The sequence below is a fragment of the Amblyomma mixtum genome, chromosome 3, assembly GCF_055824585.1.
Source record: "Amblyomma mixtum isolate Tamu chromosome 3, ASM5582458v1, whole genome shotgun sequence".
Taxonomy (NCBI): Eukaryota; Metazoa; Arthropoda; class Arachnida; order Ixodida; family Ixodidae; genus Amblyomma; species Amblyomma mixtum.
The window spans coordinates 202531504-202675682 of NC_143014.1; the positions used below are offsets into that span (position 1 = coordinate 202531504).

General features: G+C 45.7%; 2 protein-coding genes across 12 annotated transcripts; one reads left to right on the top strand and one right to left on the bottom strand.

The window, feature by feature from the left end:
* Nucleotides 1-915: 915 nt before the first annotated feature.
* Nucleotides 916-113110, bottom strand: Sec31 (COPII coat complex component secretory 31). 11 transcript variants are annotated; one of them, XM_089582475.1, is made up of 28 exons: nt 113087-113110; nt 87883-88001; nt 87654-87743; nt 85496-85691; nt 82566-82661; nt 77272-77409; nt 73175-73317; nt 69369-69480; nt 67576-67875; nt 64559-64789; nt 63774-63848; nt 59095-59181; nt 50527-50577; nt 45316-45415; nt 41904-42085; nt 39904-40030; nt 37947-38095; nt 37209-37379; nt 34384-34701; nt 33430-33577; nt 30085-30268; nt 24648-24727; nt 23150-23298; nt 19918-20106; nt 16648-16689; nt 11289-11423; nt 9804-9875; nt 916-2526 (listed from the first exon to the last, which is right to left on the bottom strand). In XM_089582475.1, the coding sequence occupies exons 2-28, from the start codon at nt 87993-87995 to the stop codon at nt 2338-2340; spliced, it is 3867 nt and encodes a 1288-aa protein (XP_089438601.1). In that variant the 5' UTR covers nt 87996-88001; nt 113087-113110; the 3' UTR covers nt 916-2337. The 11 variants fall into 11 exon arrangements, with proteins under 11 accessions (XP_089438601.1, XP_089438603.1, XP_089438602.1 ...); XM_089582477.1 differs by lacking the exon at nt 113087-113110 and adding an exon at nt 88454-88520 and having other exon boundaries at nt 59095-59163; XM_089582476.1 differs by lacking the exon at nt 113087-113110 and adding an exon at nt 88454-88520 and having other exon boundaries at nt 59098-59181.
* Nucleotides 113111-118371: 5261 nt separating this feature from the next.
* Nucleotides 118372-137835, top strand: LOC149353323 (UPAR/Ly6 domain-containing protein crok-like). The gene is made up of 3 exons (XM_089577319.1): nt 118372-118737; nt 135417-135575; nt 137027-137835. Exons 1-3 carry the CDS (start codon nt 118677-118679, stop codon nt 137263-137265), a joined length of 459 nt encoding a protein of 152 aa, XP_089433445.1. The 5' UTR covers nt 118372-118676; the 3' UTR covers nt 137266-137835.
* The last annotated feature ends 6344 nt before the right edge of the window (nt 137836-144179 follow it).

Below are 144179 nucleotides of genomic sequence, written 5' to 3' on the forward strand. Positions count from 1 at the left end.
TGTAGTAAGTGGAGAAGCCGGGCCCCTGGCATGGCGCCACTGCTGTTGCCTTTACTATAGCAACATGTGAACACTGCATGCCAACAAAAAGCAAAAAGCATGCAAGTTTCACCTGCCCTCTTCTCACTCTGCACATACGAAACTGTTCAAATTAATCTGTTTCTATGCTGTTTCAGCCTGTGATCACAGTGGTCTGAACGATACCATTTTAAGGCTTATTGGTCCGCTCGTGAACAAAGTTAATAGACCCAGCATGCAAAAATAATTCCACTATGAATAAATGCATCTATACTTCACAATTGAAGCTAATTATTTATCTTAGATTAATAAAAAATTCTATATTTGCGCACCCTTAACTGGTTTTAGTCCACTGTTTTAACAATACAAGTGCACCAATGAAAAAAAAATCAGAAACCAAACCAGTTTTAGTCTACACGGTGAGAACAAATTTCATTTGTACCTTTGGGTTAGGCAAGCACTTTGTGTCTATTGTTGATTAAACCAGGCCACCTTCCTTTAAGAGGTGTACAGTTTGCAGTTACAAGAAACAATTTTAGCTTCAAGGTGCATGTGATAAGGACACAGGAATCCTGTGTCACCAATGATCTTATTTCCGAAACATCAACTTCACTAAATGGTGCAAAAAATAAAATGCTTGAATTGTACAAATGCCAGTTTTACATGCAAGGAAGAATATAGTAATCTGAAAATTATTTCTATTCCACCAAATTTTCTGAAAAGATGATGATCCCACATAAAGAGCACATAAGGTAATATTGCTGACACCAGCACTGCTACCAGCATGCTGAGTAAAATGCAACAGCAAGAGTGCACAATGCTCACCAGAACTCAGTTTGCTGTAAGCACAGCATAAAATTAGATGGCATGGAAACCGAGCCCACTAAAACTAGAATATATAGTACAAGAATCTTCATTCCTTTTATTCCTCACATTGCAGCCATGTAAACAGTGTGCATCAGGAGAACAAGACAAAACGACAAAAATGGTCTAGTTTTAAAAAAATAACATTCTACTGGTCACGTATAGCTCTTGTGAAATGAAGCAAAAAGGTTCAAAACAAATATTTTCACAGGGAGGTACCCATCACTTTGTTTGGATAATACATGCATTCACCCACAATTGCCCATCCTGCTCAAAGAATAATGACGCTTCATGAACAAGGATCTAGTGACAACATTATCGAAAGAAAAAAAAAGAAAGCAGCTCACTCATGTACATTCCACATATTTTCCCTTTTTGGACTAATAACACCTGATAATATGTTTTGGACTAATAACACCTGATAATATGTGCCCAAAGAATGCATAGTTACATGAACAATTCATTCACAACAGATTGCTGCTCCTCAAGACCTACAAGTTCCATCAACAATAACAAAAGTAATCCTTTCTCATGCAGAAGCACTTTATAAGTTGTTGCAACAAGTACACACCGGAAGTAACAGTTTGACACCCACCCATAATCTTGAAGTCAAAGGTCTGAACAAAGTTGACGAAGAGGCACATAAAGAGCCCGCCAAAGCACAAACAACCATGGACTTGGAGCTACTTTCTTTCATCGTGCAGAAGTCTACTGCAAAATCGCACCTACGCAATCATCAAAACATCCGATAGCTTTCGCAATCAGGGGTTCTATTTTTCAGTGCTCTGCCCAATAAAAGTTATTACAGAAAAACATGAGCTCATCTCAAAGAAAGTGATAAAAGTCAACAGAGTCAGCCGTGCATTGCTTAACCTTGCAAATTGTTTCAATTATAATGAGCAAGCCCGAATGAATAATGAGCACTCCTTCAATTTTGGGCTTCAGACTCTACTGTGTAACGCCAGCCAGAGCCCACTAAATACCATTACAGTGCCAAGAGCCATATGGACCCTTCAAATACCAAGAAAGTTCACCGAAGGGCAATCAACCTTAGCAAATATGCAAGATCTGACTCTCCAAGCAAGGTTGTACCTTTGCACTATACATGCCTGAGCAAACCAAACATTTAAGAAGGCAGCACTACTTGCACAATTCATAAACAAGCCAAACCATAATTAAACAGCTCTCAAGAACTACAAGAATTAAAAGTAGCACAAGAAACAACTATAGAAGACTCTTAAAAATATGGACATGATTGTTGTGCACGGCACACTTCCTAGTTCCACAGAAGGAAGGAAAAAAGCGGTACCGAAATGCCATCAAAGCCAGCATCCTTTAATAGTATAAAGTGGGAAGGAGCTGCTGCTTCGGTTTCCCTTAAAACAAGTAAGAAGAAGAGAAAAACGGAGCGGTATAGCAAGGCATCAAGCACGGGCAGGAACAAACAGGAATGGGCTACTGCAGGCAGACACCCAGCTGCTGGGCCACTTGGAGCAACGCCTTCAGCCCTGGTAAAAAGCTGCTAGTCTCGGAGAAGTTCGACGAGGACACCAGATAGCTGTGGATGCTCAGGGCAGTGTTGTAGTCGTTCTGCTGGATGGCCTGTACAATCTGGTGGAGGCCGTGCGTTGTCGTCGGTGCAAGCTGCGCAGACATTTGATTGACCGATTTATTTATTAACTTATTGATTAACTTATAGATTTCACATGTTGTACAAGCATTGTGGGATAAGAGGCATAACGTAGTAAAGGGCTCTACATTAATTTTCACCACCTGGGATTCTTTAACATAGACCAGAATTTCAGTGCACAGGCATTTTTCCCCCTTCGTCTTTACCGAAATGCAGACACTACGGCCAGGATCAAACCACCAACGTTGATATCTGCAACCAAGCACTGCAACCAAGCACCACAGCCACTAAGCGACCACAGAATTTCTATGGGTTTAAGTAGAAATATTGCAGCCTCTGAAGGGTGGCGCATTTCGACAGCTCACTGGGTCATCATGGGAAGTGCAATAACCAGACGATTATGTTGGCTCCTTATTAAAAAAAGAAAAAAACATTTAAAGGCGAGAAATTCAGTGAAAAAATGACGCAGTCATTAAACTGCTGCACCATAAAAATGGCTGCCTGCAGAGGTCCTAGTCGTCCCAGAGTCACAGCCAACGCATGCTTTATTTTTTATGTTTCTGAGAACCTCAACAATGCACTACTTTCTCCTCTAAAAAAGGGCACAGCACCAAAACTTCCGGCTAAGCAGCACTAGCCAGCTACAAAAAAAAATAAAGGAAGCATTTCTTGAGAACATGTAATAAGTCAAACCTTGCTAGAATGAAATTCACGACAACTGCAATAAGTTCATTTCAGCAAACTTTACTGTCGTGAAATAAGCCCGAAACAGTGATATTGGACCAGATTGTTCATGGACTACGTTTATTTCCATAAAACAGTCGACTGTGACAGCTTTCAGCACTTTGATATCAGCGCTGTGGCACAATTATCACCGTACTCTGTAATTAGGTTGCATCATGATCTCGTCATGCAGATACTGCCGACCAATTATTTTCATACCCTATCAGGATTTTTGAAGTGTCGGAAGAAACAACCAAAGAATTTTTGTTTGAGCTTTTGAATCGGCAAGTTGCTGGGAGGAGTGGTCGATAGTTCTCTGTGCATTCTTACGCTTTCACATGATCACATCGCTCCAGATATCGGCCAACATCGTGCCGTCCTTGTACAAATATGACAGCATGGCAGCTGATTTCATGAGCTTGGTGCTTGACAGCAGCACTGTTGCACAGTCACCGACGTGTGCACACAAATGGGCCAAGCCCATGTAAACAAGCAAACACGTCGTGGCAAAAATGTGTGCAGCGCCTGCCATAAGGAGGGTCCAAAACGCGAAAATGGAGATGGCAAAAAAGCCAAGGAGGCAGAACAACCAACATGCCGATAGCAAGCTCTTCACCGGCGTTCTCTTTTGTAGGCTTTGAGGTGTTGAGCTGAGCTTTGAAGCCAGAGGTCCAATAATGTTTACACTTAGAGACTCAAAACACAGTACCAGCAATGAAAGAGTCAGGGCAATGAAGCATTTTGTTTCATGTTAAAATGCATCATGTTTGCAATCTTCCCATCAAAGAGCCAGCCATTTTTCCTCTCTCTGCATCAGCGTATCTCCCACTTGGTTCACTGTTTCCTTTTTTTTTTTTTTACACATTAGGGAGGAAAACTTGACTCTGATAAGTTCCTTGAACAGTAACTACACACAAGTTTATGCAGCACAGGACGTGCGGCAACGATTTGAGTGCACATTCATGTGTGGTGCATATTGTGGTCACCCCATCTTGAACAGCATGCATGTTAGCAGCGCCACTTGAAGTGCACACTGACTTCAGCGGCCATTTCAGTGAAGCCAAACAGCTCATCAAACTACACGAGCATCTTCGGATGTGCGAAAATAAACAAACTGGTGATTTTATGTCACATAGCAAAAAATAAATTTTGTATTTCCTCTTGTACTTTGCAAAAACTTCACTGAAGCTAAATTCTGCTCCACAAAAATGCAGTATGAGGGGGGGTGCATAGGTGCCAAGTATTCAATCTGCCGGGGCAGTGGGCTGGGGCTCATTTAGCACCCTCTCTCTTTTTCATTTGTGCGTAGAGGCTATGTGTGTAAGCGTCAGTTTTATTTGTCTCTAGTTGGACGAATATGCTAAAAAGAATGACCCCATGGTCCTTAAACACTAAATAAATAAATGAACAAAATAAACTGAAAAATACGTGAACTCTTGGTAGATATTCATGACGTCCTTAAAGTGCGAGAAAACACTGAGCAACACAAACATTTCCATAAGAAGCTAACAATTCAAGTGTTACAAACTCATTACAAAACTCTTCATTTGTAAAAACCATTGGGCTATGCAAGCACTTCTACAATAAGCTAACAATTCAAAAATTAAAAAGATATTTTAAACTCTTTGTGTCTAAGAAAAACTGGGCAGTACTAACATTTCCACAATAAGCTAACAATTAAAAATTTAAGGACGGGTTATAAACTCATCTGTCAAAGATGTAAACAAACACCTCATTTGATACAAAACAAAGAAACAGGAGTCAAAGATCAAAGGTTGTAATGAGCGGATAATTTGAGTTCAGGGGCTGTGACAGCTTTAAAAAAGCTGCCGTATTTTACTGCCATGAAGTTCACTGTCCTTCTATCCTTCATTTTATACAAAGGCTACCACACAATCAAGAATGTGCTTCTTTGCACAGCTGATCACAGAATAAAATTGTCCGTGATGACACAAATTTATTTTGCGGGCAAGCTCTTTGTGCCACGGGGAAGTGCTATGCAATTTAAGGGGGGATGAAGGTCTTGAAAACTTGTTTTTTATTTTTCGACATAACTTGTTGAAACTTAGCACGCAGGTGTATCATAGAATGCTGATTTCAAATATGCATTTAGATTTCAAATATCTCACCTGGAAGAAAATTTATCCCAAAATAACATTCAAATTGGGTAATTTCTTATGGGCCTTTATAGTAATTTATCAGTTAAAGAATGATTTTTTAAGAATAGGCAGACATTTGCAAAGGCCCAAAGCACATCCTAAAGCTTTCTGTTTTTCTTTAAACTTGATAAATGAGCAATTAGGCCAAGTGTGGGCTAATTACTGCAACGTCACTTTTTCTTTCCAACTTTGTTGTTTATTTATGATCAATAAAATTAGTTTGTAGACATTCTGTTAGCTTTAGGATGTGCTTTGGGCCTTTGTAAATGTCTGCTTATTCTTTAAAAATGTTTATTTAACTGATAAATTACTAAAAAGGCCCGTAAGAAATTACGTAATTAGGATTTTTTATTTTGCCATATATTTCCTTCCAGCTGAGATATTTGAAATCTAAATACATATTCGAAATCAGCATTCAATGATACACCCAGGTGCTAAGTTTCAGAAAGATATGTTAACAAATAAAGAAAAAGTTTTCAAGACCCTCATCCCCCCTTAACCACGCTTGTCCCATTATTGACCTCAGCTAAGCATTGATGTGACGGAGGCATGAAAACGGTCTCTCAGATGTGCATGACGTGACTGGGTTATTTCAAGCAATTTCCACAAGCTTAGCCACCCCAGGCAAAATATCTCGCAGCTGCTTACCAATATCGCCCAAACGCACCAATACAATGCCCTGATATGTTTGCAAGTGAGTACTGCGCTGCCTTGCTCTATCTACAAGCATACTACGGTGAAGGCTGAGCCATTCAGGCTCAAGAGCTTGCTTGTAAAACTTCAACATGTATGTTTTGTCACCATTCCCTGTCAAAAACTGCTGAATATATGCCGTGTGCTGCCACATTTCTAGTGGATACCTGTCGCCCAGCGAGAAATGCACTGTGTCCACTATCCTTTAAGACCGCTGGCGATACATGTCCTCGGCCGAAGAAAATACGTGTGGCACAGATCAGTCGTCCTATCAAAATGGAATCTTCCATTGCCTTGGCACAGGAGCTTCTTTCTCTTTACTATACAGTTCCAATTCATGCGCCTCTGCTTCAGTCTCATTCCAAAATCTGCAAAATCCTTGCCTCCTAAGTTTACTAAGGCCCGAATTCTAGAATGCTCCTTACCCTATACCGTTTCCTTCCCTTACATGACGGACCCTTCATCCTACCTTATGTGTGGGAACCTTCACAGGGACCCAGCACATATTCTGAAACGTCCCTTCACCGTCCCTTATGAAAGCAGAACCGCGGAAGGGTACAGAAGCCACCAAGCAAGTCTGGTTTTGGGGCTAGGTAGCAAATACAGAGATACATAGGCCCAAACACCGAAATAAATAACCTACAGGTAGATTTTGTAACATTTACTGCATTTACTCACATAATTTGCGCCCACACGTAATTTGCGCACCCAGGTATTCTTTACAAAACTTTTAGTCGCACATTTTACACCCCTTGCTACGCCAGACCACCAGTGTGCACGCGGGTGCACGCAAAGCAGGCCTGGGAAGATTGGCGAGCCGCATCATCATGTACGGCTTCAAGAGGTGTGAGCAGTGGGGGGCAAGAACTGCGCGCAGTTTACCTGGCTCACTCACGCTGGTGTTTGCTTTTCAGGATGAACAGCCGCGAGAGCAAACTTCTGGTAACTGCTAGCACACACAGGAAACCGAAACTACCAAACCGTTTGCTGTTCAGCTTGCTGCTAGTCAGCCAGGCCGCATGCGGGGGCACTGATTTATCGTGTGCTATCTCCCTCTGCCTCTAACTGCAGGCTTTGCAACTGCATCGTTGCACGTTTATTGCTTTGCACTGCGCATGAGCTGGCATGCCACCCTGCGGGGAACTATACATAAGAGTGGGGAAGAGCAGGAGGGAGTATGGGTCCTATATTTCGAGTCAACTTTTTTCTGGCCAGTAAGGGGTAAAGAGCTGGGGGGTCGGTGTGCAGGTGGCAACACATGGTATATATTGTTACGACCCTGCAGAGTTTTTTTAGGGCATGTTCGTGACATCTCCACGTAATTTGAGCGTCCCCTCTTTCAAGTCCTAACCTAAAAAAAAAAAAGGGCACAAATTACGCGAGCAAATACGGTAAACAAAATTACCAGAGGGTGCAAGCACCTATTTTGCAACTTAGGTATATGAATTTCTTTTTCGGTGCAAAAGCAAAGTTCGTTTGGAAACGACAAGAAGCTATTTGCAGCTTTTTGTTTAGAATCGCATTAACACACCATAGCATGACACCTGGAAAACATTATTTTACTTCTGACGAGTAAAATTGGCTATCCAAACTAGTGGGTTTGGGTTTATGGGGTTTAACATCCCAAAGCGACTCAGGTTATGAGGGACACTGTAGTGGAGGGCTCTGGATAATTTCGACAACCTGGGGTTCTTTAACGTGCACTGACATCACACAGTAAATGGGCCTCTAGCATTCTGCCGGCATCGAAATGCGACCACCACAGTCGGAATCAAACCCGCGTCTTTTGGGTCAGTAGCCGAGCACCATAACCACTGAGTCACCGCGGCAGCTCCCAACTAGTAGGATCTGTGAGGCTCAACCCTATTGCTGGGTCACATCCTTTCCCTGTCGTGAGAGCTGCATGCACGTTCGATAGAACGCTGTCGTGAACTCCATGCACATCATCACTCATTTGGCGCAGAGTTGGCACCATCTGACGGCTCCACTCTGGTGTATCCCACAGGCCTGGTCACAAGATGCACGAGTGAATTCAGCTCGGCTGGAATAAAACACACTGACTCCATCAAGAACATGTATCTGAAAGCAAGTTCTTCCTGTGTACAGTTCCGTCGGGTTAAGCCTGTCCCTCAGCATCCCAATGTGGGTGACAGACGCCTGTATAGATTGCTGTATTGGCCGAAATCAACTCAGCAAAACTTTTCACTTGACCAAGTTCAGGCAGAAGGAGGACACTCATCCTGCACTCTCACAATGGCTGCAGAAACTAGCAAGAGTACTTAGGTGAAAATTGGAAAAAAAAAATGGATTTTAAGGAAAGAAACTGGAGAAGTAACTATCACATCACAGTGACCATCTCAATCATGCCGTGAGGGAAGGAGGGAGGGGGTGAAAGAGGAAAGAGAGAAAGAGATGCCGTAGTGGAGGGCTCCAGAATCATTGACAACCTGGGTATCTTTAACATACACTGACATTGCACAGCACACGGGCACCTTTTGCATTTTGCCTGCCTTGGCCAGGTTTGAACCCGGGTACTCCGGCTCAGTAGAAGAGCGCCCTAACCACTGAGCCAGCGCGGTGTACATTGCACTTAAAAAGAAACACAAACGCACTTTCAGAGCAAGAACCGCGATAACGAGGCATGAAGGTTGGTGCTGTGCTTCCTTAATGAACGGAAGCTCCAAGGGAAGCCTTATTAAGGACACCTTAGTAAGAAGCATTTCAGAATTCGAGACAAGGCATCCTAAGCAAGTGAGGCATCCTTCATTGGGTAAAAAAAGTTCTAGAATTCGGGCTTAAGACTATCCCTGATAGCTTAGACCATTTTTTCTGCTTGATCAAATCTCAATGCTGCTTTCTGCAACGCGTCGCGAGGATATGAATGTCAGGAGCTTGAGCATTACTGAACTTTGACAGCACTTTCAAAAATGCACTGGCTTTGACTCTGGCATCATTCTGTTCTTCTGATTCTAGGCCCTGTAGAAACAAGATCAGGTAGCTATATTTCTGAACAACCACGGTAGTGGCCCTAAGCGTCCAAGGCTGTGTTGTTCTTTTTAGGCAATTTTTAGGCAACTTTTAGGCAACTGTAGTTTAGTTAATTTGTCCAAAACTGCACGAGAGAAGGCATGCTGCCCCCATACCCTATAATTCAATCTCTGGGGGTAGACAGCCCCAATCCCCCTCTCCAAAAAAAAAAGGGGGTTGGGGGGTGGGGGGGTGAATTAATTGCATTACGTCGTGTGGTTAGCTAACGGGAATAGGGAAATACTTCACTGTGGCAGAAATTTTGCAGTACCAGCATTTGTTGTAGCAGGGTTTCACAATACAGAACTAAACCAAATGCATATCTACGTCTCAGTGTTGTGACCCAGTATAAGCACTAAGGCATGCAAAATCACTTTGTTAGAGTTTTTTGCTTTTCAGTCAAAGTTAACTGCGTACAATTCACTGTTTATAAAACTGTGAGGTGAGCTGTAAGGCATAACCAGAAGTTGAGAACAGAATGTTGCCTTAGAGGTAGGTCACTACGCTTTGATTCAAATAAACTCACATGCAACTTTTATTATTCAAATGTGACCCTATATAAGCCTTTTTTTTTACCACTATTCAGCACTTTCCAATGCTAAGCTGATCCAAGATGAAATATTGCTATTCACACAGCTTTTCCTGAAAAAACTTTCATATAGGCATGCATTGCAGAAGTCACTGCTTACCGCACTGTCTCGTAACCTGTCATACAGGTTTTCAAGTTTCCGTGCAACATCGTCCAGCTTCCGCTTGATTTGCTGACAAGAGAACCATTCAGCATATTAGTGCCATTGCTTTCATTCCTCTATACTGTATAAGTCTCTTTTCTTTTTCCTGAAATTTTTTGGTGTGTCTTATACAATGGTGCAACTTATATATCGCGAAAAATGACATGCCACTGCACGCCACTTTTTTGCCGTGCCCAGTAACGATGTTTGAAAAGAAGATCGGTGTGTAAAAGATGGTTTGATTTGGTTTATGGGGGTTTAACGTCCCAAAGTGACTCAGGCTATGAGGGAAACCGCAGTGGAGGGCTAAGGATAATTTAGACCACCTGGGGTTCTTTGATGTGCACTGACATTGCACAGTACATGAGCCTCCAGCATTTCATCTCCATCGAAATGCGACTGCCGTGGCTGGGATCGAACCCGCAACGCCAGGTCAACAGCCGAGCACCACAACCAATGAGCCATCACAGCGGTTTGATGTGTAAGAGGAGTTAAAAAAAAAACCTTATTTTTAAAGTATTACCTAATTGGTAGAATTGCATACTCTCACAACTTTCTATTTCAGTGTCTGTTTCTTCGGTGTCTATATTTATTGCACTTGTTACAACGTGTTTCCCATGAGTCGTGCATTTTTCTTGTTGAACATAATGTTGAACATAAAGCTGTCCGCAAGGTAAAGGAGCTACAATGCGAAACTCAATGAATAGGTGCACATTAATAGACCAGTTCGATGTATGTGCAATTTTTTAGGTATGCGGAATGTGGATTTAACATCCTGAAGTGACATATTGGCTATGAGGGGCGCTGTAGTGGAGGTCTCATGATTAATTTAGACCATATGGGGTTCCTTAACATGCGCTGACAGATTTAAAATTCGTAATACACTAGTAGCAACACATCTACTTGAAATAGAGAACCAGAATGTACACAGACCTGCACATCTAGCTACCCAGGTCATCCACTACTTATGAAAACATAATACAAGCAGCTAACCTGAAGTTAAATTGCTCCTTGGCAGGCATGTGTCAGCAAGTGTTGAAGGTCTAACACACACGAAAGTTACACCTTTTCAATGGTACAGTTGCATTTTAGACCGTGAACTGAACCTATCGCACCGGAACCTTAAACGTAGCCCTTAAATGAACCTTAAACAAAGGCATGGTTTGAAGGGCACTTCATCCACACAGTAGCTTCGCAAATGCACGGTGGCCACTTGTGTATTGCAGCACTCATCTCATCTACTCGCTTATGCTTGTTGTCCATGTTGCATTAAAATTCCACCTCCAAGTCTCGCAAAAAAGCAACCGAAGGCACTTCCAGGATCAAGCTGCTTTTGAACTGCTCACAAGTACAGTGCACACAATCTGCAAAGTGGTCATGTGCGCGAAAGCCATTGAAATGCAATAAAAAGCGTGCACTATCGGCAACACTTGCTAAACTCACAGGGTTGGTTGCAGTTTGGGCACAGTTCGATCGCAGCTCTTCAAAAACATCCTGTAAGACCTGGTTCTCCTTAGGAATGGGGCCTTTTTCCTTTGGTGGTGGTGGTGGTGCAGCTGGAGATGGAGACGCTGCCGCCTGATTCACAGTAAGAAAGCCACGCTGAATCAGTTCACCAAAGCCAGAGAGAAAAATACCACGTGACAGCAATAGAACATTTTTCCAGTCAACTGTGTCAGCTGTGTGCCAACCCTTGGCTAAATATGTACACTCTGAAAGAAGGTGGCATGAATTCTTTAAGCTCAAAAGCTAAACATGAATATTCTTTCTTTAAGTGAACTTTCTTTTTATGCCCTTTTTCTTATGGGTTATCAGTGCATTTCTAAATTTTTACAAAACTGAACTGACAGGAATGGACAACAGGATGCATCCAAACAAAACAGCACATATTAATGCTGACTGCAGCAAAAGCAGCAACAACAGGTTACTCTAAGACACTATGAGGGCTTTGTAGAGAAGACGCTGAGCTTGAAAACTTAACCACTTAACCGTTTTGGACAAGTCTACCTTTCATTAAGGACGAGGACTGCTTATTCAAGTTTTTTTTTTTTTTTTTTTTTACTCAAAAGCACTTCAGACAGACCAGGCTTGTGAAGAGCTTGCTTTCAGGTTTTCACAACCAACAGCAGCAACAGCTCAAATAATGCCAGGAATATCAAGCCTGCCCTTATGAAAAATGAAAGCAGAAGCAAAAACGCCCGACTATAATCTTATTTTTACAACGGGATTTCCTGGGCTGATTAAAGGGGTCATGACATGGTCTACCGACAAATGGTGCTTTTACATTGCAGCTACTAGCCGCGACGTTATTATGCATACTTAAAAAAGAAATAGGGCTCTATGAGCGCATTCGAGCTGGTAACTGCAATGAGAAGTTATCAGTCCTAAGCCCTTCCCCCTGGCAGTGACAGCCATACTGAAGCAGCTTGCGTGACGTCATAACCCAACAGTGCAGTTGTCTGCTGCAAAAGTGCAGCACGCATGGTCGGTTCAGAGCAAAGTGCGCCTACTTGAGTCCAGCCATGGCACGTTGGGGTGAAGTCGCTGAGACTGGGAAGAAGCTAGACAGAAAAGGGATGAACACAGGCCTCTGTTGCCTTTGTCCCCCTGCCATGGGCTGTGGGCTCCTCAGCACTACTGTAACTCCGCATCGCCTCTCCAACCTCCCCTCTTCAGCCCTCCGCACCCCTAGCATAAACAACGAACAACCCACTCCCCTATGCTCACTACGCTTTAGCTCAGTCACAAGCAGGTACATGACAGTCTGCTTATGTCATCATGGATCGCGAGTGCGTAAGTTCTGCCTGACTGCTACATGGTTCAGAACTTTTAAAAATTCAATTAAACATTACTCGCTGCACCAAATGAGCTCATATATTATGCAAAGTTGTTTCGAAATGCATAGCAAACAACATGCGATAAACAGCTTGACTCTGAAAAATGGTGTCATGGCCCATTTAAGTATGTCATGACCCGCTTTAAGAAATAAGTGGCTTTTCCCGGTCAAAGTACCCAGCCAGTGGCGTCGGAAGATTCTCGTGAACCTGCTAGTGTGATAATTCAAGGAGTGGCAGATGAAAGGGAATAGTCACCTCCCCGCACGCACTGTTGGGGATAGTCCCTTCCCTGCACTGCCTTGCCACTCCCTGCATTGTCACACTGGTCACACTAGCAGGTTCATGCGAATCTGCCAACACCACTGGCTGAAAGGGGGACCCCTTTGATGGGGAAAAGTCTTGAATTTTATCAGACTATAGCGTGCTTTCAGTTGCTGAAAATGGCATCTAATTGGTGCCAATCGTGTGCTTGGCCTGTCAGGAAGAGAAAGGGAGACCTGTGTCGGAAACTCGAAAACCAGCTCATAGTTTTGTTGACGTACAAAGTTTTGTTGACAGCAAAGGCAAGAATGACAGCAACTAGCTCTCCTGAGACTAATGAAGGTGACAACTAAGGACGCACTGTTTCTGACGCTTGTCAGTGGTCCAGGATTACCATAACAAACATTCCACTACAGCGACTGAAGTGGTGTAGCAATTAAAAATGAGCACTCTCAGCAATTTCATGGCTTGAAATCTATGACACATGCCTGGTTCTTCCGAGTGCTTGACAATGAGGTCAGGCTAAACTGAATATTACCGTATTTACCCAATTCCAACGCGCACCTTTTTTCGGGGAAAATACGTCTCAAAATCGCATGCGCGTTGGATTCGAGTGCAAACCGAAACTGCCCTATAGCTGCCCATCGTCATCGCCATTATACGATGTGGGAGCTCACTAACTGCCGGCAAACATGGGAGCACGTTTGCTCGTCGTTTTCTGCGTCGCAGGAGCCGTTTTCAATCTGTGTGGCGCTCAGCGACCATGGACCACGTTCACGACGACGCTATCCCGTGCACTGCCGCGGGCGGACGCCTCATCACTGCGTTTGTACGATCGAGATACGCGGCTCGAAGAATATGTTGATAAAACAACGGTTGTCGGAAACGCGTCATTTCAGCGGTAAAGTTCCAAAAACGATGAGAGTCCTTTCTGTTTTGCGGCCGATTCTCTGACCGAGATTACATCGTCCGCAGGCGGGGCACGCCGCGCCGCTGACGAGGTCGTGCATCATGCCGATCTAACAGATAACAGCGCTTCCGCGCTCGTTTTTATGCTTGTTTTGGCCGTCGAACGTCTTTATCTTTCGCTCAGATGCACTGACGAAGTCATGGATGCTCCGCAAGAAGCTTGAAGGATCCAAATGGTGCATCGCCGCTGCCGCAGTTACGCCTAGCAGCAGACGAACCTCCCGTCACCGGAGCTCTCCGCTTGCGCTTGGGGCGTCTTCCTTTATACTGATGCTTTGTCATGAACTTGCATGAAAGAAAATCTCGTTTCTCAGTCGCATCCATAGCGGAGAAAGGAGAAAAACCCGGGCAGAAGCGTTGGTTCACGTCTCGGTGGCGGCAGAACGAAGAAAGAGCGTCTGCGTCCGACCGTGCGGTGGAATGCTCGTAGCCAATGGAAGGGCTCCGATCGTACCACGTGATTTGAAGGGCCAGTCGCGACGCTCGACTCGGGCGGGAAACGATCTTTTTTTTCGTATTTTTTATCAAGAATGCGCCGCTGCCGAAGTGGCTTTTGGTAGGAGAGGGTTAGGCCTACTTCCCCGCGAAAATTCAAGAGCGGGCGACGCCGTGGAGCGAAATGCCGCGTTCCCGAAATTCGGTCAAATTCGCACTTTCGCAAGCCACCGCGAGAGCTTTAATTGCATTTTTTACTAACTTCCCATTGGTTATCGGCTTTGATTTTTTTATACATAAAAGAAGAGGCTTGGGGGAATACAAGACGTAAGAAAATTCAAAATCGACTTTATTGGGAAAAATCGCGGTTTTTTCACCCGCAGCTCTCCTTAAAATATAAAACAGTTGCAAATTATTTTCATTCGTGGAAGCCACATGCACGTTAGAAGCGGGGCTTGTAGTTTTTTTTTTTTCATTACCAATATCGGGCGCGCGTTAGAATCGGGGCTTGAATTTTTTTTTTTTTTTTGGTGCCGTAAATTGGGTGCGCGTTGGAATCGGAGGCGCGTTGGAATTGGGTAAATACGGTAATTTTTTTCTGCACAATTTCTGTTGTGTGGCCAACGCTTCTAATCCACCACGAGGGCGCACATGAAACTTTTGACAAGTGTTTAAACTAACCTCAGGAACAACATTAGACGAAGTTTTTAAAAGAAATGTACGGTTAAGGGGTTAACTTCTGCCGTCACATGAAACAATCCACCTGTAGTCATCTAAAACCCTAAAATACCACTGTGTTCAGTTTCACAAAGAGAAAATTTCTATACAACAAAACTGCAAATTGTCACGGTCACATGCTTTGGAAGGCTCGATACAAGTCATGCCTGCTTGAATGTACTAACAGCACGAAATGAAACACGAACAAAACAGTAAATGCTACTGATGTGATGAGACTAACATATGAAAATGCTTAGATGCCGACATCCATGCAGCATTTCAGTACCATCTCATTTTGTCGTATGCTGAACTGTTGCTAAGTGTACAGCCAAATGATGACTAATGTTTCCACAATCACAATAATTTTTTTAGTATAGTTTCATTTTGTGTTCACAGTACACAACAGCTTTTCGCTAGGGGAGTACTATACTTTTGTAGCAGCAATGCAAGCACAACTAAGGAGCATGGTCTGTGCAACGACATCAAGGGAGAAAGAGTGTTAGTACCAGCAACACACAAGCATATCAGGCAGAAAATTGTTAGCATGACAGGTGCCCAGTCAAGAGGGATTTCAAGCCACTACACACTGCAATCATGGTAGCTGCAAAAAGGAGTTTGGGCACAGTAAGTGACCAGTCCAGAGTTTTACCACTCTCAATGAGATAACGAGATAACAAAGATATAAAAAGCGAGTTTTTGCACTGATCTCGTGCGAAATACAAGATATTCGTCAGGAAGAAAGGTACATACATACACCTATATACAGTATATACGCATAGCATCTGATGGAGGTAGCACGTGAGGACATGCAACTAGAGTCCACATTTGCATATTTCAAAACTCAGTGGTTGGTCAAAGTATAATGAGATGAACGCTCTGAAATTAATCACTCCATGTGATAACTGTTACAACATTACGCTACCAAGCTATGCAACTGTAAAGTTGCTGAAAGATGCACAGCCACAGTTACAGAAAGATGCACAGACAGGTGAACACTTGCATTATCGTGAAAGTGCAGTTTGTGCCTCACCAAGAGGAGAAATGTGATGGTGCCTGTGCCTATGTGGCTAGAATGTATGATGCATGAAGTGTATGTGAACAGTACCAGGCCTGGGCCTGCTGGTATGCTACTGCAAATATCATGGCATACAATGTGGGAGAAAAAGTTTATGTTTAGCACTAAGCGAGTGGCAAGCAAATGTTTGTATGAACTGTGTGTTTATGCATTATGAGTACCTTTGTCTGCTTTTCTATGAATGCATTTCCCTGCCACTACAGCTGCAGCACACCTCCACCCTAGCTTAAAAATACATATATGACCGAGAGTCACTCTACCATAACACAATGCAAATTTTTTAGCAATGAAAAAAAGTGAGGTCCAATAAACTGCTTGAGCAAGCACAATGTGATCTGCGCTGTCTAGTTTCTGTGACATGGTACACGGCTCAGCATCAATAACCTACTCTCACTTAGTTGCAAGTGAGTGACATTTTACAGTCTGGACTTGTCATGCACTTTTCCAAACACCCTGTTGCAGCCACTAGTGTTACACTCCTCAGTTGCTGATGATGGCGTTTACTTACAGTGGTGAGCGGATTGAGGATTGAAAGGTGAGGAGGAACATCCTTCACCGACAGAGAAACCCAACAAACAAACGAAAAACATAAGTAAGCAAGCCAACAAGCCACAAAAACCACCACCACAAAAACAAAAACAACGCTTTCTCATTAGCGGTCCTCCAAAGTCAACAAAACAAAACAAACAGAGACACCCACAAGAAAGCAATATACAAAACAGAAAAAGGAATTGTATGAGTTGCATGTAAATATGTAAGCTGGTGTTTAACTTTTATTTCCATGAGTACGGGGCTTCTAAAAAAATGAACTAAAATAGATTTACTGACGGAACAGGGCTTTGTGAACACACCGGCAAAAAAAATCTTGCGCATTTTCTTATTAATTATTTAATGCCCTGGAGATGAACCTACGAAGGTGTTAATTATAATTACTCAGCAACTACACAGCTAGTTTAAAATAAACACAGTTCTGAAATGAGCATAAAAAGTTACATACCTGAGCCAAATTTGATTACAATTCACGCATAAATAACAAAAATATAATTTTAATTGCTACATCCCCCCTTCAGCCACTCTGTGCACATCAGTGCTGTGCTACAAGGTCATAACTGAATGGACTTGAATGTGTAGGTGTTCTTCCAACCTAGCAAAGCAATGATGTACATCACATAGCTTTGCACATGACAACTGGGCACATTCTGTTCCTTCAGCACAATAACAGTCTATCCAGCAGCACGGTGGTAGTGCGCAGTTTTTAGGAAAGATCGAGCAGATGTTCTAATGTGTCACACGGAAGGTAAAATACACAACAACATTGCTGACTGGGTTTACTCTGCGACATTTCTGAAAATATGCTCCTTCCATATTGCACAACATGGAAGATAATATTTGTTCGGATGGCATGGCAATGGCTCATGGCACAAAAGGCTAATTGAAAATTAATTGGGGGAGACATTTGTCCTGCTGTCAATTCAGCCTGGCTGATAATGGTTACTGGTGATGTTTCCTTGCCAACTCTCCCTCCTTCATGTTTGTCTCATATTTGGTTTTCTACTGATATCTAGCATGTACTCTTACAGACTCTCACATTTCCAATAAACTGAATAGACTTACAAGCTCTCGTCATGTCCGTTTAAACGGGAATCTATGTGATATCGATCAGCACAGCTAGACAGGAAAAAAAATGACTTTCCACTAGCTACGTAAAGAAAAGCTGAACAATGTAATTTTATTACAGAGCAAACAAAATTATAGCTGCCCCAGAGAGATTGTGAGTTGCATCCTTAAGTTCATGTACACCTCTACAACCTCTACTGGCTCCACACAGAGGTGCTCTTGGTGTGAAATTTTTTCACATCACTATGGTGGCAATATCTTAATAAAACCATACTGGTTTAATGGAGTATTCATTTTTGTGTATTCCAGCCCTGATGGGGCTACTACTGTACGAGTAAGGAAGACAAAGTGCACAACGGCATAGAAGTGTTCTTACATAGCACTGATGCAATCCCTTGAAGTTCTTTCTACATCACTACTGCTAGAAAATTTTAACTGCATTTCTTTGTTTTAACACACTGCAGCCCCTGCTGGTATTAACTGATGGAACAGGATGCACAACAAAAAGATAGGACACAAAATAAAAAATTCTTTTAGACCCAAAATGAAACCTTCTTATAAAAACATATACAGAGCCCAAGCATAACATAAAATAAAATGGACACAACAAAGCAGCTTTACTGTTAGTGATGCAAGAAAAGTTCTCACCTCTACAAACTACAGTCCTGCCCACTTATATAACAAACACTTGGTTGGTACAAAAGCAACCTGACTACAATGATGCAAACCAGAACTACGGCACTGAGCCTCAAATAAAACAAATGACTGTGGACACAGAACTCAGTTACAGCAAACACGCAGGTGCCACAAACCTGTGTGTAGAGCCATAGTTACACACGTGCCTTTGGCTTTAACTACGGATGTCAATAACCATCAGAAGCTCAGCAACTTTTGCTTTCTGTGCAAAGATCGTGAAAAGGCCACTGGGTGTGTGGATGCAAGCAAAAGATTGAAATATTCCTAGTTCCTTGGTCCTCTGCAGTTCTTGGTTTTTAGTGTTATACATGCAAACCACAATAGTAGAGGCACGACGCTTTTTAAAACCAACGGGCTTTCTTTATTCTGAAAGTTTCAGTACTCTATCCAGTATCTTATTTATGGACACATTACTTACAAAACAACAGCTGCAACATGCCACTACCTGCTGCCCGGTTTTCACACCGCCCTTTTTTTCTTTTTGCCAAAGAATAGACATAATTCAATCAGATTCGAAGATCTGGTATACGTTTCTTGACTATGCTGTAAGAAGGTCAAGAATGCTGCAGCGTACTACATCAACCACTAAAGTATGGATGTCAAGAGAACAGCCACATTTTCCAGTTACAAAAGTATACAGAGAAAACTTTGCTGCTTGACAACTGGAAAAACTGACAGTAGATGAGTCCAATAGAGAAGGACTCCCCACTCCACACAAGTACCGCAGCAGTGTAAACAAGGTAAATTTAAGCAATAATTGTGTATGAGGTGCTCTACACAAGTCTGAGAATGCTGCAATATGTCTTCAATCCAGTCAAGTTTAATTCAGTTTTCAACACACAATAAATTTGGCCCACTTAGCTCATTATCACATACAGTACAGCACAAGAGCAAGTAGTGGTACAGTGTACTCACACTCCAAAGATCAACTCTTGTGCTAGTCAGTACCATAATTTGAAGCGGTAGCCAAACAGATTTGTTGTTCCTGCACTGCTCAGTGGCTCCTCCATTACTGCTATCACTTGCATCTTTTCCCCTTGCCCATAAACCGGCCAATACATGTTCAAAAGCATGCTCATCGATGCCTCTTTGCTACTGCTTTTGTAAGACATTTTGCTAGAACTGAAAGAATAAAAGCATGAGGGGTGGTAGGCCTCTCCAACAATGCCCAACTTAATAGCAAGCTCTAGCATGTACTCGTACATTGTAGGTCATACTGAGCACAACAGGATGGTATAAACCTAAAAGCTACAAATTACCATGTGCATTGAGTGACACCATCAGCCAGCTAACATTGCACATGCAGGAAGAGGAACAGAGGCCTCAGTGTATGCCAGAACATAGAATGAACAAAAAGCACGGCAAAGAGCAGACCTATCAATATTATTAATTCAGATTCTGAAGAATGTTCCCTTTCATCCAAAATGTTTCACCAGCCTCTGTGCATAGGAAATCTGACACTAACCTGCTGTGGCAGCACTTGAGTCGCTGAAGGCAGTGGTTGGGAGGCAAACTGTGGCGTTGGGGGTGGAACATATCCTCCCTGAAATGTTGGTGCCGGCATTTCGGGCACAGCTGGTGCTGGCGCACCCACAAGGGGCGTCGTAATTGGTGAAGCGAGGTCAAACGTCTGCACGGGCGTGCCCTGTGACAGCTGTCAAGAAATAAGTGGTTTTCACTGTTTACCCCATGAAATTCCACGGCTGTGGGGCCTTGATACAATAAAGTCACACTCTAAGACAAAAGCTTTGTAAAGACACAATCTTAGTGCAGTGGCAGTTTTGAACTTCAGTAGCTCAAATGACTTTACAGGTTCTTAAAACATTTCTGGTGGATTGTGACACATTAACCCTTCAATGGCCAGTGTCACAAATTTGCGATATACTGCTTCACACGCCATGTACTAATTTTCTACGTGGAGCTTGCATACAATATTTGATGTAAACACATTCTCAGTAGACAGCATTTTGCGGTCAAAATGTTTGTCATTGTGAGGAAGCTGTGTGAAGAAAAAGGGGGCACGAATGTGCAACTTCCAAACAGCACTGAACTCCTCGTCTCACATTTTCTGAACTGTTGTGGGAAAAATAGGGAGGCATCTGTTGGATAAAAAATTGTCTACTGCTTCTAGCGTTTAAGCTGGCTCAAGGCCTTCGAGCTGGTCTTTCACTTAACACGAGAACAGCTGCATGAACTGCACCTAATGCCCATTATTACAAAATGCATTGTCACAAATGCTAGCATAAGGTGGAGGTATATACTTCTCTATAATATGGGCAATATGGTATGAGGCCACTTTGAAAACTCAATATATTTTTAGAAAAAAAATTTGTTTCATCATAATAACCATCAATTTCTGAATTAACTGCAACTAAAAATTATGCTGTCTAATCAAACAGTATATATTTCTGTGCACATTATTTTCAATTTTTTTTTTTCTATGATGCTGAGTCCGTCTAGGCCCCCCTTTTTCTTTTTCGGTTGCTAATACCATAGATTATTTTGAAGAAGAAAAAAAGGCTGCCGGTTTAGCATTGCTAAGCCCGAAATAAGACAGTAAGAGTGCAGTGCACAGTAGGTAAGGGAAGAAAGGGGCAAACAATTGCAGCACGGCAGCGCAAAGCACAGGGAAGCGGCGGCACTAAGTGAGCAGTGCAACCGCACCTCGACTTTGTCGTGCGCATTTTTTCTATCGCCTCTTAAACAATGTTGAGGCAGCGGAAAATGACGTCGTGTTCACACAAAACTTTGGTTTTCACATGAAATCAAACTCACGTTATATTCGTACCCACATTGTATTTGTGCAAATGCGGTACTTATACAAGATGTAAACAAAATCAAAAGCATGATAACATGAAATGTGATAACTAAAAATAAATGTTCATCATATAAAGGGACAATAAGAGCAGGATGGAAGAAATCTGTGAGTGTTCCTTTTATAAAGCAACACTGTGTTTAATAAGCAGTCAATTATCCGACAGCATCCTCAGAGCCATGCCATCACTCAACTGATATAGTAAAAACCCTCATAAAGTGAAGATTTTTGCTGGTCCAAGTCATTTTACTACAAAGGGGTTCTACTGTATTCGCACACCCTAATTTTGCAGGCTACAACACTGAAATTTCCAGGAACTTCAGGCAATAAAAAAAAATCTATATTTCAGAACTTCTAAACTATTTCTTTTGACATTACCGTAGAACCTTGATTATGCGTCCCCCGTTCATGTGACGACCCACATTTTACGATGAATTGGCAGGGACTCAGCGAATCTCCCATAGGGATAATGAATTATAAGCCTCAATTATACAACAGAAAAATATGCGCTCTCCACTTCACACGACAGCTGGTGGGAACAGTCTGGAATGAGACACTGGCAGAGCACTTTACTGGCAGATGCGACTCAAACCAAGTTGGTTCCAGATCAGAGTCAAGATGAAGATGCACTCAACGATGCGACTGAATGCACAACGACCTGTAATGACGGTTCTGCCGACGGCTTGGACTCAGAATCGAATGCGTGCAACCCCCGTGGCCGCCAGTGCAAGGCAGCTCGCCTGCGTGCCACCGGTGCATTCGCGTTGCAGGCAAACATCGTGGTTTCTTTTTTCCTTTATGATGCAAATTTCTTGTACAGACACAGCTGCCTGCTGCTGTGAAGTGACAGCGGTTCTAGAGGAAGTCTGAACAGAAAGACATGCCTGGCATGGTCGCACTATGCGCCACAAAAAGTCTTTGAAGAGCCGGAGCAACCATATTTCTGGCACGTCCTACAAATCATCGTTTTGGAGACGCATGTGAAGTCTACTTAATGCACAGTGATGGAAGTGCAAGCGCTCCTTGTCTAAAGCCTCCTCTTCGATGCTGAAAAGCCTGGCTGCGTGCGGTCTCAGAACTAATTCTTGCAGAATGAAAGCGGCCGTTTTTGTAATGCGCAGGGCAAAGAATTTTAATTAATTTTGAAAGCTAGAATAGCCAACGTGATTATTACGCGAATGCACCAACTATGAAAGATTTTCGATTATATGTGATCCCCTGAAAGTCATACAACCGAGGTTCTTACTGTATAAGCATGGTATATTTCCAATTTTCAACTAATTTTCTATCAGTCAAATAAAATTCCAAATTACAGCCAAATATATTTCTATTTCAAAACGTTGCAAGAAAGCCCATTCATTTTGCTTCACTTTGAAGTGCTGTATCTTAATGTAAATCGGGTAGTATATTTAATAAACAGTAGACACCAACAACTAATGCCCATGTTCTCCACAGAAAGGGAAGAATTAAACCCATCAGTTGGCTCTTGATTAAGTCCAACAGCTGGGCCTTTTATGACTCTTTCATGACATGGGCCTTTCATGCTTGACAGCAAAAGATTCTTAACAATGATGAGTAATTTGGGCTTAAAGATGGAATAGTTATCATGCTACACCGATTCAAGCTTATGATGTAGGTGATGGCACAGAGTGCCATGGATGTTATTCGTGTCATTTGCAGCTTCAGTGCATTATATTCTGTGCACGATAGAAGTGCACTTATTTTACTTTGTTTTACTCAACAAATTGGCAATGCATTAGTCTAAGCCTACTTCATATTGTCCTCGCTAACCCTTTAATGCCTGCAGGTCATGCGAAAGAGAAGCGACCTTCTTGGAACCGCATCCCACTTCCCAATGAAAGATTTGGCACAGTGGTCCTACCTTAGCTGATGGCTTGACAGGAGGTGGGTCATTCCAGCCCGGTGGTGGCGCATTGCCAAGTGAACTAGAAGACGGTGCAGCAGCTATGCTAGGGGCTGCAGGTGGTGGTGGAGCCAGCTGAGCCGTCTGAATGGCCGTGTTGGATGAGACTGCACCAAGAAGTGCACATTAAACACAAGGACACAAAGACATTAACAAAGATATTACATTTTCAACAAGTCATACACCTATGTTCAATAGTGCCATCCCTCCCAGGTTAAAGAACCCCAGATGGCAGGAATTAATCTCAAGTCCTATGCTATGTTCTGCCGCATATACCCTCCGCCGCTTGGCTTTGGGGCATGAAAAATTAATGCTTTGGGAAGCAACAGAGTGATGTCAAACAGTAAATCACCAAAGACTGTGTGGGGATAGGTTTTAGCACCTTACATCAAGCTGGCAAACGTCAATATAGGAGCAAAAATTGTCCACATTCAGCAGCACACCACAGAGGTTTCCAATGACCAACAGAAATTGTTTGTGATTTGAAAAATCTCATCATTGCTATTTCAAAATGTCCGTTTTTTTTGTTTTTTTTTTTTTCAAGTAAAAGCTTGAAAATTTTGTTCAAAATTTAGATCCTGAAAGCACCTTCAAAGGAAGACCTGACTGTGCAGTACAAAAACAACAGCACTTAAGAGACTGGTACAGCAGTAGAAATGTTCAAACTATCGTGTCCAAAATTCTTAGTACGTAAAAAAAAAAAAAACTGACGATCAGATGGCCTGATGCAATGAACTGCGTGAGGAGAATGCACATTTAGGATGATGCTTCTCCGTTTGACGATTTTCCATTCGATGCTTCTTCATCTGATGTTTTTTTTTCATTTGATGCTTTTATCTTCTACCGCATACTACTGCTTGAAAGTTGCGCGTTAATTTTGCTTTATTTTGCCTGACTTATATGGCTTGCTAATGATTTGGTGCTTTAGATTTGCTACATTTACACTTTGCTTTACTCTCGCTGGCTTTATGACTCGGTAATAATTTTTTTTATGCGTTTACATTTGTTCATTGTGTTAAATCAGCCAATAAAGCCTCTCATAGGGGGGCGGTTCTTGCACTTGGCTCACTCGCTCTAAAGAAATTGGGCTAGTTGGTATGTATTCATGGTCAACGAGTGCAAAAAAACAAAGACGAAGAGAAGAAGACGACAACATGACACAAGCGCTCGACTTCCTGCAGGCTCTGGAAGCTTCACTCGGCAGCCACACAGAGACATATGCTCGTACTTTTGTCTAATGGCTCTCATACTACTGACACAACAAAATAAGAAATCTATCGGAAACTGTATTCACTACCTCGTTACTTGATTCAAATTCAAAGCTTGAATATATGCACGGGCCTGCTAAACCTAGATGACTTCTTTGAGTGAACAAGCGATCGGGCTTAGTTTAACATGCTAAATAATGTGTTTTAAAAAATTTTTTGACACTGCTCCGCACAGTGCATATTCTCACCTGCCGACGCTCCATAAACATTTGTATACTGTGGTGCGGTGGAGTTTGCTAATGTGTAGGTCGAAGCTTGGTCTCCAAATCTGAAAAAAAAAAACAGATGGGAAAAGAAAGAACAAACAAACATAACAATAAGCATGCTAAGTAGTACATTAAACTGTAATAAAACTGCTATCAGCAAGGAAAATCCAGTCAAATGTTGTTAAGGCACATTCACTTATGTGCAGTTCTGCTCAGGACGTAGCCGCATGAAATTCGCAACTCAGCTTCCAACGAACCTCATGCATTTGGTGCCCACTTATGATGCAATCGGTTTGCATCATCACTTATGAGGCTGAATGGGTCTCTTGTAAAGCAGCCACGAGCTGCACCGTGCAATGCAAAAAATCTTCACCCATGTTCCTAACACATAGATGATGGTGATGCGTCGAGAGGCACATGCCGGCGACATAGCGTAGCATATGACAAGTGCACATGCAGCTGCTGACACGCCTCGAGAGAGAGCCCTCTCCCCCCTCATTGCCGGGGGCGCCAACGTACCTCCACCCCACCAGATACCCAGCCACCATCCTTCGGAAGCGCCTTCACAGAAGAGATGAAGTCAAGGACTCATTGAAGAAAATTTGCAGTGGGAAGGTGTGGAAACTGTCACCTTTTCCATGTTTAGAGACACAGACTGTGCAATTGAGATTTCTCCAGCGTGGTCCAATAGTGGCATTATTGCCTCTACCTCTGGTGACGGAAGCTGAAGACAGCCCGAGCCCTACCGTAGAAGAAACAGAGCGCATGCTAGACGTGCTTTACCTGTTTTCCTAAATACAAGACCTAATGGAGCAGTTGGGACAAGGTTTAAATGCCTTGGAGGCTGCACTAGTAGCTACGTGGCAGGCTCGACGGCAGACGTAAACAAATTTCGGTGGTCCTACATGAATAAAAGCTCCTACGTGTGCATTCCTTCATGGAATACCTCAGGTATAATCCTTTACCAGATCAGTGAATATACAGCAGACTCGCAACAATTCAAACTAGAATAATTCGTACTTTCGATTAACTCAAACAAATTTTAAAATTTTGGCTGGCTAGCTATATTTTCAATGCACTTTAAACCTCTTAATTGGAAACCACGATTTCTCTTAAATTTGGTTCATTCAAACTCCCCGCGTGCTGCTGCCGATAGTGGCTGACAATAAGATCTTGCATGCAGCTGCATTTGAGGCGATGCTACCTCAAGTGCTTTAGCAAGTCCTACTCAGTTTAACTACGTTAAAGCCCTACCTTTTTTTTTTCCTTTTAGAAGGCATTTCCCCATTCCGGCGCAAATTTGCATTCTCCTCACATCCGATCTGCTGACCAAGATCGGACTAGTGTGACCGCGCCTTTATGAGCTGTTTGTTGTGTGGTGAAGCCTCCTTACATGGACACCGCCATGTGTGAGGAGGCTCCACCGCCACTGCGTCACACATGCGAAGGAGGCCGCAGAAAGCCTTACTGGGAATATCAAAGCACTTCTGCTTTGACATTTCCGATAGTGGGCATGCGTTACAAAATGGCGGCATTGCGAAAAACCGTCATTTCCACACAGCTTTTCACCTAAAAGCAGACGACCATTGCCTATTTTTTCATCAATTAAATTTGCTGCGGTGCAAAACTGTTTCAGGAAGTTTTTCTGTAGCCATTCTTTGCGAACTTCGGATGATTCTCACCTTTTTCCGTCCCTTGAAGTTTTTACTCTACTGCAAACCAAGCGCATTACTGATGGCCACACTTGAGTAAAAAAAACTTAGGGAAAACAGGGTGCGGCCCATACATGGGTGCGTTTATACAGTACATTCAATTCTGAGAGTCGAAAAATTTTCGCAAATTTTACCCTGCATAATAATAGGTGCACCCCAAACTTTCAGCCAAATTTTCTAAAAAAAAAAAAAAGTGTGCCTATTATGCAGGTAAATACAGTATATAAATGTGATAAGTGTGGCCTGCTACTTTTGAGTACAGGCAGCGTGCCGCATTCAGCCCTGATTTCAGCCAAAGTAGCAAGAGCTGCGGGTTGGCCTGGCAGACTGAGGCAATGCTTGTACAAGCCTTGCCCATACTACCCCAGATGGCGTGGCAGGCGGTATGCTTGAATGGCCCCTGTCTCGCTTGCCACACGACCCCATCATCGTACTTCTGCATCTGCCAGTCGGGCAGCACCCACTTTCACACACACACTCTGCTCAGCCACTCCAGGCAGGCGAGGTGCACACAATCTACATTAAGCTTTGCAAGGCCTGCGTTAACTTATTCCGAACTATGGGTTCCCGCACAAATGGTGAATGTAGAACCTGTGCTCCACTGCAGTAGGAAAAGCTGAATGAAAAGATGCTGCTTCCATGTGAAACTACTTCCCTGCCTACTTCCCTGTCAAAAACAGAAAAAAAAAAAATTGTGCGGCCCTTACACAACTGTATATGGTAATTTTGGAAGTCAGGAATACTCCAGCATATACCAAACCATGCCTACCCAAACGTGATAAGCATCATGTCTTGATTTTACTGGTCTCATTTCACCCATCGCTTCTTGAAAAGACTAAGTGCAGCAGCCATATTAATATGTACAGTCGTGGCCATAATAATACGGACCACGCTTTGATGATTAAACTCCTCTCACTCATTGCCTAAAGGAAATTAGGAGGTACTTAACACAAACCCTACCATATGCCACTGGTACACTTGCACATATTCCCAAGAAATCTCCATATTTTCACAAAGAAGCAGTTAAAGCCCCAAAACATGCCCCATATTATTTTGGCCGCACCTGTACAATACGCTTTTACTGTGGAGATCCTTTGAACTCCATTTCCCTAGTTACATATCACTAAGGCCCCTAACTTTCTGTGGCAGAAAGTTTTAAATTCTGCAACTGAAAACAAATAATCCGCAACACTCCACGGCCGACCTCAAATAACATTTAACAGTACTCGACAACATTCAGAACCCAGAAAAGAATACAGTGTGAATTTTTTTTTTCCTAAGCTTTCTATTTTTAATGCAGATAAAGCAACCTTCCCCAACAGATTTAAAAGCCACTAGCCACTAGCTGTGTAGCCTTTTACTGACCTTGGAGGCAAATCCCGTGGCGAGCAAGCGTGAATGAGAAGGTGGCTATGAAGCAGAAGACAATGCTGGTTATAGTGAATGAGAAGGCACTGAAGGAGTTGAGTGGAGTAGGGAAAGCAAAGACAGGCAAATGGGCACAGAAGTGGGCAGCTTGAGACACCAAGTAGTGACAGCACAGTGATGGCGGTGGCAGCTGCTGCGCCTGGCTTCCCTAGATTGTGGCACGCAGATCTGAAGCATTGCCTCTTAAATAAAGTCAACATATCTGCTGCTTCTAAATTTTAGTGTGCTGTCTGGATTTATTTTTTTTTGCTTTTTTTTGGTGGAAAAGCCTCAGCTATGTTTGACCTGAAGATTTTAAGAGAGCACTGCAATTGTAACATTATCTTTTTTAAATTCTCCCGACTTCTCAAACTCCATCTTTGCTTTATATTCGTGCAAATAAGGTAAAATACCATAAAAACCCACATATAATACAGACTAGCATATAATGTGAGGTGTAATTTGGGGATAGCAAAAATGGAATAAAAAGTTTTCATCCACATATAATGCGAGTAAGGGAGGGCAGTCAGCTCGAAGACGTTCCGGAAGTCGCGGAAGCCGAACCCCATCTCATGTTCACCGGCGCGCCGGATACGACACGCGTAGCGTGAGCAGCAGGTACAGAGGCGCTGCGCTCGCGTCCTGCAATGCGAGTATGTGCAGACTGGTTCCAGCCAACACACTAGCGTGCACACTTCGGAAGTGTCCGTCGGAGCTCTAGTGATGGTCACCGCCGAGTAAGCTGTTTTCCGAGAGGCCCTTGTCAGAGATATTTTTCTATAGAACCAAGTCTTCGGAATCACAGGAATTTTTCGTGGAACCAAAACCACCCATTTGCGTTCTACAAGAATTAGTTCCGAGATCGCGCGCAGCCAGACTTTTCGGCATCAAAGAGCCAGCTTTAGATGAGGAGTGTGTGCAGTCCCAACCCTGCGCGTTAAATAGACATCATATGCACCTCGAAAACATTGATTTGGATGACACGCCAGAAAAGTGGCTACTCTGACTCTTCGAAGATGTTCTACGACACTCAGTATGACCATGCCAGCAACATGTCTTTCTGTTCAGACTTTCTCTAGAACCTCTGTCATACCACAGCAGAAGGCAGCAGTGTCTGTACTAGGAATTTTGCACCATAAAGGAAAAAATAAAGCCACCTGCAACGCGAATGCATCAGCCACGTGCTTTCTGCAGTAATCTGTGTCCCACAGGGTGACAGCACGCCGCTCGCTCAGTGTCACTAGGCCTAACGTGCTCCACACTGAAAACTCAGCAGAAAGCTCTTTTGAACTGGCCGCAAATGATCACAGAAGAGTCTAATCTTGTTACCTGTACAATAACTTCATGCTGGTATGAACATACGATTGATTTCCATAATGCCTCCATCAACGAAGCGCATGAAAAAACAGGGCAGGCAAGCTGCCTCGCACCAACGGCCGCGGGTAGCATGAGCAGAGTCCGAGTCCGAGCCGTTGGCAGGACCGTCATTTCAGGCCAGCTTGCGCTCGATCGCATCATTGTGCGCACGTCTCCGCCATGATTCCGATCTGGAACCAACTTGGTTTGCGTTACATCGGCCAATAAAGTGCTCCGCAAGTGTCTCATTCCGGACAGTTCCCGTCGGCTGTCGTACGGAACGGGGAGTGCATATTTTTCAGTCATATAATCAAGGCTTTTAATGCATTATCCCTATGGGGGATTCACCGGGCCTGCGCCGATTTGTCGTAAAATGTTGAGTCATCGCATGAATATAGGACGTATATTCGGGGTTCCAGTGTAATTGAGAAATAAAAATAAGGTTGTACATTTTTTTAAAATTCGTGTACAGGCTGCACCTTCAAAATGCGAACCCAAAATTTAAAAAAAAGTGCAGCCCTTATACGAGTTTATACGGTATGTTCAGGCAAAAAACCAGTTTTCTTGACTGTTCTTGCCAAGAAATTATTTGTGTTGGACTCATGAATCAAAGAACGCCCCGGTACCCTTCATATGTCACATGGTGGGGAAGCTATGTATCTCTCTCTGTCTTAGCTGAGAGCATCATGTAGCCCAAACTATCACATCTATTCATGCTGCCAGATGAATGATAAGTTTTAAGACACACACATCTATATTACATGTCACAAATTAGATAACACCCACTTGCACAAATCAGTACCTGACGCCCACAAAGGTTCATGATCTAATTTTCCTTGGTCAAACCCTAATCTCCTGCTTAAGGTGTCAAAAGCATCATGTAATGTGCCAAGACACATACATTCTGCACTGCAAACAATATATGTATATATCTGTCAGCTTACCCCTGATTTTCTGTGTAGAAGCCTGGTGCTGACTGCGAGTACGGCTGGGGCATGTAGCTCTGTGCCTGGGAGGAAGGGTAGGGCAGTTGTGATGGAGGCTGGTAGTATGCCTGCCCATAGCCCTGCTGCTGCTGTTCATTGTACACACACGGGTCGTGTACACTTGGGTATCGAGACCGGGGACCTGCAAAACAGACACCAGTTTGGGCACCAACATTACAAGACTCCTGGGACCGCCCAGTCAGCCAAATGTACCATAGCTTCGTTTCCCACTACAATCTGGGCTGTAAAAATTCAGGGGTTGGAGTGGCCATAAAGACTGCGATGCCAACTGCTGTACAGTGCAAACACTTGCAGGATGACATTTAGCATACACAACAGATTCCCATTAAGGCTAACTCAGTTAACATGAATTCTAGAATAAGACGAACAATATGAGAATGTCTGGTCGTTTTCCGATAAACTCAATGTAAAAGAACCTTTAACAAACTGTCTTGCGTGCCTTCTGTTAAACGACTTCCGCAGCAACCATGACCCACAGCAACACCGTGCAACCGTACTCGCGGAGTATCCACGAGGCACTCTCCAAGCAAGCTAAAGAAAAAACATTGAAAGAACTCTTCCTCACCAGAAAACGTTCCCCTGCAAGAGCGCTTTCCCATACCTTCAGCTCTTCCCCACAAGGTAACTTCCCTGCACCTTCATGCAAAGACACTGAGAAACAGGTGCTTCTAGAGGGTGCAGGCCAGGTCTTTCGCACTGGCCATGGCTCGACCTTGGCGTCGCACTAGCATCATATGCTCTGTATTGCCTCCAGGAGACGAAAGAGCGCTGAAGTGCAGAGTATGCCTGCTAATCGGCCTGGCATTTACAAAATTAGATGGAAGCCAAATTTCAAACTGACGTGCCATTACAACACGAGTTTTCACGGGGCATAGAGATCTGAACTGGCCACATATCAGTGCAGAGTTCGCGTTGCCTGCAGCGGATGAAAAGATGCGAGATGCAGCTACTCGTACAGTTGATACCAGCCATGCTACAAGAGGAGTGGGACAAGAGAGAGAGCAAGAGGGTCATATGCTTTCACAGCCTGTGCCGCACAACTAGCCAGCTGGGCATCTTCGGTGCACTTTAAGCCGTTGGTGAAGCAAAAAAACAGACAAAAAACACAAATAGTGGTTACAGCAGAAGGGAGAGAAAAAGACAAGGAAAGAAAAAGCTAGGCCAATGCCACTTTGAACTAGGATGCTGCGAGTTTTTTCATACCTTCACTCTTCAGCTCACTTCATATATAATGCTCACTTTGCCACTGCAAGGTAAATTTATTCATTCTTCTTAAGCAACAGACTTATTCATTCTTCTTAAGCAACAGACACTTTGACACACCTAGTGTGCATATATATCAACAGAAGCTCCAAGCCACAAATACTGACCAGATTCATTCACTTCTCATACTCATACGACGCTAGCATATCATCCCTAAAATTGCAATCTGGTCGCACTGCCAGTCTTGTCTTGTTTCACAAGTTCTTTTATTCACTGCTCAGACAAGAAGCACATATCTGCACACTCCCACTATGCAGATACCATCGCATCGGTCACCCTCTTCAAGTTCTGCGTCTACGTGCCCGTACTACTGTCTCTGAGCTCATTTCTTTGTGAAGTAGCAGCTGAATGGAATGGCCTTCCCCACCATACCACTGCCACAACCTGCCCATCAACATTTATGACTACTATCAGCACCTGCAACTCATAAATCCCACTCCTTATGCAACACGCAATAAGAGGTCGTTAAGGAAAATAAAGTGATGTGATGTGACTTGAAGCAAGCAGGATGTGCCCCGCTGTCCTACAGAGGGCACCTTCATCGTTTGATGAGTGCAAATGACCCTCGGCTCGCACTCCAGAATGCTGCACATGACAGCTTAACACAGGCTGGGTGGGCAGCATGTGGGGTAAGTAAGCAACACTTTGTGTTCTTGTATCTTGGCAGCGCTTGCCATGCTTGCTTTCATCCTGCTTCAATGGCATTTGCTCATGGCTGCGATGTTACACAAGAAAGCGGTGAACCAACTGGCAGGGTGTAGTTCACATCAACTGCCCAAGGTGTAATTAGGTGTATTTCACGTTTATATAACTTTATGGCTTTTCCAAGCTCTGTTCTTGGTAAAAATGATGTACTTGATATCTCAGGAGACTAATCTGTCAATCTAGGCCGACTTAGTATTCCCCTTTGGTGTACAGCCGGCCAAATCTTTAGCTAGCATACGCGACGCCCACTTTTCCTGCTCTTCTGCACTTTGCAACGAAGCAAACTTGTGTAAATTTCAACATTAAGCACGGGCTTAGTGAGCTAGTGCTTAGATTTGATATTTTCACAAGTTTGCTCCGTCATGAGCTGCAGGAGCATGGAAAACGTAGCCGTCACACATGCCAGCTAAAGATTTGGCCGGCTGTACCTGCAATGGCTAATAATGCACAATGTAAACTATAGCTAACATTATTCAACATGCGACTGGCTAGATGTCCAAACATTTAGTGCTTCCAGAAGAAAGCTGGCCCCAATTTCACGTGCACCCACTCAAATACTTCACCTTGTGGTAACTGGAACAACCTTTCCATCCTTCACAGCTTCACTTTCGGGAGAACCACTGCACCTACCATAAGTAAACAAGGGCAATCTGCAGCTTTTCAATCTAAACTTGAGTCTTCCCACACAATGCTAACACCTGCTATCTCGCCCACTCCTGCATGCATGCGAGTGCGCCATTTTTATCGCCTTGTATATCCACTTGCCTCTGACTTCTGGCTTTGTGATTGTACCATTTCATGTTTATTGCTTTGAGCTGTGCATACACCGTCATGCCATTAACGCGAGGAACTACATATGATGGGTCTGGCATGGTCACGCGGGGTATGCTTCGCCTTATATTCGAAATCAACCTTCTTGGGCCAGCGAGTTGTGGGGTTGACTTATACACGGCACTATACCGTTTACATTGCATGTCACGACCTTTGTAGAGTTTTCCAAAACGTGTTCATGAAATCTCCACGTAATTTGCACACTCCCTTTTTTGAAGCTTTAACTTTAGGAAAAAAAAAGTGTGCAAATTACGAGAGTAAATACAGTAAAAAAATAATGCACAGGCAAAGAAAATGAAGCGCCCCTTTTTGAGGTACAAGCAAACAAAAAGTTGGTGCGTGCAATTGGTCACTACGTCACAAGGGTGATGGCATACCGCATTTACCCTTTCTTATTCCATCAGTCATGGTACTGACCTTCTGAAAGAGCTTCAGGAAAAAAGCTAGGTCTGACAAAGTCTCAATGCTTCGCATTCGGCCTACCTTTGCTGTGTGGAGCAGATGTCACAGAGTCCACAGGAGGTGGTGGTGTGGGTGTAACTGGAGGTTGGAAGACAGGTTCAGAATGCTGAGACACAGGTGCCCCAAAGCCAGCATACGCTCCCGAATCCCGGCGGCCAAACTGGTTAGCCTGAGGTTTGGAATACAAAAGAAAAGAGCCGCAACACAAGGCTCGGTAAAAAATGACCTCACTATTCACATGCGGGTTGCATGTAGAAGCCTGCCTCTGGTGCGAATCTGTACAACGGACATAAAACCACCAAGAGGACATGACCAGTACACTGTACAGGTGCAGTCAAAAGTAAATGGAAGGCAACTTTGTCAAAAAAAATTTAATTTCTTTAAATCTACAGCATAGTGGTCCATGCTCGTTGGTGCACAGTGAAATTCGCAAAATCACAATCAGGCTGCACATATGTATTCAAGTATGCATGAATATCCAATTGTCCTGGCTTTACCATATCATGGCCTCTTGATGTGTAAGCTGACATTCTTTTATTTAGTTGCAAGACTCGCCTCCTCATTACAACAAAGGGTGAAGGGAGTATTTCAGTTAGAGGCCAGAAAAGCAAAGCTCTCGGTCAAATACACATTACACACCATAGCATGGTTTCAAGTTACAATGAAAAAGCATGAGCGAGCCCGGGACCTTTCACGATGTCCAAGCAAAACAGCATGTGCACATACTTTTTTCTCTCTCTCTTTCTCTCTGCGTGATTTGGAAAGACTCAGGAGGAGACCCCGAGGGTGGAATGGTTTAATGCTATGGGAACCTGACAGTTATGAGAATAAACAGATGCACTGCAAATTTTTCCAGCATTGCCGTATTGCTCCAAGACTGGTGTCAGAAGTGACATGCAAGTGCCTGACTATGGCACACGTTTGCGATGCCACAATCTCTGCATTCAGCATATCTGATGGAGGAGTGGTACTCACAGGGGCTCCAGCTGGTGGGACCTGCTGGCCACCTTGGTAGAAGGACTGAGACGAGGACACCGTGGAAGCCATGCGTGCATGGGATGCTGGTGCAGTGCTACCCGTGAAGCGGCCTCCAGCCCCAAGAGATGACAGTCCGGCTCTTGAACTTCCCATTGTCAAGCGCCCACCATGCTGTACATTGCCAGCTGCTGCTGGTGCTGCTGCTGCTGCTGGCGCTGAGAACTGACCTCGCACATCCACCCTTGGAAAGGGAAAGTGTGGCGACGGCAGGCCCAGGTGCTGGCAGATACGATCCTGAAGAATGGCCAGCGACGGCTGCACATTCACCAAAGAAATCTGTGAGCATGTGATAAGTTTTGATCTATGCAACACTCTTAAATCGCGATACTGCTTAGTGCATGGCTGAAGGATCTACAAGCCAGCATTGCTGAAGAACAAACTGAACATTTATTTGCAGCATAACAACAGTAGCCTGAGTGCACACGAAGCTTTATGACAATTTACTCCAATTTATTTCGCAATGTGCGGCTGACCCACTTAATTCAGATTTTCTGTCAGTCCAAAATTTATACAGCAGACTCCCTTTAAGGCGAACATGCTGAGACCTTGTAAATATGATTGTCTTACCAGAAATTCAGCCTAACAGATGTACCGAAAATAGAAGAATGTTTACAAGCATACAAGCACTGCTAGTAATCCAAAAATGCGACAAACAAATGCTATAAAGGAGGTTGTAAAAATCATTACCACTTTGAAACAAAAAAAAAAAACTCCACAAATCCAATGCAAGGCCCACAGTGAACTGTTCAGTCATGGGAATGATAGGTGTAATGTTAAGAGACCGCAAGCAGGCAGAGTGAGTGAGGGAACAAACACACATCAATGACATCCTAGTTGAAACCAAGAGGAAGAAATGGGCTTGGGCAGGGCATGTAATGCGAAGGCAAGATAACCGCTGGCCCTTAAGGGTAACGGAGTGGATTCCAAGAGAAGGCAAGCGTAGCAGGGTGTGCAAGAAAGTTAGGTGGGCGGATTGTGAGGATACGGTGGCTGCAGCTGGCAAAGGACAGGGTTAATTGAAGAGACATGGGAGAGGCTTTTGCCCTGCAATAGGCGTAGTCAGGCTGATGATGACAATGATGGGAATGGCTCTTACATCAAACAGAGGGAACGTTTCCTAAAACCTCCACACAGCCCTCATGCTTCCGAAATATTTACTAGCGTAATCTGCACCCTCGCGTAATTTGCATGCCCCTAATTTATTACCCAGGTTTACAAAAAAAACTTTTACTCGCATAATTTACGCTCCCTGCTGCGCCAGACCACCAACACGCCCATGGGTGCGCGCAAGGGAAGCTTGAGAAGATCGGCACACTGTGAAAGGTGTGAGTGGCGAGGGGGGCGATGAACTGCATGCTGTTTACCCGGCTCGCTTGCGCTCACGATCACTTTCCAAATAAACAGTTGCGAGTGAAGACTTTCGGTAACTCCTGGCACATGCTGGAATCCAAAACTACCGAACTGTTTGCTGCAGTTTGCCGCTAGTCAACCAGGCCACAGGCAAGGGCGCCGTTTGATTGCCTTTTATTTCCATCTGCCTCTGATTGCTGGCTTTGCAATTGTATCGCTGCATGTTTATTGCCTTGAGCTGAGCGCGCACTGTCATGCTGTGCCACGAGGAACTACATAACGAGGGGCAGGTTGGGAAGAGGATTTGTTTTTTATGTTTGGAGTCAGCTTTTTTTCTTTTGGCCAGCATGGCGTGCGAGTTCAGGAGTCAACATGTAGGCGGCTATTTGCAGTATATTATTGTGCATTATGACCTTTGTAGAGTTTTTTTAGGGCGTGCATGCAAAAGCTTCGCGTATTTTGCGCACTCGCTTTGTGAAGCCTTATTTTAAAGAAAAGTGCGCAAATTTCTCAAGTAAATACAGTAACCTACTGAAAAAGCAGAATGTGCTTAATTAGCACGTCATGTGCAAGGCCACTTGCAATTACCACTGCTTAACCATTTAGACAAAATGTATGCGTACAAGCCCCTTCATTTGTTGGTTGGTTGGTTTATGGGGTTTAACGTCCCAAAGCGACTAAGGCTATGAGAGACGCCGCAGTGGAGGGCTCCGGAAATTTCGACCACCTGGGGTTCTTTAACGTGCACTGACATCGCACAGTTTGTGTTCCTCGGGTACTACAACAGTATTTTATGCTAACCAACGTGTACAAGATGAACGGCTCACATTAACAAGAATTTTTCAGCACTGTGCCTGTGGGAAACAAGAGCAGTCCCAAAACTCATCAGCTTATCTAGGAACTCGGACAGACACAATTTAACTGTAGCGCAAATTATAGCAGATAAAGTCAAACCTCGTTATAATGAAACGGTTTATAAAGAAATAATGGAAACAACGAAGGAATGATGATTTCCCTCGGAAACTCGGTCAGCACAGGCTATAACAAAGCTACAGCTATAACAAGGCAATCACCAGGCCCATTCAAATTTGTTATAACGAGGTTCAACTTAATTTAATAAGTAACGTGCTTCCACACCAAATAATTCCTCCAGAAATTTGTATTGTGGAATGTGCGCATCGTATGTCAGTAGATTAATACAGCTTTCGTGTTCCGCAATTTCTAGACTGAATAGTGCACCGTTGTATGCCTGAAACTTGGACGTGCTAAATCCACTAAGTGCATCCACTAAGGATGCACTGAAGAAATAAGAAACTGAGATATGCTAGGTTGCAAACTCACAGAAGTCCAAGCAAGAGCTGCATGCGAAGCCTCCCCAAGGCCCACACGCAGACACAACTGCCATGACTCACCGCAGCAGTGTCAACCAGGTAGTTGATGGCACTTCTCATGCTGCCCTGGGCAGCCAATAGTGCAGCATAGTGGCTCAGCAGGCTTGCCAGCACCCCGGATGCAATGGGCTGCGGCTGTGATCCAAGCTGCCCAAGTGCTGCTCGCAGCATCATCACTTGCTCTACCAGTTCCTGCATAATCCCATTGAAAAACTTCAGAATTTGTCGCTATGCCATTTGTGGAATAAACATGCAACAAAATTAGTGCAACAAATTACTTACATGGCCTCTAACATTAGGACGCCCTTTGCTGCTTTACTTTTTGAGTACACAACCACACTGTTATAATCATGCACAATATGCCTATTATATTTGGGCAAGCATACTATTTGGAGCTTTACTGGTGGACAGTAGGGCTCAGCGAGAAGATTACGTGCTCATGGGACAGCTGGTTGGTACAAGGCATGACAGAAATCACAGTTTCTTGCACATGCCACCAACCACTGATTCACACACAACAGTTTTACATCATTGCCACCACTGATGTCCTGGTTGCTCCGCATACATGCCATGTAAATTCCAGTGAAAAGAGATGCATTAGGTATTAATGAAGTGTTCGTATGCGCATAGCACAGCTCCTACAATCCATAAAAATCGAAGCGTGCCATCACTCTTCCTGTAAACAGTCAGCAGAACGAACGATCTCAAGTGGCTTCTACTCCAGTCACTTAAGCTGAAAATAAATAACAGAACACTTGCCTGCAGCGACTGCTGGCTGTTGGACTTGCTTTGAACATGCACCCAACACGTGGCCAACTTCTCCAGGTTGCCCGCACAGATATAGCAGAGCATTGCGTACGGCAATAATGCTGTGTTCTTCTCATTCTCCAAGCGACTCCCTAAGCTCTCTGAAAACAAACAGCCATGAAACAAAGAGTATTACAAAACACTGCTCTTCTTCAATGAACCTGTGGCTAAGTTGCCAATTTCTGCTCAGTCCTTGACAGCCAACAAACTCAACAGAAACATTCCTGGAAAAGTGACAGGAGGCTGCTGCGTGCAGTTTTATGCACAACACATCAGCAACTACAGATGCACTCTAATTACACTCAATGGAACCTATCAGCATTCCCTGCACTTGCACTGCTCAGATCAAACCCTATCCAAAATCTGCAACCATAATGTTACACGTACATCAATGCACGTGCGCCTCTCGGGTCACATCCACTCCAAGTCTATGCAGTTATGTTGGCAGTTATGTTGGCAGTTATGTTGGCAGTTATATTGGCAGTCTGAACCAACAAGAAAGCTCATTTGAAAAATTCAAACTTGTACTGCAACTTGTTTACTCTACATGAATGGATCAACATTTAAAATTTCAAGCTTGATACAAAGGGTGATCCAGAATACAACAGAACTTCCAAACAATGAAGTGAGTGGAATGATAAGAGTTTTCTATACTAACTGGAATTTCAACAGGAGCCAAGTGAAGACAGTACTGACAGCATACATGGTCCATCGTGTTAAGTTTTATGCAGAACTAAGCAATTTTGTTATCACAAGGGTGCACTGCTAACACTGGCACCTTTAACCCCCTAGCGGACTTGGACAAGCCTGGCTCGTCATAAGCAGACTGTCACTTCTGGCTCATAATGAATTCAACGTGTTTGTTTTCTGGCACTCTGTGTCTGGTTTAAGTAGGGCTCGTCCAAAGCGTAAAATATGTCCGTTAGGGGATTAAAGGGCCTCTGAAATGATTTTGCACCAAGGCTAAGAAAGTGAAGACCAACAGATAATGAAATCAATCACCCACCATGCTCCCGTTAAAATTTTGGTTCTAGTTTAAGTAGCACTGAGGAAATTGGCAACTAAAAACGACCCTCCCTTTTCTCTCTAAACCGTACACCAAAGCAGGCAAAAATAAAAATAAAAAATTAAGATTACAGGCCAGGACTATGCTCCACCTAAAAATGTATCACTGGGGCTCAACCATTTAGCTCAGATGGAAGCAATGCACCCCCACCACGAGGTCATCTGCACCCCCATACCTGCTTCAGCCGGCCTATCTCCAAATATTGTAGCAGTTTTTCTTGGAAATACAAACTGTGTCACTTCATGGCAAGCCAACGACAGCCCCACAAATACTGACATTGTCTAGATCGTGTGACATCCATGAAAGGATATGCACACGAAACTGGCAGTAGACGCCATCACGAGCCGTGGGAATGGAAATTTTTAGAAATTATTAATAGACTATCAGTTCACCTTTGAGGATGAACGGATGAATACAGCATGCTCAATAGCGTTTACTCCACATAATGCACACATTTTACAGCAACCTTCAAAACAGTTTCCTGGACCTTTAAATGAAGCAAATGTGGTATATGACTCGCTGAACAAATAATATGAGGCCAATCGCACAGATTCTACAGTAACTGAGAATATTGATTTCCTTGAGACCTGTCTAAAAGTCTGAAGTACTGATAATAAGAGAGACTTTAATTCCCTGTGTTCATCTCTGAAAAAGCGCAAAACACAACTACTAGTACACTAAAGACTGAAGGCACAACACAAGTACTTTTGTGTAGTGCCATCCCTCTTCTATTGTTGTTATGCTTCACACTCCTTCAGAATAAATGCCGTCCAACTTTCCCAGCATTCCACCCTAACACCCCCTTGCTCTTCTCAGCATGCAAAAACTGTGGCCAAGGCTCACCACACAGCGCTGCAAAGTCCTCAGGCTTAGCATAGGTAAGTACAGCAGCCAAGGCCTCTTTCCAGCAGCTGATCTCGCAGTTTGCCACCACATGTGCCCAGTTGGAGTGTACAACAGCCGAGATGAGCTGTAAACATAGAGCAGGACATGCACCAGTTTATGTTGGCCCAAGTGTGCTGAAGTATAATTAAGCTGACAGCTTTGTTACATTTGCTGTTCACTGTACTTGCACGCAATAAGACATAAAATAGCCCGACGCTGTGGCTCAGCTGCCACATGTTAAGCTGCTGAGCCAGAGACTATGGGGTTCAATTCCTGCCAGCAGCAGCAACATTTCTATCAAGGCAAAATGCAAAAATGCTTATGTACCACGTGATTGTTCAAGAAACCCAGGTGGCCAAATTCAGTCCACAACCCTCCACTACGACCCACCGTCCAGGCCCCCAGTAATGGCATGAAACAAAAAAGTATTGAATAAAAATGCGTTCAGCGCAAAACCAATGAACCCTTCAAAAAATACACCACCATCTGGTGCAAGCTGCTAGAACTATGTTGTATCCACCATTACTTGGATCAGACACTTGCAAACTGCATGTGAGATGGACTAGCCTTGTGCCCGGTGACACTAGGTATTTTTGCTCCTCCCTGCACTTCTAACACTGCACAATCACGTCAAGGTACAATCATGCTGCTGACATGCTGATTTGTGCCTTTCTGCAGCCAGCACAGTGTAAAAGATGCACTCAGAAACAAGGCACATACTTGTACAAACTGTATACTGACCCCACGGTGTACTGAGCACATGAAATCATAACATTCTTCATAGTTCCTGATTGTGAAAACACTTGCAGCCAACTGCCATTGTGTTCAATGGCAGCTGGAAAGAATAAATGCCACTCAACTAAAGAGCAGTCAAATCTGCCCATGTAACAGAGATATCAGCCTCGTATCTCTGACGTCCTTCATCAAGATTATTCCACTAAACAGAATGTTTTTTACACGACCATCCAAAAACCTTTTGTACAGCACTGCCTCTAAAGCACTGTAAAATTAACCGCTAAGTCACTTCTCTAGTACAGTGTGTTATAAAGTGAACTCTTCATCAGTCAACACTGCCAATATCTTCGTCGCAAATGGCATCTATGTTTCGAATTTTCTTTCTGATTACTGACAATGAACATACTAATAGCATACTTTTCTGTGACATTAGTCTTCTGGTCTAACATCTTACATTCACTCAAAAATCTCCCTCTCTCCGAGTTACGTGGTGAAAAGACCTTCTGGAAGTAGCCAAACAGAAGCAGAAGTTTCCAACAAGGAGTGCAAGAAGCTACATTTTGCCCGTTTTATCCCTCACAATGTTACCACATTAATACTTTTTTTTAAGAGAGGGACTGCTCTTTATCACTGTTAAAACTCTCCTACCTACACCATTAAAACTGGACCCATATTGCACTAAAAATTTATGAACAGAAATGGGAAAAAAAAAAGCTTTAACTGCTTTCGAGCCCCAAGTGGGTTCACTTTTGCTAAGAATGGGCTGAGCTGTAGATTTACAGCTAGTCCAATTGTTAGCAATACTGCCTGTAATTATAGCTAGGGCAAGAACAAGCACAGCTAGGGCTATGCCAAAGTCACACTGGTGTAACTAGACAGGTATTGAAAAATATTTAACCATTGGCACGTTTGTGAGGTGCACCTCAGGACAGAAGCAAAAAACAGGTGTAAGAAATGCCTCAATCTCGTCTGTTGTTTCTCTCGCCCTCTTCACTTCTGAATATACTTCACAAACTAGCCTAAGCTCCTATGCTAGTGCACTATTATCATAAATATGCACTCGCATACGTATGACACTCAGCAGATAAGGCTGAATCATTCAAAGTGCTTACAACCATAGTAATTTGAAAGATGTATCCACAGTACAACAACCGTTGACAGTTCTCAAGCTATGAAACACTACTGAGCAATCAGCTCCGGCAAAAAAAAAAAAAAAAGCATGCCTTAGCTGAATCTGAGGTAGCCTGTTTGAAGAAGCGGCACTGAGTTCTCTGCAGAAGCGCCATGCCCCCAGCCTGCGCCAAAATAAGAGCTTCAGCCCAGCGGCCTTCCTGCAAGCACAAGTTCACTGCCGCCTCCACATTGCCTGTCAGCAGTGCCTTGTTCAGCAGGCCGTCCGCATCCCCTGAAAGAACACAGGCATGCACAGAAGTTTTGCAGAGAAGTCACAAAGTATGCTTTGACATATACCGGGTGTCCCAGCCGAAAGTAACCAAGATTTTAAAAAACACAGTGTGCCATAGGCAAGTGAAACCAACTGGGCGCTGTTGACAGTCGCGTGGCTTTTTCAGCAGTACAGTTCATCTTCGATGTAACGAACTGAATCCTCGTTGTGATGAAGTATTCCAGTTTTCATAACTTCGTGTCCATAGAACACTGTGTATTTCTAGCTTCAGTATAACGAAGTAGATTCTGCCACACTCTCAATGCAATGAAACTTCACTGGTGGCTGGAAATGAACCTGAGGAAAAATTGCACCGCAGGCGTGAGTGGAGGAGCAGAGCGCATGCTGAAGCACGCATTGCAGTGCATACATAATAGTGGGTGCCACCTGGGTTTTAGAGCACACAGGCAGATGAAAATATGATAATCACTACAGTGGCAAGCGTGCCACCAGCTGTGCCATCTGGGATAGTGCAGGTGGGCTTGGCATGAGTGTATGACCCTGCCAGGCCAGCCTGCAGCTCTCGCTATCTGGTCCACAATCGCACCACGCAACAGACAGCAAGCAGCGTTTATCGCATTTACAGATTCCCAAAGCTTCATAAAAGGACTGGCAAGGTCAATGCCGTTGGCACACCCGTCTGCTGTGAAGCCCATTGCGCGATTCACACTGGCTGAAACATGGTTACTAGCGCTAAAGACAAGGGACAGCAAAAAGATATTGACGGGACACACGCTTTTTGCTGTCCCTTGTGTTTTTAGTGTTAGTAACCACGTTTCAGCCAGTGAGTCAAAAGCACCAACCAGCCCGTCACCAACCAGCCCGTTAGCCATGCGCTTCACACCTGACAACCTTGCTTCCCACTCAGACGATACACATATACGTACAAAAAGACTCCACTCGCTCTTCCGGGAATAACACGAGGAGTGGGGTGGGTCTGATTTCATTTCATTGCTCGGTGACTGAAGGACTATCTTTCAGATGGTGTGGCCTGCCACGAGGATGGCTACTGGCAACAGCGACCTTTTTTTCTTCGTTTCCATACCTTCTTCTCACAAGGTCGCAGCAGTGGCAGCAGCGAAATGCATCATCGTGTTGGCAGTGTTGAGCTCGCACATGAGCAAGACGTGCGTAATGCCATTGATGACAAAGAAAAAGCAGAAGTAAAGTACCACTTTCATCGCAAATAAAGGTTTTTCCCTAAGTTATCTGCAGCGTGTTTTTGACAGATTCTAAGCATGCTAGGAGACGATTTTCGATACAGTGAAATTTCGGTGTTACAAAGTAAACTGTGGATTTTCCTCGAGTTCGTCAAATCAAGGTTTAACTGTACATCTTTCTTTTCCGAACTAAATTAGTGAAGACCAATTATCATACACTGCCGCGTACAAGTCAACCTTTTACAAAAACGACCATCTCAAATTAGGGGTCGACCTATACACAGAATCAACCTATATATATGCTGGTTCTAAGGTAGTTTCAGCCTAGCCGCAGGTGTACGAGCCCCATGCCAGTGCCAGTTCCTGACAAAATAGTATAAGGAGCTGCATGTATCAAAGGAAATCATTAATTAGTTTGCAAATCGGTTCTGCTATGAAAAATACAAACTATGCGCCATTTACCATGCTAGCTCAAGCTAGCACTCGTTTTCCCAGAAAAGAGGTAGACGGCGTGAGAGCAAACTTCTGGCAACCTCCGGAGCGTGCATGGTGTGTGGTTGCGTGGTTCTGGAATGTGGAACTGCACTACCATTGGCTGTTCAGTTTGTTACTAGTCAGCCGAGTCAGTTGTGAGTATAGAAGCCAGGATGGGGCACCGTTTCATCGCTTGTGATTTCATCCGCCAGTGACTGCTGGCCGCACAATTGTGCGCGCCACAATGCCACCCCCTCAAGAAACTACATAAATAGTGTGACAGCAAGGCTGGAGTGTTATACACGTCAACTTATATTTGGAGTCAGGAGTCAACTTTTTTTTTCCTTTTTGGCCAGTGAAGGCTGCTAGTTGGGGGGGAAGAGGGGGTCAACCTATATTTGGAGTGTACTTATCCGCAGCAATATACGTTACTTAACTTTTTAAATATTGCAGTCAGAAATTAAGAGTCCATGCAGAAGTTGTAGACTGCCTTAAAAACCGCCAGCCAAAATGTTTGCACTAAGGTACCATTTACGTAAAGTTTTTTTTTACTAGCCTTGAAAGAATGCTAGCAAAATACAAAAGCATCCATCAGAGGTGTTGCTTCAGCATCTGACGGCACATCTCGGAGAACAAAATCCACTTTTCTCCAAAACGCTCTCCCCGACGGGGCTTTGCAGGTGCACTAGGTGAGACATATACGCCAGCTGCTATCATGTGGTAGCTTTCTTTTAAGGCCGGCAAATAAGGTTGCGTAAATGGTACCTTGGAGCAAACATTTTAGCCAGCTGTTTCTCAAAACATTAAAACAATCTACAACTTCTGAATTGTAACTTTATTCCTCAAACCAATATTTTAACTAATTTGTCTTTACTAATTAATCAACTTTGGAGAATGAAAAACTATAGAGCGTGGCTGCACGACTCCCAACAGCTCTCAGTTGCTTTCAATGGGCTAGGACAGGTTTGGTTTATGGGGTTTAACGTCCCAAAGCGACTAAGGCTATGAGAGACGCCGTAGTGGAGGGCTCCGGAAATTTCGACCACCTGGGGTTCTTTAACGTGCACTGACATCGCACAGTACACGGGCCTCTAGAATTACTCCTCCAAAGAAATTCTAGCCGCCGCGGCCGGGATCAAACCCGCGTCTTTCGGGTCAGCAGCCGAGCACCATAACCACTGAGCCACCGCGGCGGCTCAATGGGCTAGGACACTCGGTCTTTTTTAAAAGCTTGGTTACTTTTAGCTGGGGCATCTGGTGTAGCTACAGTCCAACCTTGTTATAACGAGATTGGTTACAAAGAAATAATGGATATAGCAAAGTAATGATGATTTCCCTTGGAAGCGCAGTCAACAGGGGCTATAACAAAGCAATCGCCGGGCCCATTCAACTTCGTTATAACGAGGTTCAACTGTATTTCTTTCCAATTTGCCTCAAACCAAGAACGCAGTGTTTGCTCAAGCCTAGTGCTCCCTCTCTATAGGTCTGCTTTCATGCAGCGGTTGGTCAGACACTGCAAGTTACAGCCACCCAGTCAGGGTACTGGACGTCACTCACCTGAGTCTGTAGAGATGGTGAAGGGTGTGAGCTCTTTCTCCTTGTGCTTGGCAGCAATAGAATCAAAGGCACTGGAACTGTCCTCCAAGAGGTCACCGTTCTGAAGAACAGCGGCACACATGAAGACAAGTTTAGGATAACACCGTTAAAAAACAATAAAGCAGACTTCCACACAGAACGAGCAAGGCAGGCCTATGGGGCAGTTTTTTTATGGGGTGAAAACAAGTAACAGAAAGAAAATTTGTACCCAAAGATGTTAAAGTTACACTATCATTTGCACAATGTAAGCAGAGAAGGCGTGCACCTGTTTACACCAGAGAAATTATCTGTAGGACAACTTCAGAAAACAAGTAGTTCTTACTGCTGAGGATTTTCTTTTCGTTTTTGGAATGTGATGTCTGTAGCACAATAAAAAATAAAACTTTAGTCAAGCTTTCAAGAATCACCATAAGAATCACCAAAACTGCTGAGATGAGTGGAAGTTCATATCCTTGCAAGAACCAACAAACTGGGCCAGGCTTTGACAAAATCCATTTTTTAATCCCATTTCTCCACACAGTCAACTGCTTCCTAGAAAAAGATGCTACTCACTGGCTGAATGCTAGCAATCAAAAGGTGACCATGTTCATCAAATACTACATTTAAATGAAGTAGAAACAAAAAACACCAAAAGCAAACATACTTTATGTGGGTATTTAAGTTCAGCCAATGTAAAGCTGCAGGTTAGGCAGTAAGACATTACATAATTTCACAATACTTATGCTAAAGCACAGAGCAAAATATTCTCAATCAAAACAAGAAAACCTTACTGAACTATAGAAGAAAATTTATAGTAAGGCTCATTAATTTGCTTTCTTGGCTACAAAATCTTACAAAGCAATTAATTCAACACAGCAAATTCATTTAAGAGTAATTCCATTACAATTGAACCCTTACTGTATTTACTGGCATAATTTGCACACCTTTTTTTAAATAAGGTTTTAAAAAGGGGGTGTGTAAATTACGCAAGGATTTTCTGAACACGTCCTAAAAAACGCTGCAGAGGTCATAACGCGCAATATAAACGCGTGTAAGGGTAAGAGACATGTACGGGCTGCACCCTTTTTTCCCAAAGCATATATTAAAAAAAAAAATCATGTAAGGGCCGCACCCGAACTTTCCATGACCCTCGAAATGCATGCGCCGTGGCCTCCACAATCAGCTCTGGCTGCGAGCAACAGGGCGCTTGATCGCAGAGGCCACACACATGCACAGGAGCTTCGAGGTACCGCCCACAGATGGCGCCCGAGGCCGTATCTCATCATCAACTTTTTTTCCCACCGCGAGCTCCCACTATCCATACTGGCACCAGTACCACCAGCTCCAGCATTTTGTGGCTGTCAAAGGCACGGGAGTTGAAGTAGTGTGTTAGTTTCGCCGCAGTTGTGGCTTTCATGTGCTGCCACCAAGCGTTGCAATTTTAGCACGATGGCCAAGCATCTTAATAGCTACACGGCTGAGAGTTTGCTCTTGGCCACGTCAAGCCCGCGGTGGGCAGAAAATTCGACATGGCCGAGAAGTGCGTCCGACGATGGTGCAATCAAACGGGTGCACTGAAGAACACAAGCTGCAAAAAGTGCGCTTTCTGAGGCAAGCCGTGCAAGTTTCCCGAACTGGAAGAACAGCTGCTGATGGAAGTGCAGAACAACGTCTACGCATTGACAGTTGACTTGCTGCGCGACTTCTTGTGGGATGAGCGTGCACCAGAGCACAGCACCAGCTTGGAGTCGGAAGACTTCGCGAGTGACAATTGAACGTAGAATAAATGCCGATCATTCCCCGATTGGTGTGTTTTTACTTTCAAAAAAAATTTTTTTTCGCACATTGCAAGTATGGGCCGCACCCCGAAAATTGCCCCTCGAACCTGAAAAAAAAAGTGCGGCCCATACAAACATTTGTACGGTATACTCTATATTGCTAAATATACATAGGCCCCCCAACTCAAACCGTCACTAGACAAAAAAAAAAAAAGACTCCAAATGTAAGACGCATACCCCCTCCCGCATCGCATCATGTTACAAAGTTCCCAGCAGGATGGCATGACGGTGCATGTGAAGCTCAAAGCAATAAATGAGCAAAGATAGAACTGTGAAGCCAGCAGTGGGAGGCAAAGGAGATAACGGATGTGCAGCCTACAACTACAGCAGATCGAAAACGTATGACACGCCATGTACGCCGACGACATCACCGTATGGGTAACTAAAGGCTCACTCGGGAAAAAGGGAGAAAGACTACAAGAGGCCGCGACATGCGTAGAAGACTATGTCAAGGCAAGAGGACTAGCCTCCTCGACAGAGAAGTCAGAGCTCCTAAGAGTATGGCGAGGCAAGAAGAAGCGCACTGTCCCCGAGAAAGAAAACCTGAGACTAAACGTCCGACTCGAGGGACAACTAATCCCGGAAAAAACACTCATCAGGATATTAGGAATGTGGATACAATCGAACCAAAGGTGCACCCACACCCTAACAATACTTAAAACAGCAACACACCAAGTAGCCCGCATGATAACAAGGATCTCGAGGAAAAGACACGGCATGAAAGAGGCAGACATGCTACAACTGGTCAGAAGCCTGGTGGTAAGCAGAGTAACATAAAGCCTCCCATACTACCATTGCACAAAATACGAAATGCAACAAGCGGACGAAATCCTGAGGAAAGCCCTCAAGATGGCGCTTCACCTACCACAATCAACATCAACCGACAAACTACTGGCTCTGGAGCTACACAACAGTCTCGAAGAACTCGAAGAAGCGCAAATAATAGCACAAATTGAAAGACTAAAACTATCGGCAACGGGCAGAAGACTCCTGAGCAGATACGGTGGTGAAGCTACGATAAAGGAGACACAAAGCACGAAGACGACACCAGACGAATACAGAAACACCATCAAAGTAGCACCAATACCAAGGAATATGGACCTGAACCTAGACATGGTACGAAGAGAAGCAAGAGCAGAGTATGTACAAAGAACACTGGCAACTAGAAACCACACTGTGTACGTAGACGCCACTACATACACTGAGGACAGAAACCACAAGAAAAGCAAAAGTGGCAACGGTGATCAACTCAGACCTAAAAGAAATCACCAGCGTGTCAATACGGAACTGTACGGTAGTCGAGGCCGAAGAGGCAGCCGTGGCTCTAGCGGCAGCAGAGGGCTACCGATCCAACAGGTCCTTAACAATACTCACCGACCCACAAGCTGCATGCCGCAACTACCTAAACGGCAGAATCAGCCACAGTGCGCTCCGCATTCTCCGCTCAAGTGGCAAAACCAAAAACAACCAGGCCAAACAGACGATAGTTTGGGTGCCGAGGCATACCGACATTACGGGAAATCAGGAGGCGGATAGGATAGCTCGAGGGTACGCAACAAACCAAGCATCCAACAATCCCGACCCCGCTGAGGAACCCGAGCCGGTAGCCCAAAGCTATACAGACATTCTTAACTACTACAGAGGGATCAGACAAAAATACCCGCCCCCACACAAACAACTCAATATAGAAGACGCCATAGCATGGCGACAGTCACAAACGGGAACATTCCTGTGCCTAAACATGCTAAGTAAAATCTACCCCACGCAGTACAAGAGCGAGTGCCCGTGGTGTGGAGACAAACCAACCCTATACCATACCACATGGTATAGGGTCTATCTATGGGCTTGCCAGAAAATAGACGAGCTACCCATAATAGAAAACCCGAGTGCGGAACAGTGGGAGAGGATGCTATCCAGCGACATCCTGAAAGTCCAACAAGGACTAGTAAGGCGCGCACGCAGGGCAGCTACCCTCAGCGGAGCCCTGGACTAGGGGAACCAACCCTGATGATAAGATAGAAGACTCCATCTGAAGCCACAAAAAAATATTGTAAAATAGAGCAAATAAACGTTTTCCACCACCACCACCTAGCTGACTAGCACCAAACTGAACAGCAAAGTATTCAGTAGTTTCAAATTCAGGCACGCATGCAAGTGTTCATCTGGGAAAGCGACCGCCAGCACGAGCGAGCCACGTAAACAGTGCACAATTCGTAGCCTCGCCACTTGCACCTTTCACAACCGCATACAATGACGCGGCCGCACCGATCTTCCCAAGCCTGCCTTGAGTGCACCCACGTACGTGCTGGTGGACTGGCACAGCAGACAGCAGAAAATATGCGAGTAAAGGTTGTTTTTTTTTTTAAAATCCGTGTAAAAAGCCAGGGTGCGCAAATTATACGAGTAAATACAGTATCTATGCTGCTTGTACCACCCAATGCAGTTGAGCACGCAATGCACAAAAGATGGAGAAGGCAGCATTTTGGTAGAAACCAAAAGAAAAAAAGAAAATAGGTAAAGATAAAGCACACAGCACAAGTGCAAAAGGCAACACTTAATTGATGAAAAGCAAGGCAAAGGGTACAAATCCCTGTAGCCTTTCATGCCTTTCAAACTCTTTCATGCCCTCACAGTTAACCTTAACAGCTTATTGTACAATATTTTAAAATTACCTTTCTCTTCCTTGTATTCTAAAAACAATTTAGTTCAATGTAGCCTCTTACCAAACCTGTTTCAAGTTTGAAAGTTTATACTAAAACTGGAGGAAAAAAAAAAAGAGGTAGTGATTTCGTATTTCATGCTATCATTTGCCTTATGTGCGAAAGTTGCAAAAACAGGCGTACATCCTCCTAGGTATATCGGGTCTAGCGAAGTGTGAAGTGCCAAAGCAGAATGCACCTGCAACAAAGGAGTGCATAGCCCACATTGCAAACACAGCTCCTGTTATACAATGCTTTATAAGTGAAATGTGCCATTTTTTTCTTTCCGAAATCATTACTGCAATTTGACAAAAAAGTGACATCACAGGTCAATTGTACAGTCACACCTGGGTGCACATTACCACACCTGTGCGTCTTGCACTCCACACACTAGAGAGTTAGGGCAAGTTAGCTGCAGGGTTCTATCTAGTATGGTGGAAAGGCTTCAGCATCACTGCACACATGTAAAGCTGTTTCCAAGCCCCAGGCACACGTACAGCAGTGCTAAGCCCAGACAAGTGACAGAAATGGTGCAGGACATGCAAGCCTGCCATGACTCGAGTTCAATCTAGCATTCATAAATCACACATGCTACATTGCCTAAGCTTCCAGGGAAGCAGAGAACAAGAGAGTGAAAAAGAAGCACAGCAACTTACGCTGAAGTCTGAGGAGGGAGAACTAGACCGGCCTGAGTAATCGTCATCACTCTAGCCACAACAAAAGAACATGCAAAAGGAAGAAGATATGGGAAAGAAAACAGAAAAAAGAACAAAAGCAAGATGGCACCAGCAGCATTTGACGCAACAAGCCAGTTAACCCCTTAACAGTTCATGGCAAGTTCACAGTGTCTCGCACTGTATGGTGACATGGCACTGTCTTGAGCTCATTAGAAGGAGTTGCATCAGTCAATGGAAAATCGTTCAAGTATTAGCCTTTTGGAATAGGAGGTGGCATAGTTCAATTCACCACCAGGCTCACTGCAGCCCAGACTGATCTTGCCATTTAGTGGGGTGGCGGTGCATATAGATGTCGAAGGAGCTGCCATCCCCATCCAATGGTTTGCTTTTGAGGGTTCACGCAGCGTTTCATTTAATATCACAACTGCCCCTCTCCAGTAACAAATGCTCTTTTTGAGGCCTTTCTTTTTCTTTTATGATTACTTGGCTGATACAACTGCAACTGATACAAACCATTAGGCATCATGGCATTTAAAAATCTAGCAAGCTAAAAGCACACTGATCATTTGGTACTCTCTTTGGAGAAGAATGCTGACCATTAAGGGGTTAACGCAAGCAAAATGAAAAGGCGGAAAAGTGCAGGCTTTGAAAGGGATGTGCAGTAGGTGAAAAGTCTTGCCCTTTGAAGCAGTGCTCATTCATTACAACCTTTTGAACCCAGGCAAAGAAGTGGCTCATGCTAAATGCAATAAAAAAATTATGCAGAAAATAGCTCAAACCTAGGCAAGTGCGAATAGTGAATTTTCAGTTTGAAGCGAATAAGAAGCGAATAGTTATTCTGTTCGAATACTAGTTTCGAAGCGAAGAGAATATTTTCGAACCGAAATGAATAGCTTGCGACCAGAGATGTAGCAGTATAAAATAAAGCATTTCGTTAGAACTGAATAGCATATGCTGAAATACACGGTTTCCAGAACTCATATAGGGAATTGGGATAAAAAGAGAACAAAACAAAAATAAATGCTTTCAAACTTGCATTTGGCAATGCTCAAACAGCAGCAAGCCAAAGTGCACTAAGCGTCATAGTCTCAAGCTCTTACCATACGATTCTTTACATGCTGCTGGATTTTAAATTTAAAAGTAGCTGACACATGTTTGGGAAACGAAATTTTGGACACAATTCATACTTGCGCGGGCACTGAGTTGCTCATCCCACAGAGTTCAATGTACAACCGTGGCTAAAAATTCTGAACATGTCGCATGTGATGCCGCAATTCTCTGACCTCATTCACGCGGCATACGGTCATGTGACCGCGACTGCGCAAGGGCTATCGCACGTTTGTGCCACTGCAGGAAGATGCTATGGCCAGAGTATTACGTTACGCGAAAGTTGTAAGATGTTAGTGCAAGGCACCACACGTGCCGCAATACACCAATCAGAGGACGCGGTATCCGCGATTTCGGGGATGGGCCTCTGCACAGACCAACGCTGCACGTAGCGCTATTCCGGATGGAGGCGTGTCGGTGGCATGGGCCAGCATGACGAGATGCAAGCACGTCCTGTTCCCCCCCCACATGTGCCGCTGCACAACAGTGCAGGGTGCACCTATCCATGGAGAGCAGGTTTATATGGAACTCTTCTGCGACAAGTCTTTTTGTCTAAATGCACGGAAAAGAAGTGTGGGAGGCATACCTCTACACTGTAGTGCCGGAGCCCACATTTCGCTGGCTGGCCTCTCTGGAAGCCAGCGCTGCGCGCTACCCGACGCTCAAAACAGGTCCAGACTCTCTCGGACATGTCGCGGCGTGCAGCGTGAATCATCCCGCCTCGCTGGCGCCGACGCGGACCCTTCCTCCTTCCCTCCTCACCATCGGTGCGAACTCCTCCGACGCTTCAACGGCCGGCTGCCTCTCGGCCATTCGTCCAATTTGAACGGTAGCCAGTGCCGTGACCTGATTGGAGGATTTGAACTGCTGGCTGCCGCAACGGACACGGGCGGCTATAAAAACGGAGCCGCGCTGAACCCGCGCAGCAGACAGGCAGCAGAAGAGCCATCACAACGGAGCTACGCTCGCCGCCGGGGCCGCTCTTCTTCTTTGTGCTAGCCCGTGGTGTTCTGGCCCTTGTATCATGTAAAAGCCCTTGTACATACTGTACATAAAAGTCATTTGACTCACCGTCGCCTCGACCGTTTCCTGGCTCGGACTCCCAGTCCGAACAGTGGATGGCAGCTGCGGGATCGACCGGCGTCAGCTACCTTGGCGCGGTGAGTGCCTGATGTTTTCCCCTCAATTCGCCAGACTGCTCTAGCACACGTGATTGTAGTTTAGAGTAGGGCTGTGTGTTGCACTGGAGAGAGCTTTGCTGTTTCGAGCCAAGTCGGAGCGCTTTGAAATGAAAGCTGGTGCAGAGGGAGTAAACGAGGCGTTGTTGGAAAGAATTACTTGCGCGTGTCATGCTAGTAGCACTATAGTAGTGAACGGCAAGGCAATTCTAAGAAAAGGGCAAACTACAAGAGGCTATTGTGCGCGATGGAGAACTTCAAAGTGAAGGAACTCATCGAAATTTGTGAAGAGTTGGGCATTGATTTGGGCCCCGCAAAACGAAAGCATGCGATTCTTGAGATCATGCGGAAGGAGAATGTAACGGCTGAGGAAGCCAATGAGGCCTGGGAGGAGATCAAAGAATGCCGTGAGCGCGAGGCCAAAGAGGCAGAAAAACGGAGGCAGCTTGAGATAAAACGGCGTGCCCGCGCTAAGAAACTGATGGACCTGGAGCTTGAAGCGCACGAGATCGGATTCGAGAGATATAGAACATTGTCCGCTCTGCATGAGACCAACGGTCAGCAGCTGAGAGACAGGCCGCAGCACTTCGTGATCGCCGAAGATATGGCGAAATATTTGACGGAGTTCGAGCGCGTCTGCGAGAGAAAGCGCGTTGAGCGGAATGGTTGGGCACAGAAGTTGGTAGCCCTGCTTTCTAGCGAAGCGTATGACGTTGTCAAGCGCCTGTTGGACGACGGCTTGGCGGACTACGATGAGCTGAAAAGCTTCTTACTGGCGAGATATAACGTGTCACCGCTGGACCTTCGCCAAAGGTACCTGCGAGAGAATAGCACCCCATCGTTTAACGATTTTCCCTACCAGTTTAAAGCCGACATTTTAGAATGGCTCGAAAATGCGGAAGGTTCGGAAGATCGGGACACAGAGGTAGAGTGCGTCGCTGTGGAGCAGCACTGCCAGTGCGGCACAGAGGAACGTAGTCCGTACTTGGCAGATGTAACTGCTGCTGTAACAGTGGGAATTGCCCCGCATTCGCCAACCGAGAAAACCTCTATACCATCGGATAAGGTAGTCACAGCATCGGACGATGCACTTACAGAGGTCTCGCCCATTGAAATTGTGGCGGAGTTACCGGAAAGCGGATCTCCTAGCGTGTCGAAAGCAGGAGAAGTTGCCGAACAGGGCAGAGAGGACGTCCGTCTGGACATTAATGAAAACGCCTGCGCCGACGCAGGCGAAGTAAACGAGGACGGCACACCGTGTTGTGCAGCGCATTCGGCAGAACTGCAGAAACCCAACACTTACGATCAACGGAAGCAGGCGCATGTAGAGTTTGCGGACGCTGAGTTGTGCGTTGGTGTCTCTGGCGAGCGATGCGACACGAGTACCGTGCTTTCGCACTGCTCTGAGCTTTGCGACGTTCCTGAAAGCAGCTGCAGTAGCGGGAACACCGCGACTGAGTGCAGAGCCGACCCTCATCCGAAATTGGCTGAAACGCGTCAGGAGCATGACAAGAGCTGCGTGTCAGCAGTAATGTCAGTAGAAAACACTGGTTCGTCTGCGCCTGAAGAAACTAAGGTGCTGGACGACAGTGGAGAACAGAACATTCCAGACGACGTAGGGGCGGTAGACGTCATTCCATCCGAGGAAGATGAGTACGAATGCGCACTCAGAGACGCTGAGCAGGAAGAGTGCAGCTTTGAGGAACTTAGTGAAGGCGCCATATATAGACGTGAGCTAGGTAGCGCAGGTGAATTGGCTGACAATCAAAGCGACGTTGTCAGAGAGCAGAAACCTAGGCGACGGAAGCAGAATGTGCTTCCACAGGCGAAAATGAAAGGAAAGCTCACGATAGAAAGCTGCAACCGGAAGAAAAGGAACCGCCAGTTCAGGAATATGGGCTATCGCCACAAGGTGATAGCCAAACAAGAGAAACAGCACTGCCGTCGAAAGGAGAGGAAAGGCAAGCTCAAGAGAGAGAGCTGTCACCGAAAGACGATGAAAGGCAGGCATAAGAAAGACGGGCGCCGCCGAACAGAGAGAAAGGGCAAACGCGCGAAAACGGGTTGCCACCATCGGAAGCATCAGCTTCAACGGCACATGGATAGCAGCAAAGTCAGTCACTTCGACAGCCCTGAAACTAGAATCAGAATCAGAGCTAAAGAAATGTTCCAGGCGTCGCTATCGCGCAAAGCGAAACACATAAGTGTGCCGAGGCAGATTGGTCTGGGCAGTAGAATAAACTGCAAAAAGAAATCGCACAAACATTCGTGCGGAAAAGTGCACCAAAGCAGCAAACCGAGATTCAAGAGTGCACTGCCCGGGAGGAGAAAAATTAAGGAGCGGGACAAGCGTGAATCTTGCCGCCAGCACAGAGAGAGCGAGACGCGCAAAGGCGCGTGCTCTCAGGACGGCTCTCGCTTTCCGCTGCAGTCACGGGAGAAACCGCGCTCCCACAGAAAGCGGCACGCGCGCGGAAGGAAAATGCGTGTACGGGGCCGTAGTGACAGGGGCAGGAAAATTAGAAAGAAGAAACCGTCTAAGCGCTCGGCCAAGTACAGTTATCGCGATAGAAAGCCGCGAGTGGAAATAACACCATTTAGTGGGCGCAAAATCAAAAGGCCGGGTAGATGCGCACTTCGCATCGAGCGAAAATGCAAAAGGGTGCGCGAGAAATTAAAGCCTCGTGGGTCTCACTTGCCGCCAGAAACAAAGAAAAAGAAAGGAAGGTCCCATCGGAAGCGTTGCGTACTCGCAACTGAACGCCACAACTGGCGCGCGAAGCGCAAAGAACAGGATAAGTTGTCAGTAAGAGAAAACAAATCATTCTCGTACTGTACCGTCCGTAGAAACTGGAAAGACAAGTACAGAGAGAAAGAAAAGCGCGTCTACTGCGAAAGAGGCAGAGACATTAGCCTCCACGGTAGTAGAGAGAGAGAGAAAAGCGCAGCTACAGCGAAAGAGGCAGAGTCATTAGCTTCCGCGGTAGCGGGTGTCGTTTAACCGAGTTAAATGCTGGCGTAGACGCGCTAAGCCGTGTGTTCTAAGCAAGGCTACCTTCGCCTCCTCATGACCTACATTTTGTCACTTCGCGAACAGCTGTTAAGTTCGCTCGTAGATCGGAGAAAAATTTATGTCCTCATTTGTGGCCTCAGCAAAGTGTTCTTCTGGCCGAGTGATCTCAAGAGAGCGAATTTATTTAGCATTCATTTCATTCCGAGTGTTTCATGTGTTTGACACTTTGTCTGAGTTAATTACTTTAGAGTTCTTGTATCCCACATGTGTCTCTTGTAGAAGAGGGAACAAAAAGGGGACAGAAATATAGCCAGCAGAGTTTTTTGACTTTGAAGTCTGGTGTTTTGACGGGTGACGGAGGGCACTTGCTCGTGTTGGGTGTTGCCTGTTGTCGGTCGGTTCTTGGCAACATGCAGAACGATCAACGACCGATGCTGAGAAGCAAGCTCTTCCGAAGGACCGAGCGAAGCTGATCCAGTCACCTGGGCGACAAAGCTGCGGAGCAGTGATCCTGTCCTGACGAGCGGGACCTGTTCACGGAAAGGAGCCTGGAGCTACCTACGACTGAACTCCGGACGAGAACTTGGAGGAGCCTGGCGTACGAGCGCGCCCCGCATCCGAGCCACGCGGAAGTAGCTCGTCTTCGTGGCGCATTGTCTGGCGGCGGTGGTGCTGTAGTGCCGGAGCCCACATTTCGCTGGCTGGCCTCTCTGGAGGACAGCGCTGCGCGCTCGTCGACGCTCAAAGCAGGCCCAGACTCTCTCGGACATGTCGCGGCGTGCAGCGTGAATCATCCCGCCTCGCTGGCACCAACGCGGACCCTTCCTCCTTCCCTCCTCACCGTCGGTGCGAACTCCTCCGACGCTTCAACGGCCGGCCGCCTCTCGGCCATTCGTCCAATTTGAACGGTAGCCAGTGCCGTGACCTGATTGGAGGATTTGAACTGCTGGCTGCCGCAACGGACATGGGCGGCTATAAAAACGGAGCCGCGCTGAACCCGCGCAGCAGACAGGCAGCAGAAGAGCCATCACGCCGGAGCTACGCTCGCCGCCGGGGCCGCTCTTCTTCTTTGTGCTAGCCCGTGGTGTTCTGGCCCTTGTATCATGTGAAAGCCCTTGTACATACTGTACATAAAAGTCTTTTGACTCACCGTCGCCTCGACCGTTTCTTGGCTCGGACTCCCAGTCCCAACAGTGGTGGCAGCGGTGGGATGCCTCAGTCCCAACAACACCAAGATCATGAAAGCAATGAAATGGTGGTGCTCTTCGAAGTGAAGAGTGCACCCACCTCAAAACACTTCACAGTCCAGGTTTTCTCATCGCGGTACCTACAATTACTAGCGTTTCACCTCTAATTTAATTTCAGCCGTTAAAGGGTGTTAAACAATAAGGTATCGCCTGCTTCGAAGTTGGTTTCCAGCCAACATCGACAAAGCGTTCGCTTCGGTCATGTTGGTGGTTCTGCATTCTTACCTCTTAATGTGCTAGCACTAAAGCCTCCCAACCTCAGATTTTGCTGATGTTTGTCTGTCCGAAGCCTCTGGCAGGTACACCTGCCCACCGGGCTGTTGGCAACCTGCCAGCAGGCTTTAGGCCAACAATGCAAAACACTCTATGGCCGCGAGTTGGTTTCAAACCCGCGGCCGTGAACAGATCAGCTTCGCTGGCCACTGCATTATAACACTACGCCACAGCCGAGTGTCCCGCGCTTAGCTGCCACTCTCTCGTGCTGTGGTTTTTGGAGACCAAGTTGTGGACGCAGCTGTTGAAGGCAGACACAGGCACCGCGCTGTGTGCACGACGCATGCCGACATTCAGCATGGTGCGATCGCGTGGAAGTGTCAGTGTGTACATAAGACCATCGACTGACTGCTTCTTTCGGCAGCTTCTTTTTCTAAATTCTCAAACTTCGAAAAACTTCGAAAATATTCAAAGTTTTTGAATACTGACTGCTATTCGCTTCGAAGCCTGCATCGAAAACCGCATTATTCGCTTCGAAAACTGAATCGAATACTGCATTATTCGTTTCAATATTTGAAACGTTCGAATATTCGCATCACCTCACCAAACCCAGTGGCACTAAAACTCTTAAAATTCACCACATTTTTTGTAAAGGGAATCGTTAAAAAACTTAAACTATATCAATATTTATATTAAACTGTTCGAAAATAGTCAATCATTCAAGTATATACATATACTTATTTTAAAATTAAAAATTCTATATTCACACACTCTCTTAGTTTTCCTCACAAGATAAAACTCGCACATCCAATCTTTCTGCTACGAAGGCATCTGTGAAAAATGTGCAATGAACATAACACACTCTCACAGCCTTCCTAATGTTACGGCCACCTCCAGTAAAGCTTCTATTCTACCATGCTCAAACGCACTGCAAAAAGCTGCCTGCTGCAAGCAGTCATGCGGGGCTTCCAAAAGCAAGCATTCAAGTGAGTGCCATTCATTTACACCACTTTTTCAAGCTTTAGGCCAGGGGTTCTCAAACTGGGTTCCGCGGGCTGTCTTCTTGTGTTCCGCGAGAACCCTCACCGGCCCTGACCCGGCAGCTGATATGAGACTGGCTCTGAGTGCTACTGAGCCACGCTTTGACTTGCTTTTAAAAGGGAAGCAGTACCACCCATCACATTAGTATTTGTATTAATCTGTGCGATAAACATTTAACCTTTGCAACTCTCTCTTTGCAAAAATGCACTCGACAACATTGCTGGTAAGTGAAAGCGGGGGGGGGGGTTCCCTGGAACTTATTGAAGGCTTTTGGGGTTCCTCCAAGCAAAAAAGTTTGAGAACCCCTGTTTTAGGCAATTACCACTAGAAGGCAGTCTGCATTCAGTCCAACTGCCAATTGTATGGCGCTCAAAAAGAAACGCAGTTAGTAACAAAGCTGATGCTTTACATATATGCTTTGTCTAATCATGGCACACTTCTTTTTGAATTCTGGAACGACTAGCACGTCTATAAAGGCAAGGCCTGCATTTCATTGTAGCACTTCTTCTGCCTCAACATACCTTAAGCCAAGCACATTATCACTGAATGCTCCCACAAAAAATTTGAACTTAAAAAATTTGAAATTCGAACTGATTCTAAAAATACATCTGTAAGTCAGGACTCAGCAATGCGAAACATTGCAGGTTCACTACAAATGAAACGATCTCAGCTGCCTTGAACACAGGAAGCACTATCATGCAAAAGCAATAACAAAGAACAGACAAAAGACGATCATGAAAATACATACTACCGTTGCATTGAGCGACACACTGCCAATGTCATTGGAGAGGTCCAGGTCGTCCGTATCTTCCGACTCCTGGCCAGCCAAAGACAACTAGTCAAGACAAAACGTAAAGAGTAGCCGTTCTAAGGGCACTATGCAGGTTTTGATGAGGAAGGGTCACATGACACAGAAAGACAGATTTCATTTACTAAAGGCTGCAAAAGCAGCATGCCAAAAATAAGTTTCTTTAAGGCAGGTGTGGTTTGTATCGCAGTACAGGCCTAATCAGTAGAGCTGGGGACCATCACTTCAGGCATGTTTTATCTTTGATGATAATGATGATGTTTTATGGCACATGGGCATCTGTGGCCAAAGAGCGCCATGGCACATGATGTTTTTTTCGTTTACTCAAGGTGAGGTCAAAGATCCATTTCCCAAGCATTTCACCCTGAAGCCGAGTGCCAGACCAGGGGAAAGCTTGTACCCATTGTTTCACCGGTGGGTACCCAACAGCCCTGGGGATCGAACCCCGTTTTCTCTTCGTGTGATAACTCACAGGGCATCTGCCAATGTCATGATGCTTTTGCTGCACACTGAATGCAGTGCTTTGTCCACGTCCAATCTTGCCCTCAACAGTGGCACCACACTACTTTCCTGAGTGTGTCAGACAGCAATTGTATGAGAGTGCTGCTCTTATCAGAGGGCCACCACAGAACCATTGTGTGGTTTGCACTCAACTACGTGATCCCATATTACGTTTACAACAAATCGTTAAACTTCACAGTGCAAGCGGTGCTCATCATTGCGAAACTAGTCTGCATTCAGTACAACAGTATTACAGTAGATTTATATTCATGGGGTATTTCATGGTGCGTTTCGTAAGGCACCAAACTTTCTGAAAAAACTTGCTAAAGAGCCCTGACAGTAAATGATGCTATTAGAAAATCGCTACCAGCACTAGTGAAATTACCACCTTCCAGCAGCTCACAGAAAAACTCAGCAACACGTAGGCTTAAAAAGGCAATGTAATTGAGATCGTTGGACTAATTATTTCTCAAAGGCTTCTCAGTACGCACAGAAGAATTTAGCGACGAAGAATTTTTGCATTTTACTCCCATTAAATTTGCAGGTGCCACACAAAGAACACCATCAGCAACCTAGGAAAATGCACCAAAAGTTGCGTTTTCAGATTTGGATGTGAGACAGCAATAGCCAGATGGCAATATAAGGTTAGCAGGAGTGTGTGCCAAAGATTGCCACGTGCTACACATTTATGTACATAAAAATATGCACCATACCCCTCCCCCAACTAGTTTCACCAGTCACATACGAAACAACCAGTCTCCAAACTACTTTACTCACAACACAGATAAGGCACAAACACAAATGCATGTAATGACAATACAGTTGAAGCCTGCTGTGACAAAACTTGTAAATGCATAAAAAAATTTTTACCAAGCAAGTTGCACACAGCGAGGAGAAAAATTGAGCAGCATAGAAAGAGGCTTTGACCCCAAACATTTGGGAGCCTAAACTGCTTACGCTTCTATGGAAGGTGTTTATAAAGAATCATTCAAGCTCAGTCAACTCTCAATAATCTGAACTCGAAGGATACCAGATATTTGTTTGAATTACGTGGAGTTTGAAATGAATGTTTAGGTTTAGGTTCTAGGCGGTTTAATGCCCCGGAGTGACTCAGGTAATGAGGGACGCGGCTGTGGAGAGCTCCAGATAATTTCGACCACCTGGCATTCTTTCAACTGCACTGACATCATACAGTAAATGGGCCTCGAAATAAAGGGATCCTTTTAATATACTTGATGCTTGTGGAACCAAAGCATGAGCTCGAACAATCCAGATGTTCAAATTAAGCAAGTCTTACTTAATGAGATTCCACTTTATTTGTTTTTAAAAGGGATTTTGAAATGCAAAGCTTACGTTGGGCACCTGCTGGGAAAAAAACAAACAGATCAATTAGTTTAGAGATACTATGACCCTATAAGAATTCAGATGCTACAAATCCCCTCTCACAGTAGGGATGTAATCAGAGACTGATTATTAATTAGTATCTCCAAACATTGCAATGACAGAATAAATAGCAAGCAACATTATCTTAAGGAATGAAGTTATGAAGAAATGTTAGTTTATTTACTTATCTGGAAAGCTGAGATGTTCATAACTAAGGACTGGACTTTTCAGTTTAAACAGAAAAAAATTTTAAATACGCATAATTCAATTTCCAAAATTACATTTCCATCGAAAAAGGCCAGTATCCTTGCTATTCAAGCCACAGGCAGCTGGCTAGAGTTACATTCAGGCAAAGAAAGAAATTAACAAGGTGCAGAAGTCAGGGGTGGGGTGAAGTGGTGGCACCACTGGATTAAGGAGCGCAGTTGTGCATCTAGATGCATCTTATCCAGACAACTCAATCGTCAGCGGAAAATACATGAGATTAAATGTCAGACAGATGCATTAAAAATATTCAGTTTTTCCACTGACGATCAATGACTGGAACAGATTACCTGCTGGCACTGCTGAATGCTTCATTAAAGGCCAGTTCAGCTCATTCACATCAGATGTGCAACGTGATGTACAGTTGTCCTCTTCTCTGTCTGTCTGTCTCTCTGTGTGCATGCACACTCGTGCACACGTTTTTATTTATTTTTTGTCACTGTATTTTTTTGTTTTCTTGGCCGTACCCGCATATGAAATGTGCCCTCTGCTATAATGCTTTTGCAGGACCCCATAATAAACTAAATAAATAAACTGTGCCACTACACTCCACGTCATTGCATACTGGAAGGCTTGATCTCCTCACCAAATGGCGTCTGCTAACGTAACGCTGTTGATTTACTGTCATCACTTGCTCAGGGCAGATACTTGGTTAAGGTTTCTCCACTGCATGTAACGACACTTGACGCGAAACCATTCATAAACGTCGCAAGTATCTGTTATATTCTGGCTACTGTAACATTTCAGCAGCAGTTCCATCGCTGCAGACAACACTCGGACCACATGATGCCTTGCCTTCTTGCCCAACCCAGTGCAACAACCCAACGATAGCATCAGAGCCAAGTTTTTAAAAGTCAAGTTGCACTTGAGTTTTGTCAGACGGTTCCATCATTTTAACTTTCGTTACTTTTTTTTAGGCATTTCTTTCAACACGTACAGGTCTATGCACAGTCATGTGGCAAAGGAGGTCAATGCAAATCATATAATTTTTTTTTTTTTCCTTTAATGGGGTTTGGTGTCCCAAAGCAACTCAGGCTATGAGGGATGCCGTAGTGATGGGCTCCAGGTAATTTCGACCATCTGGGGCACTGACATTGCATAGCGCACGGGCCTCTAGCATTTCACCTCCATCGAAATGTGACCACCGTGGACAGGATCGAAATTGTGTCGTTAGGGTAAGCAACCGTGCGCCATAAGCACTGGGCCACCGTGGCGGCACCCGTAAATCGTAGAAATATATAGGAGGGGAAATGCATGCTCCATCTGCTGGAAGAAGTATCAGCTTACTGGCCATACCAAAGCTACTCAGAATTTTTCTTTTTTTTTTGTGAATCCATATTCCGCAAACTTTTGTCCATAACTGTATGACGCTCATCTGCTGACCTGAAAGACGTGGGTTCGATCCCAGCAGCCACGGTTGCACTTCGATGGGGGCGAAATGCTAGAGGTCCGTGTACAGTGCGATGTCAGTGCATGTTAAAGAACCCCAGGCGGTCGAAATTTCCGGAGCCCTCCACTACGGCGTTCCTCATAGCCAGAGTCACTTTGGGACATTAAACCCCATAAGATAAATCAATTTTCATCACTCTACTCAAAAAAATAAAGTTCACCTCCACACCCTCTTTAGGACCAGTAGTCTGGGGTTTCATAGGTCTCGTACATCACAAATACACAGCTCCACATATAGGTCAACTACCCTAATTTCCGACTACCATTTTTGCGGGACATCAACACAGCTCCAATGAGTGTGACAAAGCTTCAATGCACTCTCCCTTCTTTTTTTTATGTAGTGGCCTTGTGTGTTCTAAAAATACATGATTTCGAAAATGCCTGTTGTGCTGTTCCAACTTTTTTTGTGTGCCAGAAGCATTCGAAATATTCACTTCAAAATTATTTGAAGAAAATTACTATTCGCTTCAAACCAGAAAACCGCTATTCACACACGCCTACTACATGACCATTTGTGCGTTAATCACTGGTGGATTAACTTCTCGTGCTAACGAAGGGGCCAAGATGTGCACTAAATGATTTACGGCTGCTCATGAATACCACTTCATGTCCCACAAAGAAACTGGTAATTAATCCGCATTAAATAATAGTCCCCGAAAAAAATGAAAACAGTGCTCTGAAATAAGCACCAAAAAATTCCAAATTTTCAAAAAATGTAAACTGAAAAGTCCAGCCCCTATTTATAATGCATGTGAAAAAAGTGCACTTCAGCATAGCCCTCAACATTCTTGCCATACCATACCACTAACCTTGCAGGCTACGTCAAATATCAAGACAAGAGCTAAAATTTATCTCTAATAGCAAGTGTGGTGTTAAGTGAATTAGAAAGGTAAATTTATTTACAAAAAAAATGTGCTGTTAAGTGAATTATAAAGTTATTTATTTACAAAAAGACCAAAGTTTCTAAACTGCAAACATCTCGACAAGGAAGTTACGCGTGAAGTATGGAAGACAAACTGTACCTGGCTAGTCACATCGTCAGGGTCATAGCCAAGGAGTGAAAGCATTTTTGCCCTCGGAGATGTTTCAAAGTTAGCCTACAAAGAAAAGGAAACAAAAAAATTAGAGTTGAGGTCACCTATATACCAGATGTCATGGATGCTGCAACCATGCCCTCAGCTATGAAATCCTTGAACACACAAGAAAAAAGGGGAAGCAACATCGTGAATATACCACACTGACAGTTGATGTTGCCAAAATGAGATGAAAAAGGAATGTTATGCACAATGCTAGCATGACAGTAGCTTTGGTTTTGGAAAAAAGAATAGCGCCTTTTTTGGCCTTTTTGTGTGCGTCACTTTTGTGCTATTATTTTTTCCATAAGTTATGCACCAACTTGCCCCACTACAAGTTTTGTTGAAGTAGCTTTGGTGGAGGCATTAATAACAAATACAGAAAGCGGAATTTTGAGGAGGGGGTATGTCAACCAAGTGTGGCTTCCCCAAGCACACCTCAGACGCTAAAACCTTAAGGCATTTGCAGATTATCGTGACTAGGTCCTCTTGCTTGCGATAAAGTTACACATAACAATTTGTGGCCCGAGTGCAACAGAAGCTCCCGAAACCAGCAGACAAAAATCACATGCCACAGGCAATCTGAACTAGAACTTTAGATAAAAGAATGACACAACATATGAGCTTGAATCTAAACACACTAAGAAAAACGTGCGAAGAAAATAGCACGTCCGTGTCTAAGTACCACAACACGGCCAGTTGTAGGCATCCAAAGTATGTCAAGCTGCACGCACCTGAATGAAGGACCAGGCTAGCCTGAGGTTAGGGTCTTCATGGCAGTCTTGAGCCTTGCGCTGGCAAAAGTCAGCAAAAGCCCCCGTGCTCAGTGCAGCCTCCAATTCAGCTGACTGGGCCATCAGGGTGTGTTCTGTTACTACTTGACTGATGTGGATCAGCTGAGCTGAAGGGGCACCTCCAGAGGACTGCTGCTGCTGCTTGGTGAATGAAATCAGCTTGCCTCCAAACTGCAACAGCAAGCCAAAAGTGGCATTTTACCTGTTGACACAGAGATGAGGAGCCACCGACCATAAAAGACAACAACTATCTCTGGACAACCCCACTAGAAATAAAACGTTAAATAAGTGCACTGCTGTTTTCGCCAATTTATTATTGCATAAGCATTACTTTGCTCATGCATGGCGTTAGCAGAAAGTGTTAACAGAAGTGTGGACAAAAAGTGTGCGAGTTGCGAGTGAGCGCTTGTGTCGTGTTGTTGTCTTCTCTTCGTCTTTTTTCGCTCGTTAACCATGAAAATGTGTGGACACTTACCTGAACTTACCCGAGTTACTCAGTAACTCAGGTAAGCTCAGGTAAGTAAGGAGCGCTGCGCAAGCTGCAGCCAATGGGAGGAAGCTCGGGTAAGCTCGGGTAAATTCGGAGGAGTGCAACGCCAGATGCGCGAGAAGTTGCTCGTGAAGTTGCTGTGACAGAAACAGCCACCTGCCAGTGGAGTGGAGCATAGCGCCACTGTGCTGATACTGGTATGAGGACCCGCCGCCATATATGAATGTTAAAAAGTGAATAACCAATTCTGCACATAAGGGCATTTATCCACAGAGCTCCGAATGGCTTGCGGTTTGGTGGCCAATGCGAACTAAGTTACACAAATGCACAAACCACAAATGCACCAACGGAAACAGCAGTAGTGCACAGTGCTTTCGCATGCAAAGCACGTAACCAGATTAAACTGCCCCCAGTATTTTTTACTCTCATTAAAGCATTAAAACTAATTAAAAGCATGATATAATATAATACTGTGCCAATAATAGCAGGTTGCTTGAAAATTCGTTTATTAATGCTGCAGCCATCAGCAAAAATTTATTCATTCCTGATGCATTCACATGAAAATTTTTTAGCATATTCAAAACAATTTTGACTACTATCACAAAATTTCGCTGTTTTATCACTGGAAAATTGTTTTCCAATACTATATATTTTTCCTATGAATCTAGTAAAAAGGCTGCAGAGTTAGGAAAATGTGGCAGAAAGTTGGTTCAACATTCATAGCATTACAACTTGCGTGCTACAGGACAAGACATTCTTAGAATTTTTTTTTTTTTCGCAAAGCACAAATTTTTGTTTTGAATTTTTGTGACGCGGTGCCCATTAACATATTGAGAAGAAAATTTCACGCAAGAAATTTAATACAAATTTGAAAAACAAAGAATGTCTTGACCTGCAATATCGTCCCAAGAGTGCAACAAACAAAAACGGGATCAAGATAAATAAAGCAGCAGAGCAGAAATCTCCTCAGCAACGTACCTAGGCAGAAAACAATAACAAAGAAAAATGCCCATTGCTCGAGCGCTTCCCCGCAATACATGGCTGCCCTGTTTCACGAATGAATTTTTTTCGAGTACTTCCCAGCCAATGTCAGATATTAAAATACAGCATAAAAAACAAGGCATACAGATGGATGCAACAATCTTCAAAAGTAATTTTTGGCCTGTTTTGGAGATTTCACAGCTGCATCCCCACTTAATAAGCTGCCTTAGTGACACCATTTATACACATTCAAAGCACGACACTGAACGGTTATTTTATACATTCACTTCAAGTTAAGGGTTCAAATTGCTTCGGAATGATGAAACAGCCACCACCACATAGCATAGCAGCAGGTATTACACAGCATCGGCAAAAGATAGACACACTTTCCTTATTTTATCGTTCCTCATGAGTATAAATTTATCTAATTTAACTGCATTGTTTACATCACCCTCCAGGAAAGGTTCTCAATCTTTTCACCTGGGGAACCCCATGTGGCTGGACTGCTGTCTCTTTCAGCTTAATCCTTTCACTGCCAGGTTTTTTTACTCACATCTGCACACACCCTGCCGGGTTTTTTTTGCATGTTAGTTTCCTGGAAATTTTTTGATAGTAACACACTAAAATTCTCTGCAGGACATATAGACATGTTTATTCAGGATAATCTTATAGATATTAGTTGTAATGAATCAATCTTCCAGCACCAATCTGGCCTGTCGGATTTCCTCTTCTTACGCGGATTTTTCGGTGGCAGGGGGACTTCATCACTGTCATCACCCGACAAGGCACTTAGGTGGGCTCCTTCCTCGTTCTCATTATCATTGGACTCCGAATTCACAAGCAATTTTGAATTTCTTCGTCCGTCAAAGCGCGGACGAGTGTGGCACATAGCCTCATGGCTGCTGTGCACAGACCAAAACGAAGCGACTCGGATGTGGAAACATGCGCGCCATCTGTTGTTTAAAATTTACCCTACAAGATCTATGAGTTTACAGAGTCTCTCCATAGATGGCGCTGCATAACTGCATAGTTTTCTTTTACACGAGTATTATCGGGAGCGGCAGGGGGCGAGTTAAAAAGCCAAAACGAGTTAACTCGGGAGAGGCAGGGGGTGTGCATATATGGTAGCCCGAGTTATCTCGGGAGTGGCAGAATAAGGGTTAAGGTGCATACGAAAAACAGCATGCAGATTCATGGTCCCTTGAAAAATGCCTAAATTAGATCACGATTAGCTCTGTAGTGAAACATTCTACAATAATCTGCTATACAGCAGGTGAAACGAAAGGTGGAGGTTAAGGCATGCATGAATTTAGGTGCCTGGGAGAACTCAAGGGTTCTGTGGAACCTACTTTGAGAACCCCTGTCCTACCCACTGCATATGCTATGGCAGAATTCAAGCAAGCTTAACAGCAAACATAAGCAAATGAAAAAAAAAAGAGCACAAAATAATGTACCAGTTCCAAGAAAGGTCATGAAATGCTCTAACCCCAAAGGAAGCACCAACAGGCTTTCGCAGCCATTTGGGTGGCTTGAGGAGCGAGATGGTGACACCACGCTGCTGCTGCTGCTGCTGTTGCTGGTATGCTGCCGGCAACTGGGCCAGCGTGTCAGCACCGGGAAAGGATTCAGCGAGCCGAGGACTCGCTTGGGCCTGCTGCTGGCCTCCAAGCAACGAATAGATGCCAACATGGCCATCAAAGGAGGCGCTCGAGATGACCGCTGGGTTACGTGGGCACCACGCCACATCGAAGTGCCACTGGTTACCAGTTGGAATTTCACACACCACCTGCATACACCGAAAGATGCCGTTGATATCCCCCCCCCTGCAGACTTTATCACAGTCCGATAATCAGAGTGCTGCCTCAGCCACAAGCTCAACTGTGGGCATTCCAAGATGACAGCCACATTCACTCACGAATGGAGACTGTGAACGTGCTACCCCCCCCCCCCCCCCCCCACCAAGAAAAAAATAAAAACAGGTATTCCCCTTTATTTCATCACTCATAGCACCCACAGGACTTCACTGTATAGAGGGTCTGCAACATGAAGCATACAACATTTAGGGAACATGCGTACATACAGTCGGCAGCAAAAGTTTACAAGATGTGGTTGCTTGGAAAAAAAAAAAAAAGTTATTTCAGCACAGACAGAGTTTATACTCGAGTATAAAAGGTGATGTGCATACTTAATCCACTGTTATCAATACCATATGACTGGCTGGAAAGGCAGTGCTACAATGAATTTGTTCCCAATTAAAAAACTTCGTTATATCGAGGAATTCACTATATGGAGGTTCATTACATCCAGGTTTAACTGTAATAAAAATGCTTATTTTAAGACCTGCACCTCCCCTTAATAATTAAGCTAAACTAAGCACAACAACTAGTGCCAGCGCACCTATATCACATTAGGCCTAACCAAGCTAAATCATCAGTCTTTTTTTTTTCCTTCCTCTACAATGCTGCGTGGATGCTCCACGAGTACTGTTGCGCGGTGTTACCATGGTTTGTGGTCGCTGTGAAAGTTTGTCTTAACCAAAGAATACACGAAACAATTCATCTTGAGCATTTTTTTCTCTCTTTTTATGCTGAATCTTACAGGAAACAACCAAATTTTCTCATACTATTAGCCTTAACAGGCGTTTGCTGTATTTTCCTTCCAAATGCAATGCAGAAAAACCCTTTGGCAACTTGGTAATTGAAAATGCTAGTTAGTACAGCAATTGCAAGGATTCGTGCTCACTGAGTACCATTGCCTGAACACAGTTGCCGACCAATTTTTCACTCCGTAGGGACTATCAAAACATCCTGAAAATCACTTTACATCAACCTCTAATTGCCAGTATGGTAGAGTATACGAACACTGATATGTAGTTCTAATTCACTGCAATACTTAAACCAGCCTGCTTCAAGAGCTGGAATGATAACAAACAATGTATGAGCAGTTATACTGGAGTTTTTTTTCGTGTCTCGTGTGACCTAAAGATCAACTACACATCACAGCCATCGTTCAGTTGATGAAAACGAATCCAAAACATCGCCAAAAAGAAATTCAATTATACATTATTTAGTCGTTGTAGGCAAATATCACACGACGATCTAGTACGTATGCTTATGTCTAACGCATCATTTGAAGGAAGAAAACATGCAAGCAAAAATTTGGTGTCTATAGTCCTTTAACTGTTTCAAAGCAATTGATAAGCTTTCAAGGTCCTTTAATGCCACAACATAGGAACAACGGTAACTTGAAAGTGTGGGAAAATGGACACTATCGGCTTACCTCTCCACCTGGTACATTGGAATTTGGGTTCCAGCAGAGTATCCTGTTGTCCTTGCCGCATGATAGCAACAAGTCCGGATCTTGCGGGCACCAAGCAATAGACAGGACACCTCTATAAACAAGATAACAAGATGTGCAAGTTTGATGAGCCAGACTAGCAACTCACAAGTATCAGCTACAATCACAAAATCTGCATGCTCAGCAAGAAACAACATTTTCTTGCAAAATGTCTCCAAAAACTGAAGCCTGAGATGCCTTTCAGTTGCATTTTTGTCAGCAGCTAGTCTCAGCTCTAAAAAATAAAAGACTATACTGTAGATAACTTGCACACATTTCTGGGGTTTCATTCAGTAATGAACATGGACCCAAGATAAGCCCACTGCCACCTAGTACCACACACAGGAAGGGGCATTGGTTTTGCACACATCTTCACTCTTTTAGAAAAAAAGTTCATTTTGTTGTTGTTAGTGGCTATTTATTGGTAGTAAAAAATAAAAATTGAAGAAACAGATGCTGCTAGCCGTGGCATCTGCCATCGAAACCTGAAGCACCTGAGCTGTGGCTAGCGGGAATATAAGGACAGGGAGAAGGAAAGAAAGGGGGGGAGGAGTGATAGAAGAAAGGATAGGAGTAGGGCGGCAGTACACACTATGTATACAGTAGAACCCCGTTCATACGTTTTTCACCGGACCGGGAAAAAAAAACGTAACAGCCGGGAAAACGCAACAGTGAGGAAAGCACCGAAAATTAATGAAAACAGTGCAGCTTTGACTTGAAACAATTTATTTCCGCAAATTGACCCTAGGACTTTAAAAAATCGAGAATGATGGATTGCAGTTTCTTTCGCTCGCTGGAAAGAACAACGCGTTTCTCAATAGCAAAGGCCGCATTGCTGTCAGCGTCGCTTTGCGGTGCGGCCACACCGCACGCAGCAGTGCTGTGCAGTTCACGCGCTCACTGCAGTCTACGCTGAAGCGACGTTGTGCACAGCGTCAAGCACTGAAATGTTCGTGGCTGCTCGCCCCGCTGCTCCCGGTAGGCCGCCCCGACAGCCTGTCGACCATAGAGTAATATAGAAGTAAAGAGCGGACACTCCCGTAGGCCCCAGCGGCCGACTTTTGTGCACAGCGCACCTAGCGGACTCGGGGAAACGCACTGGCCTCAGAGATGATAGGCTGAATAGGAATCTTGGAGGCTCTACTTTCAAAATCTGGTGGTGGGCATCTGCCCTTGACGCAGCTTTGTTGCCTCTTTGGAAGTGCTTAGGAAGAGCCGCCGCCGCCTTTAAGGCCGACAGCTGCAGCTTCTTGTTGGACAGTTCACGGGGTGGAAGAAACAACCGTCGCAGCACCACAGCAGTACACAAAACGGACGTGCCCACGAAGCTTGCAGACGCCACAAAAAAATACAGCCGCTCACACCGTCGGTTCGTCGCTCACTGCCGCCTGGGCGTGCTTGCCCGTTGGCTTGACGCAGTTAAAAAACGCCGCTGTTGCTGACGTAACTGCGGCCGTAGGCGCGCAGCGCACGTCACTGCAAGCCAAGACATGCGAAGACCATACTCTTTTTCTTTTTTTTTATTTGCACGCTCAGTGCCATCTGGCGGAAACGGGGAAGCGCCGAACTCGGCCGCGAAAGGGCCCGAGTGTCCGCTCTTTACTTTTATGTTACTCTATGTGTCGACTGCGTTTAGTACGTCCAGCTTTTCCTCAAGGGGAAGCGCCTTCCGCTCACGCAACGCTATCACGCCATCAAAGCACGATAAAGATGTTGTTGCGACTGAGAGAAGGATGAAAAGGAAATTGCACGGGCCTGCCGACTGGCTCCAGCCGAGCCACCACCGCTGTCACTTGCAGATAGAGGAGAGTTAAAAGATAAAAATAAAGAGTGAAAGAAAAGAAAAGACGCGAGTCGCAACAACTGCGTGGGCCGAAGCGAACGCTGGCTGAGAAAAACAGATAAGCGACCGCAGCCGCGCGCCTCCTCCAAGGGAGTGACACTCTCATAGAGCCAATGAGGACGTTTTTTTTTCGAAGGCGATGGTGGCGGCACCTGGGAGAGGCGGTAAACGCATCAAAAATCCAATATGGCGGCGCGCGTTTAGGCGGCTGGTTGTGGCCGGTTGCTCGCGCTACAGTGCACTGTACTCGCGCGTTCCTGGTGCTGGCGGCCGCTAGCTCGATCCAAGCTTTGTAAATAGTGGTGATTAACTGATCCCGCGCTGCATTCACGCTTGATTTCCTAAGTACTTACGGAATCTGCTCACTCGCTTTTGTATTTCGATGTGTCTGTTGATGTAGCATGGTGTATGGTGGCGAACGGCGCGACTGCTTAGCAGCTGCGCTCGATCGAGAACGAAAAGCGTAAATGGTTTTTGTACAAAGAACAATTTATTAAAAGAACATCAGCAGTGACAATCGATGTCCAAAAAGTGATTTTAAGTATGAGTGACATTGCAGTATCAGTAACAGGCATCCTAAAAATCAAAATAAAAAAACGCCATCATGTGAACCTAGAAGACATGAGCGCACAGAGAATATATAGGAGATAAAAAAGGTATCAAGGTACAGTATACGTAATAAAATGCTACATGACTGAATATACGTTTGTACGCGACTTTGTAAGAGATTTAGGTAAATAGCAGGGAAAACATCTGATCTGTATTGAAACGCATCAGTCTGTGGCTATGAATAAACACACGCAGAGAAAGGCAGAGAAAATTTCCAACCTTTGACTCGTGTAGAAGAAATCACAGTGCGTTGGGCTAGGGACAACACAATATGCTGCAGTGCTAGTTCTTAGTATAAAGACTCCAAGAAAAGCTCACTGTGTGACTCGACATGACGCCAATGACGCTGCTGCAGTGCGAATGTCGTCGACGTCGCCGTTTTCGCTTGCGCGGCTGACCGTGCGTCGTCTGCTTGTCGTCTGCTGCCGCGTTACCCGCGTCGTCATCTTCGCAACTAATTTCTTTGATGTCTGATTTTTAATACCTGTGGCTGGTTATAATTTAGTTCATAAGCATGTTTTTATTATTGATAGTGGTCGAAAAATTTTACTTTTATTAGGCTTAAGTGCAGCCCCGTTTACCGCCGATACCAGGATCGCTGCAATCGTTTCGACCGGGGCGCCACCCTCGGCGCGGACGCGCAACTTGCAACATGCCACAGCCCTGCCTCCTCGTCACCACCTCCCAGATAAAGATCGCGGCATTCGGCGTTCGCGAGGCAGATAGCCATCTAGCGGCGGCCTCTCCAACTCGCGTGCGGCTTCTTGCAGCCAGTTCCGTAGCCAAGCCTGGCCAAGACTCGTCAAAAATCAAAATGGCGGTTGGCGCGCATTGCCCGGGCTGGTTCGGGGAGCCCGGTTGCGACGTATCATGCGGGATCGTTTCCTCGGCTACGACGTAACAGCGGGGTTCCCAATACATTGGATCCTATGGAAGCTATGCCGGGACCCGAAAAAAAAAAACGACGTAACAGCCGGGAAAACGCAGCAGTGAGGAACGTAACAGCGGGGTTCTACTGTATATATGAGAGAAGCCAACAGCCATTTTCTGTGGCTGTTGGCTTTTCTTATACTTATAACGAGCCCCTCATTCCCCTTCCCCTGTTTGCTATATATATATATATATATATATATATATATATATATATATATATATATATATATATATACCAAAAATTATTTCTTGGCAGGTGATTGATTAATATAAGATAAAGTCACCAGAAATTGAAAAACCTTATATTTTTCAATATATATATATATATATAACAACCAGAGGCAGAAATGCGGGGAGCACTCACTTTTGGTGGTGTTCGAGGGTCTTGAGTGGTGAGGTGGCAAAGCGCAAGTCCCACAGCTGCACAACGGGTGCATGGTCATCTTCAGAGGCCAAACACAGTTGAGTAGCCACTTCAGGATGCCACGCTACAGCCTTGCAGTGAACCTGTGTACATACAACACAGAGCAGGCAGGGCCATAATGACACACACCTGAAGGTCACTGGGCCTAAGTAGCAAAATTAAATCAGATGCATGAATCCCCCCCCCCCCCCCCCCTCAAAACTGCCCTGTCAGGATCACATTTTTAAGCTGAGGTCAACACAGTGCACCTTCACACATCCCTGTTGTCTTGAACACATTACAGAGGATCGAGGATGGAATTCAAGAAGCATTGCACTTTGCACCTTCTCATGATAAAAAAAAAAGAGAGAGAGAGAGCTTATTACAACAAACAATTCCTTGCAAGACAGTCTTTCTCAAAAGGCTTTCCACACTAAGGTTGAGTGGTGCACATGTGAGCACCTGCACAATTCAGAAGCATTGCCTCAATCCTCGTCATTAAAATAATTTCTACACACCAAAGCCAGGCTGTCCTCCACTAGTGCTAGCATAAAGCTCCCCAGCAGCAAAGCATACTCTGTAGAAGAACTTTTTTTCTTCCTTGTGTAAATTTTTTTATGTGCCACTTCAACTAAGACACTGCCAACAGTAAACTGTTGACTGTTCTAACAGTTACAGTGGACTCCCATTAAAGATGAACTGAGTTAAGTCAAATTCCCGAACATAATAAACAGTGTGAGAGCATTTTCCTGGGTTCTCACAGAACCAATGTAAAAAAAAAATCACTTAATGTGAACAGTTCTGAATGTGCTTCTTAGTCAAGATGCATTTTTTCAGTGATCAGGAACCATATAGACATTGTACAACTATACCTGAAGCATTTGTGCAGCTCTCTCAAAGCAAGAAGGCAAAAAAAAAAAAGAAATAAAGCTTCCCCAGGCCTTCTTGCCTGCCAGAGGCAAATGTGGCATGTGGCACGAACACTGAGTATGGAAGGCAACACGTGCACAGCACAGATATCTGGCATGGTCATGTAATGACACCACATGTTGCTTGTCGTAAAGACTGAAAACAGAGTGTATGTGGCGCAGCCACTTTTTGAGTTGATAACAGCTACACTGCAGAAGGTGCAAGATAAGAAAAGAAAAATTACAAGCATCTAATCTTGGCGCCATTGGCCTGCAGGGGGCTTTCCACGCATTTACCTCCAAGGCAGAGGGAAAGCAAGAAAACGAGAAGAACTCAACACAGCAGTTGCCACAGAAGAAGGAATGAGAATGAAAGAAAAAAAAAATCAAGGACCCCTAGGTGCCCTTTCCTTTTCTTGGAACATGGGATGCTCAACTGCAATAGCTGTGGAGCCTCCTTTGAGCCCACTTTGATAACTTCTGTGGACAGCCCTTTGAAATTGCTTTGGTGTGGGAATTCCAATAGGTCGCTTTAGTAACAGGTGTCAAATCTCACTGCTCTGGAAGCTCCTATGAAATGCTTTGGTACTTCTGCGGGAGTTTCATGGGAAGCATTTTGGTAACTGCTGTGAAAAAGCACTCTCAGGCTGGGGCGAACCTTCCACTGCGAGGAGGAAAGGTTCCGAGAAAAGGAAAAGTGTAGCAAGTGTTCCACGAAGAGCAAACTACGCACTTGCACTCGGTCACACAAACGTCATTTTAGGTTTTACTGGTCACAAAACTTCCCACAAAGTTTGATACAGGGACAAAACCAGCCACTAAGAGAGATGCCAGCATTGACTAGTGGGCAGCAAGCTGCAGTTTTGCTATGAAGGAACCCTTGCACAAGGAAAGATATACTGGTGCAAAACAAGAGTCAAAAAGAAATTGTTAGTTTAAAAGGTTAAGCACAGAGTGAAATTCAAATAATTAACCCCCTAGCATACTAGGACGAGCCAGGCACATCATAAGCAAACTGTCATTTCTGTCTCATGACAAGCCCAGCTTATCGCATGCGCGTGTGCGCGTGTGCATGCGTGTTCACAGTGCTTTTGTACATTTCCTAATTGCAAGACACCAGTGATCTCTCAGGCCATGTGTATATTGAATGGTGCCAATCTTTCTTCAGATTGAAGGCTGTCCTTTCTTATCAATGGACGTTATAGTGAAAACGCCCCGAGTGGCACACCAAGCTCTCCCATAGTGTTATGCAGAGGTTTCAAGACCAGTAGGAAAGATCAAAGGTCTTGACTGCAATCAGCACTGCAAGGAGGAGGAGAAGGCTGCAAGGACAGGAGAGGCAAAGCGCCTGTCACACGAACTGCAACCTGCATGCTCGGGCACACCAGCCCAGTCACACTGGGCACAGTGAAACATACCGCCCCACTTTCCCCAGTGGTTCTCAGAGCTACTGCTAGGGGTACTGTGGTTTTGTGTCCACAAGCAAAGCAATATGCCAAAAGAGTAATCCGAAGAGGGTAGACCATACAGCTATCACAGTAAAAAATTTGGCCAATGCCATTTCTCGGCAGGACCAGGTCAGCTTATATCGTCACTGCTGATCATACCGTCATTGATTATACCATCACTGATTATACCGATTATACTGATTATACCGTCGATGATTATACCATCACTGGCACTGTTGATTATACCATACTCCAACCACACCAGTCATGCCAGACTACATCGCTTCTGCCCATTCCATTCATTGTTTTCATGTAACAGTATTTATACACACCTGGCATGCTCACATATCCTCCTTGAGGGCCCTTCTGACAAGCTAAACTTTTCATGGTGCAAACAAGTTTTCATAATCCCTTTAAGTTCGCCTTTAACTGTCATAACCATTAAAAAGCTAAAAAATGTGAATCGTGAAACACTAATGTAGATCATAACAGTGCACATATCAGGTGTACTCTTGGCCCCAAAGTCCTGCCCATGCTGTGAAGGTAGATGGCAGGAAGAGTGTGCTTCAAGTACCTTGTATTTTTATGCATCCTTATGCAAAAGCGGTGCTTTTCTATTTCACATAAGGTTAAATGAAATGGTCAGATAATAACTTGCACAACAGGTGCACCGACTTAGCAGCTATTGGGCCAAGGTGCGCTGGGCATGGCAACCTGTGGTACGCTGCGACATACTTTCATGATTTCACTAATAATCTATAACTGCGACACCAGTTTTTTCTGCATAGCAACTGCTTAATGGGAGTCCACTTTTAAGTCCTTTTAGAGTCTACTTGCCAGCGCATCGCTGTCAATTTTGCCTCACTGTTTTCACATCTGGAACATTTGCTATGGCAGCAGGGTCTTGAAATTGCAAAAACAGTTCCATGACACACCAATATTTAAACAGACAGCAAATGCTGTCTTAGCAGCTAGGTGGCAAACGGTAACAGAGTAGCATAAATTAAAAAAAAATTAAAAGCAAAATAAGCAATGGCACTTGCCATGAGACAACTGAGGCTGTTGACTCTGGACAAGTGTTTGCACAAGGCCCTATCTCCCAACCCTATCTCACAAGGTAATCAGCTTCTTTAAATACTTGTGCATTGTACATAAGGATTATATTAGCCTTTCTAGAGACCCAAAATGTGTCTTAAAACAGCATACATAATGGCTGGTTGTTAATGCAGGGCAGCAACACATCAGAGCACCAGTTTGTGCTACATAAGCACATTTATATACAGTAATTATGCTATTTATATACAATTGTCGCGCCGCACTCCATAGGTAAGCCGCCCAACACCAGTCACACACACCTTAAGCCTATGATTAAATCTGTTATCTTGACAACAAACCGACGATTGGGCTAGCTGGATAGTATTTTCGTAATGGAAGCACCAACTTTGACACAACGACACAGAAACGACAAACAGAACGACGAAACACGCTCATTCTGTTTCATCGTTCTATTCGTTGCCGTGTCAAAGTTAGTGCTTCCATCGCAAAAATTTTTTTTTAAATAACGTTATCCCTGTCCTCTAGTCCTGTGTCTCGTTTCCCCTCAACTCTGCGTAGACCCTCGAAAACGTGAGATGCAACTCCAACCCCGGTAGTCACAATACACTACCATCACTAGGTAGTTAGTTAATTCATAAGAACTCACTCTGGCAGTGGTGTCCGACACTTTGATAATGGGCTCATTCTTGCGCAAATCCCATACAATGCAGCGTGCTGGAAAGGTTGAGGCCAGGATATGCTGCACTTGCCGGTTCCATGCCAAGCAGCTGATGTCCTCATGAGGCTGTTGATAAAATTAGGCAGAGACAAGACACTTTAGCCACTACAAACTACTAGATTATAACCTGCTCTCTGGCACAAAGAAAAAAAGGCAATGGCAGCCTTATTCTTTTACTACCTCCCTCCAAACAACAAATTTCACTAACTTGATCAAGTAACACACAAATATCATGAGTGAATGACCTTAAATGTGATGGTTTCATTCAGACTAAGCACTGGTTAGACATAAAATAATAATTCGTAATATCTGTATTCATTGTAATGAGGTTTGACAGTAGTAGACTAATCATGTCTAAACCCCCCAACTCACTGTCCTCTATAGCCAAAATAAAAAAATTTACTCCAAATATGAATTGTTACTCCCTACCCCCCCTCCCCCGCTGCACTAGCTAGCCAAAAGAAGAATAATGTCTTTCAGCAGACACTTTGTTACGTAGGTTACCATGGAATGATACTGCAGCACACACACAGCTCAAAGCAACAGACGCAAAACGATGCAATCGCAAGGCCAGCAGCTCAACGCAAATGGAGACAAAAGGCAATAAAATGGCACACCTGTCTGCCTTCCACTCAAGTGCGGCTCTGCACACTAGCTTAGGAAGCTGAAAGCTGAATTGCAAACAGTCCTGTTGTTTCGGATTCCGGCAAGATGCATGCTCTGGAGGCTACCCGAAGTTTGCTCTCGTGCTATCTGCCGCTTGCCCACAAAAGCGACCAACAATGCAAGCAAGCCGCGTAAACAGCATTCAGTTCTAATTTTCATCAGAGGAACAGATAAGAAAGTGAATTCATGTCTGTTTTTTTTTTTTTGCCCATGGAGCACCATGCACTCTGCTGGAACGGGCATCAGTGCAGACGCATGCTACCCGATCCTCAGCTGAAACTACCTTAGATTCTGTAAGTAGGTCAGCTTCACATACAGGTCAGCCCCAAACCTCTAGATCTGAATGGTCATATTTGCAAAAAAAGAATGCTTGACTTGTACACGGAAATATACAGTATATTCACATATTCTCCTCTTGAAACCTGAGGTAGTGAGAGAAAACATATTATTTTTACACACCTACGAAGCGTATTCTTGTACTCTGCATTTATCATGTTAACAATGTTTCATGCTCTTCTCTTCAGAGGCTGTTTATAGTACTACGTTTAGTATTCTTCCTGTACTTTCTACACCAAGGTGCGATATACTGCTCAAAGTTCTAAGGCTTCCGACATTCTTGTAGCTCCATCACCAATGTTTTGAAAGCTTGTTGGACTCACGAGTAATGCAGCAGAGCTCTATAGCACATAAAATGCAGCTATGACCGTAAAAATATGCTCAATAGTCACACCAGATTAACAGCCCATATTATTCAGTGTGGTGATGGAGTGCTAGCATATACAGCATAACCTCACTGATACATTCAAAAGAGTGGGCAAAAACTGACAGAGAATTTTTGCCTAAACTCTATAAATGTGCGAAAGCAGAACTGCATGAACGTTAGCTTGTCTTGTTACTTTACTGTTGGCTTTCTAATGTTGGCTTATCATGCTGGTTTTCATGTCAGAAATGGCAAGGTTTTAACGTAGTTAAACTTAGTAGGACGAGTGAAAGCAATTAATGCAACACCACCTCAAAGGCAACCACATGAAAAGACACGACACGAGCAGCATGCGTCCATCGCCGCCATGTGGTTGCTCAAGTGATTCCATGCCCATGACTCTCACGCGTCGAGAACGAGGACAACGAAACGCGCTGGCGACACAATGTCGGCGAGAGTATCGGCCAAGCAGGAGAGCTAGGAGTGTAAACGATGTTGTGGGATGGTGGCACTGTTGGTAGTGATGGCACAAACCCACAAACATCACAAGATGGGGTTTACCCATCGGAATAGTGCGTTCATACTGATAAAAATGTCCTACGAGTTACACTATTTTTCTTCTGCTTAAAGGAGTATACACACCTAATTTTAGTTGCGCGTTTTCTTCTTTGTAATGATGCATAAGGCATTAGCACCTGTGGATTACCACGCGGTATTCACCTACAACAAATAAACAATTTATAATCAAATTTCTCTGTCATGCTGTTTCGGTTTCAACAGCCAAATGGTGGCTGTGATGTCAAAGTTGCGTTTAGGTCATGCAACGCATTAAAAAATTGCAGGGGGCACTTAAGCTACGCCTTAAGGGTATGACACAATAGCGTAGCGGGTTAATTCTCATATATATGCAGAAGGCCATTCTCCACATGACGAACTGAAATGCAGCGGCAATGATCTGCAGTGGTCACTTCTCTGCAGTGCCTAAATGCAAAACGGCGAAGCATTAAAAAAAAAAAAAAGCAGCACACTAATATACAAGTGGGTCAATTCCGCAAGGACATGCCATGAATAGGATAACGCAACGATTTCTTCGTCATGCCTAAGGGCAAGGGGGCAAAGCATCCGAGACCTACAATGACATGATTACAAGCAAGGCCAGGTCTGAGGAACATAGCATGAAGAGCACGATGCATGGCAGCTTCCCTGCAATGCATCAGTGCAAGTGGAGATTGTGTTGCAATGCTCCTTCAGCACTAAGGACAAGGCAAATGCGGACTCACTTCTGCAAGCGCTAGAAAAGAAGCTGTTCAGACCTTGTGCCAAGAAATGCTAATCGACATTTTTATGAAGTGAAGTTATCAATAAATGTGTTTGCACCTCATTCAACAGTTATATTTTTAAAATATCAGGCGGTCTGGATGAAAAATTTTCCCAGATGATACAACTTTTGAATCAATGAATCAATGAGGGCCTACTGTACTCAAGCGTGGACAATAAATCAACAGCAAAATTTTAGACCATTCCATCACCTGCTGATAGATTGATTTTGATGGGGTAGGTCTTGGATATAAGCGTTAACAGCTTGCTATTGCACCGAGTGATCTTACAGCATGTTTACTGCTTTTCTGAGAACTGACACTGCAATACGATTTTCAGAAAGAGGCCATAAAATGGAGCTTGCATAATACTGTGAGGATATGGCATTCCTTTAGTAAGTATTATAGTAGTAAGTATTAGTAAGTATTCTTTAGTAAGGCATTCTTTTAATATTTAGGGCTTTATAGGGTTCAAACAGAACACATTACTGTACACTGCAGAGCACACCAAAAACAAATTTGTGCCAGTATCCTTAATAGCTTATGGCTTTTTAAGACCATTTTGTGTTACTAGTGGGTATTCAAACCATGCTTCCAGGCAATTCACACCACTGCCTGAGACAATTTCCCTTTCACAACAGTACATCATGGGTCACAAGCCTGGCAACAGAAGGGCTACTTGCAGAACAAGCAACCTTTCAGCTACACACATAACTATCACTGTAGGTGCATGAAATATAAAAACATACATACTAACTACACTGCATGTGCACAGAAGCTGGATGGATTATTAAAGTGCACTACAAAATACCTGCATGTGTTGAAAGCATTCAGCAATGCTGACTTGCATCCTTTCCATTAGTTCTTCATTACATCTATTCTAAAGCTGCCTTTCATTGTAACAGCCATGTTATATCGAGATTTTAATCTCCATTACATCAAATGGGTACTAAAACTATAGCCACTGCCCCCAATTTTACTTGTATACTCCTCCACTGTTACTGTCACTACATACAAAACAATGAACACAAGATTATCCAGCAATAAAAAAAAAAAAATCGCACAGTTCACAGCACAGTGCAACTACTTCATAATTTCTCAGCTTTTTGAACAAAGTGTCCATGACTAAGCAGTTTCTTCTCCTGTCATTTATCATCGCTTTAAAAATGGAGAAGACAAATTAATACAGGCACATTAGGTGGAATGAAGTGAGCTGGAATGATACATCAAACGAAGTAGTTGATGCAAAAAACACATTTTTGAACTGCAAAGTAGTAACTGCGGAGACGTGAGCTCTTAAGAGAGCGACTAGAGCCAATCTATGCAATAAACGCTTGATAATATAGTAAAAGCGCCTTGTTTTTGAACTTCAAGGGACCGGAAAATATATTAGAATTATCCTAAAGTTTGAATTATCAAATGGCCCTGAAAAAAACGTCGAGCTGCTTGTATCACAGTTAATTTAGTTGCTGAAAGAGTGGGCAATGGTTGCCTGATTTTGACGTGACAGCAGCTCTTTCTCAAGTTTTAGCAATGCTTTATTGCATCCATACTGTCGGGAGCATCAAAGCAGAACTGCTCCAAAATCTTAAGGGCCTGCTGATATCCTTCATGATGCAATGCAATGGAGCTCCTCCGCTACCGCGTCACGCCAATCATAAGCAGCACCGTTGCGGGTGAGGAGGCTTCACTGCACAAACAACGAATGGCATGAGCCAAGCACACAGTTTCAGCGCACTGGAAGAACAGAACCGTGCAAGCGAACGAAACTGCAGCGAAGCGATGGGAAAAAATGAGGAGGGGAGGGGGTAGAGAGAACACCAGACACACGCCTATCAACGTCCGAAATGGTGCTCAGCTGGATTAGGTTGGCAAGGCCACGAGCAAGGTTGATGCTGACTGGCCGAGCCGCCGTTGCTGCAGGCTGGTGCGAAGCTCAGAAAACCGAAACCGAAATTAAACGGTCGGAATGTTCTTGGAGGCAGGGCTGTCCGTTCGTCATCACATCTGCCATCGCGCGTACGTAAGAACACCAGTGACTCTGCAACATGAAACTCAGGTTTTGAGTAGGGCTATTTAGACGACCTCTTGCCGCACCGGTGACATCTGGACGCGACCACATTTCAAGAGCCTGTCCGAATTAACCAGTGCCAGACCCACAGCATCCAAATTAGAGAGTGCCCGACGCCACAGACTTCCATGACCATTGCCCAGGACCGAGCCAGCAGTTCGAATTATACCGATTTCCGAAATAACAGGGGTCGAATTCACGAGCTTTTACAATCACAAGAAGTACAACCAGGTCAGAATTATGAGGTAAACCTTGTATGACATGAGCATGGTTACTAGCAGTGGAAGCAGCAAGCAAATGAAGTAACGCAAAGCCAGCTGTGATGTCTCTTATAAAGTGTTTCAGTTTCATTTCCAGCAACAATAGCTGGATGCTTAAAATCACCAGGTTATTTTAATTAGAAGTGTAAACATTATAAATATAACATTAAGACCAAATGGAAAAAGTAGATGCACAATGAAAAACTCACCTGAGACTTGGCTCCTGGAGTCATTGGTGCATTAGGGCTGTTGAGATCCCAGATAAAGATTTCTGAATCAGTTGACCCCGATGCCAGAAGGTTTGCCTGAAAAGGAATAATTAACAGTTAGCCTTCACTGCAGCTTCAAAGAGTAAATGACCAGAAATTCCTTATAAAAGTTATGAAGGTCATCATTTCATGTTCATGGCTTCAACTGCAAGCCACAGAAAGCTTTCTACGAGCAAAGGAGCAAAAATGGTTTTCTGAGGTATGGAGGAAAGCATTCACGATGCAGAGGAGGGGACTGATATGCCTCTTTCCTCCTCTTGCTTACTTAAGCAGAGTTAGAATTTAAATCTGGGCAAGTTGGTATATGTACATGCTTTCTCAAGTACAAGAGACATGGACAAGACACACCTGCACAGAGAGCATAGCAGTGAACAAGTGGCAAACTCAGTATATGATATGCTAAACTTGAAAAACAGTTATCTTGGAGCAAAAGCTCTACTGCTCCCATTCTTCAAGGTCATGTCAGTATGCAAAACAACCTTGAGAGGGAGCAGAGTGCAAAATAAAAATAATAAAATAGAAATAAAAACAATAATAAAATGAAATAACAGAACAAAATAAATGAAAAAGAAAAAAAAGGCTTTCCACGCAGGAGCCTTCTGCCACCCGCCAAATCCGAGAAAGAACAGGGTCTACAGACATAGTGTGCTTGCTTTAGTCACACAATGCCGCATAGTCACATGTATATGAGAATGTACATCAAGGCTGGGATAACAATGATTCTGGAACCAATTCTACTCCATATTTGTATTTCCCACCCCTCTTCAATGGTTGAAGCAACACCACACCTCATGTTCACTCTTCGTTACTGGCTCAAGCCAAGCAACAGCAGTACTGTGGTGCCTTTTCAGCCACTGAATAAAGGCAGGCCATACAAATATGGAATGGAATCATTATCTTACACCAGCCCAGACTTCACCTCAACATTTTCAATCACAAGATGATGCACACTTCATGCACTATTTGCATTACTGAGAAATTGTTGTGACAATTCTGTGCATAAAATATTCTTTTCGATGAATCAGTATGTACAGTAAAACCTTGCTGATATGTTCCCGATTCATACTATTTCCCTGTTTGTACACTTAAAATCGTGGACATTAAAAATGTCCCGTAGAGTTACACTGTTGCTCCTAGTTAATATGTTCCCAGATAACACGATTTCCCAGCTACTACGTCTAAAATTTCCACAAAATGTGGTCGTACAATACGTTTATTGAGCAACCAAGCATGTGATAACACACAAGTGGGCCGAACGTGAGGGCATGCGACATGAAGAGCTGAAATGCAGTGGCAGTAGTGGTGGCTTCTCTGCAGTGCCTCAATGCAAGGAGGCGAAGCACCACCACCAATAACAGCAGCAGCAAAACGGCGCGCTAAGCATTCGAGAGCCATTTTTGCGGGGTCCTGACACGGAAGAAGAGAATCGCTGAGGTTTCTTCCCGGTGCATATGGCCAAGGGGCGAAGCATCTATCAACTATAGCGATGCGCTTAAACGGGAGCAGGCCGGGTCTGGGGAGCGCAGCTAAAAAAGTGGAAAACAGCCGCCACAGCCACCAGCCGGCCAGTCAGCCGCCACAGTTGCTTCCCTGTATCAAGTGCGAAGGGGCGAAGCATCTCTAAAGTGACGAGAAAAAGATTTTGGTTACTTTTGTCACTGCCGTCGACGGACCGTATGCTTTACAAAGTTCGTTCTGTGCTTAAGACAGCGTAAATGCGAACTAAATTCTGCGACCACTCGAAAATAATCTGGTCAGATCTTGTGCCAAGAAATGCTAATCAACACTTTTAAGAATTGAAATTGTCAATACATGTCTTTGTACCTCATTCGACAGTTACACTTTTCAGAATTCGGCGGTTTGTATCATACGTTTTCCCAGACGTTTTTTCGGCAACTCTTTAAAAAACATATCAACGAATTTTTACTGCAATATATGGCAAATTCAAGCTGCACATGCCATCAGAAGAAGCATGCAAGAATGTGTATGTAAAGGTTAAGATCTTGCAGATAAACAACAAACTGTTTATTCGCACATGATGATTTGTGCACTGCTCCACCACATGTATGTGTGGAAAAAGCATTAGGTGACAAAAATGAAATCCACCTTCCTGCTGATCGCTGACTAACTAATCTGAAAAATTACACAAAAATAATTAGCAATTAATAATCCAGAATACACATTTTTTTAATGCATTAAATATTGCTGATTTGTTTGTGGTGTGCTGGATGCAAAGCTGTCAAAGTACAGCAATGTCAACACAGCATGATGAAATTTGTAATCTCTGATTGATTTCATTTATAATGAGCACATGTTTCTTGTCTCATGCACATCAAGCATGCAAGTTAAGCAGCAGCAGTCAGCACCAGAGAAGGAATGCTAGTAGTTACAAGAGCCATAGGATCAATCCTTACCTCATGCAAGAAATGATCAAAAGAATGCCATTACATAGGGCAGCAAATGGTTGCGGATGTTTTGCTGAACGTAGCTTCGGCCAACTGCACAATCCATCATGGCCGCCATGATCAAACCAGCGGCTATACTATGCTACTTGCCCCATATGGTGGCAGCCTCAGGAAAAGGGTCTATAGTAGGTACTACTAGGGGCACAAACAAGACAAATTCCCTGTTTATGAAATTAGCATGTCAAGCAGCATAGTCACAATCGCATGACAATGTGATGTGACATTTACTAATAAAGCAAATAACATCCACAATCTTAGAAGCTGGAAAAAATTGACTGACCCCTGTTCTTTAAAAGGTTCAAGCACCAGTAAGTGAAAATAAGGACTACCTAACTTTGTTTGGTCTCGTGCTTGATTGAAAATACTAATCGACGACTACTGGATAGCACACCTGGAAGAACATACCTGAAACGTGTTGAAATCCAGAGCATACACAGGGCCCGTGTGCTTATTCTTCTGACAGATTAGCGCATCCTCTCCCTTGATGAGTTTTGCTGGGTCGTAAACCAACAAGTTGCCTGCATCAGCACCACCAACAAGCACTCCGCTGGGCATTTCACCATCTGATATCCCGTGACAGCCCCAGGCAATCTTGTGAAACCTGAGCACGTTAAACATCAGTACTTAGACACACAATCAGCAGTATAACAGCACTTCAATCAACAAACATTAAGTTATGACAATTAGGTGTACAAGGCACATGATGCACTACTAACAGCACAGCTAAGCCCTTCCACAGTGTAAGGGTGAGAAAAGGTAAATACAGAGCATTCAACCTCTCCAGCTCCATGCAATTTCCTATCTTTAAAATGATACCCCCAAACTAGCCCTTCTTTTCACAACTCTGTGCCTATTATATTTTTCATACTTTCACATTTTAAAAAAAAAAGGTATTTCTGCCTGGCCACAACACCACAGCAGACCAAGGACTCATTTATGAAATCTGCAGTGAGTATAGCATGGATGTAAACAAAAGTATGGAGAATGAAATTACTTGGCTTCAAGGGTTCACAGCATTCAACATAATGAAACCATATCATGCTGCCATAGGCATGTGCAGTCTGCCCCCCCCCCCCCCCCCCCCCTCTTCTCTGACAGACATGGAGAAGGAGGACGCACAAATTTCCCTGCTACCCAAACAACATGAAAGGGATCTATCAAACTTTTGCCCCCCCCCCCCTTTATGGAGAGACCTGTGCACACCTATGCATGCTAGAGTTGCAAAAAATAAAAAGATAAGGCAAAGGGCTGCTACACCTCCTAAATCTCTAAGGCCCTTCCATGTGTGCCGACTCCCCATGAAACTGAAAATGCTCCCTAAACTTTAGATGGAAATAGAATGGCAGTAACTACAATAAACAGAACATCTGAAGTCTTAAATGTAGAGTAAATTTCCGTAACGAGCCTGTCCAACTAAAGATCAATTAAATAAAGCCGGTGAACTCGCAATGGTATGGAGGTTGCCATGCACCACGTTATTACCCAGCTCCCAGCTTACTTCTGGAAAACCAAAAATTTACGTGGGACCGTATGGCCCACCTGATGTTTTCATGGCTCATAGAATATATTTTTGAGAATGATAAACTCAAATATTGGCTGTGTTAAATATACGGGGAAAAAAAAAGGACCTTACACTGGTTGCACTGACACAAAGCTTTACCAAACTCTGCAACACAATGTGTGTCACTGGGTTACATAAAGTAACCCATATGCTATCACTGTTCAACAACTTATGACAGCTTAATGAACTATACTGAAAATTCTTTCACAAAGCTGCACTAAAGCATTGCAGAAAACTGTGGCCAGATCAGTCAGACATAGCATGCATATGTAGGCAGTGAAAACTGACGGCAGAAGTGTAAGCAAACATACATCATGCACACTATGAAAAAACTCATATTTTAGTCTCTGCTGTGACAATTTTTTACTACACTATATTTTTTTTTGTGCCAAACCTATAACTACACAATGAGGCACATACAATGTACTGGGAGTCTCGAGGTTTAATTCTGGCACAATGCAATTGTTTAACAGGCACCAAAATCTTGGTTCAGGCATCTTTGCATTCCACCTTCAAAATTTTATACCAGCTTACACACACTTCTTGAACATGATGCAAATATTACCAAAAATTATTCGCAGTGACCAACAAATAATGTGAAAAGGAGAGACCAAACAGCAACAGGCCAAATCTTGCAATTTGATCCATCCTTAATATTTAAAAAAAAAAAAAAATGCGCAGGGTTTCAGGCACACACGGGCTGCAGAAGGGCGAGTAACCCATATCAGAGAAGCTTGCAGACCCATCCTGCAGGTTAGCCCAGGCTAGGTCTGCAAATAAATGTCTTCAAAAGCTAAAATTACATGAACAGGCAATCCAATGAACATCACCTCAAGCTAACATTTTAAAAATGTATACAACATGATTCAACTCTTCAGTGCCGCAACATACACGTATAGCTCCAGCAAACTTATAGTTTCTTTGCTCTCGCACAAACCCCAGCCATGACATACCATGAATCTGTCACGACCAAAGGCGCACTGCAGCACACTTGATGCTCACCTGTGATCCGAATCCAGTGATCCCACAAGCCCCATATCCAATCCGGGTTCCGTAAGGTTGAGTGCATATATCTCCAGGGCAGCCGACGTGCTGCAACACAACATACAAATGAATGAACGGGCAGCGAACGTAACGCAGCGAACTGTGGAGCAGCCGGACAACAACAAAAAGGCATATAAAGTTCAGCGGTGTAAGTGACCATAAGCAGAAATCTCACTGATGACAATACCTGAACGTCGAATCCAGCTGTTGGGCTGCTGTGCCAGCTGCGATGTAAATCGGGTGGTGCACCGCCGGTGACCACGCGACATTAGCCGTTCTATCTATTTCTTTCACCTTCATGTTTGCCTGAAATCGGGAGACAAGCACAAGACTAAGTGCCGGTACGAGGAAGATTTAAAGCGTCTAACATGAACAGCCTACAGTCTCAGTTAAAACGACACTACGACACTCAATGAACGACGCTCAGTCAGCAAGATGTTTGGACGCGATGTCACAAGTGAGGCAACCTGACACGTTTGAGAGCAAGCAAGAGCTGCAGACAATTAAGGCTGAACCTAATCAGTCGTAGTGCATTCCACGGGCAAATGCATGAAACCTTGAGGAAGACGAAGCCGTGGATAGCGGTTACATTTTGTCGAGCTACCATCAAGCACAGCTGAGCTTACTGGAGAGCAAATTGGTCGTTCCCTACAAACTGTCGCTGGCGCGCTTGAATATTGGTCGTGCGTCAGTTTTAAGAGATCCTACGATTAGACTAAAAGTTCGGAATAACGGCGAAAAAAAATTAGGAAGAGTACCGGCAATCAAATCCAACGTGGCAATAATGCGTGTCGCTATTTCGGCGCCCCCTGGAGGAAGTTTTTCTTTTGACAGCCATCGCAAAAAATCCGGTAGCCTCGGTTTGGCTGGCTGTGGCTTCACATGAGATGCGAAACAGAAACTGACGTCCATAAAAAAAGTTTATGCAGTTTTTAATGGGAAGCACTAACAGACACAATGTGCACTTACAAACGCCAGCGCTCTAACCATGAAAGATTTCCTAGTTCAGAATAGCTTTTGTTCTTGGTTACGGCGCACATAATTTGCAAGAGCCTGGAAGGTAGGAACGGCGTATGAGGGCTGTCTGTGTCGTTCTGCCGCTGTAAAAGAACGACATTGCAACCCTTTTTGCGGATATAGTGCGGAAGCGTTTTTAATAATACGACGACATTTATAAGCGGCAGCATATTACAGGTAGCCCCTCGGTCGCCCTGAATGCGTGTGGTACCAGGTTAGCAGTGGGCAGTACCACGCGGCGTTTGTTCCGCTTCAAGGTACTTCTACTTCAAGGAAGCTACCATGGTCAGTGATTCATCATCATCAGCAGCCTGACTACGCCCACTTTAAAGACCCTAGAGAGCTGATGTATGGGCTTTAGACCACTGCAGGGCGAAGGCTTTTCCCTCTATCCCCACAAACTTCTTAATCTCATCCGCCCACCGTTCACTTTCTATGCCCTGCCCAAGTCCATTTCTTCCTTTTGATTTCTGGCGCTCTAAACCCATTAGAGCGCCAGAATTAGCGCGACATGTGCTTCCAGAGCCTCCCTGCCGCACAGTTCGGCAACTGTTCCGAGTTCGTTCACAAGGCTCGGGACTCCGCACTAGCATTTCCGTCTCTCTTTGTACGTGGTTTTACTTTTTCATGCGCCGGAGCGATGATGTGAGGCTAAAACTGCTAAAAATACGGTCGACTTTCGCATGCAACCATGACGTACGTAGTTCCGTTATCTTCAGTGTAGTACAGTGCCCCCGAAGCGCTATCGTACTCAAGACGGAATATTTATATACTGTAAAATTGTGTTAACAGATACGATCAGCCCAACACCGGCCACCGCCGGTTGTACGCATAAATTCCCATTATGTCGCCTCTTTCTACTTATGGCCCCGAACGAATTTCTTCGTCGTTTACTAAAGAACCGTGGGCTACGCTATGAATAATTTATAGTATTATAGAACCGATAGCTGCGCACAGAACTTCAGGGTAAACGGCGTCGCATGTCGTCATTGGAAACTCTAGCGTTGGTGCCGGCCGTGTGCCGGCCCTTGAGTTAGGGTGGATAGCCTACTTGAGCAAGTAAGCCGGATAGGAACTCCCTTTCATCTGCCGCGGTGGCTGAGTGGTTGAGGCGCTGGTCTACTGCGCCGGAGTACCCGGGCTCAAAAATGTGGCCGAACAGATACGCGAAAGAGTACGTGTGGTGTGGGGGCTATGCCACAACGTACCACGCCACCTGGGGCTGTGAAAAAAAGCACTTTATTACCAAAGATAATTAGCCCTAGTCTAGAGCAGTGGGAGGCCCTCCTGACTGACTCCGACCAGAGCCCACAGCTTATGCTGGTGACGAGGGCCAAGGCAGCGGCGGAGGCCAACGGGATCCTGGAATAGGGAAGACCGACCACTGATGCTCCACATCTATCTATCCCCCACCCCCTACTCCCTAACCCTTCCTTTTGCAACAATAAATGTTTTTACTACTACTACTACTCGAATCCGACCGCAGTGGCCGCGTTTCGATGGAGGCAAAACGCAGAAGGCGCCCGTGCGCTTTGTGGTGTCAGTCCATGTTAAAGTTTCCCAGGTGGTCGAAATTATTCCGGAGTCCTCCAATACGGCAGTTCTTTCTTCCTTTCTTCTTTCACTCCCTGGGAACCTTTATCCCTTTCCTTATGACGCGGTTCGGGTATCCACCGAGATATGTAAGACAGTTACTGCGTCACTTCCTTTCCTCAAAACCATTTTTTTTTCCACTCCCTTTCGTGTATGCATATATGCACGTACCGTGCTCGGTTGTGTGATCCAGGCAATCCAGGAGGGTCCGGCCCACTCGGGCCTTGGTGTGGGCGATCATGGTGGGTCGAGGAATGAGCGCTCCTGAGAATGTTTCCTGTGTAGTCATGTGACCTACGTAGCCCACTTACAGGTCGGGTAGAGGGCTACGTTAGGCTACGAGTGGAGTGGCCACATGGATGGCAAATGGCCGGGTGCGCCATGTATGATAAATGATTTACATGGCGCCTTTTTTTTTAAGGCGAGAGCCTTTAATGCCTCATCGTTGTCGGCAGAAGGTTGTCGAGGTTGTCAGCAGAAGCTTGTCAGCAGAGGCTTCGCGCTTTTGGCGGGTGTCCACCTAGATATGTGAGACATTTACTGCGTAATTTCCTTTCCTCAAATACAATTTTCATTTTCTTCATTACGGCCCCTCTTTCTCTTTCTTCTTTCACTCCCACTTCCTCCTTTCCTGTACGGTGCGGTTCAGGTGTCCACCGAGATGACAGAGAATTACTGCGCCATTTCCTTTCCTCAAAAAAGTTTGCTTTCAAACGGCAAGGCATCGCGCCGAACGGGTGGTGGCGTTCCGTGGACTCCCTGGCAGCGCTACAACACGCTGTCGCGTTCCACTCCTAAAGGCGAAGCTTAAGTGTCATTAATTAGCAGTTAATTAGCCATTAATTAGTAATTTGTCATTACTTAGTAATCGGTCATTAATTATGTGTGACGTCATCCAGTGGTGACGTTACCAGTGCCACAGAGGCAGTCAAAGTAGTGCGGAAAACGCTTTCGCCTCTACGCACTTTAGACAGTCAAAGTGCCCCTGAATTTTTTTTTCTTTTTTCTGCGGTAGGAGGGGCAGGAGAAGTGTCGTCGTTATCGCTTCTTCGTCTCTGGGGAAAGCAAGAAGTATATGACAGTTTTACTGCGAAAGCAATGTTATTGTTCCCGGTAGAAGCGCCTCCTGCTATCAAGCATAATTCCTTCATAATTAATAGAAGCTAGCCCACGCGGGAGCGGAACGAAAAAGTGACGGCGAAATTGAATTCAAAGAAGCAGAGGGAAGGTCAGCTGCCCTTGAGAGCCACCAAGGGGCTGTCCACCCACCATGGGCGTCCGGAGGGGGGGGGGCAAGGGGGGGCGGCTGCACCCCCCTGGAAAATCACTCACTCGAACCGTGAGTGATGGCCGCATGTCAGGGGCGGCGGTGCGCTCAGCCAAAAGAGTAAAAGCGGCCCTGCTTCCACGCTTTGGGTCACATCTGCAAAGTGCCGCGTCCGGGGACGCGTCGTTGCAGACATACAGCGGCACCGGCGAGCATGTGTTTCGAGCCGTCTTGAGATGTGTGCCTGTTTCTTTGATCTCTAGAGAGATAGCGACACGGAGGCAGACAGTGCACACCCCGGCCACCGATGAATTCTTCAGGAGGGAGGGACAAATCAGCCGTGTCCATCCCCGCTTTGTCGGACTGCTCAGGGGCAAGCGGGCGATGAGTTGGCGCCGCCGCCGCTCGCTGTCTCCTCCGATCCACGGGAGAGCGCAGTTCGGTACAAGCGCCGCTTTCAGAATTTTCGGCAAAGGGGATTAGCTGCTTTTGTTCACGGCGACGCAGTCTCCAGAGGCGCCCCCACACCAGCGTTCCTTGCGTCTTCTCCGGAAACCAGCGCCTTTGGTCAAGGCAGCCCGATGGCGCCTGCCTGGCTCGCCTGTCACCTCTGGCTGGGCCTCAAATCCCAACAGCGCCCATGTACTGTGCGATGTCAGTGCATGGTAAAGAGACCGTCCGTCCCTCATAGCCTGAGTCGTTTTGGGGCTCTGAACCTCATAAAAACACACAAAACAAATTTTCCGACCGGAGTGGCGAGTGTCCCTTCCCCTCGGAAGTGGCGCGGCGTTCCTTGCGTGTGCGCGCCTCTTTGTTTGTGCTTCGGTGTTTTTAGTGGCCGGTTGTCAACGAAGCTGAGAACAACCAAGACAGCGGACGAGAAAACGACGAGCGGCGAGTAGTGTGTGTGCAAATACTCGACTGTGCGGTTGCGCGAGCAAGATGGAGCGAGGTGTATGAAGCTGCGAGCGTGCATTTATCTTGTAAATAAGTTTTCGCTGCATACATAGTCATTTTTTGTTTTCAACGTACGCATTCAACCGTTTTTCCAATCAATGTGTATATATTTTTAACACTACCAACCCCGAGGAACTCCATAGCCAGCTTTGCCTCGCGCGGTCCCGAATGATGGCTATTCGACGCTTCTTCAAGCGTCAGCGGTTGTCTGACGAAGCATTATCCAAATGTGCCCCTGCAGATTCTGGTGTGACATGTGACAACGGTGTAGCATTTGAACAGAGTGATGCAAGCTTTTATCACCGGACAGTAGCTGATGTCGTCGACTCCATGGAAGGGACTCTGTCAACAGTGAGTTCAGGTGATGCAGCAGGCCGAGATGATTCCATTTCTCCTTTCTTGGGATTCAAGTCCGGATTTGACCAGAGCGATGCAACCTTTCATCACCGGACAGTAGCCGGCGTCGTCGTCTCCATGGAAGGAACTCCACCAGCGAGCTCCGGTCACGCAGTAAGCCGAAACGATTCCCTTTCTCCTTGCTTGGGATCGAAGTCCGGAGACAACATCAAGAAAACAAATAACTTGCCTCAAGAATATGACTTAGGAGAGTTTCTAGGCAAAGCTAAACTCACTGGCATACCGGACTTTTTGAAGTTACGTCTTCTTACTAAGCCATGGTCGCCAAATGTCACATATGATTTTAAGAAGGATGTAACACCTGGAAAGAGGCCTTTTCGACATCAGTGGCTGGGAGATTACGCCCCCTGGCTTGCGTACTCAGCGACAGCGAAAGGCGCCTTTTGTCGTTTTTGCGTCATTTTTCCTCCGCGTTTTCACAGGGGTACTCAAGGTAGTTTTATCGTGCGCGCTTTCAGTAACTACAGAAAAATGCACGAGGCGTGCAGGGATCACGTAAAATCCCAATGGCACCAGGAGGCAATGACGGCCTCACAGAACTTTATGGATGTGATGAAAGGAAAGCAGCTACCCGTTGTACAGCAGCTGAACAGAGCACTGCACGCGCAAGTTGAAAGGAACCGTGAGAAACTATTTCCAATAGTTTCCACCATTGTCTTTTGCGCGACGCATGACTTGCCGATTCGCGGCAAGCAGTCCGATAGTGGAGTCTTCAATGATCTGCTTGACTTTCGTGTAGAAGCTGGAGATACTCTACTTCAGGAGCACTTCGCTTCTTCTGCTGGCAATGCCAAGTACACTTCTGTCCGCGTCCAGAACGAGATCATCACAATCTGTGGCGACATCCTGAGAGAGCAGATAGTTACCGAAACTAACAAAGCGTTTGCTTTTTCCGTTCTTGCTGACGAAACTGCAGATATTTCAGGAAAAGAGCAGATGTCTATAGGCGTTCGCTTTATTGACAAGGCGGAAGTCGAAGTGTGCGTTCGAGAGCAGTTTTTGGGATTTGTAGAGCTGGAGCAATTAAACTCCGCTTGCATCGCCGCGGCAATCTTGAAGCTTTTGACGAATGTCGGACTGATTCTTTCGAACCTCGTTGGACAGGGGTACGATGGATGCTCTACAATGGCTGGAAAAGAAGCTGGAGTGAACAAAATTATACAAAAACAGTTCCCGAAGGCACTATTTTTCCACTGTGCAAGTCACAAACTAAATCTCGTCATCAACGATTTGAACGACGTCTCTGAAATTCGAAACACAATTGGGATAATCAAACAGACCATAAACTTCTTCCGCGAGAGCGTGCTCCGGAGAAAATTGGTGCCCAACATTCCGATGCTGCGTGAGACAAGATGGTCTGCAAAGTACAAGTCTATTAGGATCTTCTCTCAGCATTACGTGGCCATAGTCGAAGCACTCGAGCAGCTCGCGTCCACGGAATCATGCTCGAACGCTGCAACTAGACAACGAGCTCACATCCTCTACTGCGCAACAAGCTCATCTTTCATCGTCTGCTTGCATATTGTAGCGAAGTACAGCGCTCGGCTCGAACCAGCTACGAACATTCTGCAAGGTGTATCCATGGACTTCCATTCTGTGCATGGCCACATCACTGAGCTACAACGTATTTTTCGCGGCCACCGGACAAACGCTGTAGAGGAGTTCTCTAACATCATGAATGCAGCAAGGGAGGCAGCCAATCACTTAAATGTGGTGATATCTGTACCAAGACAAGTCTCTCGTCAGGCCCACCGAGACAACTACGGGATTCAGTCGCCAGAGGAATACTACCGTGTGGCAATATATGTGCCGTACTTGGACTCCCTCACTGCTTCTTTAGCTCGGCGCTTTTCTGAAAGCAATGAGAGGAGCTTCAAACTTCTCCAGCTGCATCCATCAAAAATGAAGCACTTGAGCCGTGTTGAGTTCGCTGTTCTCGCCGAAGAACTCCAGTGCTTTTACGGCATCGACAACTTCAAGGAAGAGGCCATCTCTTGGTACGAGATGTGGTGCAACAAAACTGGGGACCCATCAGAAATAACTTACTGCGAGCTTCTACATCAGGCCAAGACATTCTTCCCTGGTGTTGCAAAAGCCATTGAGGTGGCTCTGGCTTTGCCAGTTACTACCTGTACGGTCGAACGCTCCTTCAGTACAATGAGGAGAGTGAAAACGTGGCTACGCTCAACGATGACAAACGACAGACTGGACGGCCTTTGTATGATGAGTGTGCACCGAGAGCGTGTAATGAAGCACAGAAATGAATTTATCACCAGTGTCATCACGCAATTCGCCCAGAAAAATCCGAGGCGTCTACAGTTTCTGTTCAAGGAAGACTGACTGAGTGACTGTCGTTGCGTGTTTGTGAACATATTGTGCTGTGTGCTGGTCATCAATCCGGGTGTGTCGAGAACCCGTATGCAGCAAGACTGAGCACTCTTCTCCACGAAGTGATAGTATCTTTTTGCATTTTTATTAATTTTAATTGTTTCTTCGTTGATAAACTCCAATGTATCTCTCCTAGCCTCGCTTTAATTTGCTGTTTGTAATTTTTCTTTCATGTGTGTATTTTACTTATTTATTTTATTTGTATATAAATAAATAAATTTACTCCGCAAATAGTGCCTTTTTGCTACGAACATACCCCCCCCCCCCCCCTCCGGCGCCAACAACCAATGGGGCCCCCCCCTGCAAAAAATTCTGCGGACGCCCTTGCCACCCACCCACCGCAACTCTCGTCCCACCTCCGCCCATCTGCACCCTCCAGAAAAATTCTGTCGCGCGTGTGAAGCCTCGGCTCAGAGTAAAAGCATTCATATAGAGTACAATCATCAAAGTAATCATCGAGGATAAATCCAACTGCTTTCGCAGAATTGTCGCATCAGATTTCTTGCGCCGCCGCGGTGGCTCAGCGGTTATGGTGCTCGGCTGCTGACCCAAAAGACGCGGGTTCGATCCCGGCCGCGGCGGCTAGAATTTCTTTGGCGGAGAAATTCTAGAGGCCTGTGTACTGTGCGATGTCAGTGCACGTAAAGAACCCCAGGCGGTCGAAATTTCCGGAGCCCTCCACTACGGCGTCTCTCATAGCCTTAGTCGCTTTGGGACGTTAAACCCCATAAACCAAACCAAACCAGATTTCTTGCCGTTCCGTAATTTTTTGCCTCATTATAAGGAGCATGCATGTTTTGCCGCGAGATCGGATTGATGAACGAAGAAACACGTACGACTGCATGCGGATAGCTATCTGGGTTCGAAAAATGTTTGGCAAGGGGTAATGGCGCGCTCTCGCGCTTAGATTGCGCGACGCGTGGATGTGCCGCTGAACGGACATCGTACCTCACTCCCACTATTCAGACTCCGTAACGCTCAGAACGGCTCGCGCCCTGTACGAGTGATGACCACCGGAGCTCTTGAATCCGCAGTTCAATTGAGTGCAGTCACAGGTGTTTCGTGTGATGAGATAATCATTGTCGATGCTGGCCTATGGAGCCCCTCACCGAGAGGGTGTACTACATGGATACCATATATGCCACATATAGCATATAGCTTGCAATACATTACGCTGCACTTTTACTATTTGTCTACATTCTGTCTGCTCTTTATAAAACGTAGATGAAAACATGCTCTTTTTCGGTTTTGTATACTACCATCCATTCTCCTGGTAGTTTTACGAAGTTCAGAACTGATTGCAAGAAGTTGTCTGTCTGAAATATTTTATGAGAGGTGTGAAAACATAAGTACGCAGGTCACCTCAAACAACGTCACGCTTGATATGCTTGTTTTTTGTTTGTTGTTTGGGACACTGGCATATCCAGCTTCCAAAAATTGGCATCCAGCTTTCGGAAATCGGCACATGCAAGATAAGTAACCCACTGGTCAGTGACTGGCACTGTGGACGTATGATTCTACCTGACAAATATTTACTGTTTGTGCGTGCGCGCAAGCACTATTCCAGACTATTCCGAGCAAGAACGTCGTCTTGTGCACTGCCTTATCCAAGCCTGAGCAAGAATCTTGTCTTGTCGCATTAACCCGACCTTACCCAAGTTACTCGGTATAAGCTCGGTTTAGTTCGGAGGAGCGTCACGCAAGCTACAACCAATGGGAGGAAGCTCGGGTAAGTTCGGAGGACCGTCGCGCCAGCTGTAGCCAATGAAAGGCAGGTGGCAGTTAAATTAATGATTGGTCGCGAGAGTTTGCTGGAGAAGAGCGACATGGGTCGCACAATCCCTAGCGGTGGCTGTGATAGAAACAGCCACCTGCCAGTGCAGTGGCGCATCGTTTAACCGCCGCGCCACTGCGCTGGTAGGGGTTTGAGGACTCGCCGCCATTTATGAATGTTAAGTAGAGAATGACCAATTCTGAATATATGGGCATTGACCCAAAGCTCTTGAGGCGAAGCTTAAATGTCCACTGCTTTCGCACGTGTACTCGGCACATGTACGACGAAATCCTTCCGCCTGATTGCACAAGGCAGCAGCTAACGGCGCATTATGGTAATTATTTTCTAGAGTATAAGAAAATTATGCCGCCAAAACGCGATATCTTGCTGTGCGCGGGGTATGTAATTCTCCTGTCCTTGACATATGCAACGGGAGATTATATAGGAGCTGCTGCCGCAAGCTAGCAGAACAGAAAACAGAACAGAAAACAGAACGGAAAACGAAAGTTTTCTTGGTGTATTTTGCGTAGTTAACTATACGCTCTCAGGGGTGGATTTAAATTCCCCCCCCCCCCCCCCCCAAACGAGAAATTTTACGTAGAAAAAGCATACTGAACCTAGTTTTTACCGACCAAGAAAGTCCAAGGTATAAATGCTCCCTCCAAGAGGGACCCATAAATCATCACCTCTACGTTCTTCTACCTTTGGATAGATAATGCGACAAAAATTTGAGCTCTGTTTTTCTTCAGTCTTCGAACGTGAGCGTATACACAGCGCACAGATTGCTTTTTTTTTTCTGTAAACATGTGGCAGGTGCTAATAAGTTAAAGGTTGCAATGTTATTTTTTTTCCACTGTAGCTATTACTTTGGTATAGTGCCTCCGCAAGCCGTGGAAGTTAATTTTTTTATGTCAGAGATAAAGCAGGTGCTGCGCTGCTTTTATTATTTTTTGTTTCAATCAATCTTGGCGGCGATGAAGTGTCTTTCAGAGTTGCTTTAGATCGCCGCTGATGCGGCTGCCATCAGCGACGGTGCGTTCTTGCATGCAACGCGCCTCAGACCTTTGGCTATCTCGCTTATCAGTGCAGCCTCCATTCCCTTGTGGCACTCACGCGCCCAATGCATGCACTTCTCCCAACCTGTTCATGAAAGAATGTTCTCCTTATCGTACCTGCTGTTCGCATTGTTGAAGCATTGGAGAGGTTGAAAGGCGCAGGCACAGATATTTAATCCGCTCGCTATAGGTGCTGAAGAGAAAGTTCTTCGAGCTGATCGCTTCAGCATGCCTCTTATTTTTGTTGTTTTCTACACTTAGCTAGCGATAGCAAGTCTGATAGTCAGTTACTGCGAGTTGATTTCTGCAGTTTCCCGAACATGGCAGTTTAACGAATGTGGTTTGCGCGATAGCTATCGCATATGTTCGTTAAAAATGGTTCACAAATTTTTCAGAACTATTTTTTTTTATGTCCTGCTTATAGATAGGTAGCACCTATCCCAAACCTATCAGTTGTCTATTGAGACAAGATTTTACCGTTTCCTTATAACGCCGATAAAAAATTAAGCATAGCCCCGAGATGGAAAGGTAATGAAAGACGCATGCGCCCGTATCCATTGTGGTCTTCACCTTTACTTTGCATTAATTGCAGCTGTAAAAAACGATCAAGTTTATTGAAAATACAGCTAGATGTCTAATTTCTTTCCAGTTCATTTTGTTTTTTTTTTGATAAAACAGGAATAAAGTGTGAAAAGTGAGTTAAGGACGACAAACACGAAGTGTAGAGCGTGTTTTCGCTTTTACGTGTACCGTTAAGCCGTGTCTTTACCATAACTCATGCTCTTTGAATTCATGCCCTCACGACAAGCATATATAGGGTGGACGTACAGCCTTTGTCAAAAGTTTGGAGCCCAGGGGGTTTGCTTCTGAAGCACACTGTCTGGTTCGTAATGCATCTCCAGCGCTCCAAATTTGATGAAGGTAGAAGATTTCTGTTCCTGCCTCCCGCAATAGGTAGGACTGCCATGAATGTTACAGGAGTCCCACTGTGAGGCTTAGAAGCAAACCCTCTGGGCTCTAAACTTTTGACAAAGACTGTATCTGTGTTTACCTGAGTGTACCTGTGTTTAATGCAGCTGCTTATAGCAACACTTATTCCGGCAAGAGATGAGCATATGCGAAGCCTACAGAGCACACGAACGGCGTACTCTTATGTGCATTAAAGTCATTTCCCTTGCCCTCGGGAATCGCCATACATCTTTCTGATGCATATTGGGTAAACTACGCTTCATACAAGAGCACATGTTCCGAAGTATGTTTCGGGCTCTAGGGCGCTTTAGTGCGCTGTCCACGCTCTCTGGTAAGGTCCCTTGTATCGTATAAGAGATCTTAGTGTGTGGAGCACAGTACCGAACATGCTCCAAAGCTACGCCTGCGCTATGGAGGATGTGGCGCTCTGTGAGCCACTTTTAAGAGGCGTTGAGCACCTATACAGGCACAATACAGGTTAAATTTTGGTCGATATTCATGAATTTTGAAATTACAGTATTTCCAAGATTAAAGCGCTATCCTTTTCCTACTGGTGCATACTCAGCACGATTCATCGCTATGAGACTATTGGGGTGCATGCAAGGGGGAGAGTCCTTAGGCTTTCTGGACAGCTTTTTTTACACAGCGTGCATGTTACTGTGCGGTCAGCTACAGCTCAAAAACGAAGCGCAGATGCCCCCCCAAGTCAATGTCGACGATCGATTGTCATGACGTCGTATACTCCCTTGCAACTGCTTGCGTGACATTTGCAGGGAGGTGACAGATCCAATCGGATTAACCGTAACCTGACAATCGGTCGACGCCATTGGCTGGAGGGCGTTTTTTGGGACCCCTCCTTTTCCTTATTTATATAAATAACATTACAACAATACCTGAATCCCTACAAGCAATAACACATACAGACGTTACTAATATATCTTTTCCCGGAGAAACTGCGCACTGTTACAGAACTCTGTTGGTTATTTATTGCAGTTATCTAAATGGCTTCATAGGAACCTTGAGTCTAAATGAAGTAAAACCAATCACTTCATTTTTAAGCAAATAAATCAATATGACTGCAACTCGGTTAACATTAGATTTGAAGGACGCTCAGTGAAACTTGTTACCGAAAAGAATTTTTGATGTCTGATTCAGCCATGACCTCTCAGGGAACACTCAAGTTATTCAAATTAAATCAAGAGTCTCTGACTATTGGCTGCATTTTGCGAAGTACAACATCTAATACCCACACGTTTAAAACAGGCACTATATATTCATCAGTTTACTCAAAAATAAGCTAGTCCTGATCTGAGGAGCGACAAGCTCTAATTGCTGCAAACTTACTGCATTAAAAAATCTAATAATACGCCTACTGCAATATTATGAAGGTAATAAGCAGTCTTTGATAATACAATCATCATTCGTCAAATATAACATGTTGAAGGATGACCAGGTGTACTTCTTTAAATTATTAAATGGATCCATAAATACAAGCTACAGATTTCGCTAGCTGACATTCCAAGTTACTATAACATTCGGAACCCGAAAAGAAAAATTCCGCAAGTTTGAACTAACTAGGGAAGACAAACATTATCCTTTCAAGTAGATAATTATCTTGACAGAAAAGATATGCACATATACTTTAAAATGTGGAAAGTTTGATAAATACTGTGTGAAATTCCTTGTAAACAGCGGCATTCAATTATTCCAAAAACTGCATTCTATGTTCTCTCTTGCTGTGTTCATGTTATTTCCTTCAACTGCGGTTTATTGTTGTGAAATCATGTTGCGTCTTTGTTACACGATGAATATAATCGCGCTTTATGGTGCAGAAATTACTGATGCGAAAGTGGTCTGCTGTGTATTGGTGTATTGTCGCAGACATCATCTTCCCGATGTACTATTACTGTTTTCTTTTGTACCTGTGACTTATAGCTAGATCAAACTGTTCGTTATGACATGTTATCCTGACAGTTGCTGAGACTTTTCTGTATTAGTTGCAACTGACTGAGCCTAGGACAACTGCTTGGGTGAACATTATTTATGTATTTTTATTTATTTTTTATATGCATACAGTATTCTTTCCAAGGGCTTGCGGGCTCTTGTAGCCTGCTCTGCCGCCTTTAGCCTCGGGCTCCTCCTAAACTGCGTCTGAGAAAACAATAAAGAAAGAAGGGAACGTGGCTGTGCGGGGCTGCACTTTGGTAGAAATTCGAGAAGTAGCGTTTTTAGTGCGAAAAGCACTACTTCACTAGCAAAGCTGAAAGACCCGGGGCATACGTGGGAAGCCTCAACATTTGACCTTTGACGAAGCGCCAACGGCGGAAGCCTTAAAGGTGCACTGAAGAGGATTCTGAACTTGTCTTTTTGCAGCGGGAACTCGATCTACACGTTCCTAGCATTCTTAGAAACTGCAACTTATTGCCCTGTATGGCCGATTTCCCTAATTAAATCGAATTAACTTCCGGCTCCCGCCTTTTTTTTTTGAATTCTGCCTCGTACGATGGGCGGAGTCGACCAACGCGTGAAGTGCCTTTCAGCCAGCTCCGTGGAGGCTTTGCTTTCGCTTTATTTTGTTTTTTAGGTTTCTATGAATAAATAGTTTCATTCGCAGATAATATAGCCGCAAAATAAGCCCGCAGCAATAAATATACGCGCGGACTATTTGCTACTACGGACTACTACGTATTACTCCGCCGATGGCAGAGCGGCAAGCCGCCACGGGACTGGGTGAAAGGCACTCCACGCGTTGGTCGACTCCGCCCACCGTACGAGGCAGAATTCAAAAAAAAGGGCGGGAGCCGGACGTTAATTCGATTTAATTAGGGAAATTGGCCACACAGGGCAATAAGTCGCAGTTTCTAAGAATGCTGGGAACGTGTAGATCGAGTTCCCGCGGCAAAAAGACAAGTTCAGATTCCTCTTCAGTGCACCTTTAACTGCGCAGCTGCTCAGTCAGCGCGCCGCTCATATCCGCTCAGACTCAAATGGATTCACGCACACATGCTTCCCTCAAGAGGGCAGGAGCCCCACACGGTTCATTTCAAGACCTTGTTTACTCGCGCGGACAGCACTCAAACAGAAGAGAGGCTTCCTGCCTTCTAAAATTTCTTCGAGGACTCCAGATGGTGACAGAAGCACTTGAAGACTATTGTGGGGATTGTGCGCACGCCAACGTAAATCTGAATGCGCCACAGATCTGTGCCGAAAACTGCTGATTTTAATTACCATCTAAGCGTCGCTACGATGGAGCAATTGTCGGCCGAATAATTGCAAGGCTAATACCACCAGTAGCTAACAACAACCTCAACCTTAGCTTGTCATCTGAGAGTTGTATTCCAGACATTTAAGTCCCGAAAAGTGACCGTGTTCATGAGCATACTATAGATTGATGGCCACCATTTTACCGAGTTCTGTGAGTACGTGGTCGCTGCACTGTTTGGAGCTGCATTTACTAGCGGTCCCAATGCATTGCCCAGCCATTGGAACTGGCGGGAAGTTTCCATTGACTTAACAAGTTATTATAAGTCAAGTAGCTCTATCAAACTTATCAAACTAACTCGTGAGCTTCTCTCTTCACTTCACTTACCTTAAAGACCCCACTTTGGGGGTATAACATAAGAGGTGGAAGTACAAATATTAATTGAATATGATTGCCTACATGATATTATTGAAGTGATTAATTAAACTGTTAACAAAAATTCATGGGCAAGTGATGGCAGCAACGTCGTGGGAAAGGCCGTTCCAGTCAGTTGCAGGGCGAAAAAAGGATGCGTAAAATGGGACTGTGCGAGAGCGTTGGCTCTCGGTCATTTTTGCAAAAATAAAAAATGCTTCGGAAATCAGTCATTATTAAGTGGCAAAGCCCACTATCTGTCTGAAGTGATTAAGGTTGCCATATTTCCGCATGAAGTGAACTGACGGTTAGTGAAGGATGTGAGAGCGAAGCACGCAGTCAGGGGCGCACGTGCATCCTGGCAGTTGGTTCAGATTATTTACTGGCAGCGGGAAGTGTGGCATGGTATGGCAGAGGCTAAGGCCTAGCACTTTTTAATACCAACATATAATCTTTAAAATCGCAGTCCAATCGACCAATCCTTGCGGATCGTTGCCGAATTTGTAGTTTGTTTGTTTGTTTCTCGTGTTCCTATATTCTATTCGGAGCTGACAGGAACCTTACCTCTGCGCACCCCTGCTACGCATCTCTCTTCGCACCGGCCATCAGCAGAAAGTAACACAATCACGCGCCCGCACAATTGCCTTTTCTTCGTAATTCTTCTCCTTGACTACCAGTGACTCGAACGGTCTTCCCCGAGAGCTTGCTGCATTTTCTGCCCATTAGTGTTTCCTGACCGCATAACACGTGTTCTTTCATAATGAAAATCTTTTGTACGTGTAATTTGCTTAAAAAATTTTCTCTGCTTATTTTTTTTTTTAATTTCTATACCCCACCCCTTATGTAATACTCTCTGACGAGGACCTTTAAGGCAATAAAGTGAAGCGAAGTGAAGCTTCGAGGAAAGCTATTCGTGCGAACATAGAAGATGGTTTGGTTTACAGGTGTTTAACGTCCCAAAGCGACTCAAGCTGTGAGGAACGCCGTAGGGAAGGGCTTCGGAAATTTCGACCCCCTGGGGTTCTTTAACGTGCACTGACATCACACAGGACACGAGCCTATAGAATTTCGCCTCCATCCAAATTCGACCGCCGAGGCCGGGGTCGAACCCGCGTCTTTCGGGCCAGCAGCCGAGCGCCATAACGACTGAGCCACCGCTGCGGCGAACATGGAAGAAGTCCCTCTTTTTCCCACTCCGTCTTGGCCTCTTATGTATATATTAAATCTACCAGTACTCGCTTTTCAGGTCCATTCATGACAAGAACCTGAAATTCCACGATCAGTCCAAAGCGTCATCGATCAGTGGTGGGTACACGTTTCCAGCAGCCAGTACGGGACCACAAAATGTTATCTTTCGTTCTAACAAGGACCCCTGGCAACGCTCACGGGCTTGTCGACGACTGGAATACATCGTGCGCGAGCATCAGTCGTCGTTGCCGTCGGCGCAACCAGCAGAGCTATAGCTAAGCGAAGAGCACGGCGAGGGAAGAAAGTCTAAGCCACAGCGAAGGGAGGACAAGAATGGAAAGGCTGAGAGGGGGGTAAGATAGGGGGAGGGTAGTGAGGGAAGGAAGAGGCGAATGGTTCTGGGCATACGGTGTAGGCAGGAGTGGGGAAGGAGGGATGATAGTGGGATAGGGTAATGGGTGAGGGGAGTGTGTGTCTGTAGTCTGCGCCATAGTGTTGTTTAACGCAAAGCGGGGGGGGGGGGGGGGGGGGGGGGGGGGGGGGTAACTTTGTGATTTGTTGACCACAAAGTTAACCACACTAGATTCAAAATACAGTGTGGTACGGCGGTAACTGCAGACAAACTGCTACATCTCACCGTAACTCCTTCATCGATGCTACCCAACCTTGATTCTCCCACACTGCTCATCATGTGGGGCGGCCAAGCTATACCCTCATGCACTACCTGTGGGAATGCCCCCCAACCCATGGCAGTTCCCCCCATACCCAACGCATCCCGGCCCGTCCTCATGGAAGGCTGCTCTGAGATATGCTCAGTCAACTGGCCAAACATAGCTAGTGAACAGAGCTCTCCGTGGAACCCAGGCCAGCGAACTCTTGGACAAGTAGGAGCCCACCCTTGAGGGCCTTTTGTATTTTGTTCAAATAAACTTGTTACCACCACCACCGACAGCGAAAAGCTCTTTCCGCTCAGCAACGTTTTTGAGGAAGGCAAAACTCGTTCCTTTCTCTACGTGCTGGAGCTCTTTTGCGAAAATCACGCGAAGGAGGTTTTCGTACGGCCGTCCATTCAAACGACGCCCGTATATCTACGGCCATCCCCTTTTCGCAAGCAGCAGTTGAACGTGAACATCCGCTATGCCGTCGCAGCCGTGATATAATTCGTTCTCACGATCAAGCCTTCTCTGATGTCGATTTCTTGGGAGTACCCGCTACGTTCCACATGCCGCTTACAGCTCAAGACCTCCTGGGCAGCATTATTCTCTTTAGCCAGCTGTAAAGCAGCCGTCCTTGGTCGCGACATCGACGCCACTCATTCCGAAGGAAATCCTTGCTGTCAGCACTGTAAACCAAAAAAGAAAAAGAAAGCACTAATGATTCTGTTTCAACAAACGCAATGGCTCAGTGGCGAAGACGTTCTGCTGCTGGATCCGAGATAGCCGAGGTTTCATTTTCTGACCTTGGGGGCGGCCGCATTTCTACGCGCGAGAGGTGAAAAAAAACGCCCTCTCTCTCTCTCGCTTCCTTGGAAAGCACTTGCAGCTACGAAAATTTTACTTGGAAAAGTAACAATGGCATCATCAGTTTTCTTTGAACTGGCAGTTGCCGTACGGTTCCGAAAGCAGAGTAAACGTATTCTGCGCCGGCATGCAGGAAGGAAAATATCTTGTGCAGCTGCTGTAAATATTAAAAAAAAATGTGAAACAATGTCAGCGATAGCTCGAGGACATAAAAAAAAAACCGTCGGAACTGTCGGGACAATTCGAATCCCTTTTCCACCACTGGAATGATCTTGTCCCTTTTTTGTTGTTGTCGTTGTTTACGACACTTTTACTTGTGCTATACGAGCGTTTTAAACGCCTCCAAACAAAATGTAATTCGACTGAGGTCAGTTGCTGCGCCGTTGCACGAGGTTTTATAACAGAATTGGATTCAGCACCACGAAGGCACTCAAGAGGTTTAAGTGCTTTCGAGACACAAGCGCATGTGTACCCCCACGGCGCGCAGTGTCTACATCATTTGGAAGACGAGAATGTTGACTAAATATGCGTTTGAAGTTGACTCATTTTAATGTACACTTCACGCATCAATACATTTTTTTTTACTGCGGGTAATTTAGCTGCACAATATAACGACACCGGTGGCCAAGCAGTTAAGAGAAATGCAGCCGCTCTGCAGTGTCCCAGTTTTAGAACTCCTCCTGCTTAATAGCAGCCGTTCTCAAAACCCACTGAAAGTCTCCACACATGCGATTCTTTCACCCTCATTTACTTTGGTAAAAAACAGAGATGACAAACACACAAAACGAACAAGCGGACTACGATGCGGACGCACTAAGAGAGAAAAAATGCAGTTTCGCTACAGAGTAAAAAAATAAAAAAATGAAAGGACGAGCGCGTAGACCGAATCAGGACATTCGACTAAGTCGATAGTAAAAAAGGAGAAGAAACACAAGGCATGTTCATAACAGCCTGTCGCTATCTTTACCAACCCCCCCCCCCCCCACACACACACACACACACACACACACACTTTTTTTTTTTTTGCGGAGTCCATCTATATTCTTCAAAGATTCAAACCAACTTATAAAAACGAATCTTATCGGCAGTAGCACCACTGCAGCACGGCGAGTTAACATGCGAGTTAATGTTGAAGCATTCGACTGGCTCTGGAGCTGTGGAGCATCGCGGAATACCCTCGAGTCCGAATGCTACACCGAGCCCGGAATGTCATTCGGCCAAAATATCATGCGGACGTGTCCGTTTAACAACGTTAAGCCTGGTTTTGTTTAGTTTATCTCTGAAAATTGCTAGATTTCTGTTGCATTGAAGCCCAACCGCTCATTCGCTTCGCGAGCGCTCGCTTTCAAGCGTTGTTCAAAAACGCGAAGGACTGTTGCATCATCACAGCCCGCATAATGGATGCTTAACGCACAGTTTCTTGGGAGGACGCTCTGGATGGCAGACGAGGCGGTAATATAAGGAGCGCGTATCACGCATTTCGAAAGGGACAGACAGCAACGTGATGACCCGTTTCCTTGATACGGCAGTAGAGCGCATGTGAGGACTCTCTCACTATGAAGCAGTGCCTCAGCATGTTCCGTTTTAAAGCTGCTCAGGGGCCATGTCAGGGGCTGTGAGCGACGCCGCAGTGGAGCCGGATTAATTAAGACCATCTGGGGTTCTTTAACGGACTCTGACGTCGCACAGCGCACAGGCACCTTTGCGTTTCGCCTCTGTCGAAACGAGGCTGCCGCGGCCAGGATTTTGATTTCGCGACGTTAATTGATGCCAGCAGCCGGACACCAGGGCAGACTGAGCCACCACAGCGGGTGCTGCGCGATGACTTGCAAAGTTCGTTGTATTGAAGCCTAATCTTTCGCATGTGCATGGTATTTGCTTGGATTATCTTTTGGTAGCAACCGTCTGCTGTATTCACAAAGTCGATCATCTAGTTTTGCTTCTTTCACTCTTATTTCTTTTTTTTTTTGTCTGGTCTCAGTTTACTGATGTACCTTCGCGCTCTGAGAAAGGCCGGGACCCCATGGGTACCCGTGAAGAATAGCGGGATCTCCAGTCAGCATTTTGCTAGTACGAAGAAATCCGACAGCCTCGAGGGCACCGTGCACGTGGGCGACAAAAGTCCCCTGGGCGCGCGACCTGCGGTCCATGTGTATAGATGCGATGTGTCACAACGAACGCCTGATTTAGCTTGCACAAATTATGATATGCGAATCCAACTTTTACCATCACAAGTTTTGTCTGCAGCCACCAGCAGTTATGTGCTTTGGTTGGCGCTCGCACGCGTCCTACAGACTTCGTCCCCGATATTATATGTTGTTGAGGCCGGGATATTATGCGGGTCGTCGGCGTCTCTGTCTTGGTGTCGCGCCCGAATAGGCAGACATGCGTGCTGTCTGAAAAAAAAAAGAAAGAAAGCTTTGGGTACAGTATGTACAGCAGTGAAGAAAAGGTTGGTAGTTCAGTTTTTTTCAATTTAACTTTTTATTTACTTAGGGTTATCTTTCTGTTGAAACATGTATCCAGGGCCAAAACTCTTGCTTGCCCAGGAAAGATAACCTTTTGAAGAATTCCCATATAAACAGAGGGAAGACAATGGGGGCAGTGTCCCCCAAGTTGGCATGACGGAGAGGTGGGGGGGGGGGGGGGGGGCAAATTTTGCTCGCTGTTGTTCCCTGCTACCCAGAAGACTTGAAGAGGCGCTACCATGAATGTGGTGAATGGGAGACCTCAGCCCCCTCCCCCCACCAATATTGACAAGGGATCTAGACCGAATGTACTGTAGAATGTACTTACTGCATGAATCCAAAGCAGGCAAAAATTTTTGTTCTTCTTGTCAGTGGACCTCTTTTGTTTCGTAAATTTCACTGTGATTTTTACTAATAATTATTATCATGTTTTCTAAAACCTGAGACGGAGAAAAATACAAATTTCGCGGCACCATACACAAAGGTCAAAGGAAAAAAGGAAACCCATGCCTTCACACTGAGCTTGCCGTTCAGCTCCGAGGTTGCGCAACAACGCACACTGGCAGAGCATGAGGATCGTTTGTTTCAGGTCAGTGACATAAACTGAGGAAACAACGACCTTTAAAAATGATTTCTCCATTTTGTGTAAATAAGTGCGCAGAACAGGCCGCCAGCCGCTTTCTCTCTACTATCTCCCTCTTTATTTCCCTCTCCACCTGTGCTCGAATCACTACAGCAGCCTCTTCGACGGAGGCAGATTTTAAGCGATAAGCTTTTCACTGACGCCTGTACAGACAGCGCTCATGACGTTGTTAGCATGTAATGCTTTTACCTCGCATTGCTTTTAGCTCTCATTCGAACACCGTCCCCGGGTAAAAGTTGACGAGGAGACCAGCAGCAAAACCGAAGGCGAAATTTCGATCAGAGATGGATTCAAAATAACACCGGCGTGAAGCGAGCTGCTCCACCATCACCGCAACTGTATTCGGGCAGCTTTAGAAATGGTAAAACCAAGCCACTCGTCAGATACAGGTGGGCGCAAAAATACGAGGTCTGTTAGAAAAGTATCCGACCTTTGGCCGTTGAAAAAAAACTTGCATAACTGGAGCGTTGCAAACCTAGTCATCTTTAAAGTAGTCTACTTGGGACTCCACACACTTCTCCCAGCGGTGCTGCCATTGTGGGAAGTATTCCGAAAAGGCCCTTTCGGAATGGAGTTTAGCTCAGCTGTCGTTGCAGCCATAATGTTCTTCCTTGTCTGAAATCGCGCTCCTTTCAATGGCCTTTTGATTTTGGGAACAAGCCAGAAATCGCAGGGGCCATATCAGGACAGTAAGGAGTCTGTTGAACTACAGGAGTCTGGTTTTTCACCAAAAAATCTGATTCGAGTGCGAGGAATGTGCAGGAGCATTGGCGCAATGGGTGCGCCAATTTCCTGTTGACCTCAGCTCCGGGTTTTTGCGCCGCACAGCATCACGTAGGCAACGGAGGACATCCCTGTAGTACTCTTTGGTCATTGTTTGACCCTGTAGAGTGCGTACTCGTGGTCTGCCACACAGAGGGTGTCAAAGAAAGCAGTCAGCATCACTTTCACATTGCTGCGCAATTGGCGGGCCTTCTTAAGTCTTGGTGACGTGGAATGCTTCCACTCTGACGACTGGGATCTGGTTTCCGGGTCGTACCTGTACACCTAATACTCGTCACTATAGTGATTATGATGTTGATGAAGTCGGGGTCACTGTTTGCGGAATCCAGCATGCCCAGTGAGACTTCAACACGAAGCTGCTTTTGCTCCACCGTGAGCAGCTTCGGCACGAATTTCGCCGCAACTCTCTCCATGGCCAAATCTTCGGTGATAATGGAATGTGCGGAGAAATTGCTCATGTCCACCTCTTCCTCAATTTCTCGAATAGTCACGCGACGGTCCCGCATCACCACAGCGTTCAGTTCGGCAATGACCTGGTCATTTTGGCATGTTGATGGCCGATTGGAGCGTGGCTCGTTCTCCACCGATGTGCGGCCATCTTTAAAACAATTGTAACACTGCTTAAACTGTGTGCTGCTCATAGCATCTTCACCGAAAGCCGTCTGAATATTTCGAATGGTTTCCACTCGGCTGTCGCCAAGTTTATGGCAAAATTTGTTGCAGTAGCGCTGCTCCTTTCACTCCGCCATTTTCCTTGCAATAAAAAACCGACGAGAGCACTGCACACTGCGTCACTCAAACGCTGCTTCCCAGCGACTGACGCTATCGGCAGGCGGGAAAAAATTCATGCATGCGCATGAAGATTCAAGGTCGCCTGATGCAAGCGCGCTTGTCTCATATCCATCAGGTGTTCGCAAAAAAAAAAAATAAAGTCGGATACTTTTCTAACAGACCTCGTAAACGAGAATAGGTGAGACAACTGAAAAAACATTTTGGGTTGCTCAAGGGCAATGGTACTGACTGCCTGAAATCGCAGGTGGCTTTTGTATACTTGTCCGAAGTGGAAGCGCATAAATCATCGTCATCGTAGTCGTCATTCATCACCCTTATGGTCAGGCACTACCGGGGACAAAAGTTTATAGTATGCTTGGAACGCGACTTAGGCCCATAGGCGTCATGTTTGTCGAGGATCACATAATTTCACTACTGCAGATTAAAGAATGTGAGTTCAACATTCACCTGCTCAAGTGTGCTGGTTTAAATCCAGCTCTTAATAACAGAGCTATCGGCTTACGGTTTGACTTTTGTCCCCGACTGTACGTTCGTTCTGCTCATCCACAAGCCCGGCGGCAGTACTGCAGCCGGTTATAATCAGACTGGATGACTCGACAGCCAGAAAGGACCTGCTGGGCGCTATGCGATCTTGACGCTGGAGAAAAGAAGCGCTTGGCAGATCAGCAACGGCAGCTTTATTGTGGTCGCACGCGAAGGCGAGTAGACGCAGCCGCGGAAGCTAAAGAGCTTCTAGTGTCAACACTGGATCACTGCGTCGCTAGGCGGCACTATCAACGACGCTTTGCCTCATCCTTACAAAGAATTTCTTCAGACAGTCTATAGACTTTCCATAGACTTCTGTCTACAAAGTCTATAGATTGTCTATAGGCAAATCCTAGAGAATTGTCTATATGCAATACAGATCCTATAGACAGTCTATAGGCAATCTATAAATTTATGGCCATAAACTTTTAATAGGCTTTCGTCGATAAAATGTCTATCGGCTGTGAATAGACAAAAAGAAATATCTATAAGAAGGCAATAGGGTATGTAAGAAGTCTATTGACTGTTTATAGACCGTTTTTATAATGGTTTTAGCCTACAGCGTCACTGTTGCGTCATGAACACCATGCTCACACAGCAGAAGAGTCTGAGGTTACGCGCTCTAAACATTAATACGCCTACATGGGAGTAACAAAGGATGTAAAGGAGCAAGCTCTCTTTTTGCGCCTTTCTGTGTAGAGTGGAGGCGAAAGAGGCAAACTGCGGCTACGCTTGAATATCTGCTATAGGAGCATTCAGACTCCAGTGCTGTATTCGCCTGAAGGAACAGCATCCGCCTTACGCGTATTCCCGTTTATCAGCGCAAAGACCTTCGGAGCGCAACATGACGTTGGACAACCTCTGGACTTTGCCCGAGCGGCGCAGCTCCAGTGTTTCATTTAGCCCCCCTCGTATTACGGTTAAGGTGCAAACGTGAGGACCGATGCTTATACTAGCCCATTGTTTTAACATAGTCATTGTGACAACAACCATCGCCCCGGGGGTTGCCCACTATAGCACCACCTCTACTTGCTCTGGTGGCGCTGTGCATGCCAAGTACTTGCAGCAGTGCCCCAACCAAGATGTTGCAAATTTGTGTCCGCGCGGAAACGAAGTGCTCCCAACCCATCCAAGCCTGCTTTTTTTATCATAATCTTTTTATTAGGGCAAAAGAAGCCTACGCCATCAGCATAGGCCAATGTTTTAATTTTAATTTTACACTGTACTAGCGAGAAGCCACGATTAGCTGCGTTTTTGAGGATATATAGCTATAGGGGCTCGACACGTACAAGGCGAGTTACTAAGGCGATGTCAAACAGGTGATTTAAACAAACAATGTTCAGTAAGTTCTTGGTTGTTAGGGAGAGCCAGCGTTCTCACGAGGCTCTTGTGTGGAGAATGGGCGGCTGAGGGGGTATCATATCTTCTAATTCCTGTGGTAGAGAGGGGGGGGGGGGGGGTAACTAGCAAGTTGGTTTTGGGGTGACGGCAAAGTCTATTCCTGTCTGAAGCTGCCGATACAGGACAGCTTCCTTTCTCAATAGTGTGCGGTAACGTAGAGGACGCATGCGGTGGCCCTGACGGCACCCGCGTAAGTATACGCGTACTCTGCGTAGAATTTCCCGACTGACAGGCGCTTCAGGGGAAACCTATGGCTCGAGGTCTCCCAACCTGCTAAAGCTAGAGGTTTTTGTAGACGCAAAATCCACCAACTATTCGCCTTATGTACTTGCCTCTTAGATGGATTCTGGAGTATAAATAGACGAGTTACATTCTTTTTGAGTTCATTTGATTGTGTGACTCCTGCCGTGAATTCTTACTTTTTTACCGCGGACAGTAAATCAAAGTGGGTAAAGTGAAAACAAGTCGCATTAAACATTTTTTTTTTAATTTTGTGTACCGATGTCGTAGAGAAAAGTAAACAGCATAACAAGGTTCATTAGAACCCATCTACGTTCAGAATTTTGTGCTGTCCTGAATCTGTTTGAACCAGTTTGAACCAGTTCGATTCGGTCCGAACCGGTTTGAACCGGAACAGAATGCTGCTCCGGAGCCGAACCCGGAACCGACCCCGAAAGACGTGAACCCGAACCGAACCCGAAAAAATTACGGTTCAACACCCCGGCCTCGACACGACCGCGAGTTTCGAACCTCGAGTTCGACCATTTGACTCGTCAACTCACAACGATCTCTCTTCATTCATCAGATCGACCGTAGGCACTGCAAACAGAGTGGAAAGGTAATGCGTCCGGCTCTCAGCCGGGGAACGCGATGCCTGCTCGCACACAGCTCTAGTGCTGATACTTCAGACGACGGACACCAGCCAGGAAATTGCCAAGTTTGGCTTAAAAACGTTTCAGCGCAAACTGAAAATCCCAAAAGTCTTACTCTGCTCATGGGGTAGGCACTGATAGTTTACCTGACTACATTCCCTTGGAAGACGCACGAAAAGGGTGGCAAACCTCCAACTCGCTGAGCCAACGTCGCAGACTTTCGCAAGCTCGAGTAAACAAAACTCAGAGGCACGCCGCGTGATATCATCACGCGTGGCCTCGTCTGTTACTCCGCACGGCTACCACCACGAATCCCGGGTGAAAGGGCGAGAAGGTACAAACGCAGCGACCTCCCGTAATGGCTCCTCAGCGTCTCCACGGGCAGAAAAGCTGACGGCCGCCGAGCCTAGATGTGGTGTATAGTTGGCGAGTTCCTCGAGCGGCCCTGCGATGAAGTACGCACGTATACGGCGGTATGCGCGCGACGCGCGTTACAGCTGGGCGTTGCCGCGTGCGTACACATGTGTTTCGAGCCTTCCTCCCTGTCCTCCACCCCGTATTGCTCTGACTCTGCTTTCATTAACGAACCGATCCCGGAAGGGCAGAGGCACCAGCAGTAGCGGACGTTTTGCTGTTCTGCGGTTAGCGCCCGGTGCAATGAACGCGCAACGAACACTCCGCAGCAGCTGCAGAGCGCTCGAAGCGCGCCACGTTCTTTCCTCCTCTCTCACTTCTCGCCCAGCGGTCGTGCGTTTCCCATTTTTTTCTCCGACCGCTTTCCGCCACCTGTGGGCGCGGTTCCGCGCGGAGGCGGAGCGCGCGAGTCACAGCGGCGGATGCCGGATGGGCCCTCCATTAACAGTCCAAAGCCACGCTGCGTCGGCGACTGCGATTTTAGGTAGCAATTATACGTGTTATACGTGTTACAGCGTACAACACTTGAAGTCAGCTTCATTTCGTGGAGGACAATGTGGACGAAAAGAAAAGGAGATATGAAAACGAGAAGGAAAGGGCGTCATGTTAGATGCTCATGCACACGAGAAAGGGAAGTAACACGCATGAGTGCTCAGAGAGGTGCCGCGAAGTACTAAAACCTTTCAGGTAGGAGCGACAAGTGGGCAATGCGGATAAGCGAGAAGGAACATTTCTCACGGTCTAGAATGGGGATAGAGGCGCCAATGACCAGCATGATTAAAAGAATCGCCCCCGCCGTTTTTATGGTTTAAGTGGAGACTCAGTGTGCGCACTAAACCTGCAGCCAGATTTTCCTTTTCTTTTTTTACTGCGATTTTTTCTCCTGTCGCTTCAAATGCGTACGCAACTGGTACTGGGCCAAACATTTCTCCGCGTCATCGTTCATACTGTTTCATCCGTGGAGGGATCCATTTTATTTGTATTACTCTGCCAGAAGATGCGCAATCCAATCGTCTTTATACCAGTCTATTCAATATATAACTTTCTAGCTGGCCGTCCAATTCTAAAACTAAAGAAGAATCACTTAGCCGTGTCCTTCTTGCTTTGTTTTGAACGACAGCGAAATGCGCAAAGCATAGCCTACCGACAAAGCTTGCGGTGAAGGGTGAAAATCCACAAAATGTGGAAAACGTGCCTCCTACTATATTAGTAAAAGCCGGGCCATCACAGAAGCCTTGACCTTGATCTTGACCTTGAATAAGTAAATACTGCCCCGACCGGGGTTCGAACCCGCGGCGGCCCCAACACAGCTCCGCTGGCCACGTACTGCACGAGAGCACTATATGCTATCGCTGCTTTTTTTTATTTATTACAATGACGCGATGTTTCAGCCGATCGCGCCTCGTGTTAAACTGCAACACACCCTCGTGCAGTGCATTGCACATCGTCGTATTCATCAACTTCCGTCTGCGGAGCGAACAGATCAGCTAAACATCGATCAGAGTTTAACCTGAGTCTAATCTCGTCGCCAGACGTGCCGACGACCCAGCAAAGCAAAACCATGAGCGAATCAGGCTAAAACACATGCTTTCGCACATCTGCTCGGTTTAACTACGTTAAAACCCTGCCGTTTTCCTCGTTTCTCATACGAAGACGGTTCCCAGAACCAACACAGCAAGCGTCACGTACGGCAGCTACGTTCCGCACTGCGGAGCTTTTGTCCCATCAAGCACTGCAGCTGCATTGCAGAGCGATCGTTGATACCGTGGCACGAGTAGCTGTTGGCAGCGATAATTGACATGGACTCGTTGCACAATTCCATTGTGAAATTTATTTTTTTCCTCAGAGCACTCTCGACTTTTTGCTGCAGATTCCACGCTCAATTTTTTTGTAGCATCTTTTGTTGTTTGTGCGTTGGTCTACTTTAATCTACGTCATTTCCTTGCGCCGGGAAAAATCGCATCTCGGCAACGCTGCTTTTTCAAGGACTGTGCTTTTTCGCCCCCGTGCATAGTGAGAAAATGAAAAGTAGTCAGTGGCTCTGAAATACCGCTTTAGTTCTGCAGCACACTTTTTGTTTCTGACCGCACCCAAGATCCCCCCACCTACTCCCCTGCGGAGTTTCCTCGCAGAATTTCTTACAGAGGGTTTTGTTTCATTTTTGTTACACGACACTTTTTTTTTTTTGAGAGAGCTTGATTTTTCTACAATTGTACTCGATTACCAGGCTTTTAGTAGCTTACCTTGACGCAGTATGTCAAGTTTTAGCATTGACTTCGGGGCCTATGTTCACTTCATAGTTCCCAAGACATCTCTTTTTTCAGCTTTACACGACTTTTTGCGTTGTTCATACTGGTTTTTGACCAAGTGCATGCATGTTCGCCTGCAAACTGCATGATCTCTGTCAGTTCCGTTCAATCTGGTTCGTATGTTAAGACATTTCATTCGGTTGTTTGTCATATTGGGTTACCACGGGTGTAAAAGGGACTCCTCGGCCCGATTTTTTCGTGAGCGATTCAGTGTCGCATACGCTTTCGCTCAGGCCTTTCCGATAGGTTTTATTCTGTACTTTTCGACAACAGTTCAAACATTGGTTGAGTGTGGCTTGTTTATTTTTTTTTTTTTCACCAGTGTGGATTTTTCGTATCGTGACACGGGGCTTGATAACTATACATTGAATGGTTGACGGTTGCTTTTCATTGTGCAATTTGTTGTCCCTTCTACAGAGAGTGGTCTTGTATGGCTTTTCAAAGTAGAGTGGGAAATCTCCACTCACATGTGTCGTACGCGTTTCTTTCTTCGTCCGCGTTATTTTAATTCGCGCAGGTTAATTTCTGTAAACGGATGCGGAAATTAATTCGCACCTCAGTCGCCCACGAAGAAATTATCCCGACGTTTGTGCTGATTGCCCGACTGCTCGCTTCCTTATTTGTCATCTCCTTGGTAGTCATCGCAGTCTCTGAGACTGATTTGATACTTTGGCTGGTGTTGAATGTAGGATGATATTTTGGTGGCATATTCGGCGCTTGTCTGAGTAATTAAACTGATTCGTAATTAACTTTATTTGAATTCTTGATCTTAGGGCACAAGGTAAGGTTACAAAATACAAAGGTTACAAAGCCGTTGTCCTGTGTCGTTCTCTTCTTGTGTTTCCGTCTTTTTTGGCTGGTTTTCTCCCTCGACATGCCTTACCAACAGGCCCACCATTCTGCCCTGCACAAAATCTGAGGCCGCCAAAACCGAAAGCGAGCGCAGTTTTTGAAATTTCGGAATAGGCATTGTGGTTTGAGATATGTAACGTGAAAAATACGCGTTTTGTACCCTTTCCGGTAATCTGTCGGGCATAGCGCGACAGCGAGAAAGTGTGTGTCCGGTCTCTTCTCGGGCATGACCCGACAGAATGCTTTAAATAAATGTTTATAACCAAATCGTGACGTACGTGGCACTCCCTTTTTTTGCGAGGGGTTGAAAAGCCCCCCAAAAAAGCTGACCGATGCAGTTTTCAGAGGGGAATTTACACCTGACCTGGTTAAAGATCTTTAAGCATGGCTTCCCCACGTTGGTGCTCATCAAAAGGCGTTCGTTCACGTACTATCGCCAAGGTAACACTATCAACATCTTCTTCATCATTTAACACATCAACTGCATAAGTGTTTGCCGCATTAAAAATTCTAGCGACGTCAGTTGATCAATGTACAACGCGGGGAAAGCCATTTTAACAAGCGTTCAAAAGCGTCCTTGCCCGTTTTATACCTCGAACCACAGGGCTAACTCTGAGCGATTAAAAACTGAGTTCGCCATCGGTGTTGGCAGCCTTCAATTTCTCAATATAACCTTGGACTTCAAAACCAAAAGTTGGAAGTTAAGTTAGTTATTTTTAGTCGATTATTCGCCATTTAGTTACACTCTATTACGTAAATAATGACCGCCTTAAAGTACAGTCAGTCTAGACAGAACGCGCCGACGTATTTTACAAGGCTTTTAAAAGTAAAATCTGTATTCAGTTGCTTGAAACACCCGCTAAAAGTTTGCTCGAACACGAAGCTGCATCCATATGAGTGCTCGAAGCTGGGGGTGGGGAGATGGAGCAGGTGGTCATCTCTTCTTTCCCTTACCTCTGCAGCACTAATGGGGGTGAAAAGCTGTTGAAAGGTAGAAGCATGCTAGAAAGGTGTTAACAGCGTGGCGACAACCAGGATTGCAGTCAATGACGCTTCGGCTTCTCCACAGAACCCTTAATTGGTTTTATGGTGGTTTAACGTCCCAAAGCGATTCAGGCTATGAGGAACGCAGTAGTGTAGGGCTCCCGAAATTCGGACCAGCTGTGGTACTTTAACGTCCACTGACATCGCACAGTACACGGGCCTCCAGAATTTCTCCCTCCATTCAAATTCCACCACCACGGCCAGGATCGAACTTGCCTCTTCCGGGTCAGCAGCCAAGCGCCATTACCACCGCGGATGATTCCAGAACCCTTAATCGTTCCTTTCCAACTAGCAGCCGATCACCCGAGTTTACGTCGAGCTGTTTACTTCACTGGTGTTACAATTCGCTTAGGTACAGCGAAGAAGCAGCAAAAAAAAAAAAAGTAGAGTATTGCTGCCAGAAATTTTGGTCTCCTCAACGCGGTTTTACATCGATACGCCAGTCAGTCCCCTTCGAATTAACGGAAGGTGTTTCTCGGTGCATTCGTTTATGTCGATTTGGTTGCCCTTGTTCTAGCCAGAGCATGCAAAACAACGACCACAGCGGCCTGGCGGAGCCACGCTTTCCTCTGGTTTGTCGACTAGCGCGGTGACAGTAGCTGCTGAGTGTCGAGAGCAGGCTGTTGGATGTGAGTCAACAACGCGACTCACGCAGGCATGTTGCGCACAGGTGTCAACGACGGCAGCCGAGGCGGGCTTCTGCTCATCATAGCTGCGCGCACCACTCTCCAAAGCGCCTCCCATCGAGTGCGTCGGCAAACTGCGCGCCGCCGCTGCGCTCCTCACCGCACCGTATGCCGAGGCTGCCGCGCTGTTACCTGACCGCCCGTACCTGTTTTGGAGAAAGGAGGCGCAGTGGCAAGAGGGGGCTCGAGCGGCCGCTCCCGCTGCCGGTCGAAGTTAGCTCTCGTCCGCTGGCTCACTTCGCTGGCCGTTTGTACCTCAGCGTCACCGCCTTCCGCTGACGAGGCAGCGCCGCTGTTGTGTCACAAAGGCCCGTTCGAGCCAGTGCGCCGATCGCGCGGTGGGACCCCGCAGATGACGACCACGCTCGTCCGAAGGTGGTGCCGGTGACACCGAACAGGTGGTGGCGAGCGGTGAAGCTTCGCGCGCAGCCATGGAGACCGGCGCGGTCGTGACTGCGCTCACGTTGTGCCTCGCTCTGCTTTGGGAGTCTGGTGAGTCCCTTCGGCTTTCTCGGGCGCACCACGCCATTCATAAGACAGGCAAAAAGGAGAAGACGAGCGCTAGAGTCTCGGTTCGCAGGCGCTGCACCTACCTGCGCGTGCAACTGTGTCAGTTGCCTCGCGAGGCGTGGCGCGGTTACGAAGTTACGCGCGATGCATGCCGCTGACGACGCCGTTGTTTCGTCGTACCCAGGCGCCGGCTCTACATACGTGGACACGTTGCGCGAGACGCGTGTCAAACTCAGTGCCGCGCCGAGTAAAGGAAAAAAAACGGGACCGGCATTTGAGTGTCGTGTGTCACGCGTTTCTGCGGCGACGGGCCGGCGGTTAGGCCTATACGCTCACGAGCAGCGTTAGCGCGGTTCAGGCGTTCAGGTCGTTGCAAGTCTACGAGGGATAAAACTCCACCGTCGGTGCTCTGTCGGAGGAGCTCGAAGAAGAAAGCGGTGCTCGCCGCAGCTGCCTCGATCGGCGACTGTCACGCGCCACTTGGCGGCGGCCAACGGACGACATGCAACGGTTTCGCGCAACGGCGGCAGCGGCGGCGCGTGTTTCCGAAGTGGTCGCGTAGCGTGTTTCCTTCCCGCGAGGCTGATCGGTGCGGGAAACAAAATAAGAACGTGGACGGCCAAATAGCGCTTGCAGATGCGCATCCGCCGGACGACCCGCTTGCCGAAGGTCAAGCTCCGTGCATGAATGGCGATTCTCTTGCCGGCCGCCCTCCGACCGCTCACATAGACCTTGCGTGCCCACAAAGCGGTCCGTTCGGTTCGGGGCCGCGTCGGTTGAACTTGCGGTGCGTTCGAACGCGCGCGCGCTGGGCACCCGGTGACATCGCCGCTTGGACGCCTGCCCACATTCCGGCGCTCGACAGGCGGCGTGGCTTCGCTTCGAACGCTTCATGGGAGCGCGGGAATTTCGCGGTTACCGCCCAAACCTGACGTCACCGTGCGCCAAGAGCGCGGATCGTGCACAGACGCTCGGAGAGGGAGCAGCGACCGGCTTTGCGCGCAAGGACACGGGATGGATCGAGCGATCGCCCCTGGACTCCCGCTGAGCGGATGGGTTGCTGCAAAAAATACTGGCGTGCCCTAAGGTGTTGAGCAGTGCGTTTCACACCTGGTATTCCCACCCCAAACACGTGTCACTGCGTTACCGTAAGAGAACGTTGTGTTCATGGAGGAAGGGGCAAATTACAGGCAGTACAAATGCGCCAACCAAAGCGCCGGAAATTCCTTTCAACTGGCACGTTTGATGTCCTCTACCCACAGTTATACGCTTTTGTTGAGTCGGAGCAATCCTATGCATCAACGCCGGTGCCGAGGCTTCTACTGGCAGTACTGATCTTCCTCAAGGCCCTGACACGAAGGCTGATTGCAGAATAATAGTGCTGCTCTACGGGCCTTTCTCGTCCCATCAACCGCTTGGAAAGTACCACGTGAGGGTTCTGAAAGTCGCGCTGCTTCCTCTTGACTGCGTTTCATAAAAGTGAAACGCATATAACGGACGCGGTCCTTGTTGCTCGTGGTCATCATTTTCTATCAGAGGGCGAAAGTGATGGAAAAGAATCGTGTATCTCTGTCCCTTTATAAGTTGAGTGAACCGACACGGTTCTTTTCTCTCTTACTTCTCCTTTTTGGGCCATTTTTGCTTGTTCGTCATAGAAGGTGCGATGGGCTGGTGATCGAACATATGTCCTATGTGACATATTAGTGTGCTACGCCTTTCTACATATGCCTCTCAGTTTCGCGTATGTGTACTGAGGCTATTGCTACCTGCTTCGTCTACATTCTGCTCCGCTGTGCAGTGCATCACCGGTAATGCATGTAAGGCAACTCCTGCACAAATGGTTCGTATACGAGCGTAGCGCGACACTGTTTAGTCTATGGTGGCACGTTGCGGCTGTTTACAGTGGAGGGGGGGGGGGCACTGTCTCCCTGATGTATTTCAGGAGGCATATGGACACGATCCTTTCTCGTTGGCTTTAGCAGCCACTACAGAAGTCGACTGCACTGCGGGACCCAGAGCTAGTTACTAGCCAGTGAAGTGCCTTCAGACGGTTCTTGGGGCTTCACTTTGTATGTTTAGTGTTTCATACGAAAAAAAAAGGAGAGAGGCGTGCGTGAGCCGTATGCGAGAATTTCCCTGCCCGTGAGTAGACGCAGAAGTCTGAGCTGTGAACCTCTTGGGCCATCTGAATGCGGGAATGCGTTTCATGTCTGCATTCGCGGTTTTCTGTCCGAGTGCGACAACGATGTTTGGCCGAGTTGTCCGAAAGTATAACACCCATGTTTTTATATGCATATATTTAATCCATGGCCACGAAAAAGAAGACGGAGGAGAGGAAGGAGCAGCAGACAGCGAAGAAGATTGTGGATGACAGTGGGCGCTAGTTTTATTTTTTCTTGTTCGCATATGCATAAAGCTTTCTTTTATAGCTAAATATCTACAGTCGTTTTCTTTGACATTCATCACCAAACCATGGGCAACCCTCTGTCGTGAATGTTGTGCCAAGTCAGACGAGGTTATAAAGATAACGGCCGCTTTCACCCTGGACATGGAACCTGTGGCCGCATCCCCAAGCATTGAAGTTATTCCTGCAGTATAGGTAGCGGTTATACTTTTCGGTTTAAACTGAAACAAAAAATATTACAAAAGTGTGCCGAATTTCAGTAACCAAATTCGCTTTTAATCGAACATTCTCAGTATCCTTGATGCATGCAGCAGCTAGCTCGCTATCGAGCAGGAATGCGACTCAGTCAAAGGGGGAAACTGACAAATTGTACGAGCCAAGGGTGTTGTGGGACTGTGTACCATTGGATTATGCAACGCAGTTATGCATTTCGAGGTATTGCTCCGCTGCCTACACGCTTCTGCATGCAGACTAGATGGCTCCACTTCGTCGCCAAGCGTCGTCTCCTATCGCAGCGCTGTTGATCACTGTCAGCACCCGCTTTGGGCAGTTACTTGGTCAAGGAAGTTTCTTCACTGCATGTAAGGACACGCGAAACCATGCATAAGCCTCACGAAAAGTCTCATGTTCTGGCTATCGAGGCGGTCAAAGCGGCAGTTCCATCACTGACGTCAACACGCAGACCACATGACGCCCCGCCCTCTCACTTAACGTAGTGCAACAACGCAACGATAACTTGGCAACCCACCTTTTAGAAATCAACTTCCACTTGCGTTTTGTCTAACGGTTCCATAATTTAACTTCCGTTACTTTCTTTTTATTGGTAATAGCATTTCTTTATGAAAACGCAGCTCGAAGTGCTTTACCAGTGATTAAGTACCATTTGTGGGTTAATTACTTGTAAATTGAATGCTTACGTAGGAAGTAATATGTGCCGAAAAAAATGAAAATAAAACTGCGTTTCGAAATACAATCGAAAAAAGTTTGGCGTATTTTCAAAAAATGAGAACAAAAAAGTCCGACCCCTAAGTACAGGCCGCTCCGGCGTTGGCGTGCACAAGACTGGAAGCTGTTTTTCATATTGCCTACGCGTGTTTACTTAGTAAAGTTTCATTTGTAGAAACCTGGAGCTTAGAAACATTTCGCGGCTTCAGTGCTTGACGGCGGAGATGTGTCTGAAGTCACGCACAGCAAATTATAGCAACCGCAAATCACAGCTGTCTTGAAACCAAGAGGTTCATAGACAATTCATTATTCATGAGCATTATTTCCTACAGCCACTGAAAACAATATGTCAACTACAACAATCAAGACAAATTTGTAGGTTTTGCAGAAGAGAGAATACTGTTCGCAGCCCATTCCATACCTCGCCGCAAACGAAAATGTCGTTTCGTTGCTTTTTTGTTTTTTGTTTGAATTGTCGTTTCGCTGCTCAGCCCGATCAATTATCTATGAAAAGGTATGCAACAAAGTTGCAACATTGCCCATCACGGAGTGCGCTTTTCCACTAGGGGAAGGTTGGTATATAGCAGTAGTAAGCTTCATTTGGTGCAAGATTACAAAGTTTGTCCGGGGTGAGAAAGGTAAAGGCAGTTTCCCGCCTGAAGAGTCCATTCCACCCTTGACAGCAGTGGCGACTACCTAAAGAATTCAGTCGAAAGCACTTCTATGCAATACATCAGACAAAATTTCACAACTGAACTGTAGATCAAACACCTAGGAAACATGTATGTAAGTACGGTTACATCAGGAATACAATTAACGATTTTACCAGGAATAAGTGAGAATGCCACTGTGGGTATCAAGAGAGCCTTCTGATTTCCTGAGGATTGGCCACTGAAATATGTTCGGAAAACTCGGTCTCTCTTTCTGTATACGACGCCACTTTAACGAATGTTTCACAAGCCCGTGCGGGATTGTTGTAACATTGCTTGTTCAAGCTACCTTGTCATGCATCTCATACCCAGGGTTAGCTTCTGTGGCGACTGCACTGCGTTCTATAGATGTAGCGCGGGCCATTCTCTCGTTGACAGTTTGATCCACGCACAAAGGCGGACTGCACAACACAATTCCAACTCGCCGGAGGAGTGCCACTACTAGTGCTTGACTGAAACGCTCGGGCTTACGACCGGCCAGTGCTAAGCATGAGCGCACACTCGAAAGAGCTCGTCTGACAATGGTGTATAGCTGCACCTTGCACTGTGCGAGTGTAACCCAAGATACATGCTTCCTGGTCTTTTGTAAGCGCGAGCGGCAGCATATCACACCACTCGCTCTTTCGATCATATAGTTTACAGCCGTCCAATGGCAGCCGTGGTAACACGGACATGAGCACGCCTGGGAAGGCGCCTTACCCTTCCTCGTTATGACTGGCTTCGTTGAGAATACGCGTTTCCAGAATGCATTTGACATGCAGACGAGGCAACTTCGTCACAAAGTACCTTGGCTAGGGTTTATTATTTAACAACGGTTCACGTGGTGAGCGGCTTCAGAAGTCTTCTCTGAAAGCAGTGGGGTGAAAAGGAGGGGGTGGGGGGGGGGGCAACGGCAAGCAGCATGATCGAACTCTATAAACCGGTGCACCTTTCTCCTTCCAAACTCCTTTCTTTAACTAGCTTCTCTTCTTTATCTTTGGTCTGGGCATTATGCCTTACCGCAACCCACTTCCTGTTCTGAGTTAAATAAACATTAGTTAATTCACGAACAGCTGAAAGCAGAGGGGAACTAACTTCTCTTTTCCATCCCTGGAAAAAAGTTGGGGAGGAGCACGACTTCCTGCCTTGCACATGCTAGTTTAAACCAGCTTTCTCGTCATTCCAGACAATGGCGTTCATGCTCAACTCTCCTTACATGGCTGCCAGCCACAGCGCTGTTAACATCGTCACGTGCTTGACGCAATGCACAGCGGTTTCGGAATACCTGACGAATGCGAGAACTGCAGAGCAACTGATAATGACTGCAACGTCTGGGCAGCGGATAACGTGAATCCGTGAAGACTTGTTCGTAAATACATATTCTGCTGCTTGCTATCATTGACGTGACATATGGCCGTTCGTACAAGGAAGCAAGGACTGTCGACCACTGCAAGCGCAGTTCATCAGCGAAAGGGAAAACCGCGGAAGAGCAGAGAGTGAGTGAGTGAAAACTTTATTAGATCTCTCAAGGGTTTCGCGGTTGTGAAGTCTCCGTCGTCTTCTCTGGCGCTGGCGACTTGAGGCTTCTCGTCAGCAAGGGTGGGCTCCTATTCCAAGGCTCCACTGAGTCGTGCTGCATCATTCGCGTGCTGCACTAAGGCCCTTTGGGTCGCGAGCTCGCCGCTGGTGAGCCGACTCTCCCATTGCTCCGCACTCGGGTGTTCGTGTTGGTGGAATGCTTTGTTGCGTTCGCATTCCCACGTGATATGATAAAGTGTAGGTGTGGCATCGCACCAAGGGCAGGTGGCTCTGTATTGTGTCGGGAACATCTTATTAAGTATGTGTAGGTTAGGAAAGGAGTTGGTCTGTAATCTGCGCCAGCCGGTCGCTTCCTCCTTTGTTAGGGCTTTGTGTGGTGGTGGATATCTAATTCTATAGTAGGATACAACTTAAAAAAACAGCAGTTGCTAACACTGGGCCGCAGTCCGCGGCGTCTTGTATTACTCCGCTGGCCAATCGCAACTGTGAACTAAATCAGCTTTTTAATTTTTAATTATATCAAGCAATCCACGTATCAAAATTCTAGAGCTCATAATTTTTTTCTTGTGGTAAGCTTCTTGTTTACATAACACGAAACGTTTAAGCAGTGCACTACTTTTTCGTCGTGGAGGAATTTTGTGCGCGGAGGCTGAATGTGGGCGGAGCTTCACTGCAGACTTAAGTTGTATCCGACTATAGCTCCCCTATGCAAGTGCAAGGTCTCTGCGTATCCCCCTCGCAAGCCTGTAGGCGGAGCTCTGGAGCATTTGACTGCCCTGCTCGGAACGCGTTATCTCGAGCTAGGCTGTCTGCCCTTTCGGAAAGGAAGCGTTACGTCTAGTGCAGGTCGTGGAACGCACGTGGAGCAGCCACCGTGTAACCTTGACCCGTCTCTCGAGTTTCAAAAAGGAGTCAGGCACTGCGAAGCTTGCCACTTTATAGCTCAGCGCGTGGGAACTACGCTTTTTACAAACTAGAAGAGCTTAGAGTCACAGTTCGATGCTCTTAGTGCCAGCGCTGAAAAATACCCTTTGCTATCTTTTGAAATTCCTGCCGTTTTTTGACATCTTGCGTAGAATACATAATTGAGGCGTTCAATCTATGAACTCCATGAGGACAAGATTTCATTTTAATGCATGAAGTGCACTATACGGTTACATTTTCACTTTTTTTCACATATTTTTGTCCGTCCGTCCACACATGAACCTGGATAACTGTAAAGCACAGGCTTGGATAGCAGTAGAAAGAACCCACGTCTTTGTCAGCGTGCTCAGTGTGCAGAGCAGCCACATACAGCGCGCACTGCATACTTGGCAAGAAGAGGGAGGAGACTACAGGTTATCCATAGATTTCTGTGCTGCTACTACAGCAAATCCGCGAGATGCTCTTACACACCGAAAGTAGGACGTACACTCGCCGACCATTGTAGAAAGACCTAAAGCAGCTTTTGCTTCAGAAGGGAAAGGCTCAGCCTATTCAGAGGAGGATTCGCTGAGGAGCGATTGTGATCCATGTGATTAGCGGTGAGCTGTGCATTGCTTCATGCATTACAAGCTCGGCTCAGGTGCCGGTACCTGCTACCTGAACTCCCGGCGAAAGAGCGCTTTCATTTGCTGGAGAGATAGCCAGTGTTTGTAGATAACGCCTCCTACTCGGGTACTGTTGGTTTCTTTACTCTGCAAGAGATGTGATGTTTTGTAAGCCTTTTCTGTTTAGGAAAAAAAAAATTCTTATTGCTGTTAGCAGAAATGTGGCGCGCCAACCTGATAAGCTTCTGCAGTTCATCTTGGCCTTTTGCGATTATCGCTAGGAAGTCATCTTTTACTCATGTGATGCTTCAACATGCGGTTTGACTAATCAGAAGAGTGCCTTTACTGTTATGGCTTATTTGTCCATCCTTCAACTAAGTTCAGTGTTCCGAATGGTGAAAATAAAAATGCGAGTTTGAATAAATGTGCCTTCCCTTCATTACTTGGAATCGGATTCTAAGTTAACTATTTATTAGTGTTCGGTCCGTATTAGAAAATTTGATATCGCACAGCCATAATTACGAAGACGTTGCGACGACGCAGAACGAGAGCTTCTTTCTCCATGCACAGTTAATACCTTGCAGTTGTGCCGCTCGTGCAGGGAAAAAAAAAGACTATCAATCGAGGTAACGTGAACAGTCGGGCTTTCCTTCCGGCGCGCAGATAGAACGCGAGATGCTGAAAAAAGCGGGTCACGTGCCCATGCATTTGCCGTGCGCCAGGATATTCGAGGCGCGGCTTCCCTTTTCAATCGTGTTCCGTCAGCTGGAGACTTTGACGAAGGCTCCGTTACTGGCTGTTGCTAAGCGCAGAGACTCTCTGGTGCACAGATAAAACGACGAAGAGTGATGCGCTGACAATTAGGCAGTTGGCCCCGTTGGCTACAGTGCTTTCGGCAGGCTTGGCAGATTGCTCCACAGGTGAAAAAGTCTGTGGCTATGCGAGTGTGAAACTTGTCCTTTTTCATAACTATTTCAGCTGAACTCAGACTTTACGCAGGAAAAAAAAAAGAAGACGAATGATACTCATTGGTCAGCCAGTACAAGTCAGCGGGATGTCATATGATATGTTATGGTACGGTACGGTACGGTATTGTATGATACGGTACGGTACGATTCGCTATATGTGCAATGCTATACTATTCTATGCTATGCTATGCTATGCTATGCTATGCTATGCTATGCTATGCTATGCTATGCTATGCTATGCTATGTGGGGTTTAACGTTCCAAAGCTTCACATGGGCTATGAGAGACACCGTATAGTGAAATTCTAATCGATTCGGAACGCCTGGGGTTATAACGTGCACTGACATCGCACCACAAACAGGCGTGTTTGAATTTCTCCCCAGTCGAAATGAGGTCGCCGCGGTAGTGATTCGACCCTGCGTCCTTGAGCTCAGCAGCTGAGAGCAACAGCCATTAAGCCACCGCGTAGGGTGATCTAAAATAGTGTGTAGAATATTGCTATCTCCGTTCGCTTTGCAGGGAGGAGAGGGCGCATGAGGCCAGTAATGAATGACATGGTGTTATTCCGACGAGTACAGAGAGTGGGGTTTTCCTGTATTCATAAAAAGTAGTAGACAGGTTTACTAAAAACGAAAGGGAGTAAAACACTCTTAAGGAGAGGCGTAGTGAGGTTTAAGAACTTACTGCCACTGCTCTCCCTAATCTGCCAAAAGCTTAGTGGCATTTGCACAGAAACAGTCATGCCGTCGTGAGGAACGTTTTTTGCAAGCACAACATGCTTAATATGAAGGAGGCAACGTTGATGACTCTGTGCTTGGTCACTATAGTTCATCTCATCCACCTACGGACCTATGAAAGGGCATGAGCTATAGCGCAAATGGTCAGTTTCGTTAAGAACCCGCGTGCCTCTGCTTCGAGGTCACCTTGAACTGCCCTATGTTTGCTGTTCTCAGTGGCAGGTTTGTTGCGTCCTTCTTCTACACAGCTGCTATTTAAAACTCATGGCTTAAAATCCGCAGCTGTCTCTCTTATTGTTCTAGCTAATTCATTTCTCAGCCAAGGGCTGATTGCCCCTATATGCGCAGATGCACTATGTTTAGCACAAGAAACAAGGAAACAGATTTTGCATCCAGTCGTGGAGACGAATGTCGCTCATGCAAGCTATGCCTCTTGATGCTTATGGACATAATATAGTACAGGCGCGGACAAAAGTAAACGGAGCACGCAACTGTCTTTGAATATTATTCACGCGTCACCTAATTGAAATTTCCAGCAGTGGTGCGCGCATGCTGGTAGCGGAGGTTGGTGGGCTTTCTTGTAGACAAACAACGCTTCTTCATTACCAATGGAGAAAGCGTGATTGCACTTAGAACGCAATAGCGTGCTCCGTTTACTTACGGCCGCGCCTGTACATAAGCAGGCGATGCAAAGAGCGCGTATGAAGTTCTTGCGTGTTGCTTTATATGTCCTTTGTGGCGACCACCCACGTGAGCCAGGGTGGCGGCGAGGGTAATCAGGCACGACTTCGTGTAAACGCACGACCAGAACAGGCCACTTCTTGGCAAAGCGATGGCTCGCGCAACAGCGAGGACGGCAAGTTTCGTTCGATTACTACGCAACGCATCTGATCGCTGACCCACTTACCACGTATTGCTAAGTGCAACAGGTGTATACGTTGGCTGCACGCGTACGCCGTTCCCGGAGGAGTAAGCTCAGCCGTAGACAACCCCGTTAGTAAATGTATTCTCGAGGCAAATAACTAAACTTACACCAGATTGGGCACGACTGCATCGGTGCTTTCCATGTCCCAGTGAGATTCAGCTCCGAAGGAGGTATTCTGATGGAAACTTCCCAAATGAGCTGCATATATATGGAACGCATATTATAAGCTTAATTTACCAAAAGAAGTTGCAAGTGGGTCTGGTCTTTGCAGAGGAGATCTAAATAGTTACAACAAGCTGATGCAGATGTCTAAAATTGTTTTTTTATGCTTCATTGTTCGTTACATTTCACTGCAAATGTTAATTATGTGGTTACTGTACAGATAAGTATGGTTTATGAGGGGTTGCAAATGTCTTTGAAACAATTTCTATATGAATTATTTTTTACTTGAATACTTAAAAAAAAACGCTAATCAAAGTTTTACATGAGTGCTCTACTTTCTTGTACCTGTGTAAAATAAATGCGCGCAAATGCTTTCAAGTGGTCGCTCGCAGCAGTTAGCGCGCACGTCTATTGGAACCTATTCGTATGTAAAAGCAATAGTTGGGGAGGGGGGGGGATGACATAAATGGGAATACGGCGCATTATATCAATACAAGTTGTTACAAGGCGTGCATGTTAAGTGTCTGAGTAGGTGTGCTGTCGTTCTTCGCTCGCACTTTAATTTTAGAGGCGTAACGTCACCGCTGTTGTAAGGGGCCGATTGTGGCACCATCCACCATTTCTGCTTTCTTTTCCTGCAAGGTATTCATATTTTCCGTGCATTATTCGCCTCGACTGCGATGGTAACACCACTGTTCGCGGGCTTTTCTGCACCACATTAAACAGCAATAAGGTTTCAGCAGCTTACATATTTAACTTATTAAAGAGCACAAGTACACCAACTCTGCCGCATGGTGCAGAGTAATAAACGTTTTCACTTCACCTACATAGCGCGATCCACACGCGTCTTCGTCTGGACCCCCGAATAACTGAGAACGGCTGTGACGTACGCCATCATACATGCTTTACTGCATGCCTCTCACAATTCTTTGGTTTATACACATCGATGCGTAATTATTCTAGTGCCTAAATTAACACGGATGTGTTGTGAAGAAAAAAAGACAACGATACTTAGAGCTCCATACGCGTACGCTCATGAAAATGTTTTCGTTCAGGCAGCGCTGGGGGCCTGGGGCGACGTGACGCGAGAATTCTAGCAGAGGCTGGGCTGAGGAGCAGCCACTGTCAGCCTTCGTCGTGGAGCGGCGCTTGCGCTCATGGCGTCCGTAGCCCGTGCGCGGGGCCGCGATCGAGGTCTTTGATCCCGCGCCAGCCGGCAGGCACGCGTGGCGAACCCCTACGGAGCCGCGCGTATGTGCTTGATCAACGTCCGGATCGTCATTCTCGGTATTTGACGCTGCGCAGCCTTCTTTCGCCGCACGCCTTCGGCGCTCTGCCTTTCGCTTTTCTCAGCCCGCGCGGGCATAGGACGCGCCTATACAGTGTACGAACGACTGCGAGTGTGCACGGTTGTATTGCATGTGCGTTTTGTGAATTTCTCTTTTTTTTTTTTGTCTGTCAGCGCCGTGGGAAGTAAATCTTCGAGACAGAAACAAAGGGGTAATGTTCGGCGCACTAGTTTTGTCGTCATGATTTGCGTGCGGGATATAGGGCAAACCGAACTTGTTTCAGTGAATCTATCTATTGAATATGCGAATTAGACTTTTAATTATGCTTTCAGTAGCCGGTATTCATCGAGCATCATTAGATGGTGATGCGAAAGACAGATGAAACTTAGTGTCTGACACTACGCGCAGCTCGTGCGCAGAAATCGTAAAAAAAAAAGCTAAAGAACAAACCGATCTGAAATGACGCCATGCGGAGGAATTCTGCCTAACAAAAGGCAACGTCGGACACACATGGTGTGACCATAAAGTGTTGCCTCCTGGGCTGAAGCTTCTTAACACTTCTCTGCGGCAGCGATTTTCGAAGCGCTAATCTCTGTGCCTTCAATTTTCTTAGGTGCGGCGTGACCCCCAGTGAGCTTCTGGAGAAGCAACCTTATTGGAACCAACAATAGATTGCAATAGCAACCCGGCGTGTAGGTTTTTCGCGGGCTCTTTGAAAAACAAGGCCTGTCCCACGGCTTCATCTCGTGACTCAGCATTTCTGCCGCCCAGAATAAATGCAAGACGTGCCCCACCGGTGACCCACGACGCAGTGAACGTGTTAAGTGATAGAATTGAACGATGCTGCATTCAAATCAAGGCTCAGGGCATCCTCTTTCCAAGGAGGACATAACTTTTCTCTATAGTCCCCATCAACCAACGGTGCATTAATTGCACCGGTGACCTCTTCGTCGGATGCGAAACGTGCACCGTATACATGCTCCTTGATCCTGGGAAACGGTCACAAGCCCGATGGAGCGAGGTCTGGGCTGTAAGGTGAATGAGACAAAACAACCGACCTCATTCTTCAAAGAAGGCGTGTAGAGACTAGTGCAGCAGGAATGCGAGTCCGTAACCGTTGGTAGAGACATTATAATTCGAGATGTGCTCCCGAGATAGAGATACTTATAACTCTCATTTAAACTTTCGTTTGAAACTTATCTCTCAATTCACCGCCTTATAAAAATGTTGCTTTCCAAAGGTGGGGGGGGGGGGGGGGGGGGGAGGCGCAAAATTTACTGAAAGCTTGTGGGCACGCACACACGCGAACAATACATTACACAGTGAACTCGGTGACACTGTTGTGGAGGCCATGAGTACTCATGCCTTTCCCTTCACAACATATAGTAGCAACATCTCCTAGAGCAATATCTCAAGGCTCTGATAGTGTTAATAAATGAATGAAAGAACTTGACTGTCACAGTAAGGGCTTGTTGTATCGCTTCCTTCGCGATTAGCTCACGCTCTTTCCGGAAATGCCACATTGAGGGGAGGGGGGGGGGGGGGGGAATTATAGGACTATAATCCCTGAAACAAGCAGTGCAGGCACTCATGACAAAAAGAAAAAAAAACACGCAAAGTTTACTTCCAATACCTTTAGTTCACAATCATGACTTTAAGCATACCTTATGAAAATTATAAATGGTGGAATAAACATACGCAGGTAGGAGATGGAGAGAGAAAAGAAGAAAGCCTTATTGCCACGAAAATTCAAGATTTCTTCTTTTCTACGAGCAACATAGGAGGCGCGATGAAGTCCGCAATCATTGTACACTCCACGCCACAAACCATTTAAGCAGCCCTGTACGCTTTCTTCTTATTGTTGTTAATATCAACACCATCGACATCACCATCATGTTTTTGTTGTCCTCGCACCACAAACAAAAAACGATCAAACTGTCATCATTATTCTCCACAAGAATAATGCGACAGTTTACTTTTTTTCGCCTATGTACCTGTAGCTGACTCACTGTTTCTCTCAGCATGAACCTACTCAAGTGGACGAGAATTCGCGAACAATGTTGGCTGTTACAACACTTCCCGTAGGGACGGCACCCCTGCGATGCTTCTCGCTTACAATTTGAGATGACGGGACCAGTCTTCTCTATTGTATTACACAATGTGCAGTCTAAATGCTCGAAATTCACAAGAGGAAGAAACGCAATTACATCTTTCATATCCCATTAACGGAAGCAGAACTAGGTACGAAATGGTCAGGAATCACAATGGCGTTCAGTAAGTATCGCTGGGCTAGTCGGTGCAACGTGCTCGATTCTGCGACAAAGGCGCCGCTGTATTCTTTTATTTTTCCGTCGTCTATGTTCCATGTGTCGACGCAGAATCAAGCGACGGTGTTCCGACATCCATCGTGCTCATCCGGTGCTTGCTCATCGCCATCAACATCGTCTCTTTTAATGCGAAGTCCGAACATTTCCTCCGGCCTTGGTCGGAGGAAATGCCGCCGAATGACGTTTACTTGGGGGCGTGGCTGCGTACACTCAGCGACAGCACGGTTTGGGGTTTACGCATCGGTAGGGTCTGAGTTTGCTGCCTGACGCGACAAGCAGAATCCCGTTTTTGATATTTTAAAAACTGTCACGATTATTATTTACGGTGAGCTACAAGCCTCTAACTTACAAGCAGGCGCTTAGCTATGCTGTTGAAAAGGTAACGCTTGAAATTTACTTACCACCGTCGCGCTATAGTTAACACAATACATCTACATGTTTCCTGACGTTCGCCACCACTCGGATTATTATGCTGCAAAAGCCGCATTCATACCTCGAAAATCCTATTTTAAAATAATGCGAGCAGGTTCCGCTGAAGCGTCCTGCGTAATCTAGCGCGTACAGAGACTTTTGACGACGCAAGCGCACCAAACAACAGCGAATACAAGCAGTAGCCCTTCACTCGACTCACTCAAATAACCTTCCCTACCCATATCCCACTCCTCAACGGTGGCCTCATTAGTGGATGTGGAAAACTGACGATCAGCAAAGTTGTCTAAATTATTCTTGTGGCATCATTCATTCATTCATTCATTCATTCATTCATTCATTCATTCATTCATTCATTCATTCATTCATTCATTCATTCATTCATTCATTCATTGTGCGGTACAGTCAATAAGGTTTCCATATGCTTTGCTCTGTTAATTTAATACCTTGTTTATATCCTAGGGAAGCGAAAAGAGGGGCTCGTTATGACGTACACCCCCAGGCAGAAGTATACGGCTCAAGAGATTTGCTTGCTGCATGTCCCGCTATGCACCCTCAGCGACCGTAATCTCTCGAAAGAGGAATGGCTTCGCGTCCTCAATGCTCCCAAGCTTTGAACTGCTAGATTTGCTAGGGAGCCCTGCTAAACAGCTTAGAAGCACGTCCCTTGTGCTGCATACTTTTGACGGTGACTGTGCATGAAAGAACACTGAAGGAACTACTGGACACCAAAAGTAACCCCAAAAAGGATGTCTTGTATGAGCACAGAACATTCTACTTAATAAATACAATAGAAACGTTATTTAGAACCCTTCATTTAACATGTCTTCTAAGCGACGTACAAGACTTGTCTTTGAAACATGTTACATAGACCAGTACATGGAAGATATATCCGAGAATTCGAGCAGACGTCCAGGGTGGTGTGTATGATTTTCGGTGGGGTTATGTGGCACGTGGGCTATGTACGAGGGACGCGTTATGAAGGATCTGAAGTAATCGCATACCACACTCACCATTTCACCTCCATCGAAATGTGGCTGCCGAGGCTGGGATCAGCAACCAAAGGCCAAAGCCACTTAGCCACCGAGGGTCTACCCAGGAACGAACTTCTCATTGTCAACCAGAAAGGTCTTTCTTATAGAATTTTTCCGTAACCTGATATATTTGTCGTTGTAGCCTTTCGTAGATATCTGTGGAACCTATACTGTGCGCGATGGGAAAGAATGTAGCGCTGTATAATCGCGTAGTAAGAAGCTGTCACGTTGCACATCAGCGACAGCAAGGGGCAGTTATTGTTCACGGAATCGGAAGTGTAAAGCGAATCTCACTCGCATGCTCGCTTGCTTGGTCACTCACTCACTCACTCACTCACTCACTCACTCACTCACTCACTCACTCACTCACTCACTCACTCACTCACTCACTCACTCACTCACTCACTCACTCACTCACTCACTCACTCACTCACTCACTCACTCACTCACTCACCCACTCACTCACCCACTCACTCACTCACTCACTCACTCACTCACTCACTCACTCACTCACTCACTCACTCACTCACTCACTCACTCACTCACTCACTCACTCACTCACTCACTCACTCACTCACTCGCGCACGAACAAAAAAGGCCGTCGTTGCATTAACTTTCATTAGTCGTGACGCAAAAATATGTCAACGGAGCGTCGACGGGCGTAGCGTTTGTGGCACCTGTATGGCCTACGCTTAACGATCATTTTACAGCTGCTGCTGCAATACCTTTTACGCAAAAGCATAAGCGCCCCATAATTTTTTTATGAAGCTCTGTGTGAGCTCCATAAAACTGGGAAGGTTCTTCTGCGAGGCGCCATACGAGCTTGCGAGACACCTAAAGGTCCACCTGAAACGCTCAGCACAGGCTTGTGAGACAGCACTGCCGACCCGACAAGCGATACGGTCGGCAGAGCTGCAGAGCCGCGACTTTACCCTCATTTGACTTAAAGGAACGCGAAAACGCGGACAAGTCCTGCGCGTAACTCGCGTTTAAATATTGAGCCCAAATCTCTTAGAGCAGCAGCAAAACAGTTCTATTAAGATGACACCATAATTAGCCAACTTCTTTATTCGCATTTTAATGAGCAACGTAAAGGCAAAACCACCAGGCGATGGATAGGGCGTCGCTCCAGCTATGACATCGGATTACATTGAAGCTTGGGTCGGGAAGGGGAGGGGGCTCCGTAAAACGGCTATCATACTCTCGCAGTAAAAGAAATACTTGTTCCATACGCCAACAACAGGCGAGGATTCTAAGTAAACACGCCGTATACACGCTATACGTGTTCGCTCCTGCCACGTGGGTGCTTACAGGTGGCGTAACGAAAAAAGGGCATGAAGGTTACTTTAACGACATCCTTCCTTGTGTTATTGCTTGTGTATATGGACGAGGTCAAGGCATTGAACAGCACGCATGCATTCCTGCAATGGAGTTATCTGTGCGTAGCACGAATGACCGCGGCGTTTTACGAAGTAGCAGGGAAGAGCGCGCCAACTTTTCGAGCGTGATTGTGAATGCTGTGTGCGGAGGTATAATATTTGGCTGAGATGTTCATGATAACGCGACCCAACGATTGGGCGATCTAACTCACCGCCAAAAGTGAGGCTGCAGCCCCACTTTTGGAGCACCAAACTAATTTCACCTCTGCACGCATGTACACGCGTGCATTATCTACCGCTTCTCAGGCGAGGCGATCAAGTGCTGGGAGTGCAAGTCCCACGCCGACCCGCGCTGCGCCGACCCCTTCGACAACACGTCGCTGCCCATCGCCGAGTGCGCCGCTCGGTCGCTGCAGCACTACCCTGGCCTCGCGGCCACAATGTGTCGCAAGATTCGACAGAAAGGTATGGTTTCTCTTGTAGGATTCAACCTCGCAGCGCTATGCTCTGACTGTACACCTCTACCAACTTCTGCTCCTGCTTCTATCGCGCCTTTGAAAGCAGCGTTAAAAGAAAAAGAGTTCGCTATTTTTAAAGAGTTTGCCGTAGCCATGTAGAGCTTCTCATGCACTTACCTAGAGGGAAAAGTGGCGACGAGGAACTTAGTTTATCGCAGGAATGCCGTGAAGTGGTGAGTTCGCATTTGGCCTCGCTAGTGTTGGGCCGATAACGCGGGTTCATTCGTATAGCAGTACGACTTTTCTTGAAGCAAACTTCAAAGAAATGCTTTGCTGATTTTCATGTGAGCCGAATTCCGAATAGTCTTTTACGCTAAAATTTTTAAGAAAGTGAAAAACATCCTAATGAAATAATTTAATCCGCATCAAGTGGAGACCATCGTGCCTACGATGTCTAAATCTATAGCCACCGTATCACAGCGTAGCTGTGATTCCGTGGCAGAATCTACGTTTTCGACCTAGCTCCAGCCAAGCCAAATTGAAGTGTTCACCGGCAATCCCGTGGTGGATGAAGTGCAACTTGTCTGACCCGCATTTGATCAGCACGTGGTATTCGACTACGATTGCTAAATAAATTACGATTTGAAATTCTTGTCATGCTGTTTCGGTTTCGACTTCAAACACCGAACGATGGCAGTGGCGTCAAGTTTCATTAGTTCCGTATAAGTCTCGTAAGGCATGAAAAAAAACCGCATATTAGAGGAGCTTCTTCATTCGTTGTCACTTCGGATCTTCAGGCAGGCTACCTTAGTAAATAGAAACGACAAAGCAGCGATTCTGTCGCAGTCTTTTTTTCATGCCTCACCTGTCCTATACTGAATCTTCACGTCACAGCCATCTTTCGACGGCTGAAATCGAGACTCAAACAGCGTGAGAGTAGGAATTCAGTTATAATTTATTCATTTATCATGGGCAAATGACGCGTGGTGATCCATGTATATTAATGTCTTCCTCATCATTAGAAAGAATAAAATACGCAACCAGTGTTTTGCGGGCTTCCATTGTGCCGAGTTGTATAGCATTCTTAAGCAGTTTGCTGTAAATAAAACCACGAATAACGTTCATGAATTGCCTAGGAATCTAACTGTGACCTTAGGACTAGTTGGTCATTTACATCGGCTAAGCGGTGGCTGGGGACCCGAGTCTTATAATTACAAAACGAAAGGACAAACGTTGTGATGTTCCTCGTCTACAACAGCTTCTGCTTCTAACAGGGGACGCTGCCAAATCCACGGTATAGGGCCTGCGTTTCTGTTAGCTGACAGCCGCGAGTTCTGCATAATTGGATTGAAAACCACTGCTGTTTGCCTTTGTCCTCCACGCTGCGCATGAACGTCGCGGCGCACGTGCGTACGGCGTCTCAAGCTGTTTCTTTGCACATATGTGCTTGGTGCGCAGTGAACGGCAACTGGCGGTTCATCCGGTCTTGCGCCTTCCTGGGCGAGCCCGGCGAAGGCACGTACGACGAGAACTACTGCCTCATGCGGACCGGCACCTACGACGTATTCGTCGAGACGTGCACGTGCAACAGCAAGGACGGCTGCAACGCCGCCCCGCACCATGGCGGACCGCTGTGGCTCCTGGCGCTGGCCACGGCGGTCGCCACCTGGACGCTGCTGGGCGCGCTACGCCAGTGACCACTTCGGGCTGCATACTCCCCTGTACCACACAGTCTACTCGGACTCCGCATCTCACTGCCTGCCCAAGGCTCACACGCGCGTGCGATGCGAGGACAATCGCCGCGCGCGACCGGCGCCGCATCATCGCCCTTTCACAGTTGGATGGCAGTGTGTCCCCGACACGGGGTCTTCCTTGTGCTCTTTACTTCTTGCGCGCCAAGATCGCGGCCTATGGACGCTGTAACATGTGTGATGCCGGCAGTTGCTTATTGGTATGCAAGAACCGGACGCGCTGTCGAGCACGAAGCAGTACTGAAAACCAGTCTGCATCGCGGTCCCAGAGAAATGCCTCCGCTTGTTCGCGCAGTTGGGGGAACACTCCAGGCCAGAGTACACGGACACTAGGCAATAGCCTGTCAGGCTTGTTACCGAGCTAGTACTTAAGGGATTGCCCTTTCACACGTTATACGGTGCGCTTGTTAATCGCGATGAGCGTCGGGCACCGAGAACACAGGGTTAACTCCTTGCCAAGGTGGGTGGGGTCCAACAACGCCGTATACTAATTATCAAGCGCAAACTAAAGCGTAACGATGTGTGGTCTCAATTTATCACTCTACTGCTACACTTGTCGTTTACATGGGCTGTCCAGGAACGTTGAAGCACGTCAGAAGAATGGCCTGAGGGGCGAGTTGGTGCATGATGAAATGAACGGCGGCGCAACAAGAAGAACACAACAAGAGAGGGGACACCACATGCGCACACTACCAACTGTTTATTGCATGGGAAGGTGGCATATTTATACATACAGCTCAGGCATGACACTCATCGCATTATCGCACAGACCCAACACGTGGAAAAAGAAACAGCAACATCAGGATAAAAGACAAGAACCCTTAACCTCTGCACAAAAAAAACTAAAAGATTTTGATAACAGAACTTTGAGCAGGCCATCTCGTAGCAAAAGCTTTTTTTTTCGTTTTGTTGTTTCTTGGGTTCTGACTGCTTTTGCTTTACACGTTTGACGCTGCCTTTGCTACGATTGTATTTTTTTTTGACTGCTTTTGCTTCTCTTGTTTGACTCTGCTTTTGCTACGATTGTTGACTCTGCTTTTGCTACGAGATGGCCTGCTCAAAGTTCTGTTATCAAAATCTTTTAGTTTTTTTTTGTGCAGAGGTTAAGGGTTCTTGTCTTTTATCCTGATGTTGCTGTTTCTTTTTCCACGTGTTGGGTCTGTGCGATAATGCGATGAGTGTCATGCCTGAGCTGTATGTATAAATATGCCACCTTCCCATGCAATAAACAGTTGGTAGTGTGCGCATGTGGTGTCCCCTCTCTTGTTGTGTTCTTCTTGTTGCGCCGCCGTTCATTTCATCGTTGAAGCACGTAACTGTGTTTTATCCGTTGGCCGATTTAAAATGGTAGTAAGGCTGCGACTGAACAGCCATCCTCCAGATCAACCGGCATTTACGTTTCGTCTGGATAAGCGTTGACGTGCTCTAGCGCTCGTACAAATTGATAAGTGCCTCAGAAAGAAAGCAAGATTTCATGAAGGTTGCATTTTGACCTCGGTGTTTATTTAAACTCAGTGCTCAACTATGGCGTTTACATACAAACAGCTCTCATTATATCCCTGACGTTATGTTCCTGTGGTATGACGGCATCCCACGAGCAGCTAAGAGAGCTTCTCCGCAAGGTCAAGCATTGTTCAGCTTTGTGGTCATCGCTCCCATCAACTTAGATGTCCACCTGAAGTGCCTGAATGCACAGGAATTGGTGCAGTGCCTTAAACAACTGTGATCGCCTTTACACAAATACCAGTTTTTTTTTGTTTTTTTTTTTCACGCGGTAGAAGCCGCTTCCAACTGCATGCTACGTACCAGGCTGTGGCAATGCGAACGGTCTTTGTCTAAAATTTTGTGAAAGAAGGCCGTCCGCAGACAAGAATCTCAAATGCCATGACTCTCTAACTGCGCAGATATTCTCCGCCAGTGAATTCAATGGGAGGCCGACGCTCATATCCTGTTTACTCTTACTTTATTCCATCGTTGGGAATGATCAGAAGCCATTCTAACTCATATACGGATGCCTTACTCTGTCTGTGTCACCGAGCACAGCTCGCGCCGTGACCTTGTATGAAAGCTCAGTGTGTGATTTCGACTTGACGTAGGAAAATTCTAGTATTGGCATTATTTGTTCAAACAATGGAATAATTATTGTTGTCATCAGTTTTGCTGAAGTCAACGCCTACAAAGAAAAAGTGTGAAGCTTTTCAATAGTAACTGTTCCCTTGCTTTGAATGGACTCCAATTTAAGGATTCCCCACGACACAATGGACGTGTGTTCCCGCTTCGACTTTTTGAATCCCTTTGCCCTCATCCTGCCATAGACCAAATCTGGCTGCTTACGTCAGTCGGTAAGGCAAAGCCGCGGTGAGGCTGTGGTTCCTGTCTCGAGCCTCCTGCCAGGACGAGTTTTTCTTCGACTACAGAGACTTGAGAAACATAGTTTCCCTTTGTAGGCGTGTGGCTGCGCTTAAGTATAATCGTATTTATTTTTTTTTATCTGCTTAACAAGAGAAAGCGTAATGATGCGAACGCAAATTTACCGCCCGTTAGGCGAGATTTAGGAGCAAATTTGCTCTGTCCTCGTAACTTTCTCTTATTTATACCCGATTCTTCGGTTCTTTCATTGCTTTTTTCATTGTGGAGAAACGAGGAAGCGTGCAGTGACTGGGCCAGCTGCCGTTTGCATGCGATTACTTGGGAACATTGTCTTTCAGCTACCTTGGACAATGTGCTACGCTTGCGTCGCTTGCGTCAACTGCTTTAACATGACAACTGAAAAAATGGGCTCACGTGGCTAGCTGGTCAAGCTGGAACAGCATTTCAGCCCTTGACAGCATACTGTTTTCCAGCTCGCAGAGCTCAAACTGTGTCGTAGGAGTATGCTATTCTGATAGCTATCTTTTCTTTTTTTTTCGTAAGCCAGGTTTTGACAAGTGAAGGAGAGTTCGAACTTTCGGGTGAGCAAGCTTAAGTCGTTTGGTCGGCTTGTACTCGCTGCCGCAGATCTCTTTGCTCAGCGTTCGCGTTGTGGGCATGCATGACGAGCTCTGATACGAGCTCGTGAACTCGATGTCGTTGAAGTTAGGACCGCCGTGCGTTTGCACGCAGCCTAGAGGCAGCGTTCGAAACCCCGCAGCCTCGCAGAACGCGTTCGTACCTCGCTAGAGTTGCGCCATTGTTTCCTTGGCGCGGAAATGCGACCATATTTTACTAATTTTTATTACCTTTTACTTCGGCGGTCGCTATTGCGGCGCGACATTCCGTCCATTTTATACAACCATAGAGGATTCAAGTGCCACAAATCGCCGAGGTATAGAAGCCGCTGTGACCATCTCTTTCATATTGCACTGTTATTTGGTACCCATTGGTGTCGTATTATCTGAGAGCTGTGAACGGAGTGTGCGTTGGTGTGTTGGTGGGTGCTTGTTTGCGTGTAGGCAGTGTGTCTCTTAAGCGGCATTATTTTACAAGAGCAATGCCTGTATGAATGTTCATGACCTGTATGCAAGCTTCTCTTTCTTTTCTCTCTCTTCCTTCCTGCTTAAACACGTGAAGTGGACCGAATATCACATTCTGTAAAAGGTATTCTTTTCTCCTCATCCGCCATTATTTCATCCCTGACACACAGCGGCGGGGTTATATGCCGTGCAATCGATTTCAAAGCCAATGCTGCGAAGAACACTGTAAGCGTAATTACCTTTTACATTTTTCTTTAATATCAAGTGTGAATTTTCCGGGCGGAACGGTGGTAAATGTGCCTGATTCGCTGACGCCTGTGAGCGTTTTATCGGGTGCTTGCACTCGCCGTAGACGTGCAGCGCTGAACCCTGTACCCGTGTATTGTAAGGAAGCTTTATACTGTATGGCCAGTCGGACGAGTGCCGACCCTTCAGGTGCTGCTGACAGAGCGTTCTCTAACAAAACTTTCGAAAGGTGTTCTTTCTCAAAAAAGACGACGTATGCACCACAAATATGCGCCCTGTGTTGCCTAAGCCGCTGTGGTGTCATGTTGACCCTTTCACATAGATTCTGAGAAATCTTTTGCCCCCCGGCCACAGATATTTTAAGTGGAAGTCTGCGCAACACAGAGGTCAAGCACAAGCGAGTGGGCGGAACGGGCGCTAGTAGCTCTTTATTCCAAAAAGGAAATAGCGTGCATACTTATATGCATTCTTCAAACATTTATCAGACATGAATAAGACAAACCGCAATATAACCTAACCTCATGAGATCCTGTACACAGTAGTGGGCATCTGTTGTTAGTGTTCGCCGTGTCCACTCTATCGGGCTTGTCTTCTGTGGTGCGCTGAATTCTATTTGATGTAATGAAGCAACTAGCCAAGAAGTGATCTCTGCTAAACCACTGATATATATGTACATTACCTGGGGCACAGAACGTACCTAACCATATTTGTGTTCGTGCTTTAAGGGTCCTTTCTCACATTATGCGCGCCGCGCAGCAGCAGAAATGATGTAACAATGTAATAATGTAAAAAAAAAGAGAAAATGACGTGCATTTCGGGTCTGTTGTCGACTTCAGTTCCTTGCAAAACATGGTGTATTTTGCTTTGGTTAACCTCCGGGCTTGTACAGCTCACAGACCGTAGCATGCATGAGTCGTAGACTTGTGTAGCTTCTGTTATAAGGGAGTAATTACTCATTAGCATCCGCCCAAGCGAAACCATGTATACGGCTGCGAAGGAAATCGATACAGCGTCCTTACAAACTTCGCAGTTAAAGAAAAATTCGTCCTGGTCCGGAGTTCGAACTCGGGACCACCGTCGTGCCAGGGAAGTCGCTCTACCAACTGAGCTAATTGCCGGGACAGCTATCATTGTGATAGGGTGAGAGTGAACGGATAAACAACTTGAGGTGCGAACGGTGTTGGTCCAACGTTTAGGGGCGGAAAAATGGGAAACGTGTCTGATTCGCTGATGCCTGGGCGGGTTTTCTTGGGCGCTTACCACTCATCATTCACGTGCAGTGCGCAACCCTATACCCGTATTGTAAAGCTTTATACTGTATGACCAGTCGGACGAGTGTCGACCCTTCAGGTGCTGCGGACAAAGCGTTCGCTAACAAAATTTCCGAAATGCGTTCTCTGTGGAAAAAGATGGTGTATGCGTCAGATATGCGCCCCGTTTTGCTTGAGCCGCTGTGGCGTCATGTTGACCCTTTCACATAAATGTAAGAAATATTTTGCCAGCCAGCCACTGATGTTTTAAGCGGAAGTTTGCGCAATACAGAGGACAAGCACAGCATTGGACCATTGGACCAACTATGTAACTTCTGAATGCAAAAGCTCCCAGGCGCCCGTGGCTTTCGCGAGCCCGTACGTGGCCACACGGCAACGCAATGGTCGCTCCCTCTCACTAATTTTTATATTAAAGACGTTGATGTAGATTTCCGCTACTGCGCGAACATATTCCACGAACGGAGACTGTTCCACGGACATACGCGTGCTGTACCACCCTTGCCACGTGCGCGTTGTCCCGGGGACTGCGGCTCAGGAGATGGCCGTTGCCGCGGGCACAGCATCGCTTGAAGCGCGAGCCGTGGCTACAAATAAAGGGCTTTGAGATGCTGCAGTGAATTCCTCTGTTCATAAGTCAGCAAGCGGCTTCTGAGAGCTCAGCGTGTGCGCAACGCATGGCACAGACCAATGTCAACATTGAGTTCGGGGCGGAGCCTTTATGACGGCGACGACTGTTTTCTTGGCGATCGTAACAAAAAAAAAAAAGATCCGCAGTTGGTCATTGTTCAGCGAACCTGTGTGAAGCAGACCGGAACCTTATTACTAAGAAATCGGGGTGTCAGATATGCAAAACTTTTCTTACGTGAGTTCCATGAGACATGCTTTGTGAAAGACTGCGCGCTTCTTGACGGCTCTTGCTTTTGGACTGTTGTCTCGTTGGCTGTTGAGACCTTACAACAATTGTACACGCTGACCGCTCTCGTAATGCTTCGAAGTATAATTCCTGTGAATACGGCCCCTGGCCCGCACAGTGGGGGGCAGTTTTGTGCGTGATTTTAAAGCAAGTAAGCCGGCCAAACACTCTCAAGACAAGGCACAGAAGGGCACAGGACAGAGGCGGTACTTTTTGAAAAAGACAAGCCACCAAGTAACTTTTCAGCCCATGAGTCTCCCATTCTGTTGCGGATTTTGTACCTTCTGTCTTGGCCGCAGCCACTCTGAGCTTTGAACATGGCCTCAAAGAACGGGCATTCATGTCGTTCGACGTGTGTTGAGGCTGTCACGCGACCTCACAAAGATCGCCGAGCGACAAGGCGTCAGTGTGGTGTCTTTCAGCTTCGGCAATACTGTGGAGTCTTTGCTGGCTAGTTTCGCTGTCCCAGAAAGTGGAAAGCTTGTGCGCCACAACGCGTAACAACCATTCGTGAATAGGACCACAGAAGTGGTTTTAATAAAATCTCTTTAAGATACAGCGAAACCTGGATGTAGGTTAGATGGGACAGCGAGTTTAAATGCGTGTCCTCGGAATAAAAATTGCCACTGGCTAAGGTGGTCGCCTGACTGCTCACTGTTCTCACTGTTCTGAGCATGTTCATGTGTGTCCGGCAGCGAAAGAAGTATTTATTGGTGAGAAAATTGCCTTTCGAAATTTTCCCGCTGTTTGATTCAAACTCTAGGCGTCTACACGGAGAGGGACATCGGAATTGCCATTTTTAAACGAATTCCAGCGTAGCCTTGCCCCTGGAATCTGTACAAAAGAAATGTGTCGACACACTATAGCTGATCTTCGAAATCAGCCGGTGATGGCGACCGTTCTTTAGGGTCTTTTATGCGAAGCATACTAGCCGCACAACCGAGCGCTTCCTTGCTGCGCCGCGCGCGGCCGCGTAGC

Excerpts from the sequence above, each read along its gene's own strand:
- LOC149353323 (XM_089577319.1), top strand. The coding sequence starts at position 118,677 with ATGGAGACCGGCGCGGTCGTGACTGCGCTCACGTTGTGCCTCGCTCTG. Across the intron at positions 118,738-135,416 it reads CGCTCTGCTTTGGGAGTCTG|GCGAGGCGATCAAGTGCTGG; the intron begins GTGAGTCCCTTC and ends ACCGCTTCTCAG. Across the intron at positions 135,576-137,026 it reads TCGCAAGATTCGACAGAAAG|TGAACGGCAACTGGCGGTTC; the intron begins GTATGGTTTCTC and ends CTTGGTGCGCAG.
- Sec31 (XM_089582475.1), bottom strand. The coding sequence starts at position 87,995 with ATGAAGGTGAAAGAAATAGATAGAACGGCTAATGTCGCGTGGTCACCG. Across the intron at positions 59,182-63,773 it reads CTGACGATGTGACTAGCCAG|TTGTCTTTGGCTGGCCAGGA; the intron begins GTACAGTTTGTC and ends TGTCTTGACTAG. Across the intron at positions 50,578-59,094 it reads TGTCGCTCAATGCAACGGTA|AGTGATGACGATTACTCAGG; the intron begins GTATGTATTTTC and ends TGTTGTGGCTAG.